This window comes from Prionailurus bengalensis, chromosome D4 (assembly GCF_016509475.1).
Source record: "Prionailurus bengalensis isolate Pbe53 chromosome D4, Fcat_Pben_1.1_paternal_pri, whole genome shotgun sequence".
Classification (NCBI taxonomy): Eukaryota; Metazoa; Chordata; class Mammalia; order Carnivora; family Felidae; genus Prionailurus; species Prionailurus bengalensis.
The window spans coordinates 13,986,511-14,114,815 of record NC_057359.1 but is presented as its reverse complement, the minus strand read 5'-3'; the positions used below and the strand labels follow the sequence as shown (position 1 = coordinate 14,114,815).

At 42.1% G+C, this 128,305-nt stretch overlaps 1 protein-coding gene and 2 pseudogenes across 3 annotated transcripts; 1 reads left to right on the top strand and 2 right to left on the bottom strand.

Annotated features, from left to right (window-relative positions):
• Positions 1 to 5,914: 5,914 nt before the first annotated feature.
• LOC122475136 lies at positions 5,915 to 6,624 on the bottom strand (annotated as a pseudogene).
• Positions 6,625 to 6,721: 97 nt separating this feature from the next.
• On the bottom strand, positions 6,722 to 6,884 carry LOC122475529 (annotated as a pseudogene).
• Positions 6,885 to 40,572: 33,688 nt separating this feature from the next.
• Positions 40,573 to 127,816, top strand: CEMIP2 (cell migration inducing hyaluronidase 2). Of its 3 annotated transcripts, none has more exons than XM_043566811.1 (24): positions 40,573 to 40,677; positions 60,914 to 61,256; positions 66,424 to 66,564; positions 67,014 to 67,575; positions 73,364 to 73,533; positions 79,016 to 79,204; positions 81,021 to 81,190; positions 83,727 to 83,936; positions 84,248 to 84,453; positions 84,593 to 84,662; positions 88,092 to 88,220; positions 90,772 to 90,860; positions 95,445 to 95,576; positions 96,808 to 96,843; positions 98,072 to 98,227; positions 100,807 to 100,984; positions 103,387 to 103,602; positions 107,522 to 107,730; positions 111,717 to 111,899; positions 116,224 to 116,443; positions 118,875 to 118,973; positions 122,623 to 122,777; positions 125,094 to 125,197; positions 125,792 to 127,816. In XM_043566811.1, exons 2-24 carry the CDS (start codon positions 60,926 to 60,928, stop codon positions 125,986 to 125,988), a joined length of 4,152 nt encoding a protein of 1,383 aa, XP_043422746.1. In that variant the 5' UTR covers positions 40,573 to 40,677; positions 60,914 to 60,925; the 3' UTR covers positions 125,989 to 127,816. The 3 variants fall into 3 exon arrangements, with proteins under 3 accessions (XP_043422746.1, XP_043422747.1, XP_043422748.1); XM_043566812.1 differs by lacking the exon at positions 40,573 to 40,677 and adding an exon at positions 41,470 to 41,757; XM_043566813.1 differs by lacking the exons at positions 40,573 to 40,677; positions 125,792 to 127,816 and adding exons at positions 41,470 to 41,757; positions 125,463 to 125,762 and having other exon boundaries at positions 125,094 to 125,223.
• Positions 127,817 to 128,305: the final 489 nt, after the last annotated feature.

Genomic DNA, 128,305 nt, shown 5'->3' with positions numbered 1-128,305 from the left:
CAGGTCATGATCTCACAGTCCTTGAGTTTGAGCCCCACGTCGGGCTCTGTGTTGACAGCTCAGAGCCTGGAGCCTGCTTCAGATTCTGTGTCTCCCTCTCTCTCTGCCCCTTCCCTGCTCACTCTGTCTCTCTCTCTCAAAAATAAATAAACATTTAAAAAAAATATGAATAAATAAATAAATAAAGGTTTTAATACCCACTGCCAAATTGCCTTTGGGCAAGGTTATACCAAATTACATTTCCATTAATATAAACCCATGAGCAAACTTGTCAGCGTCCTCACTACCATGGGGTGTTAACTTTTAAAACATTTGCCAAAGTGATAAGTGAAAAATGTAAGCATTCTACCTTTACCCTTAAATGTAGGTGTTTGACCACCACACGTTTCCTTAATTAATTAATTTTTAAAGTTTATTTATTTATTTATTTATTTATTGTATTAATCTCTACACCCAATGTGGGGGTAATGAATTTGAGCCCGAGATCAAGAGTCACATGCTCTTCCGAGTGAGCCAGCCAGGTGCCCCACATTTCCTTAATTTAAACCAAGCTAAGGTTACAAAGACTCAGGGACAGTCAGGTTTGTTCCCAGATAAAGACAATCATACTTGGGGCTATTTTGATTACGTGATCTTTTTCTCTTCTTGTTAATTACCAATAAGTGATGATGCTATCTTACTTATTTGCCATTTGCAGATGATAATACTTGTTCCAGAGCAGATACGCCTTTTTATCTGTTTGTTTGCTTGTTTGTTTGTTTGTTTGTTTGTTTGTTTTAAGAGGAAAAAAGTGGTCATCTTGCCTTTTGCGGTTATGATACAGAATACTCCCAATGAATGTTTATTTCTGTGAGTATCTTAGGTATGCCACCAGGAAAGTCAAGATGAATGCTTCTCTGTAGCAATAATGTGATAAAAAGGAAATGTATTTTGTGTTTCAGAAACTAGAAGTATTCATGAAGTAGGGTTTTTTTTGTTTTTTTTTTTTACCTCCTGGGAAAGAAAAATGAAACATTTTTTGGTGGAATTACTTAAAAGATGTAAGAAGGGCACCTGTTTGGCTCAGTTAGAAGAGCACACGACTCTCGATCTTGGGGTTGTAAGCTCGAGCCCCACATTGGGTGTAGAGATTACTTAAAAATCTTAAGAAAAAATGCTCATGAGGAGGATGGCATTCTGGGTGGTGGGATGGTTTCAATAATTAGGAGTGAGCGTGGCTAGATTGTTTTACTAAATTGAGATGCTCAAGAGAATGACCTACTGGTGCTTGTATTCCTAGCACCTAGAGCTGTGCTAGAAAATGTGTTCTAGGCAGAATTTAGTATGTCTCGTGAAGAGCTGTACTTGATCAGAGAAGAGAATCATCAATGGTAAAGGAGAAAAAAAAGAGTTCTTTATGTTTTCTATCAAAGAAGTGGAGATGATTAGATAAATCTCAATTTTTAAAAAGTTTTGTAGTTGTATTTTATTTAAAATTTTTTTTAATGTTTATTTATTTTTGAGGTACATAGAGACAGAGCATGAGTGGGGGAGGGGCAGAGAGAGAGAGAGAGAGAGAGAGAGAGGGAGACACAGAATCCCAAGCAGGCTCCAGGCTCTGAGCTGTCAGCACAGAGCCTGACACAGGGCTGGAACTCACGAACCGTGAGATCATGACCTGAGCCAAAGTCAGACACTTAACTGACTGAGCCACCCAGGCACCCCAATAGTTGTATTTTATTTTAAATAAATAAGTATAGGGGTGCCTGGCTGGCCCAATCAGTAAAGCATGTGACTCTTGATATTGATGTTATGAGTTCAAGTCCTATTTTGGGCATAGAGCTTACATAAAATAAAATAAAATAAAATAAAATAAAATAAAATAAAATAAAATAAAGCCAGTTAAAATAAACAAATATAATGTTACCTACCTATGGTTTTTTCAATATTTGCAAAATCACTTTCATAAAAATGTACACACTATAATTCTGAGATATTTATAGTTTATCATTTATATAAAAAAGGTTTGCCATTAATAGTACTTTAATATTGATTTTTTATTTCAGAGTTTGGCCTTTCTGGGAAAGAAGACCTCAATATAATGTGTATGCTAAAAAAATACAAAACAAAACTAAGCTCAAAGTAAAACCTGAGCTCAAAGCAATGTGCTGTAATGGACAAAGGAGGTCAGGGTCAGTGGATTTGGGTTAAGAAATGCAGCTCTATCATCAGTGGAGGAACTTTGGCTAATCCAATACCCTCTCCTCATCTCAGCCTTCTGATCTATAAAATGCAAGATTTGGACTTGTTGATCCCTTCCAGATCAGACAGTTTCTGATTCTATTTGTGATTTTGAGAAGGTGATTGGGCCAGGTAATGTCGAATTTGGCTGATATCAAACCTAACAAAAGCAAACATGATTTCACAAAGTATCTCTTAGCAAAAGTAATTTCTTTCTCTTCCTGTTCTTTCCCTTCTCTTTTTGGCAGTATGATATCCCCATCACTTCTTCTGTGGGGCAGATGGAAACACAGTCTTTCTTCTTCCTTCACTTTCCAAGGGACTTCTTTGGCTAAGAGAGGAAATGAAAAGATGTAACATCGAAGAGAGCAGAGTATTCTACAGAAGCAGGTGCAAGGCACTACCCAAGCAAAGACAAGAATGAGGAGCCAGAGAATTGAGAAGGAAGGCTGGAATGGTGAGTGTTTTAAAGAGGAGGATCGAAGAAGTTAGAGCAGCTGTCTTGGGGAAAAGGAAAGGAAAGGTTGGTGTTTGCTAAGGAAGATGTTTATGATGATTTGCTCTGTATCGTGCAATTAAATTCAATTTTTTGCTGCCTCTTCAAGAGACCCAGAGGTAAGATCTACATAACTCTTCATTTGTCTTTGGAGCAGAATTGCCTTCCTTCCTTATGACAACGTGAGATACCTGCACATGACATGGTCCCGTTGTTTTTAGGTTTGATTTAAAAGCTAGGGAGAGCTACGTCAATTGCAGGCATCACTCATAATGTTATTTTAAAACAGAAAAACAGGGGCGCCTGGGTGGCACAGTCGGTTAAGCGTCCGACTTCAGCCAGGTCACGATCTCGCGGTCCGGGAGTTCGAGCCCCGCGTCGGGCTCTGGGCAGATGGCTCAGAGCCTGGAGCCTGTTTCCGATTCTGTGTGTCCCTCTCTCTCTGCCCCTCCCCCGTTCATGCTCTGTCTCTCTCTGTCCCAAAAATAAATAAACGTTAAAAAAAAAAATTAAAAAAAAAAAAAATAAAACAGAAAAACAGACCCTTTCTTATGTATCAGCTTCTCCTCATAGATTTTCTTTAATATTTTGAACAATTCCTCAGATATAGATTTTCCCTCATCTAACATTATGCCTTTGAAAAGCTGGGCAATCTTATGTTGAGACGTTGCAGGTCTGCTTTTAGGAGTGTCTCAAATAAATATTGAATCAAATATTCACAACTTTGGAGATTTCTACAATAACATCAGCTATTGCTGTGTGTTCTTTGCTAGATATAAAATTAGTTAGGTTAGTTTGGATTATGTTAACATTACATTCTTAAAAATAAATATTAATATAAATACTAAAAATAAAGATTACTATAACAATTTTTAACTTTTTTTCATCTTTTTTTTTTAACGTAATCTCTATACCCAATGTGGGGCTTGAACTCACCACCCTGAGATCAAGAGTCAGATGTTCTACCACTGAGCCAGCCACACACCCCTAGAGTGAAATTCTGAAACATACTATGAATAAAAAGTATGAACGTATTCTTCCAACCAAATATTTGTGGAACTTGGTTCCCCCTTTTAGTTTGTACAAAGTTACTCAGAAATTGGTGTAGCTGAGAACGGAACTGGGCTTGGTCTGATTGTTGCAATGGACTGTTTCACACACAGAAGACCCTCCTCAACTCTTAACTCTGTCCCTATTGTCAGCAACCTCCAAAAACATTCTAGTCATAATTACATTCTGTGTTCCTATCTGAATCAAGGCTGAACTCAAGTTCATCTAGGGGCTGAAATGATTAGGGACATCATAAAAAAGTTCAAAGTTGCACAGAAGTGCTGAAGCAACACCACCCACCAGCTCTGATCTCCACTCAGACCCACACTGGCTGGGTTATTCCTTCAGGGAAAGGAATCAAGACCAAGAAAGAGGCCTTTGGCGCTCTCTCTGCCCAGTGTGTACATGGTGCCCTCTAGTGGCAGAGTGGAGTATTTCCAAAAAGGGAATGCAGAATCTGATGCCGCAGCACATATTAGGATCTTCCAGCTAGCTTTTTGTTTATATAACCTTTATTTGAATTAAAGGTAGAAAACAATATACTTTTATTTGTAGGTTAAGGTGCAACTTGCTATGGCAATCTAAAATAGTTATACACACTTTGTCATATTATCCTTTTAGACATTTTTATATATAAGGAATAAGGTTAATCATTTAGGAAGTTTGACAATAATGAGAAAATTCTCCTCAAAAAAAATTTCCTTACTGTGCTATTGGTATAAAGCTCATAATAGCCAAGACACTTAGGGGCGCCTGGGTGGCTCAGTCAGTTAAGGCTCTGACTTCAGCTCAGGTTACGATTTTGTGGTTCATGAGGTCGAGCCCTGCATCGGGCTCTGTTCTGACAGCTCGGAGCCCGGATCCTGCTTCGGATTCTGTGTCTCCCTCTCTCTCTGCCCTTCCCCTGCTTGCACTCTCTCTCTCTCTCTCTCAAATGTAAATAAACAATTTTTTTTAAATAGCCAAGATGTTTATATTAAGGGCCTGAACCCAACTCATTAAATAAAAATAAAAGCACATTTCTTGAAAAAGTGCTAAAGAAGAAGGTACGTCAAAAAAATGCCCTATACATATTTTTTCAAAAGGACATAAACTATACTTTTCAGCACTGTCTTCTCTTCAAATTTCCTTGACCAACAATATATAGCAGGACTTTAATGTCCAGATGGCATTGTAGGAAGATGGCTACGGCAGTCGTGTGCAGAAAAGCATGTATGTAATGCAGATAAATATACAGATATTATTCCAAAATTAAAATTGTCAAGATAGTCAATTCATATCTGAAAGTCTTGTTGTATCTTTATATAGTTAAAAAACATAAATCGTGTATATTGTGCCTCAAGAGTCATGTCTTGAATGGTACTTGAAATGCAGAATCTCCATCTTTAAAATGACAGTTGACATTTTCTACGCAGGCAGGTATTTCATTTCTGTGCTGTTTTATAGACTATCTACTTTTAACGAAGTTGGTTTTTAAATAAAATGTTTATGATAAACAGCTTATCGGTTATGAGAACCAATGACTTCTTCTAAGCCCTAGTGTAAAATACATGCTTTCCAAATATGGAATGTTTATTTTATTTTTAAATTAATTTGTTTTTTAAGAGAGAGAGAGCAAGGAGAGGGTCAGAGAGAGAGGGAGAGAGGGAGAGGATCCCAAGGAGGCTCTGCACTGTCAGTGAGGAGCCCCGTGCGGGGCTGGAACTCACAACTGTGAGATCACGACCTGAGCGGAAATCAAGAGTCAGACGCTTAACTGGCTGACCCACCCAGGCGCCCTGGAATGTTTAATATATAGATATTGAACTTTTAAAAATGGCCATCTTAAGGGGCACCTGGGTGGCTCCATTGGTTAAGCATCTGACTTCTGCCCAGATCATGATCTCAGGGTTCATGGGTTCAGGCCCCGCATCACGCTCTGTGCTGACAGCTCAGAGCCTGGAGCCGGCTTCGGATTCTGTGTCTCCCTCTCTCTCTGCCCCTCCCCTGCTTGCACTCTGTCTCTCTCTGTCTCTCTCTCTCAAAAATAAATAAACATTTAAAAAATGTTTTTAAATTCCCAGTTTTATTATACTGCAAAGCTGAAATTCATCTACTTCTTACAAAAAACATTGTGTTCATTCAAGCAGGACTTTGCTCCAATCTTCTTCAGTTTCCTTCTACCATATTCTATAGTGGACCTACAAGTTTATTGTGCACATGCATTAAACCGTTAAGTAGTTCACAGTTTTAACTCTTAGTTCTGAAGTAAGTAACATCTTCGGGGGTGCCTGGGTGGTTCAGTTGGTTAAGTGTCTGACCCTTGGCTTTGGCTCAGTCCATGATCCCAGGGTCATGGGATGGAGCCCCACATTGGGCTCTGCACTGAGCGTGGAGCCTGCTTGGGATTCTGTCTCTCCCTCTGCCCCTGCCCCACTCATGCTCTCTTTCTCTAAAATTAAAAAAAAATTAAAAGAATAAATAAAGTAGCATCTTCATCATACACAAATGTAGTTCAGAGATGATGCTGGAAAGATGATATATTCTACCTGTGACTGACTCCTTCTTCCACTCCTGTGCACAGACAGCACAAATGCCTTGTGTATGCCTATTAGGAGAATGATTACCTGCAACAGATCTATTCCACCAGCTTTTATTTTCTTTTCAAAGGCATCACATTCTGTTTGTAAGTTTGCAGGATTCCCATTCCCACAAGGGTATGAGCAGTTTTAGGATCAACATCAATATGCTTTTAAAAAGGTATTCCACACCTACCATTGGGAGACTTGAGGACAATGGGTGGAAAATTCTACATATTCATCCACATTAAATGTCTCCATATATTTAAGAGAGAGGTCTCCATTCTGGTCATTTCTCATTCGATGCTCTGTTGGTTTTTGTTTTTGTTTCTGTGTTGTTGGGGGGGGCGGTGAGTATAGTTGACCACTATTAGGCTTTTTTACTAATGATGTATACTAATGATGATACGTTAGTACACCTGGGAGACCAACTCACTCTTCTGATCCTGGAGCAGCAGGAACCCCTGATAACTTTTCGAGAGAGAAAAGTTGATTGTGCATTATTAAACTGATAAGAGCAGATACTACATTTGATCTTAGCCAAAAGGCTGAGAAGCAATTATTGTGCATTATTAAATATTCAACCGTGTTGATTTCCTTCTCCCTTGGCCAGAGTTGTGAATGATCATGTATACAAACACCAGCTTCTGAACTTCCAGTGACTAACACAGTAACTTGGATAATGCTACACTTCTGGACACAATTGTTGCAGGGTCTGCGAGCACGAGAGTCCTTGACACTCTGTATGGCGCATCTTCCTAGGTTTATTTAAGGAGCTCGGGGACAGGACCCGCGGGCAGAAGGAATGGAACTTTTGTTGTATGAAGCTGGTAGTTATACACTTAGTACTCAAGTGGGAGGGGATGTGCAGGGAGTATCCGACCATAAAAGTCTTCTTTGAAGTTCTACTTGTAAAACCACTTCCACAAGATTTTTGTGGTGTTTCTCATTCAGGTCTATATTAAGTATTGGTGAGATATACAGGCAGTCACGAGACCCCTTAAGAATGTAGCAAACCGGATGCATCTGATCCTTATGGGAACTATGCAAGCTATGGGTCAGCCTTCCGGGCTTAAGGTGAACATTTCTCTGCTTCGATTCCTCACCACAATGACCCAAAATCACGTGTATACAAAAAAAAAAAAAAAAAAAAAAAAAAAGATGTCTCTTTCTATTTTTAAAAATTAAACTGCTATACTCTGTTCTTAATCATGATGATTTTCAAGCTCCTTTGTGCTGATACAATGTGTCAGCAGAATAGCCCAAGATGATGAGTCATTTGACAGTGAACCAGATCTAGAGAGGTAATCTGCATGTCATTCATTAACAGAGGGTGCATCAAAATAACCATACTCACTTTGTATTTTTCTTTCATGCTGTCATTGCCAACAGAGGCCTGAGATTATCCCACAGCCAATCACTGGGGACCACTGTGTTTGGGGATATGAAGAATCTGGCTCAGGCAGACTGACATCACAGTGTGGTAGGAATTGCTACCACCTTATTTTTATTTCCCATATATGTTAAGAAACACCTGCTTTAAAAGGGGGGTGGCCACTTCGTGAGTTTAAGTCCTGCCTCAGGCTCTGTGCTGTCAGCACAGAGCCTGGAGCCTGCTTTGGATTCTGCGTGTCCCTCTCTCTCTGCCCACCCCCCACCACGCTCTGTCTCTCTCAAAAATAAATAAATATTTTTCAAAAATTTTTAAGGGGGGGATCTCTCTTTACACAAAATATTCTAATTCAAGGACCTAAGCGCCCCACGTAGTAAATGGCCTAGAATACAAGTTCAGTTTCAAACACTTGAAAGTGGGGCAAAGGGGCCTCCTTTTCTCTTTAAGATCACCCCTGCCAACCTTGCTAAACTACTATATTGAATTTCCTCAAAGCAAGGGAAAACAAAAGTCTTTTATATTGCCATGTATTTTTAAACCAATGGCTTCTTTTGCATAGTTCCGTTTATTGCATAATTAAGAAGAAAAAAGACTATTCATACCGAGAGGAAAATTCTTTTGAAAATGTTGTTGCAAATCTTGTAAAATACGGCATATTATGGAGAAAAAAGTTTTCTTTTCAATAAAAACAACAATAAAAAAAACTGATTATATCTTAATATAGGCACTCTAATAATTTTAGAATAGTCTAGATAAAATCTATATATTAGGTTTTAATGAAGTGAAATATATCCTGGAGAGATGGAAATATACCTTTATATTTTGTTCACATTCCTCACAAAGGATGTGGCATTTTTGAAGATAGAACAGATAGAAAATGGAAGCATACGTTTAAAAAAATTATCTGAGGCAACTTCACGTATGTTGAAATTTGTTTTGCTCTGCTGTTATTAATGGGCACAGGCAAATTTAAGCCCTTAACGCTTATGTATCTCACATGACAGAAAAAATACTCAGAGACAAAAATTAATCATATAATAAAAATAAAAAGCTCTCTGTCTTAATTTCCTTGTTTAAAAAAATCTCAAAGCTAGAGGCACATTATTAAAAATTGTAACTCCAAAGACAGAAGCCTTGACCTTTGCCTGGTAACAACTCATAATACTTACTGCGAGGAAACTGAGGCATGGCCTGTCAAACCTTTTAATAGGTTGAAAAATCAATGTGAAAAAAAATTTTTTTAAGATTTTTTTATTTTTAAGTAATCTCTACACCCAATGTGGGGCTTGAACTCATGACCACGAGATCAAGAGTTACATGCTCCACCAACTGAGCTGGCCAGCCACCCCCCAAAAATATTTAACAACCTTACCCATACTTGCTAACTGCATTTTTCAGAAAAATTTGAAGTGTCACTAAATTTTACAGGTTGGTTCTTTCTATTTAGGTAAAGTCTAAAGGGACCTGTACCACTTCCAATCTCTATTTTAGTTTGTTGTTTTTTTTTTTAATGTTTATTTATTTTTGAGAGAGAGAAAGAGGGAGGGACCGCTAGAAAGGGAGACACAGAATCTGAAGCAGGCTCCAGGCTCCGAGCTGTCAGCACAGAGCCCCATGTGGGGCTCGAACTCACAAACTGTGAGATCATGACCTGAGCCAAAGTCGACACTTAACTGACTGAACCACCCAGGAGCCCCATGTTTTGTTTTGTTTTGAAGTAAACTCCACACCCAACATAGGGCTGCAATTCATGACCCCAAGATCAAGAGTCATGGTGCTTTACTGAATGAGCCAGCCAGGTGCCCCCTTTTCTAGAGTTTTTATTTGGGGTGCTCATTAAATTGCTGCATTGTTGGAGTGCGTCACCTTCTAATTCGGTTCCTTCAGCTCCTTCTGGGAGGCAGGCAGGAAGCATCTTTCTCTGAAAAGGTTGCACGAAGCCTCACTCCAAGGCATTCATTTAGGTAGTGCCTTAATAATGTTATGATGTGTGACATGTTCTAACATGTTTGCACATTTGTTAATCCATTTGATTCTTAGATTTTTAAAATGTTTAAGTAATCTCTACATCCAACGTGAGGCTTGAACTTACAACCCTGAGATCAAGAATTGCGTGTTCCACAGACTGAGCCAGCCAGGCACCCCTCCATTTGATTCTTATAACAATCCTTAGGTAGTGAAAACAGTTGCTATCTTCCTGTTTTATCAGGTTCCAGAGTTGAATGAACATCTCCAAGGACACAGAGCTATTAAGCAGTGGAGGCAAGCTTTGAACTCCAAATCTTTGTGACTCCAAATCTCCAGCTTTTTCTTACAACCTTAGGGCAAAATGTTCTAGATCCTTTTGGGGGAAGGGCTTTATTATTATTATCATGCTGGCATAATTGACCAATAACATATTAGTCTCAGGTGTGCAACACAATGATTTGATATTTGTATACATTGTGAAATTCTCATCGCAGTAAAAACCAGATCCTTTAATAAGCAAACTCTTACTGCTACCAACCCTCCCCACGCCTGGCCAAACTCTCCTACTGCTGGGCCCCAGCAGTGGCTTGCTGGGTCACAAGGAAATGTAGGAAAGATAAGTCGGTCTAAGTTCACTCTGCTCCCTGGTGTCTTGGCAGTTAGGTGTGTATGTTATAGCTTTACCTCGAAGGAGGCAACTTTACTAAAGTTTAAATATATTAGGACTGGGGCGCCTGAGTGGCTCAGTCAGTCACACATCTGACTCTTGATTTCCGCTCAGGTCATGATCTCACACTTTATGAGTGTGAGAGCTCCCCACATGGAGCTCTGTGCTGATAGCACGGAGCCTGCCTGGGATTCTCTCTCCATCTCTCTCTGCCCCTCCTCTGCTCGTGTGCTTGCTCATGTACTCTCTCTCTCAAAATAAATAAACATGTAACAACAACAAAAAAGAACCGGGGTGCCTGGGTGGCTCAGTCTGTTAAGTGTTCGATTTCAGCTTAGGTCATGATCTCACAGTTCGGGGGTTTGAGCCCCGTGTCGGGCTCTGTGCTGACAGCTCAGAGCCTGGAGCCTGCTTTGGATTCTGTGTCTCCCTCTCTCTCTGCCCCTCCCCTGCTCGTGCTCTGTCTCACTCTGTCTCTCAAAAATAAATAAATTTAATTAAAAAGAAAGAAAGAAAGAAAGAAAGAAAAGAAAGAAAGAGAAGGAACCTATTAGGACCATCTGTTGCACAATTCCCTCCCATCACCTCATCACCTTAGTAATCCACATGCCAAATAAGCAGAAGTTTATCAGGAAAGATTACAAGAAAGTGCTAAGCAAATGCAGCCTCTCTTCCTAGTTCCAAAGTTATCTCTCCGTCTCAGTTGGTGCTCCCTTTCCTGCTGTCTGGCGTCTTGTGATATTCAGCTCTTGCTCATGAGCTCTGGAAAAGTCCCAGATGGATCCCAACACTCTCAGCATTTGGCACCAAAGGTCCCATTTGGGTTTTTCCATGACTTTACTAATATCTGGCCCCCTTAGATAGGAATAATGCTCACATTACATAAATTGCTACTGGTAAAAAAAAATAAGAGAGAGAGAGAGAGAGAGGAGAAAAGAAAGGGAGAAAGAAAGAAAGAAGGAAAGAAAGAAAGAAAAGATGTCTGTTCTGATAGATTGCATAGTTTTCAGAAAAGGATTGCCAATGATCACTTAATGACCCTTGTGATTATAGTGAGAAAGAATAAAATTGAGTATTTTGGGGGTGCCTGGGTGGCTCAGTCAGTTGAGCATCCAACTTTGGCTCAGGTCATGATCTCACGGTCTGTGAGTTCGAGCCCTGCATCAGGCTCTGTGCTGACAGCTCAGAGCCTGGAGCCTGTTTCGGATTCTGTGTCTCCCTCTCTCTCTGCCCCTCCCCTGTTCATGCTCTGTCTCTCTCTGTCTCAAAAAAATAAATAAAGGTTAAAAAAAATTTGTTTAATAAAATTGAGTATTTTTTTAACGCCAGGCAGTGTGCAACAGTTTTACATGCATTATATCATGTAATCCTTATAGTCACTTCATGAGATAAATATTATACTTACCCCATTTTACAAATGAGAAAACTGAGATCCAGAAAGTTACAGTAGCTTGCTCAAGCTCACTTCATTTGTAAATTATAGGGCTAAAATTTTCACCAAGGCTGAGTGGCATTTTGGTCATAAAAGCATTGTTCAGGGAGACAAAGGAAGGACAGATGGGCCAAGGGGTGACTCAGGTAACCACTGACTTCCTTCCTTCAGCCTAAACCTGAGTTCATCTGTATAAAGCTTCTGTGATTTGATAGGAAACACGTAGGACCGAAGATGAATCATCAATGACTCCTCATTGTGTTAGGATTGGGTAGTTGAGCAAAGTATTTGTTGTGCGGATATGTAAAAACTGCCCCGTAAGAGGATAGTTTTCTGCTTCGCGAATCAAATGCAAGAAGTGTGCAGAGCAAACGCCATGGTTTAGACTGCTACCTGTCATGGTTTATTCTCTCTGCCCTGTAGAAGTGGATAAGAATACATTGATTCGTTATTATTTTTAGACAACATGTTTACCTTTCCATAGTTGTGCTTTAATATAGCAAAGAGGGTGGGTAACCTGTTTTCATGGGTGGCCTTATCTTGGGGTCAAAAGGCTCACAAATGCACATATGTTATTTCTTCATCCATTTTGACCAATATTATTGACTCTATTCCCTGTGCTGTATTTTCCATTTCCATGACTCATTTATTTCATAACTGCAGATTTGTCCCTCTTATGTCCTTTTTATCTATGTCACCCACGCCCTCACCCCCCTCCATTCCGGCAACCACCGGTTTGTTCTCTGTATTTGAGTCTGTTTTTCTTTTGTTTGTCCCATCCATTTACTTTTAATAATGAGGTGGGGGAGGGGAAGCGTTCTGTACTGTTCATTAGGTCTCAGGCTCTTAGGGAAGCTGTCTATGCCTTTTGCACTGTGAACTTCGCAAGTGTTTCTCTCTTTTTTTGTCTCCTCTCCTTAGGTGGGACAGGATGACCAGAAGGGGCTGGCGCCGGGTATTTCTTCTCTCCTGTTTGGAAAACTAGAGCTGGTTGGAATTGGATATTTCCCTTTCCCCAAGTCACTGGGGCTCTGGTAAAACCCCAGCAGGTTAGGCTCTGGTCAAAGAGTCTCTCCTGAGGGCAGACCTTGTTAAGAAGGAAATGATCTGATGTATTTCAAAATAGTTTCTTTTTTTCCTCCCCCCTGCCTGGTAGAGCTCCAGGACATCAAACATAGAAGGATGGGGGTCCTTCTGATAACTGACTTCCCTCAAGTTTTTATCTCCTGGACTTGTCCATGCTGAGCCTCTCGTAATTCATCAATGACCGTTCAGCTTTCCCTACCCTGACACTGATTTCCCATGGAGGTTTCTGCTTTGGTAAGTCCTCTGTATCTACCTGTCATTCTCTCCAATTTGGGGATGAAGCATAGAGTGCCTATATGAGCAGTCCCCCAGAAAAATCTGTGCTAATGAGCTTTCTTGGGAGACAACATCTTACATGCGTTGTCACAACTCATTACTGGAAGAATTAAACATGTCCTGTGTGACTGTACTAGAAGATTCTTGAGAGCTCACCAGTCTGCCCAGTGACTTCCCTTCTCTAAGGAATCTAAAGAGAATTGTTGATTTTTTAGTTTGCTCAGCTTTTCACTTTTTATTGGGATGGAGTGAGCATTTCCACGCTTCCTAGAAACAGTACTGGACAGCAGAAGTTCTCAAGCATCTTTTAGAAATGAGAAATAACTGAGACTAAAACCTGTTCCTTTTCTTCCTCTGTCTGTAGATTTATAGCAGCTATAATTACCAGGGCAAGAATTGATTCATAGAGGAATCTGTATGTAGTAAGATAATCTTGATGTAAAACATATTTTACCCATGTTAGATGCTAGGATTTGAGACATTACAATGTAATAGTAAACTGTATGACTTCTGGAGGCAAATATACTGTGATACTGGCTCTTGCCATATATGATCTGTAGGGTCCTGAGCAAGATATTAATGTATTTGAGTTTCAGTTTTACATCTTTTACTTATTTATTTTGTTAATGTTTTATTTATTCTTGAGAGAGAGAGAGACAGAGACAGAGAGACAGAGCATGAGTGGGAGAAGGCCAGAGCAAGAGAGGGACACAGAATCAAAAGTAGGCTCCAGACTCTAAGCTGTCAGCACAAAGCCCGACGTGGGGCTCGAACTCACAATCCATGAGATCAAGACCTGAGACAAAGTCAGACACTCAACCAACTGAGCCACCCAGGCGCCCCTGGTTTTACATCTTTTAAAAGTGGGTAATACATATGAATATAAAAGTATAGTATAAATATTGATTTTTATTTTTTTAAAGTTTATTTTGAAAGAGAGAAAAAGAGAGCACGCATATGAGTGGGGGAGGGACAATGAGCGAGAGGGAGAGAGAGGATCCCAAGCAGGCTCTGTGCCGTCAGCACAGAGCCCAATGCATGGCTTGAACTCACAAACCATGAGATCATGACCTGAGCCGAAATCAACAGTCGGATGCTTAATCGACTGAGCCACCTAGGCGCCCCTATAATATAAATATTTTAAATACATATATAATGTAAGTAGGATAGAACAGAAAAATATAAAATATAAACATGTAAAATATATTTTAAGGAGGCTAATAATGCCTGTATACAGAAAAGGGTTAAAAGACATACGGCATAGACAGACATAACACTGAGAATGCCCTGCCTGCAAGGTTGGCCCTGGGTTGGCACTTGGGAGGTTGGGTTTGGTAAAGGTTCCCCCTATTGTCTTTTTTTTTTTCAATGTTTATTTATTTTTGAGAGATAGAGAAATAGAGCATGAGCGGGGGAGGGGCAGAGAGAGAGGGAGACATAGAATCCGAAGCAGGCTCCAGGCTCTGAGCTGTCAGCACAGAGCCCGATGCGGTGCTTGAACCCACGAACCGTGAGATCATGACCTGAGCCAAAGTCAGATGCTTAACCGACTGAGCCACCCACGTGCCGCCCCACTATTGTCTTATTAAAGAGTCGTTCACTGTGCTGAAATTGTGCAAATGATATGGTTTTCGCTGCACACCTGGTTTCCTTCTGGGAGTCTGGACTTTGAGTGTATGCTAAGCATAGACTGCCTATATGAGCAGTCCCCCAGAAAAATCCTGGGCACTGAGTCTTCAAATGAGCTTTCCTTGGAGACCACCTCTTACATGCATTGTGACAACTCATTACTGGAAGAATTAAACATGTCCTGTGTGACTGTATTAGAAGATTCTTGAAAGCTCATGGTTTCCTCTAAACTACACCCCATGCGACTTTGCCCTATGCTGATTTTTCCTTGAATCCACTTACTGTTATAAATCATAGCCATGAATGCAAATATACTGAGACTCATGAGTTTTCCTAGCAAATCAGTAAGCCTGGGAGTGGCCTTGCAGACCCCTCACACAACCTTACTTTATTAGATTTTTCTAGCCAATTAAATATGATTATGCTTTGCATAATATTATAGTAGTAAATAATAATAAACACTAATAAATGGCAACTAGAAGTATTATTATCTTGTGATAACATGGTGAATTTGAATCTTATGCTAAAGGACATGGAACAGAAAAATGACACTAGCCAGGCTTGAACTTTTCTGAACATTTTCCAAAGTGGATTCCCCTAAAATAAACATATATAAACACTAAGCTTTTATTTATAGTAGAACCATTAGGACACGGGATTATTGCTGGGACCTTTCTGCTAGACTGGAGTCAACGAAAACTTTACTCATTTCAGCCAGATAGATACTCAGGTATCTTTTCTGAGTGTGTGGGGAAGGGAAATGGAGAATTGTAGCATTCTGAGCCTTTGAGAAAATCATTTGCTCTCCTCACTTCCTCTGCTTAAAAAAATGCAGTGTATTAATATCTGACGAGAACCCATGTGAGATCAAGATATGAAGACAACAGGATACACTTTTTTATTTTCAGGGTAGAACTCTCATGCCTGGCTAACCAACTAGAAAGTCTGATATTTGCATGCCGCAGAAGGAAAAGATCCTAGATGGTTTTGGGGTTTGTATTCTCTAGCTTTTATTTACCCAGGCTTGGTTTGTACATGCAAATTGAAATGTTTCTGCTGGGTCTGCCAGGTTTTAACCACCTTCGTTATCATGTTCGTCATGAAGGATAAAAACTTGAAGGCATATGTATTTTTTGGTTATTGCTGCAATTCTTATACTCAGTGACCTAAGTGACTGCCAGGTTTGGGTGGGATCTTGTGCAGGGAAGTGCTCTGCATCAGGTCCAGGGTAAGGACTGAGCAGCCCTGTCACTCAGGCCATCTGATCCTGCAGACCCCATAACGTTGGAACTATCAGCGGTAGGAAAGAGGCTGGCAAACCCCGGTGGGGGATTGCAATTCAGGGCCTTGTGAATTGAGAGCAAGGCCATGCTATCTGCAGTAGAGAATCGGTAGAGAATCTGCCTTTTAAAAATAACTCCTGCCATGCTGTAAAGCTCTAGTTGAGACAGAAGGCCCGTCAGTGATCACCGAGTGATCGTGCAGTGAAACTTCTCCTCATGAACTGGGGCAGATCAACCAAGCCATAAATCAGGGGGTCCTGGCAAGAATCCATCCTAAAATGAAGATGCTACTTCCAGAATTGAGAATAAGCAGGACCAGAGGGTACAAGTAAGCTGCATGAGCAGTATATCCCAGACCCCACGCCCCAATCCCTCCCACTGTTTCCTCAGTGCCCCTCCTCTGCTCATGCTCACGGCCGTATGGGGGGCATTCTGCATGACCAACCAAAGAATGAGAAATGGGTCAAGTTTGTTTTGCAGACGGGTCCACCCTGCAGGTGCATGCAAGCTAAAAATGCATGGTATCTTTTCTACAGACCCCTCAGCAGCCGTAAAATACAACGGCAAGGGAAAATCCTCCTAGTGGGCAGAGCTGTGAGGGGTCCACTTTGTGCGGAAGAGAAGTAGCCTGAGGTTAGAAGATATATGAACTCATGGGCAGTGGCAAATGGCCTGGCCAGTTGACCAGAGGTCTGGAAGGAAAAAAGAGATCGGAACGTTGCAGACAAGGAGGTCTGGCATGGGGGCATAGGAGTGGGCATGAAACGTCAAATGTTAACATCTCTCAGAGAGCATCTGCAGAAGACAAGTTAAACAACCAAGTAGAACGACCTGGTCAGTTGACTGACAGCCAGTCCCTGTCATTGGCCATTTCCGTGCTGGCACGATAGACACATGAAATCAAGTGGCCATGGTAGTAGGAATGGAGACCAGGCAGAGAACAAGCAGTACTGATTTCCACTTACCAAGACTGCCCCTGATGGATGTCCAACTACCAGCAACAGACCCTAGGGAAGAGGTTGACTGTACTGGGTCCCTTTTATCCTGGAAGTGCCCGCAGTTTAGTCTCAGGAATAGGTACATATTCTGAGCCTGGGTTTGCCTTTCTCTGCATTCTGAGCCTCAGCCAGAACCACTGTCTGTGGGCTTACAAAGAGTTTAAGTCACTCGTATGGGATCCCACGCAACTTTGCATCAGCCCGGGGACTCAATTTATAGCATAGGAAATGTCGGAGGGGGTCTGTGGTCGTCTTCTCACATACCATGCCACCAGAAGCTGCAGTGTGGAGGGAGTGTTGGAACAGCCTGTTGAAGGCACAACTTGAGGACAGCTCAGAGGCCATACTTGGAGAGGGTAGCCTGTGCCAGGATTCTCTACTGGGACTTTAAACACCACTCTGTATCTCTGACACCATAGGGTCTGACAGATCATGTGGCCTGGTTGCAGGACTGCGGGCACCACCACTTGGACTTGATGCAGACCTGGGCCTCACTCAAGGCTGGCAGCCTTTTGTGTCACTCAGTATATGGGTCAAAGCCTTACCTCTAGGTGTGCAATGTGCTGCCTTTGGAACCCAAAGAGGCCCAAAAGGCACTGTGCTTCCTTCTTCACAGTAGGAGATACAAGATGAAATACCCCTTCAAATAGAAATATGGCAGGCCATGAATCTTCACAGGGTTTCTCCCTCACCCTCTGGAGCACTTGTGTCTTACCAAGGCCTCTGAGGCCATCCGGCCCAGTCAACACAATGTCACCAGTGTAATAGATCAATGGGATGTTCTGTGGTCTGTTAAGATGGTCTAGATTTCTTTGGACTATATTGTGATGAAGGAAGGTTAATACAACGTTGACAGGGAGGACGCCTGGGTGGCTCAGTCGGTTAAGCATCTGACTCTTGAGTTTGGCTCAGGTCATGATCTCCTTGTTCACTGAGTTCGAGTCCTGTGTCAGGGTGTGCACTGACAGTGAGAAGCCTGCTTGGGATTCTCTCTCTCTCCCATTCTTCCTGTACCCCCCACTAAATAAATAAACAAAGAAACAAACAAACTTCAAAGAATATATATAACACTGAGGGAAAACTATCAATGTATATTGTTGTCTATTACATGTGAATTCAAATGGTTTCTGGTCCTTCTTTTCTGATTGGGATAGAAAAGAACACATTTGCAAAATCAAAATCAATTTTCATTGTCCCAACCATTGAAATTATTTAAAATAATGACATAGAAATATTTTCAGAGTGCTTCACGAATGGTGATTGTCATCTGGGATATTTACAGATGGCCTATACAATGACAGGTGGCATACACTATAGCCAGTGTCGTGGTTGGAATATGAGGGCTTTCTAGGGTAAGTGAATATTTGGAGAGAGGGCAATACTGTCTAGAAATTCAGGGTTTAGACACTTGGTGGCTATATCCAAAGCTGAAGTAGAATATGGACAGGAATATTGACAAAAGTAATATAAAACTGATCAAGTATACAAGCTTGATCTATGGAAAGATATCCTTTTTTTGTTTGTTTGTTTTAATCCCAGTTAGTTAGCATATAGTGCAATAATGATTTCAGGAGTCGATTCCACTGATACATTCCCTATGTCTAACACCCAGTGCTCATCCCAACAAGTGTCTTCCTTAATGCCTCTTACCCATTTAGCCCATCCCCCTACCCACAACCCCTCCAGCCACCCTCTGTTTGTTCTCTATAAGAGTCTCTTATGTTTTGTCTCCCTCCCTGTTTTTATATTATTTTTGCTTCCCTTCCCTTATGTTTATCTGTTTTGTATTTTAAATTCCACATATGAGTGAAGTCATATGGTATTTGTCTTTCTCTGACTGACTGATTTCGCTTAGCATAATATCCTCTAATTCCATCCACATAGTTGCAAATGGCAAAATTTTGTTCTTTTTGATTGCCGAGTAATACTCCATTGTGTGTGTGTGTGTGTGTGTGTGTGTATACATATATATATGTGTGTGTGTGTGTGTATATATACATATATATATATACATATATATATGTATATATATACACCACATCTTCTTTATTCATTCATCCATCGATGGACATTTGGGCTCTTGCCATACTTTGGCTATTGTCAATAGTGCTGCTATAAACATTGGGGTACATGTGTCCCTTCGAAACAGCACACCTGTATCCCGTTAATAAATGCCTAGTAGCACAACTGCTAGGCCGTAGGGTAGTTCTATTTTTAACTTTTTGAGGAACCTCTATGCTGCTTTCCAGAGTGGCTGCACCAGCTTGCATTCCCACCAACAATGCAAAAGAGATCCTCTTTCTCCGCATCCTCGCCAACATCTGTTGTTGCCTGACTTGTTAATTTTAGCCACTCTGACTGGTGTGAGGTGGTATCTCATTGTGGTTTTGATTTGTATTTCCCTGATGGAAAGATATCTTGATACTCTTCCAGGCTGGAAGAAGAAAGAGACTTCAGCTGTTATCTCAGTTACCTTTCTAAAGTGATGTATTATCGGTTTCGACCTCCAGTGTCGAGATTTGTCTCAGAAGTCAAGCTAGATTATCATCTGTGCTTACAACTGATATTGCTGGGTACACGTGTCCAACAGAAGCACTGTGTCTACCAATGTCTTTTGATAGGTCCTCTACAGTCTCTGTGCCTGAGGTCATGTGAACATCTTCTGTCTAAGATACTGCATCTGGCCTGGCAGCCGCGATCAGGCTACTTACTACTTGGTTCACTTTGCAATAGTCTACATCGTCCTACCAGATGCATTCTACAGGTGCCAGACTGGTGAATTAATGGAAATATGATGGAGGCCATGACCCCTAAATCCTTTAGATGTTAGAATGCAATACTGTTTGGTTTTTTTAACAACAAGGTATGGGCTACATGTGCCGCCACACATACCACCAAGGAATTTTTGGACACCAGTTGGGTGTCCTATAATTAAATTCAATTCTGACACCGACTACCTGGAGATAGTGTCATAGTCCACAGGTTAAGGGCTCAGTCCTACAAGACCACCCCCTACCTCCCCACATCACATTCCGACCACAAGTCAGTTTGTCACCTGGGCCTCACACTGGCCAGCTATAGATTGGAGGTTCCTGAGACCCTCAACTTGCGTTTGACTAATTTACTAGATGGGCTCGCAGAACTCAAAGAAACATTTTACTTACTAAATTACTGGTTTATTTTATAAGAATATAACTAGGAGCAGTCAGATTCAGGAGATGCACAGGGCAAGGAATGTATGGGGCAAGGGAGGATGTGGAACTTCCATGGTCTCTCTAGAGCAAGACACTCTCCCCGAATCCCAGGTGTTCACCAAACGGGAAGTTTTTTGAACCCTGTCCTTTTGGGTTTTCGTGGAGGCTTGATTACAAAGGAATGGTGGATTAAATTATTGGCCATTGGAGGAGTGCCCAGGTGGCTCAGTAGGTTAAGCCTTTGACTCTTGATTTCGGCTCAGGTCATGATCTCACGGTTTGTGAGATTGAGCCCCGCGTCAGGGTCTGCACTGACAGCACAGAAACTGGGATTTTTCTCTCTCCCTCTCTGTTTACTCCTCTCTCTCTCTCTCTCTCTCTCTCTCTCAATAAATAAATAAATTAAAAATTTTTTATTCTTAAATTACTGACCACTGGAGATTGATTCAATCTGCAAGGCTCTGGTCACCTGGCTGGTTCCCCAGGTAACCAGCCCCCATCCTTAGGTTCTCTCCTGAAGACATCTTGTTAATATAACCAAAGATACTGCTGTCACTCTCATTAGCTAGGAAGTTCCAAGGGTTTTAGAAGCCCTGTGCCAGAAATGGGGACAAAGACAAAATACATATTATTACAAATCACAGTATCCCAGCTAACATTAAGTGGGTGATTGCTGTCTCATTTCCAGGATATTGGTGACATACGGTAGAACTGGTCTAAAGGACTGTTTGATCCAATAATTTTTATATCTATCTTCTCTTCCCCAGGGCCACCAAAAATCACTGTTGCCATGTAGAAAGGGACAATAAGCATTCTCTTTTCTCTTTTCTGCTTTCGCTCTCACCCTCCTGCTGTCTCTCCTCTTTCCCTTTTTTTTTTCCTTAATGTTTATTTTTGAGAGAGAGACAGAGTGCGAGCAGGGGAGCGGCAGAGAGAGAGGAAGACACAGAATCTGAAGCCATCAGCACAGAGCCTGATGTGGGGCTAGAACTCACAAACTGTGAGATCATGACCTGAGCCAAAGTCATGCACTTAACCGACTGAGCCACCCAGGTGCCTGGTGTTCTCTTTTCAACATAGCAGCTAGAGTGACCTGTCATGTAAAATATAAGTCAGATCGTGATACTGCCCTTCTGAAAAGCCTCCTTCCAGTGGCTTCCCATGATTCTTAGAGACAATCCAAAGCCCCTTCTGTGTCCTCCAAACCTTTACATGGTTTAACTCCAGGACACCTCCTAGACTTTGTTCCACTGTCTCCCTTGTTCACCCTCTCCAACAACAGTGGCCTCCTAGCTGTTCCTAACACATGGAGCACATTCCTTCTTCAGGGCTTTTGCATTTCCTGTACTGTTTTCCTGGAAAACTCTTTCCCCAGATGCTTGCATGCCTCGCTCCTTCATTCCATTCTGGCATCTGTTCAAGCGTCTTTCTCAGCCAAGTCTTCCCTCACTCTCCTCTGTCCTAAAACCTTCCCATCGCTCTTTCTCTCTCTCTTTCTGGCACTTACTGCATTGTGACATTATATCACATAATTGTTTGTTTACTTGTTTATTGTCTTCCTCCCCCCATCGCCAGAGGAAAGTGAGTTCCACGTGGCAGGCACTTTGTCTGTTTTGTTCCTTGTTCTGTGTCTAGCTCCTGGAACAAGGCCTGGTGTATAGTGGAAACTCAATATAGATTTGTTGGATAAATAAATGCATGCTCAGTTGTCTTTCTTTCTTTTTCTTTGTAAGGAATTATGGACTCTTGTCCTTACTTCACCGCTTGGGACTGGGGTGAATGATTTATTCTGAAAGGCATTGTTTTAACTCGAAGTATTAACCAGAAAAATATACTAACTTCCATGCCCTTCCTTCCTAATTCTAAGTGCCTGTTCGCTTCAGCTACATTCAGGGCAGCAAGATCCCCTGTGTCAAATAGAAATACAAGGGCTTGGTCTCTAAAGCTTTTATGGTCAGTTCTACCTGTCACTGCCAGGTCCAGTCATCTCTTGCCACAGGGTAGCTTGGGAGTTCTTAACATGAACTTGATGAACCTCAGTGAAGTTAATGGATAGGATTCTGGAGGCCCAACAGTCTCCTGGAATTGAGCCAGAATTGGGTATACATTTTTCTGGATTTTTCAGGGGCCCCAATTTCTCCTCCAGAGGTTAAGAATTCCTCAAATAGTGGTGATTATTGGCCTTCATCTACTCTTTGTTGCTAATATAGGGCTATTGATTGGGCAGAGATTGGAGGAGTAGCAGAGGCCTGAACTTCTCCTTTCTCTTTCTTAAGAGAGTGTAATAACTTGAAATATATACAGTTACTGTGAAAGTTGAGTGTAAATACTAAAGGAGGAAAACCTAGGATCAATCTAGCAGACCATCTCTCCAGCCACCTCAGATTCTTTATGGGATGGTAGGTCATACATATTCACACATACTTAAGTCCATCTGTCCATCCATCCACCCACCCATCCATCCATCCACCCACCCAACCATCCATCCATCCACCCATCCATCCACTCATGTAGGCATACATGCATCCATCTATCCATCTCCTACCCATCTGTCCATCCATCTGTCCTTCCAACCATCCTTCCACCTATCCATACAAAAAATTTCCCACAACATGCTATTCTCAAATGAATGAGCTATACCCTGTTTTCTTTTTCAGATTCTTTTTTTTCTAATGTTTATTTATTTATTTTGAGAGAGAGAGATGTGCAGAGCCATCGGCACAGGGCCCAATGCAGGCTCAGTCTCACTAACCGCAAGATCATGATTTGAGCCGAAATCAAGAGTCAAACACCTAACCGACTGAGCCCCCTAGGCACCCTCTTTTCGGATTCTAACCCCAGTGACATAATTCCACTTTCAAACACACTGTTGGTATGGCTTTCTTCCCTGTATCTTTAGTGACATTCTGATCTTGGATATTATGAATAATGTCTCCAATAACAATTTCATAACATTGTTCCACACACTTTTGGCAGTGGTTAATATTCACTGGTAGAAGTGAGAATGAAAAGAAGATATTTGCTTCTTCTTGCAATAAAATAACTATTTTTCCTGTTTAATGAAGTAATAATTGATATAAAAATTCACAATTTTAGTCTTTCCTGGAGGCCATCCATCACTAGTGATATTTCAGTATATTTATTTTTCAGAGTTTTTCTACTTCCACACACACTTATATGCATTTATTTAAAAAAGGAAGGATTATATGGGTGCCTTGGTGGCTCAGTCAGTTAAGCATCTGACTTCAGCTCAGGTCATGATCTCATGGCTCATGAGTTCAAGCCACATATCAGGCTCTCTGCTGTCAGCACAAAAGCTGGCTTGGGATCCTCTGTCTCTTTCTCTTTCTGTCCCTTCCCTGCTCTATCTCTAACTCTGTTTCTCAAATATAAATAAACATTAAAAAAAAAAGGGAGCATTATACTATACAAGATATTTTAGAGTTTGCTTTGCCATTTCATATATCATGGGCATGTTTCATTAAATATACATTTGTGTTATTATTTAATGGGTACAGAGAATCTAATATATTGACAATTTTTAAAAACCTCTCATAATGAAAATTATTTTTATTTATTAATTAAAAAATATTTTTTAAGTAAGCTCCATGCCAACATGGGGCTTGAACTCATGACCCTGAGATCAAGAGTCACATGCCTGAGCCAGCTAGGTGCTATTTTTTAAAGTAGAAAAAAAAATTAATTAAAAGAAAATAAACCCAAACTTAGAGAATCACTAGAGATTCCCTTAGAACTATGTTTTGATGGCAAATTAATACAGTCACGAGTTCTCTTTTTGCCTAGCTTAAACCTGATACCGTCATGTGAATTCATTTAACTAATTTCATTCACCAGCGAGACCTCTCTGCATCTTCTCTGAGAGATTAATATTCTTTATATACACTTTCAAGATTTAACCGTTCAATTTTTCTCTTCTCCTATCAATGTAATTCTAGTTCTTGAAGACAAGAGAGATTGAACTGGTAAAATCCTTGGAACTGTAGTTGAAGAGTGTTATTAGCTTTTCTGCCTAAATTAAGGGAAATTATACACAACTGGACTAAGAGACAGAAAGGCTAACAGCCTGTTCCAGATTAAGAGGAGCTGAAGAGAGGTACCTACCAAATGCAATGCATGATGGTAGGTTTGGTCCTGAATTCTGGGTTGGGGTCAAATACCATAAAGGACGTTGTTGGGCCAATTGGCAAAGTTTGAATAGGGACCATATATGTTAAAATTTCTGAATCTGATAGTAATTATGCTGTTATATATATATATAAAAAAATCCCCATTCCCATGAGATTCACACTGAAGTATTTAGGGGTAAAAGGGAATGACGTCTGCCATTTATTTTCAAGTAGTCCAGAAAAAATACATGTAACTGTATAGATAGAGAGTTAAGGAAACATGGCAAAGTGTTAACCATTGTTGAATCTGGGTGAAGGATACATAGGAGTTCTCATACTATTCTTGCAACTCCCGTAAGTTTGACATGATTTCCAAATGAAAACAAAAAGGAAGAAAAAAAAGCATCCTTCAGAGCACCATTTTCTTTTCTGGGGAATTTTTTCACTTTCTATGTATTGGGTCCCATTTGTAATCTGCAGGGTGTGATCAAAGACAGTTATAGCTCTAAGACTGCAGTCAGATGAGGCCTTTTCCTCCATTTATGTTTGAGACCAAATTTTCCTAAAAAAAAAAAAAAGTTTATTGATTTAAGTAATCTCTACCCCCAAAGTGGGGCTCATAACCCTGAGATCAAGGGTCACACACTCCTCCCACTGAGCCAGCCAGGCGCCCCACACACCAAATTTTCTATATGCTGAAAGGGAGTCAAGGGAAATGTCAAAATACAAAAAAAACTTTAAAAAGACAAAGCCATTTAACTGTAAAAGGAAGAATGAGTCACTTTTTCTCAACAGTGTTTTTCAACTTACGAAAAATTTAAACCTCAAGAAAAATAGGATAGTAAACACCTGTATGTGTATCTGTAACTTTGAGTTAACAATTGTCAATGTATTGTCACATATGCTCCATTATTATTTTTGGCTGACATGTTTTATTTATTTATTTTTTGTTAACATATTTTAAAGATGTCACAAAACCCTTCAGCGGAAAGCTCTAAAACAAGAACATTTTTTTAAGTTAGGACAACAGCAACATCATACCTGCCAAGATGGGAAATGATTCTTAACACTGCCTAATTCCCAGTCTGTATTCAAAATTTCCCATTTGATCCCAAACGTGGCTTTCACCCACTCATTCAAATCAGGGTCCGATCAGGGACCACACATTGCACTTAGTGTGTATTTTAGGTCTCTTTTCACCTTGAACGTCTTCTTCCTTGCTCTGGGCTATAACATTTTCCCCCTGTGACCGGCATGTATAATGGGAGAGGGGAGAGTGTGATGATGAGCAAAGGGTTTGAATAAAGATGAGTCTTTATATCTAATGGAGGCTAATCATACAAAAGTAATTTAAAAAACAAGGATGTTTTAACTTTTCCAGGCAAAGCGAATACCGTCTGAGTACTGTTTACCGCCTTCTCAAACCTCACTGTTCTCATCTATATAGTGGGGATGATAATCCCTGTCCGGTCTATTCCATAGGCACGTTAGGAGGACCCACCAAGACAGTGTGTGAAAGCATTCTGTTCGCTAGTATGCACTTCTGTTTTATGATTTTCTCCAGCAGACTGAGCGAGCAGGAGACATCAAATCGCAATGCAGTTAAAGGCAGAGGGGAACAAAGGAAGAAAAGTTCTGTTATGACCAGCTAATCCTCTGTTCCCCTCCTCCCCTCAAAGTCCAAACCCCAAACCTAAATCCACGGTACTAACTTTGCAAAGCAAAGTTTGAACTGCGTGCTGTGGGTTTCCCGCGCACCGCGCCCCCCTCCCGGAACAGCGCGAGCCTTGTCCGCGCAGCTGCGGGGCAAGTCAGCGAGGGGCGGCGGGCGGCGCGGGGCTGCGGGGCGCGGGCGCAAACAGCCGGGCCCTCGCACCCACGCCCTTTCCGCCCTCCGTGCGTCAGCGCCCCGGCTCCGCGCTGCCTGCGCTGTTATTTCCTGTGCCGCCCGAGTGCCGGACGGACGGAAGGCTGGCTGTGCCGTCACGCTGGTGACACCTAGGGTCTGCCTGGCGGAAACGCCTTCCATTCTCGCCCGCCTGGTCCTGCCCGTGGTTCTGAGCAGTGATCTCAGCGTGGGGCTCTCCCCAGCGTGGGAGTTGCTGCGCCTCTGGCCGCCCCGCGTGTGCACATCTATTGCTCCTCCTTTAAAAATGTTTTTCATGTTTATTTATTTTAAGAGATAGAGAAAGTGAACGGGGGAGGGGCAGAGAGAGAGAGGGAGACACAGAATCTGAAGCAGGGTCCAGGCTCTGAGCTGTCAGCAAGGAGCCCAATGCGGGGCTCGAACCCATGAACCGCCTGACCTGAGCAGAAATCAAGAGTCAGATGCTTAAGCACTGAACCACCCAGGTGCCCCTTGCTTCTCATTTTAAACTGACCTCTGTCTGTCGTGGTCCAAGCCCTTTAGCTGTCCACTCTAGACAGAGCTTATGGACTTATGGGATCTCTGCGCTGGAAGGTCATGGACTCCATCCAGCACTCAGCCAGTAATAGCGAAAGGTCCTTCACACTGTTGCTTATATGCAGTTAGGGAAGTGGTTAAGAGCAAGACTTTGGGGTTCAAATTTCTGGCACCTGCTAGAGGTGTAAATCTCACTCACACTACTTAGCTCCCTCATCTGTAAAATGTGCCTAACAGTAGTGTCTTCCTCATAAGGTTGAGGGGATTCGCAGATTAATATATATCTATACCTGTGAAGCACACTCTGCAGTTCCTGTCACATAGGAAGCATTATGTAAGTGTTGCTATTTGCATGAAGCTGCGTAGCCCCTGCATAAACGTCTCTAGAGATGGAGGTCTCTTTATTTAGCTCATGAAGCAAGCCATTGAATCTCTGGTCAGTTTCAGCTGTTGCAGGCCGTTCCTTATATTGTGCGGATGGGGGGGGGGGTCGGTTAAGGCAGTGTCAAAATATATCCAGTCCTCTGTGAGATTTTTTTTTTTTTTTTGCATACAGTGTGTTGTAACCTCGTGAACTGATTTATCCCCAATTTTGTTGATTTACCTGTGACAAGACTGAAGACTAAAGGATTTGGGAAGCTTGCCCAGCGTCCAACAATGATTAAATATTCCAGTCCGAATTTGAACTTGGTCCTCTCAGGCTTCAGTAGCTTCAAATATTGGAAGAGAACTCATTTTTCTGTTGAGACTTTGGTTTCTCATGGTTGTCGGCAAACTGTGAGTCCTCAAATGGTAGGAATTATTATTAATTTCTTTTTTCTTTTAAAGATTTTATGTTTGAGTCATCTCCACATCCGAGATGGGGTTCTACCTCCCAATCCTGAGATCAAGAGTCACATGCTCCATTTCCTGAGCCAGCCAGATGCCCCAGAATTATTAATTTCTATTAATACTTTATATGTTGCCAGTGCTCTTTTGAACCATCCCTTCTCCTTTTTTGTTTTTTTTTTTTTTTTGTTTTTTTCTTGCCAAGGCAGGCTGCTTACAACCTTCTTTCTTTACTTGATTTTACTTGTATAAAATACCAGTAGATTGGTCTTGTCTCTGGACACCTGTGTCCCACAAAAAGAATGAGAAGAATTTGACAAGTGTTCCCTTTGAAGTTACTTTCACCTATAATATAGAAACTTTTTTTTTTTTAACGTTTGTTCAATTTTTGAGAGACAGAGAGTGAGCAAGGCAGAGAGGGAGGGAGACACAGAGTCCGAAGCAGACGCAGGGCTCGAACTCACAAACCATGAGATCATGACCTGAGCCCAAGTCAGATGCGTAATGGACTGAGCCACCCAGGCACCCCTACTACAGACGCTTTTACAGCCAGAAATCGGTCAGTCCTTTAGTGGTTCTGGGAGGCACTACTCTTACTGCACATCCTCTAGGATCATTTTTCTTCCTAAAGACTCAGATAGAAGAATTATATGTCAATAGCATTTATTCTGACCCTCCATCAGGGGCTTAGCTGTAGCCTCTCACACATGCCAGATGGAGTGCTCCTGAGGCAGCCTGTGCCATTTTGGAAAGCTCTTCTTATTCATTCATTCAACAAGTATTTATTGAGAGCTGTTGCCAAGCACTGAGCTAGGAAGGAGAGATTCACTGGAAAGTAAAAACAGCAACTTCTTCATAAGCCGAATCAAATTCTACCTCCCTTGATTTTCTACCTATTGATAGCACTTCTGCACCCTGCAGCAACAGAACAGCATTACGTTCTGATCCTCACAATAACCCCTCTTATTATTTGAAGGTGTTTCCTGTTGCCTGGATAACTAAGATGTTTTTTCTCAAGTTTTCCTTGTAAAGATCTCACTTTTTTTTTTTTTAATATTGGGAGATGACGTAAAGGGGATAAAAAATCGTGGATCTTATTTAGTTTCTTTGAGCCTCAGTTTCTTTGCTGTGAAATGAGGATAATTATACACAACAAGTGGTTGAAAAATTTGAGATATTGTATTACTTGTCTGAAATAGATGAAGGATGCGTGTGTATTAAGAACATTAACTGCATGCAGATACGTACCAGGTTCTCTTCTAAATGCTTCACATTTATTAACTCATTTACTGTCATAACAACTCTGTGGGGTGGCTACTATGATTAGTCCCACTTTAAAGATAAGGAAATGGAGGCACAGAGAACTGAAGGACCTCCCCCAAAGTCACAGAGCTAGTAGGTGGTATTGCTGAGATGTGATCTGAAACAGTGTGACTCCAGAACCCTTGCTTATGGGTCTCTGGCTGGTCACCATTTTTATATCAGAGAGACTGAGAGAGGGGACAAGACTCCAAAGGTTCAGTAGGCAAAGCGGAGCTTAAATGCTGAACTTGGAGCCTGATCCTTGACCTGTGGTGTCTACTGCTTTAAATAATTTCCTACAGTTTGAAATTCAGTCTCTCAGGTTCACAGTCTGGCCTCAGAGGGGGCTTCCTTTTCTCCGACAGCGGCTTCCCAGTCCATTCTGCCCCCAGCTCACACGTGCTGCTTCTGTCTAGCCTTCACTGGGCGATTCTTGGCAACAGATACTAGTTTTCTTTCCTCAGCACATCACTTGTTAGTTTCTTACACTGATTCAAGTTGTAGCTTACAAATATGTTGTTTTTTTTTTACCACCCTAAGTCAGTCTGCTAAACTGGGAAATCATACTTACAACTCAAATAAAAAACAAAGGGGGTAATTTCCTTAACGCACACAGAGATGTTACAAATCAATAAGGAATAAGGACAAGGTAGAAAAACGAGTAAAGGATATAAATAGACAAGTCACAGAAGAGGAACTACATAAACAGCTCCTGTGTATGTGAAAAGACACGCACCCTCGATTATGATTAGAGAAATACATGCTAAAGCGATGGTATTTTTTTTTCCCATGGCAAAGACAGGCGCATACCTGTATCTATGTCTATATTTTTATCTACCAATCTATGTAGATGGTGATATATGCTGCTGGTGAGACATATTCTGATATGTTGCTTTTGGGAAAATACATGGGCATAGCCTCTATGAAAGACTGTTTGACAATCACTTATCAAAATCATAAAAACAGGGCGCCTGGGTGGCTCAGTTGGTTAAGCATCTGACTTCGGCTCAGTTTGTGATCTCACGGTTCATGAGTTTAAGCCCTGCGTCGGGCTCTGTGCTGACAGCTCACAGCCTGGAGCCTGCTTTGGATTCTGTGTCTCCCTCTCTTTCTGCCCCTCCCCTACTCACACTCTGTTTCTCTCTCAACAATAAGTAAACATTAAAATAAAATTTTTAAAAAATCGTAAAAACTTACACCCTCTGTGCAGATCAGAGTTTCTCACTGCCCCCGTCCAGAACCACTGGTTGAGGTGTTTTCTTGCTGCATAGTATCCACCCCAAACTTAGTGGCTTAAAATAAAAACTATTTCATTGGCTCGTAATTTTGAAATCTGGTTTGGGCTCAGCTGGGCAGTTGCTCTGCTGTTCTTGTCAGGGGTCCCTCATATGCCTGCATTTATTGGCTGGGGCAGGTGGGGCTGAACTCAGCTGGGATACCGAGATGGCTGTGTCTTCTTTCTCACTGCATCTTGGGTCCTCTTTCCCCACACACAGTCTCTCAGTTTAGAGAGAGTGAAGGCACAACTCTCTCTACATGTGGCTTCTCCAGCAGGTAGTCAGATTTTAACATGGTAACTCAAGGCTTCCAAGGACATAAAAGCAAAAGCTGCCTGGCCTTCTTAAAACTGTTGCTTATTTTCAGCTATGCACCTTTTTAATATTTCTATGTAGAGCAAGGAATCTATCCAGAAAGTTCTTGAACCTTAATGACTTCTTCTTTTGATTTATTTAGTACCTGGATAAGACCAGTCCAAGCCAAAATTATGCACAAAGTTCACCATTGGTCTCTCCTGGGTCCACAATATTCCCAGCCTGGATTCCCAGTCCTCAGGGCTTCACCTACCTTGGTCCTTCCTTTTTTACCATCATAATTTATTTTCCTTTTCAAACTTTTGTTCTTAAGATTAACATCCTTTAGATCTTAACTACCACTGTCTTTATATTCCCTGACCATATTATCTTAAATTCTCCATCTTCCACCTCAACCCAACAACTTGTGCAAGCACTTTTGAAGCCTCTGCTTACAACACCCCACCATTGTCGCATTGGGCAAAGCAAGTCACATGGCCATGTCCAGAGTCAGTGTGGGAGGGGACCTCACAGGAGCATGAATGCTGGGAATGTGGTTCATTGAGGGCCATCAATGCCTTCTGCCCTACTCATTATTCATAATTTTATGTCCTTTAAAGAGTTTATCACAATCTGTTTTTATTTTATTTTTGAGAGAGAGAGAGAGAGAGAGACAAAGTGCGAGTGGGGGAGGGGCAGAGAGCGAGGGAGACAGAATCTGAAGCAGGCTCCAGGCTCCGAGCTGTCAGTACAGAGCCCGACAGGGGACTCAAACTCACAGACTGTGAGATCGTGACCTATGACATGAGACGAAGTCAGATGCTTAACCGACTGAGCCACCCAGGTGCCCCCACAATCTGTATTATCATTTGCATACTGGTTAACTTGTCAATTTCCTTCTGTGAGAGAGAGGAACTCCTACCAAGTACATTGGCTGTGCTGTCTCACCTCCAATATCTGTCGGTGTTTGGCACGCTGACCAACAATTAATATTTGTTAAATAAACAACTGAGCTTTGAGTTTCCTTAGCTGTGTTCAGCTCATTTACAAAAGAAAATTTGCGTTGATGGGAATGCAAGCTGGTGCAGCCACTCTGGAAAACAGTATGGAGGTTCCTCAAAAAACTAAAAATAGAACCACCCTACGACCCAGCAATTGATCCACGGGATACAGGTGTGCTGTTTCGAAGGGACACATGCACCCTGACATGTATAGCAGCACTATCGACAATAGCCAAAGTACGGAAAGAGCCCAAATGTCCATCGATGGATGAATGGATAAAGAAGATATGGCATATATATACAATGGAGTATTACTTGGCAATCAAAAAGAATGAAATCTTGCCATTTGCAACTACGTGGATGGAACTGGAGGGTATTATGTTAAGTGAAATTAGTCAGAGAAAGACAAAAATCATATGACTTCACTCATATGAGGACTTTAAGAGACAAAACAGATGAACATAAGGGAAGGGAAACAGAAATAATATAAAAACAGGGAGGGGGACAAAACAGAAGAGACTCTTAAATATGGAGAACAAACAGAGGGTTACTGGAGGGGTTGTGGGGGGGGGGATGGGCTACATGGGCAAGGGGCACTAAGGAATCTACTCCTGAAATCATTGTTGCACTATATGCTAATTTGGATGTAAATTTTAAAAAATAGAAAATATAATTAAAAAAAAAAATAAAATGCATGTTGAAGAAAATACAAAAGAAAGAAAGAAAGAGAACTTGCATTGAGGTGATCGTGGAAAAGGTTGAAATTTCTCCCTCCATTTTTAAGCACCTTGTAGTACATTATTCATTCATTCATTCATTCATTCATGTTTGAAATAATCTCCACACCCAGTGTGGGACTCAAACTCATGACCCTGAGATCAAGAGCCACAGGCACCACCCGTCCAGCCTGCCAGGCAGCCCCACCTTGTAGTGCATTTTAACAGTAGTTTTCTGAAAACAATGTTCACTTTAAAGGTGCGATAAATTCTTACGTCCAAATGGAACATAAAATCGGGTTTTTCTACTTTTGTCATTTTTTTCCATTATACTATTGCAAACTTGGGAAATATTGATGATTTTGTTAGTCTACAATATTTCAAGTAATTTTTTTTTCCTGCGGCAACATAAAATTTACCCTTTTAGTCGTTTTAAAGTGTGAGGTTCAGTGGCTTTAAGTACATTTGCATTGTTGTACAACCACCACCACTGTCCGTCTTTACAACTTTTCCATCTTCCCAAACTGAAACTCTGCATCTATTAAATAGCAACACGGTCCCTCTCCTCCCGCCCCTGGCAACCACCATTCTACTTTCTGTCTCTGTGGATTTGATATTTGATTATTCTGGGCACTTCATATAAGTGGAATCATACAGTATTTGTCCTTTGTTTCAAGAACCTTTTTCTTTTTTTTTTTTTAAGCGTTTTTGAAATGCCTGGAGTTTAGCAATGTGCATCTAGAGATTTTTTTTTTCTTAACTTCATTTATTTTAAGAGAGGTGGGGGGAGTGAGACAGAATCTCAAGCAGGCTCCGCACTGTCTGCAGCATGGAGCCTGATGTGGGTCTTGAACCCACACACTGGGAGATCATGATCTGAGCCTAAGAGTCAGACGCTTAACTGAATGAGCCACCCAGGTGCCCCTGCCTCAAGTAATCTTGATTATCTTTCAAAATAGTTTCATGTTCATTTCTTTAGAAAGGAATGTGGAAATGTCACAAAAGAGATTTGTGGAATTGGGGTAGGCTGATAGTAACTTCTGACAAGTTGTTAACTGTTGATTTTCAAATCACTGGTGACTTCAAGTTTTCTGAAGAGCTGTTTTGTCACCCAAATGGCCCCCGAGACTGCAGGGATCTATTATTTTCTTTTTCTTGTATGTTAGTTTTTATTTGTAACTATGGAAAATGCATGGGAGCTTTTATACAATATATTTTGGGGAATTTGACAGCTATGAATTTTTGCAGGTAAAGTGTTCCTAATCTTGCTTCTCCTTTCTAATTATGCTTCTTTGAAGAATACACAGGATTCTTAATCTTTCAGGGTGCAGTGGGCTTATATTTCTGACTGCCTGGAAGGGAAGAACAGGAAGGAAGGGATAAAACCCAGGAGATAATGCATGATTTCGGGATGCTGGTATTATTTATTTTGTTTTTTAAAGACAATTTTAATTTTTTACTTTTAGTTTTTAGTAGGCTCTATGCCCAACATGGGGCTTCAATTCACAATTCCCAGATCAAGAGTCAGATGTTCTACTGACTGAGCCAGTCAGGTGCCCCAGGATGTTGGTATTATTTTAAATAGCTTACTGTATACATAATCAGCTTTCTCAGTTCTTATACTAATTGGCTATTTAAATCCTTTCAGTACACATCCATTTGTGTATATGACAAAAAGGTGGTACATTTCTCATGTGTATTTCTTCCATTTACATTTATCATGTAATCTTCATACATACAGCAAATTTATAAGACAGTGATGGCAATACTTCATATATCTTAGACCTGGTAGAAGAAAATCTTGACACCAAATATGTTACAGTAGCAACTTTATTCTAGCTGACTGATATCAGGTAACTCATTTCTCTTTTCAAGGATGGGGTCTTCACCTGTGAAGTGAGATGTCTCACAGCAAAGCAAAACCACCTATATAGAGATGGTATATAACTTAAAAGGATTTTGTGCACATTTTGAACATATGGCATGGGAATCAGGATGGAACATCACTTTTTTCAGAGGGGAAGATTGTGTTTTCAAATAAGAAAAAGAAAAGAGGCGGGGCGCCTGGGTGGCTCAGTCGGTTGAGCGTCCGACTTCGGCTCCGGTCATGATCTCACAGTCGAGCCCCGCGTCGGGCTCTGTGCTAACAGCTCAGAGCCTGGAGCCTGCTTCACATTCTGTGTCTCCCTCTCTCTCTGCCCCTTCCCTGCTCATGCTCTGTTTCTGTCTCAAAAATAAATAAACATTAAAAAAAATTTTTTTTAATTAAAAAAAAGAAAAGAGGTTTCATTCCTACTTACCTGATAGATTGCAGAGGCTGAAAATTAAGTAAATAAGTGTTTCTCCTCTCTCTGAAAAAACCGTGTCAGAGTTTAAGCTATATCAGAATTGCTTACATCATACTTTAAAGCAAGTATCCAGAGAGTTTAACTGGATGCATACTGTCTTCATGACAAGCTGATGAAATGTGAGAATGAGCTTAGTTGGATGCAAGGACATAAAGAAAGAAAAGATGGTTTTGTAGACACTCAGCTGTAGCCCAGCGGAGAAAGGTCACACTAACATTCCGTAATGTTATTGCACTCGGTCAGCGGAGGAAAATTCTTCTAAGACTTTTAATTAAGGTGAGGATGGCAAACAGCATATCAACACCTTTCTGGAGAAGCATTAGTCACCTGGAGAATAATTTCCAAGCCTGTACACTAAATGTAGCAGGGAACAAGTATGAACAGAAAAGTGAGATTTAAAGACGATCTGTTCAGACCCTCACAGAATGAAACGCTGTTTGTGGGAATTAATTTCTAACAGCCTGGGGGGAAACAGAAAGGGGAAGAGTGGCTGGTAGTTAAGCGAGATTCTGCCTTAAAAGGGTTTGGAGCTGAAAAATACAAACCATGCAGAGGCACTAAAATGCTGAATGCAGAGGTGTACAGGTTATTTCCAGATCGTGGTGTTTGATCCTCTCCCCTCTCCTGAAGGGCTCTGTGGACTCCTTTGTCATCCATACAGCAGGCAGCATCACTCTGCAAACACCGCTAGACTCTTAGGACTGAAAAACAAATGAGGTTTGGGGTGCCTGGCTGTCTCAGTCAGAATAATGTGTGGCTCTTGATCTCAGGACGGTGAGTTAGAGCCCCATGTTGGGTGTAGAGATTACTAAAAAAGATAGATAGGTAGATAGATAGATAAATAAAGGTGAGGCTCCATCTTGAATTTCTGAGCCTTCAGAGCAGAAGGGAATGTTCGGAGCCAAGCGTAGACAAGAGGCCCACGGAAGAGGGTAGGAAGGGCAGAGAGGCGGTGCGTGCTGAATCTTCAGGTGCCCAGTTTACCAGCTGCAGGGAAGGGAGCAGGATGGGGATGGCCGGGGGTAGGACGTACTTAATAATCAGGACGCAGGGCTGCTAGAGTTGTAGCAGGTGTGGATAGAGCCCTCGGAGCTGAGTGGAGGTCCCGAATGATCCTAGAGTGGTTCAGGAAGAGGGTCACATTTGATCTAGTTCACAAAATGAAAAGGACAGTGGCGCGTGTGATAAGGGATGGGCCAGCCAGGGTACAGAGTGGGAGAACTGGCATTTCAGAGAGATGGGGAAAGGAAAGTGCATACGGGGCCGGAGAGGTTGAAAGAATGAGGCATGTTTGAAGTGTGGTCGTTGTTTCTCGCCATTAAAATGAAAGCTCCAGCTTCCTTTAGGTAATGATCCACGTATGTTTCTCATGATCTTCACCTCTGGCCTGGATCTTAGAGCACTCACTTTCCAATCCCCACGGAGGAAGTCGTAGTGAGTGTAATGATAGAAGATTCTAATTTAGCCAGTTGTGGAAGGCCAAAGAAGAGATGGCCAGAGGCACCGATGGCACAGTGCGCCGAGGACTTATGGGGTGTGCAGCTAAACCCCCTATAACATTATCATAATAAATTCTCATAACACCTGCATGGGCTCAGTAGTATTCATTCATCCATCCATCCATTCATTCATTCAAAGTTCTGCACCCAATATGAGTCTCAAACTTAACAACCCCAAGATCAAGAGTCACATGCTCTATTAACTGAGCCAGCCAGGTGCCCCTATTCCCATTTTTAAATGAAGACACAGGCACAGAGAGACTTGGCTACTGGTCCAAAGTTATACTGCCACTGAGCCATGGACCATGGTTCTAACCCAGGCCACCTGACTGAAGGCCCCTCACTCTTGGCCAATTCGCTATTGTGCCTCAACACAGTGAGCACCACCATCATGAAGAGCACATATGAAAAGACATCAAAGGAACATCTCACTCATCCTGGGACTTTCCCCCCCTCATATGGAAAGGACAGAACAACAGTGAGGGTGTCACATCCTGAGGGAGTACGTGACATAGAGATATGACCACCCGATCTGCCTTCAAGGGAGGATGTGCTGCCCCGTAATGAGGGTTATTGGCAGTGATCCTTCTCAGGACTGCCTCAGCTGCTGAGCTGCCTTGCCCAAGGTCTTGCAACTTCCCAGGATGCACCACATCCAATGACTAATTCAGGAGGCTATATAAAGGTCCGGCCATCTGGGTGCAAAAATTCAGAAGGGCCATGCGGGCTCCAGGGCCCCCAGGGGAGGTTGGCCGAGCCTGTTGCTGGGTTCACATTGCAGCTCAACTTTTCCCTCTGTCCCATCCTGCTTCCTGTCCCTCCCTCCAAAGGTGTTGACCTCATGGACGTTTTTAAACGAACATCTTGCTCCTCTGTCTCAGAGCCTGCTTCCTTGGGAACCCAATCCAGGACAACATCAATTCCATTGACCAGAGAAGTCTGTGGCCTCTCACTTTGTTTGGTCTCCGGTGTGACTTCCTTTCACATTACAGATCTCCCTCAACTCACAATGGGGATACGTCTGAACAAACCTCCTGTAGGTTGAAAATATCTCCAGTCAAAAGTACATTTAGTACACCTCAACTACCCAAGAGCACAGCTTAGCCTAGCCCACCTTAAACGGGCTCAGAACACCCACATTAGTCTATAGTTGGGCAAAATCATCTCACACAAAACCTACTTTATACTAAAGTGTTGAATATCTCATGTAACGTGTTGAATAGTGTATTGAAAGTGAAAAACAGAAAGGCTGTCTGGGTACAGGATGGTTTGAGTGTATCAGTTGTTCACCCTCATGATGGCCGGGCTGACACAGAGCTACGGCTCCCTGTCACTGCCTGGCATCTTGGAAGAGTCTCATACCGCTTATGGCTGGACCAGGAACAGATCCAAACCGGAAATCTGAAGTATATTTTCTACTGCGTGCATTTCACATTCACATCATCGTCAAGTTGAACAATTAAGTCCAACCACTGTAAGTTGGGGACTATCTGTAGTTTCAGAACCATCTGCTTTATTTCAAGAACCTTTGATTTTTCATGTTCCTGATAAATATCCAAGAACAAAAGTTTGTAAAATTCTCAATGGTCAGCTACACAAAGATTCAGTGCCCTCTTTTTTTTTTTTTTTTTTTTTTGGTCAGTAGACTATTTTTTAATTTTTATCATGAAAAAATTTATTTTTAAGTAATATCTACACCCAACATGGGGCTCAAACTTAGAACCTTGAGGTTAAGAGTCATGTGCTCTACTGACTGAACTAGCCAGGTGCCCCCCAATAGGCTTTATTTAGAGCAGTTTTATTTATTTTTAATTTGTAAAATTTTTAAATGTTTATTCAGTTTTTGAGAGAGAGTGTGTGAGCAGGGGAGGGGCAAGGGAAAGGGCAGAGAGAACGGTGGACAGAGGATCCAAAGCAGGTTCTGGGCTGCCATGACCACGAGATCATGACCTGAGCTGAAGTGTGGTGCTCAACCCCTCAACAGATTGAGCCATCCAGGCTCCCGTAGAGCATTTTTAGGTTCGCAACAATATTGAGCAGAAGATACAGAATCCCCTACGATCCCCGCCACCAGCCCACCTCTTTCCCCGCACAGCTTTCCTGGATATTGACATCCATTTCCTTTGGTTTTGACAACAGGTATAGGTTCTGGAAGTAAAACCTCTTTAAAACCAAACCTTCCATGAAAACAGTTTATGTGATTTTTTAATTGCTATTTTTAATGCTTGAGTGCTTGGCAGGCCTGATTCCAATGGACTCTTGCTGTGCGGCAGGTTCCCTTAAACTTTGAGTCCTAGTATCCTCGTGTCTAAAACTGGAATAACAATTTGGGAGAGGATTAAATTGAGTAACATATTCAGACTCCAAGCAAAGCGCCTGGCACTTAATAAACATTCAGAGAATGGGCATTAAAAAAAATGTTTTTTTAATGTTTATTTCTGAGACGGAGACAGAGTGAGAGGGGGGCAGGGGCAGAGAGAGAGGGAGACAGAATCGGAAACAGGCTCCAGGCTCTGAGCCATCAGCCCAGAGCCTGACGCGGGGCTCGAACTCCCGGACCGCAAGATCGTGACCTGGCTGAAGTCGGACGCTCAACCGACTGCGCCACCCAGGCGCCCCACGTTTATTTATTTTTGAGACAGAGAGAGACAGAGCATGAACGGGGGAGGGTCAGAGAGAGGGAGACACAGAATCGGAAACAGGCTCCAGGCTCCGAGCTGTCAGCACAGAGCCCAGTGTGGGGCTCAAACTCAGGAACTGTGAGATCATGACCTGAGCAGAGTCAGACGCTTAACCGTCTGAGCCATCCAGGAGCCCCAGATAATGGGCATTATAATATAAAGTTGGCCCTGTGCAGGTCGTAGGATACATTTGTTTCCTGTGGCTCCTATAACACGTTACCACACACTCGGTGGCTTAAAACAACAGAAATTTATTCTCTCATGCTCCTGGAGGCTGGAAGTCTGAAATCAAGGAGTGGGCAAGACTCCCTTACCCGAGGAGGCTCCAGGGGAGAATCCTTCCTTGCCTCTTTCTGCTTCTGGTGGCTGCTGGTGCTCCTTGACTGCGGCTGCATCTGCTTACATGCTCACATCATCTCCTGTCTGCCTTCCTTTCATAAGGATACATGTGATTGCACTGAGGGCTCACCCTGAGAACCCAGGACAACCCCCCGACTCAAGATCTTTAATTTAATCCCACTGCAGAGACCCTGTTTCCATATAAAGGAACACTTCCGGGTTCTGGTGATTAGGGTCTGAACTCTCTGGGTGGGGAGAGGGGGGTATTTTTCAGCTTAGGACACAGGGTGACACATTTCCTATCCTGTCTTCATAAGGCATAGTCCCAAACATTTCACCTTTGATCACGAAAACAGCCCTTCCTCCCTTCCAGTTTGTCACTCAAAATCATCTGCCTTATTTCGAGAACCTTCCTCCCTCTCCCAGAAGGAACAGTGGCATCCAAAGTTGGGTAGTTGCATTAAGATCTTAGCACTGGACCCTGTTGGATTGGACCGTGTTGCTGTTTTGGAGGCATCCTTCCAAAGTTTTAATTAATGTTTATTTATTTTAGAGACAGAGAGACAGAGCACAAGCGGGGCAGGGGCAGAGAGAGCCGGAGACAGAATCCGAAGCAGGCTCTAGGGTCTACACTGTCAGCACAGAGCCTGACGCGGGGGGTGGGGGGGGGGTGGGGGGGGGGTGGGGGGGGTGGGGGGGGGTGGGGGGGGGTGGGGGGGGTGGGTGGTGGAACTCACGGTTCGTGAGATCGTGACCTGAGCTGAAGTCGGACACTTAACCGACTGAGCCATCCAGGCGCCCCCGCGCCCCCCAAAATCTTAAGTCATTCGCGGATGCTCTGTAGCGCTGTTTCTCAAACTCGAGTCTTCCAGTCACCTCTGATTCAGTAGGTGGCGGCAAGTTTGGCAATCCTAATTTTTCAAAGTGCGGCAGGAGAATGTTATCAGCCGAAATTTGGAAACTTTGATTTCTACAAATTCCTGAACCTAACTCATGGAAATGGGGAAATTCCCTTTCCCGCCCGCTGGGTGTATCATGGTTACATGACTGAGGTGTCATTAAAACGGAGGGGCGGGGGTGGGGGGCGGCGGGGAAGGGCAACCCTGAAATCCGAACACTCCTATCTGTCCAGGACTGGCTGAAAGAGTTCCCCGTCGGGACAACCTCCAGTTCCGAATTAAACAGAGGTGACGACTGCCTGGATTGGGCAGGGCCGCTGCTGTCACCAGCCGGGGACCTCGTGGGTCTGACTGACCAAGCCCCGGCGGCGCCCTCCGCCGGAGACCAGACTTGTGCTCGGTGGGAGCAGCTCCAGCGAGGGGCGGGGAGGTGGCAGCTGGAGCTCCTCCAGCTCCGGAGCAGGAGTCCATACATAGAGAGGTCCAGGGGCGTTGGGGTGGGCCGGGGAGTGGCTTGCAGAGCGCCACTCCCGCAAGCCGCAGCCACTCCAGAGTGGCGTGGGCAGGGGGCGTGGGGAAACGTCGTTCTATTTATTCTGGCTGGAGGGCCGGTTGCCCCGGCCGCTCCGAGCTGCCCGAGGAGCTGTCTTGAGGCAGAGAGCGGGCGGTGTCTTCGGAAAGGGCTAAGAACCCGGCGCGCGTGGCTGGCCAGGTGGGGGCGGCCGCGCTGCGCCGGCGGAACGCGCAGAAAATTTTCGGGAGTTCTGGAAGTCCCTTTGGGGATGATGAGGTTCCGAGTGTGGCTCAGCCGGGAGCGATGAGGGCGCTCGGAGTCCAGCTCAGCCGAGGGGTGTTGGGGCGCAGCCAGGGCTCAGCCGGGAGGCGATGGGGGTGCAGTGTCCAGCTTAGCCGCGGAGTGATGGGGGCGCAGTGTCAGGCTCGGCCAGGACCAGATGCGCGAGCAGGTTCCGCCGGGGGCGGGGGGGGGGGGGTGATGGGAGCCCATTGTCAGGTCCAGCCGCGGGTGAGAGGGGCTCGCGGTCGGGCTCAGCCGCGAGGTGGCGGGGGCGCCGGCTCAGGGTCCGCCGAGCCCAGCAGGAGGAGCTTGCAGCCGCGGCCGGACGCGCTCAGCGCCGGGTCCCGAGCTCCCGCGGAGCCGGGCGGCGGGAGGAGCCCAGCGCGGCCACCGCCTCCTCCGGCCGCAGGCCCCTCCTCTGCCCCCGCCTCCTGCGTCCCGTCCGCCCGCCCGCCCGCCCAATCCGCAGCCCTCGGCCCAGCAGAGCCGGGCGGCTTGTCTGGCCGGCGGAGGCTGAGCGCGACCCTCGCGAGCCGCGGCGCCCGCCGACCAGGGACAAGCGCGACTCCCGGGACCCCGCTCCGCCCCGCGCTGCCGCCTCCTCCCGTCGTCGCGGGGACGCTCCGGCCCGCGCCGCCAGGGCCGAGCTTCTCTTCCTCCCCGCGGAGAAGGAGCGGAGAAAGCCGAGCGGCTGCTCCGGGAGCGAGCGAGCGAGCCGAGGCCCCTGCCCCCGAGTGTCGGGGCTGGAGGAGGAGGAGGCGGAGGCGGAGGGAAGTGCGCGTCATTCCCGGGAGGAGAGTGTTTCACCTCCAGGCTGAGGCTGCGGCTGCCAGTTGCATAAAAGCAGCGGTGGCGGCGGGCGCGGGCGCGGGGCTCCCCGGGCTCTCTGGCCATGGAGAGAAGATCCGGACCCGGGGACGCTAGGAGCTCGGCTCCGTCTCTTTGGACCGCGGTGTAGGCACCTGAAGTAGCCGACGCTAAGCGGGGGAGGGGAAGGTAAGAAGCAAAGGGTCCCCCGCCCCCCGCCCCGCCTCCCCAGCTGCCTGCTGGGGCCACCGCGAGGTCGCCGACGGCGGCCCCGCGCACCACCGCGGCTCCCGGCGGCCTGGCATTTAGGCATCTGCTGCTGCCGGAATGGAAAACATCCTCCCGCCCCCCGAAGCACCCTCCCGCCCTCCCCCCTCGCACCGCCTCTCCCGGGCTCCCTCCTCTCGGGTTCGGAAGTAACCGGACTCCCCCGGAGTAAATCCTCTCCGCAAGAAAGGGTCTGGGAACCACGTCTCGATTTTCTTTCTTTCCGTCTCTCTTTTCATTACGTTTACGGGGGAGGAAACAATGGACCTTTGAAAGTCGGTGTGAACAGCCGCAAACTTTCCGGAGAGGGTGGGAGTGGGGGTGGGGGGGGGGATAAACCCCACAGGAAGCTGACCACGATGAAAGGTTGATAGAATGTGCATTGCAGAGTCTGGGCTTCGGCGCGCGCGCGGACGCGTTTGGGGTGACCTTTGTCTCTTTACTGTTCCCCTGGGTTGGTGCACCCCACACCCCTTACCCCGCTTTGTGTTAGTTCAAGTCAGGGGAGGCTTTAAAAATCGCTTGCAGCTTTCTTTACAGCTGGGGAATATAGCCTAAGCCCTGGACCCCACGCCCAGCTTTCCTCTGCAGAGTTGCGAGGTCTTGGCAAAGGAGGGGCGTCCCGCTCTGTGAGGATCCCAGAATTCAGTAGTTAGTGCCAGCTTCTACATCCTTTGCAATAAAACCGAGGTCCTGATGTCCCTGGATGCTCTCTGCTGAGGGTTGTCTCCAGACCTCGCTGTTGAGCGGAAACCACTCACTTAAATTCTCTGCGTAAGGTTAGGAAAACAGACTTTGATATATGTCTCCTTTCATCAGGAGTTGGGGTTAAGGATGGAGTGCTTAATAATTTTAAGAACTTTCATTCCACACAGGAGCCCCTCACCGGCTTGTGTCCACTCTCCTGGTTTCATTTCAACCATGCGATGCCCTGTTGTGTAATTGCAGGGTGTGCAGATGTTTTCAGGAGCAAAATAAGAATTTAGAGGAAATGGGATGGAAGGAAGTTTCACCTGAGCTGAGGGAGGCCTCAAGCCTCAGGGCAGCCAGACATACCTGTTGGAAACGGGTGTGTTAGAAACGCACGTAGTTAGCCTTATGGTTCTTTGGTTTGGCAAAAATGGAGCTATTAATCTTTGACCCTTGAAGGAAGCTTGCTATTTTCAAAATTGGTCTGGGCATCATGCTCTAGTTGTGTGCCTTTGATTAGCTATTCAAAGGGCTGTTTGGGGTTTGCCTTTCTGGGCAAAGGAGAAGACAGTGGACTAGCCCTTCTGCTTAGTCAACACTGGGTAGTACCTTGTGGTGTTGTATTCTCCACACTAAAGTTCCTCCCATCAGCTTTCTGTGAACCTGCACTGCAGGGTCAGAGTCTGTGTGGGTGGAAGTCTGCTTTTGGCTTTCAATTCAATCTTCGTGAAGCTGGTTTATCTGACGAATGTGTGTTTACAGACTCAGAAAATTAAGGTTAGAAGTGAATTTTGAATCATTACCTACCTGTTCTGTTTCAACAGCCAGTGACAGAAGCCACGGGCTGTGTGGACAGGGAGGTGGAATCAGTAAATCCTTACCCCTTGCTTGTTTAGATTTCTTTTGTCATGGCGGAATTGTTTGAGTAAAGTCTCCTTTGTTGATGTAACCTGTAACCTGCAGATTTTCAGGACTCTCAGATTTCATGGCAGGAAACCAGGGGACGGCACCTCATTCCTGTTCCAACAGACCTCATCTAGCTTGTTTCCAAGCTCTCTTGGGAATGGTGAGAAGACCAACTAGAAAGTAAAGTAGTTGTGGGCCATTTCCGAAGTTGAAAGGCTACTGTTTACCAGCTCTGTCCCTCTGGGCAGGGTTCTGAAATTGCAAATGATGATACGATGAACCACAGTGCAGAAAGAGAGCATTTAGAGGATTATTATCAAATACACAGTCTTAGACTCACATGGGATACCGTATGTAAACGTGTACCTTGTAAAGTTTTAAACGTGTACCTTGTAAAGTGCTGTAAAAGAGGAGTATTGCATCACCCACCCACCATGCATTCAACTAACAATTCTTGTTCACCCAATGCGTGTCAGGCCCTCTGGAAACAGTCCGAGTGCCCACCTTGTCAGGCAGAGGGAGGTGGATGGAGTGGTTAAAGCTTGGGAAGTCCAAGGGAGCCAAGATCACCTGTGTGTGGCTTCCATCTGTAAAGAAAGATGAGCCAGTCTCTGCGTTGAAAGGAAAGAGCCTAGGCTGAGAGGAAAGGAAACAGGTGCAGGAAGTGTGTAAGTGTGGGGAGCATTATGCATAGAATCCTTTAAGAATCCAGAGGAGGACCAGATTGGGAGCAGTGGGTGGAAGGAAGCAATTTGGTGAAAACTAAAATTTTCAAAATTCAGACAGAAATAGTAGGGACAGAACACTGGTGTCAGTGGTACCATTTTGAAATGTAAAGATGGGAGTACTTGAAGTCAGAGTTCAGTCTGAAGCGAAGCTCTGACATTTGCTAACCCTTTGGTGCTGCCCAAATCCCCCCGTTCTTCACACTTTGTTCATCTGTAGAATGAGTTTAATCATATTTTATTGAATCCTTTCAGGTTTAACTTTAATTTGCTGTGCATATACTAAAGTTCCATACAAGTTAGTGCTGTTTGCTCTCGCAAGGTACTTTCAAACTATGTTCTTTTTAGGGTACGTTCTTTTAGCCTGGGTGGCTTGAAAAGCCAAAAGTTGGTTGAGCGTTCAGCTCTTGATTTCGGCTCAGGTCATGATACCACGTTCGTGGGATTGAGCTCCTCATCGGGCTCTACTGTGACAGCACAGAGCCTACTTGGGATTCTCTCTTCTCTCTCTGCCCCTCCCTCTCTCTCTGTCTTTCTCAAAAACAAACAAACAGACAAACAAACAAACAAACAAAACCCCCAAAACAAAACAACCAAAAAACAAAAGACAAAAAGCTTTAAAACAAACAAAAATATTTTCTTTTTAGAGCAATGAAGAGATCCGAATCATAACTCAGTCCAGCTGGCTCCAGTGACAGATTCCTATTTTGTTGACCCTTTCCAGAGTGTTCCGAATCCCATCTTGAGTGCAATTCTTCAGACTTTATGCTGGTTATTGTCATATGGCATTCCTCAACTTGTCCAGGCAGCTTCCCATGCCAGCCACAGGAAATCTTCTCATTGCATTCAGGTGGTGAGCACTAATTAGAAGGATGGGCTGGTGCATACAGCACCTCGATTGAGAGGGGCTTGTCTGGGGCTGTTCTGTAACTGCTGTGTTCCTCCACCGTCTCCCAAGGCAAGCTAACCCCTCTGCTTTCCTCTATCCTAACAAGATGAATATGGAAAAGGAAGGAAAAGCCATGCATGTGCATCTTCGAGATCCTGAAAATGACCCTTACTAGTTTTCTCCATGTATAAAGAGGTGTAATTTTCAACGATGCTGTTAAAGAAAAGGCTGTTCTCACAGTCAAAACAGTCGCTGTCTAGGTGAAACTTGAATCTGTAAGCACGTCTTGCTTTAATGTACTTGCCTTACTCCCCACTTGAAATGAACTTAAGCTCATCTGACAGTGTAATAAATTGCCTTTGATAGAAATCCATACTCACATTTTTCAAACTATCAGTTCAGTGTGATTTTCTTGGGGCGGGAAGCAGTACAAATGTAAATCAATTTTCAGGACATATTGAATCTTAGCCTGTAGTTTGAAAGGGCCTTAAAAATAATATTAAAATGAGGAAATTGAGACTCAGAGAGGCTAACTAATTAGGTAAGGTCATATAGTAAATTAATGGCTGAGCCAGGGACAAGAACCCCTTTGTCCCTGTTTCCGGTCAGCATTTTTTTTTCCCCTCTAATGTACTCTAATTAGTTCCTGTTTGGTTTTGTTAGCAATTTGGTTATTTTAATGTTTTAATGGTGAAATGATTTGCATTTGGGCTGAGAAACCCATTGCACCCAGCTTTAAAGCAGATACTCTACCTTTTTTGTTTGGGAGGACCTACACATGACATGATGCACACAGTGGGGGTGATGTTACTTGTAATACATTTCTGGCAAATAGGGAACTAAATGTAACCATAATGTTAGCTTTACTTGCATTTTCCATTAATAGTACACAAATTTAAAATATTGTAGAAGTGCACATTTTTGAAAAGAAGTAAGTTCCTGGAAACATTATTCAGATTTGTGTTGTGAATCATAGGTTAAAAGTATATTAGAAATATGTTGGCATGTTCTTTTGTTTTCCCTGTGTTTGCTTTGGGAAGCCATTAATGTTGGTTGTCAGGAACTATGTTCAGCAAATATTTTATTGCATTCCTAAGATGTGCAAGGCTCTGTGCTGGTTGCTGTGAGCAGTGCAAAGACGAATGAAGCGTAGGGTCTTTACTAAAATGTCTCTTAAAAAAAAAAAATGGCCCAGACTGGGACGTTGTGTATGACTTAAAAAACACGGAATTGTTGTCTCCCACCGAAATCCGTCCTTTGATCTGTTAGGCAAATCTGCATTGAAATTGTTATTAGTCTAACCTTGTAGCCTGACTTGTAACATGACACTTATTTTCATTACGTTGTAACAAGTGATAAACCTTTTATACTTATTTTATCAGGGCTCCATCTCAGTTTGGACAATAAGTAAAAATTTGGCAACATTTGGGGATTTTATGTTATGAAAAGTTTGCCTCAGGGATCTTGTAGCAGTCTTAGCTTTAATAAAGTTTTTAAAATGGTGTTAACACTGCATAGAAGTGTGATTGGAAAGTTTTTGCCCGAAAGGATTGTAATTTAAGACGATCCATACTGAGCCACCGAGAAAAAAGAATGGTCCCCATTGACTCTGAATTTGATGTAAGTATCTTAAAACACATGAACATCCACCACAAGCCAGATGTCTTGGTCACGTCTAGTTATGAAGTCTGTCCAGAGAGTAAGAAATTGTTATTGATTTGAGGGCTCTTGCCTAATTATTGGCTTGTACTTGGAGACGGCCAACCTTCTGTTGTTACAGTGGCCCTCACTAACGGTGACTCACTTCCCTCCAGAATGAGTCGTTTTTCACATACAGTGGGGTTGGGGTTGGAAAATTAATTATTAACATTTTAGGGAGTGGAAAGATTAAGTTTAGCACAAGGACAAATGCCTGATTCCTGTTTCAGAAGGAATGAGGAAAATGAGTCTTTTTTTTTTTTTATTGTGGTAAAAAAAACATGCTTCTTATTTATTCGTATCATCAGCGCCACCTCTATAAAATCAACTTCATATGAGGATTTAAAAAAATATATTTCATTAGTGCAAAAGACACCTTTAATTGTTCAGTGGGCACTTGGTGACAGTCATTCGCCAGCCCCCCGAGGACATGCTGAGATAGAAACGAAGGGCTAGTGATGTTGAGAAGCTAGCAGTTGGGAGCAAGTAGGGTGTGCGTGAAGGTATAGCTGGAAAGGCCAAACGGAAGATGAATCGTCTTTTCTGCATGTTAATAATGTCTTTTGATTAATGTTAATAGCTGCTTTCCCAAGTGCTTGGACTGATTTAGATACTGCCTGTCCTCTCCACGTGGTCGTGCTTCACATTGTGCAGTCAGCTCACGGATAACTTTCCCCCGCTGCCTACTTACCATGTGGTCTGAGCTTGGCTTTAACCTTAAAGTGTTTCTTCTTGCTCCCTGCTTGTGTTTGCAGCCATTGAGTTGATCACGTAGCCTCTGTTTGCCTGTCCCACTGCTGCTGGCTGTATTCTGTCCCTGCTCTGCTGTGCAAAGTCTAAACACTGCTCTAGTGCTGAGTAATTGCTCATTCACTGGTCCTCCTTGCTGACGCTCTGGCACCGTTGAGTTTTGATGAACATCGAGACTGGAGGAGGTGTGATATGGTCCCTTTGGCAGGCCTAGATTTCACATGCCCTGGGAGACCGGGCACTGCGACTGTTTTTATTTCGGCCGGGCACTCATCTGCAGGTAACACTCTGCCTGCAAGCCTTCCAGACACTATGAAAGACTTCTGTTGGTTCCCCCACATAGTGGTCATTGTTGGACAGTGTGTTGTCATTTCAGTGGCAGAGTTCAGTGGTAGGTTTCACTTTGCACATCCAAAAAGAAGCTATTAGTAGTAGTCTGGTGGTACGCATTTGGGTAAGTCAGTTCACCAGGGCTTTTAAAAATATACCTCTATTCCATTCATTGAGATCTAATAAACTCAGGCGATCACCTCTTTAGAACCCCCCAGCCCAGTGTCTGCTTCACGTGCATTGTAATGACTTCTTTACTTGGCTCATCTCCTGACACCCTCCACCCTAACACTGAGCTCTTAGCTCGTTGAAGGTAGAGAATTTGTTTGTTTGTGCTCCACTGGGTCCCTGTCATCTAGCAGAGTCCTTGTCTCATAAGAGATGCTCAAGCCTAAATGTTTTTCCTCTTGGGCAAGCCTTTACTCTCAGTGGGGAAAATTGTATTAAAAATAGGCTCGAGGTTGTCGGTGAAAGAAACAGGGCATTTGGATTCTGGTCCTGGTCCTGCCATTGGTAGGAACTTTGCTTTGATGCTGGATTGAGGGGCCCCAGATCACTTCACTCTGGGCATCTCATTATTCATCTGGGATATTTCGTAGTTTGAAAGGCATGTCCAAACATACCCGTTATATGCTTCCTATGGTCCCTGTATCTTGATGTCTGTGTATCAGGGGATCATGGACTTTTGGTGTATCTGTGCTTGTTTATCAAACCTATCTCTGTTGCCTTTACTTTTTTCCTCCCTTTCAACATTTTAGCCAACATAACTTTCTTGGCTCTTTCTTCCTGAGAAGTATTTTCAAGCTTTGTCCCCAGCGCTCGCGGAGAATGCAGCCTGCAGACAGTTGTGCCCTTTGCCGTAACCTTAATTAAATCAGCCTCCCTCAGGTCAGACGTTGGCTTCGGTTCTTTCTTTCGAAGGCCAGCTGCAAGGCTGATGACACGCCTTCATCTGCCATTGTGTGCCTCTGGCAGCCATCCTTCACTGTCAGCAGGGTGGAAGCCTCTGCTGTGTCCTCCCAGCCTGTGGGGAACAAGGGCGAAGGGGGGTGGTCCAAGGAGCATTGGGAAGGAGGGGAGAAAGGGGGCAGCTTTTCAACAGAAAGGATTAAGGAGAAAAAGGAATCTGAGGAATAATCATCAGGAAAAAGAAACAGACGTGAAGAGCAGAGGACTGGGAGGTAAACTGACCCTCTCCTTTCTCCAGCTTCCCAAGTGGAAGCCTTGTTCTTTCTCCTGTTGTGTTTACCCTTAGTTCTTTCCTTCCACCCAGGGCCTACATACTTTGCTCTTTTAAGATTTATTTTCGACGGGGTAAGGAGTGTGAGATATTCTTCACTATCAGCCTTTCTCCCCTGTTGGTCTGAAGGTCTGTCTTTTCTCTTTTGCTTCCCTTTTGTTGCCCACGGTAATGTTCTTTAGCCTTTTCACTCTGTCAGCCATCTTGGCTTTGGGGTCAAGCCTTGCTTTTCATGGAGATGCTTAACAGATTTGGAAAAAACGGGATTAACGAGCGTGTGTGGTGTCAGGAAAATCAGACATCTGCCTCCTGTATCTTGCGTAAATGGGAGGACTATAAGAATATAATTAAAGATATGTCTTAAAGGTCACCTCTATAACTTTAAGACGCGAAAGTGTTCACTTGGTTCGCTTTTGGGCGTTAGATATCGTAAATAAGTCTCTTTGTTTTGAGGGATCTATATTTAACAGGAGAGTCCAGTGTAATTTGCCGAGGATATCTCCACTTTAGTGAAATTGTAGCTGGCTTGCTAATCTGAATTTCCTCCATGCAGGCCCATAAACTCAGTATTTATTGTTTTGTTGTTTTTAACATAAGCCACCTCTTTGTATTTTGGTTAACTTTTGTTTTCTAGGGGTCTACTATTCCCTGACTGTAGTATTCCAGCAAAGAGAGCAGAGCTTAACTGAAAAGTGAATTTCTTTTTTTTTTTTTCTGAAAAGTGAATTTCTAAGCAGATACAAATGTCTCCTAGCTTTTATTTTTTTGCATTTTTATAAAACTTGATGGAAAAATAGGATTTCAAACTATGCAGTCACCAGAAGTACACAGTTATCACAAATGCACGCATTTTACTTGGTATCTCCTCTTTTTGCTTTAAAGAATGCTTATTCTGACTCAATATTTAGTGACCAAAAATAATTTTTAGTCAACGTAGTCTTTTGAGGAGATTTATAGTTTTAAGATGTTCATTTTTTTTTAATTTTTTTTTTAATGTTTATTTCTGAGAGAGAGAGACAGAGCATGAGTGGGGGAGGGGCAGAGAGGTGGGCGGGGAGGACACAGAATCCAAAGCAGGCTCCAGGCTCTGAGCTGTCAGCACAGAGCCCGACGTGGGGCTCAAACTCATGGACCATGAGATCATGACCTGAGCCGAAGCTGGACGCCCAACCAACTGAGCCACCCAGGAGCCCCTAAAAGATTCTTTATAATTTCTCTGTATTATATTAAAAAATTTTTTTTATTTTTACTTATTTTTGAGAGAGAGAGAGACAGAGAGAGAGAGAGGACAGGGGAGGGACAGAGAGAGAGGGTGATATAGAATCTGAAACAGGCTCCGGGCTCTGACCTGTCAGCACAGAGCCTGACTCAGGGCTGGAACTCACGAACCGAAGATCATGACCTAAGCTGAAGTCAGATGCTTAACCTACTGAGCTACCCAGGCTCCCCTGTATTATATATTTTTTTAATGTTTATTTATTTTTGACACAGAGAGAGAGAGAGAGAGACAGAGCATGAGCGGGGGAGGGGCAGAGAGAGAGGGAGACAGAATCTGAAGCAGGCTCCAGGCTCTGAGCTGTCAGCACAGAGCCCGACGCGGGGCTCGAACCCACGGACCACGAGATCATGACCTGAGCTGAAGTCGGACGCTCAACCGATTGAGCCACCCAGGTGACCCCCCAAGTATTATATTTTAATAGAGTTAGTCTGTACTGGGAGAGTGATTTCCTTGTGAGGGAGGAGATAATGTGAACACTTCCTGATGCCAGACTAGAAAAATCGGGGTCTATATGTAATCGTAGTAGCTCAGCTTTGGGAGTATCATTCATCATATTTGTCTAAATTGACCAACTAGAAAAAGAAGGTAGAGGAATAAAAATTAAGATTTCTTGGCCTCTTATCCCTTCACTGCTTAGGGAAAGGTTTATAACGAAGGGCCAATTCTTCCCCTCTTCCTGGAAATATTGGCCTGGGTATGATCAGCTTAGTAAAAGTGAACCAGAGTTAATGTAAAGTAACTAACTGTGCAAAGTGTCTTATTCCTTGGGAACATACCAGACATTTGCAGGTGATAGTGACTCGTCTTGGTTTGGAGAGTTGAAAGAAAAGCCAAAAAGGCTACCCTTTTGTGTGAATGTGTCTTGTGTGAAGGCACCGTCCCGTTTGGAGGTCTCTGGGTATTGGATTCTCTGGGAGTATGCTTACACAAATGAAGCAGATCTCTGGGGGAAAGTGAACTTAATCTTTCCCCACCATCTGTCTGTTTTCTCCCAAACAGCTCTATGTATAGACCTAGCATTTATATTGAATTCTTTTGCGGGGAGCATTGTTTAAAAATGTACTTTATCCTGTGTGCTCTGGGAATACGATATGCACTAAAAAATATTCCTGGTAACTGTCTGTAGAAGGATTTTTTTCCCCCAGAAACTTTTTCAACCATCGTTTTTTGAAAATCTTTATAATATCTGTTTAAATACACAGTCTTCACAAACATGGATCAGACTTAAGTATTTATTTGACAGCTTGAGAAACTAAAGGAGCTACAAGCCAGTTGTGCTAAGTTTATTTCTTACTGAACAGTTTTATATGATTGAAGTATTGAGCTCATTGTTTAGCAACTGTAGACGTAGTCCGAATCTACCACAAAACTAAAGAAACCCCCGACCGCCCTCCCAAACCCTAAACCTGGTTCCTTGATGTTATTCTGTGTTATCTTTTTCCTAAACATGAGAGATTGGAAGTTGAAACCATTAACTGGAAGTTCAAAGCCGTTAGGAGCTGGTTAAAATTTTAACTAGGTCATAATTACTAATAATTATAAACATCTATCATTTATTTTCAAGGTAATTCACAAATGGCCACTCGTTCCTGGCATGGTTGACTTTTTATTGTGACTTAAGCATACCAGTGAGTGTGTTATGAAGAGCTACCAAGATCTTAATAAAAGGAAGTTTCCTCGGCCAGAGTTTGGCCGGTTGTACCGAAACTCTTAGAAAACGAAGACCGTAACTTGCAGAAGTGACCTTTAGATTGGACACTGTTTCCAAAATTATGTCCTTGATCAAAGAAGAATAAGCTTGAGATCATGCCAGCTTCTTGACTATTCCTATAAGCCTAAATTTTCCATTCAAAAATAAGTTCTCGAAACAAGTGCAGGCGAGATTTAAAAAGGGTTAAATGAATCAAAAGCAGTGAGTTTTCAGTAAGTGTTCACTATGATGGGGTCAGTATGCAGGGCATAGCATGGGCTATGAGAGCCCCTCCCCACGGGGTTGGAGGGGCTGGGCAACTGGGGGGACTGAATATACAACTTCCGGCACCAAGTGCCCTCAAGCACCATGTAAGTGATAAGCGTGTGTAGGAAGCAGTTTTTGTCTTCTATATTCATGTCTCCGCAGTAGAAAGCACGTGAAAACTTGGTCCTTTAAAATTTTTTTTTTTTAATGTTTATTTACTTTTGAGAGAAACAGAGACAGAATGAGAATGGGTTAGGGACAGAGAGAGAGGGAGACACAGAAGCAGAAGCAGGCTCCAGGCTGTGAGCTGTCAGCCACAGACCCCGATGCGGGGCTCGAACTCATGAGCTGTGAGATCATGACCTGAGCCGAAGTCAGACCTCAACTGACTGAGCCACCCAGGCACCTCAAAACTCTGTCCTTTTAAAGAGCTCTTATTAATTTTGAATTACTGCTGCTATGTCTGTATTGAGAAGACTCCTTCAATACATTTTTTTTTCCAAAAATTTTTCGATATTCCCCCCCCCGCCTTTTTTTTGTTTCTTCCAAATTAAGCTCTGTGTCCAACGTAGGGCTTGAACTCACCACCCTGGGGCACAAACTCATAACCCAGAGATCAAAAGTCACATGCTGTACTGCCTGAGCCAGCCAAGTGACCCAGATCACAGCATTTATTGGCTATCAGCATAACAACATAAAGCAGAATGGAGCACTTTCTTTTTTCCTGTGTGCCTACTGCATTTCATACTGTATTGCTAAAACTATTATAAAATATTGTGAAAGGTTGGGCTTGTCTAGGGTGCTGCTCTTTATCTTTAGAATTCCTGTTTGCAGCTGGGAATTATACCTTTAGTCACCTGCTAGATTGCACACTAGGACTGCATTTTGTAAAAATTAATGCTTTGACCTTTTTGCTTGAAGTTGTAAACATTCTCAGTTTTTCCTAAATCGGGGCAATAGATACAGATAGATGAGACAAATTTCCCAGAGCCTCAAGGATGTTAAAGAAAGATTAAGTGGGAAATTCCAGTCTGTGTATATGTGTATGTGTGATCTATAGAGGGATATTGATCAAAGTTCCACAAGCCCCTAGTGAGTACCTACTGTGTGTAAGATCCTGTGAGAATACGAAGATGAGTAAGACATAGTCCCTGTTCTCAAGAGGCTTATTTATATATATATATTTATATATATATATATATATATATATATATATATATATAAACTATAAACTATATTTATAGTTGACTGAAGGACGGACAAGTCTACACGTTAACTGGAACATAAGGCAGATAGCAAGATGATCCAACAAGAGATTTATCTATCTATTTACTTATTTATTTTTTAGTAATCTCCACACCCAATGTGGGGCTCGAACTCTTGACCCTGAGATCAAGAGTCTTACATTCTACCGACTCAGCCAGCCAGGAGCACCCTAACAAGAGTTTTACACAGAGTACGGGGCAGAACAGACAGAACTTCTTGCAGAATCCTGAGATGGAAGGGTTTCTTGGATGGGATAGCACAGTGTTTGCTGACTTTAAATGAGAATATCTCAGTTTTCTTAAAATCACGCTCTCTCTCTTTTTCTTAATATTTATTTTTGAGAGAGAGAGTGCACGAGTGGGGAGGGGCAGAGAGAGAAGGAGACAGAGAATCCCAAGCAGACTCTGTGCTAGCAGCACTGATTCAGGGCTTGAACTTACCAACCATGAGACCAGGACCTGAGCCGAAGTCAGGAGTCTGACAGTCATCTGACTAAGCCACCCAGGTGCCCCATGCTCTTTTATTTTTATAGGCCCGAGAAACCCTTACCAACCTGATCTCCTTTAATGTTATTGAAATTTCAAAACAAATTATTTTCTGTGATTACTTCTTGTAATTGGTGTTCTTATCAAATGTACAGGCCCCCTCCCACCTTGAGTTGCTGTTGAAGGTTATGCATTCTTTTTATGCAAGAGAAGAATTTTGTTTCAAAGTAACAGGAAGTTTTAAAGGTTTCTTTTTAGCGATTTTTTTTTGACAAAATTAGTAGTTCTATTTTAAGAAATTTTTTAATGTTTATTTTTGAGAGAGAGAGAGTGTGAGCAGGGGAGGGGCAGAGAGAGAGAGAGAGAGAGAGAGAGAGGGAGACACAGAATCTGAAGCAGACTCCAGGCTCTGAGCCACCCATGCGCCCCCAAAATGGTAGGTTTTGAATGCTTCCCCCTTTTTCAGCATTTGCATTTTTATCTTTTAAGTTGATAGTTTCATAGTCTTAGTAATTTCTTGTATTACTTATTTTAGAGGTAAGAGGGGGAAGAATCAGCCCTTCGTTATACACTTTTCCCTAAGCAGTGAAGGGATAAGAGGCCAAGAAATCTTAATTTTTATTCCTCTACCTTCTTTTCCCAGTTGGTCAATGTAGACAAATATGGTGAATAATACTCCCAAAGCTGAGCTACTGCTATGATATATAAACCCCGATACCCACCAGACTTCTAGTCTGACACCATGAACTGTTCTATTTTAAATATTTGCCCAAATTCCCTGTGAATATCTTTAATGGCATGATTTTATTTATTTATTTATTTATTTATTTATTTATTTATTTATATTTAGTGATTTAACTTTTTAATTAATTAGTGCTGGCTTCGGCAGCACCTATACTAACATTTTAATTAATTAATTATTACTAAGCCTTTCGGGCTGTCATCCAGTAAATAAATACGAGATAATTCAAATACCAAAAGTTATGCTTCAAAACTTGCATGGAGTGCATTTCCCAACTCAATATGAATGACTTTTTTCCTCCCACTTTGGATTATCTATCTGTGTTTAGGGATTTAGCTCTTCAAATACATCATAAAATGCTAACGTGTTCCTTCTGTATAGTACTATGTGCTTTCCACTAGAAAGACCGCCGTCTTAAAAACGACATGTAACGGGAACAGATTAGTAGCGTTTGAAGTAAAAACATTGGTCTGTCGTCAAAACTTCACAATGGCAGCTAATAGTCACCTTGAAGTCTTGAAAGCCCAGAGGGACCTCTTCATCTTCTTTCTTCTGTTAGGTGCCTCTTTGTTCTCAGAACACCGGATTCACTAATGCTGCAGGGGCTGTACTAACAATCTCGTGGATGAAACGGCCATTGGTCAGAGAGCTTGGGAACTTGACCACTGTTCTCACGGTGCTGCTCAGGTCCACTAATATGTGGATCTTCCCCCATAAACACAGTCCAGTGCTGTCAACAAATTTTGTCTTCCTTAGGATTTTCGTAATGGCATTTTCTTTTCTCTGGTTTACTTTGTTGTAAGAATACAGTATATAATATATGTTACATACAAAATGTGTGTTAATCAACTATTTGGTTATCCATAAGGCTTCTAGTCAACAGTAGGCTGTTATTAGTCGTTACGTTTTGGGGGAGTCAAAAGTTATACATGGATTTTTGACTGCGTGGCGGGGGATAAGTGCCCCCACTTCAAGGGTCAGCTGTATTTCCCTGGTCAATTTAACTCTGCCTTCAAGTGAGTGATTCAAGTTGAATTTAGGAATTGTGTTTTTTGGGGATGCCGTAAATCTTTTCTCTATCCTCAGTTGTTCTTACCACAATCCTCTAATGACCTTAGGATCTCACTATTGCTTATTGAATGAGTGAAATGTCAATTTTTCCCACAAGTAGTTTAAATCTATAACTAGCAATAATTATATTTTTAAGTAACTGATTCATAATACTACTTCTAAAATAAACTCATAAATGTAAAGTGATATCCTAAAATTTATCTTGTATCTTTACAAATTATAATAAATTGAAAGGAAATCTGCGTAAAGTGAGTTTTTTTATTGTAATTTTTTAAAAGTTTATTTATTTAGGTAATGTCTACACCCAACATGGGCTTGAACTCACGACCCCGAGGTTAAGAGTTGCACGCTCTTCTGACTGAGCTAGGCAGGTGCCCCTGATTGTAATTTTAAGATGGTTTCAACAGTATGTTACTTCTTAGGAAGAAAATGATTGTATTTGCCGCTTATGCATTTACATGTCTTTCAATAGAGTGGAGCTAATGGGCTCAGAATATATGAATAGAAATATATTTAGTTTTGGGGTGCTTGGCTGACTTAATTTGGTAGAGCATGGAACCCTTGGTCTCTGGAGTCATGAGTTCAAGCCCATGTTGGGCATCGAGTTTACTTAAGAAAATAATAAAAATTAATATTTTGTATATAGTTTTACAAAAGAGTTATGGGGCAAACACAACCACAGTTACTTTCATTTCTTGACCATTTTAGTTTATGGCAGACACCATCTGAATTTTCCATGTGAGTCTATCATTTTATGACTGAAGACAAATTATTCCCAGCAGCTTGGTGGCTTCATTTAGCCTCTTACTGCCTGTTATTATACTGTGGGTACATCTGGAGACACATCATCTCCCACAAAAGGGCCCTCCAGCCTGTTAAGTAATAACAACCTTTCTCACCCTGGAACAATGAAGTATCAGTTGATTGCAGCCTCAAACAAAAGATCCCCACTCCCTTTCAGAGCAGATTATACTCATGACTCCCCTCCCGCCCTGGTGAGCCTGGCACTCAAGAATATCTAGTTTAGCCTTTTCTTTGTTAATAGAGGATCAGAAAGGGCTCTTTGTTATACTCTCTCATTTGTTCCGGCAGGATGTCTCTATTATCTCGTTCTGCTGTTTGGCACATGGTAATGTCTTCAATAGCACCTTGAATCATGTTCTTTTTCCTTTGTCATGGAGCTTAAGCTTCATCTAAATAATTACTTTTGTTCAGAAATCAAACCCCGCTAACCAAGTGTTTTTGACAGACACACTGACTCAGAATGTTCTTTGCCCCATGTAAAATCAGCATCAATTCCTGATTAGATTCCCTTTCTGTCCCCATGAATTTGCAGGTCGTTTGGGTCCTGGGAATGCTTATTGATGGCTTCTCTAATGACGGCATTTTATGTTTAATGGGTTTAGTGTAGTTTAGAGCAATTTGGGGGTACCCTTATGACTGGGATCTCATTCATTGTTTTGGCAAAACATGAGGGGAATTAATTACAAGGCTATTGAGTGAAATCAGGTGACTCTGAGATGCTCTAGTTATTACAGAATGGGAGACGTTGAACACCATGTTTCTGAAACCATTCAGCACATCTTATTTATCCACAGTCATTGCAATAAGAACATTATATAGTAGCATAGGATTTCTTTTCTTTCTTCCTTCCTTTCTTTCTTCTTTTCTTTTCTTTTCTTTTCTTTTCTTTTCTTTTCTTTTCTTTTCTTTTCTTTTCTTTTCTTTTCTTTTCTCTTTTCTCTTTTCTCTTTTCTCTTCTCCCCTCCCCTCCCCTCCCCTCCCCTCCCCTCCCCTCCCCTCCTCTCCCCTTCCCTTCGCAAAGTAACAGAATAGGGTTGCATTTAAAACTTACTCTTTCAAAAACTTACAAGTGCTTACTATAAAAAATAAAAAGGACTGACGTGTGTGTGTGTGTGTGTGAGAGAGAGACAGAGAGAGAGAGAGAGAGAGAGACAGAGAGAGAGAGAGCTTCTCTTAGATAAGAATCATTTGTAGTGAACTTCGGCATGAAGAATTCCTGAAAATATTAATGTGCTCTATTCTTTCAGACTCAGCTCAGTTCGAGTTACACCCTTGCAAATCAGAAAATTGATTTCTTTGGAATTCTTGCTTCTCAATTGTCTTGAAAGACACATTAGTGTAACGGTTAAGAACCAGAACTCTAGTGTCCTGTTTTTTCCATATAATAGCTAATTAACCTTTCTCAGGTGCAAAATAAGGATAATGGGAGATACACAGATTTGTTGTATTAAATGCATTAGATGAGTGTGGTGCCTGAGTGCTCAGTTGGTTAAGCATCCAACTCTTTTTTTTTTTTAAATATTTATTTAGTTTTTTTTTTAATTTTTTTTTCAACATTTATTTATTTTTGGGACAGAGAGAGACAGAGCATGAACGGGGGAGAGGCAGAGAGAGAGGGAGACACAGAATCGGAAACAGGCTCCAGGCTCTGAGCCATCAGCCCAGAGCCCGACGCGGGGCTCGAACTCCCGGACCGCGAGATCGTGACCTGGCTGAAGTCGGACACTTAACCGACTGTGCCACCCAGGCGCCCCAAATGTTTATTTAGTTTTGAGAGAGAGACACACACACACAGAGCATGAGTGAGGGAGGGGCAGAGACAAAGGGAGACACAGAATCCAAAGCAGGCTCCAGGCTCTGAGCTGTTAGTGCAGAGCCTGACACGGGGCTTGGACTCATGAGCCATGAGATCATGACCTGAGCCGAAGTCGGACGCTTCACCAACTGAGCCACCCAGGCGCCCAAGCATCCAACTCTTGATTGTGGCTCAGGTCATGATCTCATGGGTCATGAGATCGAGCCCTGTGTCAGCTTCCACATTGATGGTGTGGAGCTTGCTTGGGATTGTCTTTCTCCCTTTCTCCGCTCCTCGGTGGTGCGCTCTCTCAAAATAAATAAATAGACATTTAAAACAAATGTATTAGATGAGTAGTACATGTAAGATGTTTAGAATAGTGCCTGGCGTAAGTACTCTGAGCCAGATTTTTTTTTTTTTAGTTATCCTAACCATAATATTTGAGTGCCTATTTTTTAAACAAATTTTGAGGATTTAAAGAGATTGTTTATTTTTTTTTTTAATTTTTTTTTCAACGTTTATTTATTTTTGGGACAGAGAGAGACAGAGCATGAACGGGGGAGGGGCAGAGAGAGAGGGAGACACAGAATCGGAAACAGGCTCCAGGCTCCGAGCCATCAGCCCAGAGCCCGACGCGGGGCTCGAACTCCCAGACCGCGAGATTGTGACCTGGCTGAAGTCGGACGCCTAACCGACTGCGCCACCCAGGCGCCCCTAAAGGGATTGTTTAAAAACGACATTCAGTTGAGTGAGTTTGAAGATCTAATTGGCTTTACTTAATGATTGATGAATCAGGCAGCATCTCATGTTAGCAGGTAGAGAGGGGCTTCGAGGAGCTGTACCAAATGGAAGGCTTTTACAGGCAGAGGGGTCAGAAAAAGTTTTTAGCAAAGAGTGTATTGTTTCAGGCAAGGTATCTTCCTTTGAGGGAAGGCAGTGGTTTGTCAGGCAGATTACCTTGCCATTGCTGACCAGGTTGGTTAAAGGTTGGTTAAAGGTTATATTCCTGAGAGAAGCTGAACTGCAATTGGGTTCATTGTTAAGTCTCAGTTTGGTGACGTGGCCTTAGCATAAGTGACTCCATTTTGGGCCTGTTGTCTCTCTCTCTTTTTAAAAATGTTTAATGTTTATTTATTTATTTTAATGTTGATAAAGAGAAAGAGAGCAGGGGAGGTGCAGAGACAGGGGAGGACAGAGGATCTGAAGCAGGCTCCAAGTTGACAGTGGAGAGCCTGATATGGGACTCGAACTCTTGAACCATGAGATCATGACCTTAGCTGAAGTCGGACACTTAACTGACTGAGCCACCCAGGTGCCCGAAAGAGCCCGTTGTCTCTTTTTAAACCAGCTAATGTAGACTTTAGGTTTTCTCACCAAATGAACTCATAGCCTATAGTTAAGTGATAACAGGTAGAAATACTTAAGTTGCTTCGCTGAAAGAAAAATCTGGTGGGGAAATCGAACACCTAAACATGAAAGCTTGTCTATTGGAACTTGTTAGGGCCAACTTACGGTCTTCATACAATGCGTGGACTTTAAATTCAGTTTGAAGGGCTTACGGTAATGCTCCTCAAAAAGTGTGACCATTTGCTTTAGTGTCACCAGGGTGTGTTTTAAAAATGTAAAATCCACGGCCCTCTTTGCACCAGTTGAGCTGGAATCACTGGAGTGGAGAACCGAGGAATCTACGTTGTTAACAAACATACCTGGTGATTCTTTTTTGCACAATGAAAACTGAGAACAGTTGCCTCTGAAGAGCGGCTCTCACCAAGTTCTTGATAGAATTACTCAGGTGACATTTAAAAGATAGAGATGCTTGGATCCTGACTTGATTGTTTGGGGTGTGGCACTGGGCATTAATGTTAGAGGGTGATTATAAGGTGCCACCAGGGTCAAGAAGCAGGAGCATTACGGGGCGCCTGGGTGGCTCAGTTGGTTGAGTGTCTGACTCTGGCTCAGGTCATGATCTCAGGGTTCATGAGTGCCAGCCCCACGTCGGGCTCTGTGCTGACAGCTCAGAGCTTGGAACCTGCTTCGGATTCTGTTCTCCCTCTCTCTGCCTCTCCCCAACTCGTGCCCTCTCTCTCAAAAATAAATAAAACATTACACATTTTTTTAAAAAAGCAGGAGCATTAGAAAACAATTGGTGGTTATATCAGGGATGTAGGCCGACTTGATATTTTCAAAGTCATTACAGTGGTTACCAGGGAGGAATGGGCAATTCTTGCTTAATAGCTGCAGAGTTTCTGTGTGGGATGATGAAAAAGTCCTGGAGATGGATGGTGATAACGGTTGTACAACCGCTGAAGGCACTTAATGCCCCTGAACTGTGCACTGAAACGTGGTTAAGATGGCACGTTTTATGTTATGCGATTTGGCCACCACCAAAGACGCTTAATAAAGCCATCACAATTCTCACATTTCTGAACCGTAATTTTCTTCTTTTTGCAGTGACAGTGTATCATGCATGCCACTGATTCCAGGGGACAGCCCCCTGCTTTCCTGCAACCTCAGAACGGAAACGGCCATCGCTCCTCTGGCTATGTTCCCGGGAAGGTTGTGCCGCTGCGTCCCCCTCCTCCTCCAAAGAGCCAAGCTTCAGCCAAATTGACCTCCGTCAGACAGGAAGCCCGGGCCACCTTCGCTTTCTCACCTGAAGAGCAGCAGGCCCAGAGAGAGAGCCGAAAGCAGAAGAGGCACAAAAATACTTTCATTTGCTTCGCCATCACTAGTTTCTCGTTTTTCGTTGCACTCGCGGTCATTTTAGGCATATCCTCAAAATACGCCCCAGATGGTAAGTGCGCACGTGTGGACACGCACGTGTACAGACGACCCAGTGCAGGAGAAGGAAGAGGGAAGGAAATAGCAGAATGAAATTAAAAAGAAAGCCTTGTGATATCTTCACTTGGCTCTAGCGAATTGAAGTATAATTAGAGAACAGGAGTTGTAGCTGCTTATGGAAGCAATTGTTAAAGGAATCCGTGGACACGACACGGTTAAAGGATTGCACTTCCTGCCCATTCTGCCACTTTGGCAGAATTAATTCCTGTGTTACTGCGACTTCATCCTTTGTGGTGGGTATGATTGTCTGACTGCCAGAGGTTTTTAGTGATAAAAATGACTAAGTGTAATGATAAAACTACGTTTGTTCTTTTTTCTTTTAAGATTTCATTTTTTAAAAATGTTTATTTATTTTGAGAGAGAGAGATCACACGTGTGAGTGGGGGAGGGGCAGAAAGCGAGGGAAAGAGAGAATCCCAAGCAGGCTCCGTGCTGTGAGTGCCAAGCCTGACACCGGGCTTGATCCCATTAACTGTGAGACCATGACCTGAGCCAAAATTAAGAGTCAGACACTTAGCCGACTGAGTCACCCAGGCGCCCCTAGGATTTCTTTTTTTTTATTAAAAAAAAATTTTTTTTTAAATGTTTATTTATTTTTGAGAGAGACAGAATGTGAGTGGGTTAGGGGCAGAGAGAGAGGGAGACACAGAAGCAGGAGCAGGTTCCAGGCTCCAAGCTGTCAGCACAGAGCCCAAAGCAGGGCTTTAACCCACGAGCTATGAGATCATGAGCTGAGCCAAAATTAAGAGTCAGACACTTAGCCTACTGAGTCACCTAGGCGCCCCTAAGATTTCATTTTTAAGTAATCTCTATACCTAGTGTGGGGCTTAAACTCACAACCCTGGGATCGAGTAACACTCTCTTCCAACTGAGCCAGCCAGGAGCCCCTACATTTTACTAAAAAAAAAAAAAAAAAAAAAAAAAAATGAGTGAAAATACTAAGATTTGTGTTCTGTGGTTTGAAACCAGCTGGGAGACAGAGAGACAAAAAGAAGCTTCAAATATTTTTGAGGAACAATGTTTATCCCCAAAGGAAAACATCCATTAGGAGTTTTAAGTTCCAGTACATTTATCTATAAATCACTCATTACTTCATAGTTAAATATCATGTGGGAGGTTTTAGTTTTTTATATGGTCTTTGCTTTTCAAGTTGGTAATATATCAATACTTTGAATGGTTTTGAAGAAATTCATTGCCCAGTCAGCCTCAATATAGTACCAAGAATCTCATGATAGAACCTCATGATAGAATCTCATCCATCAGTCCAAAAATCAGGGGGCTCAGGACTGTCTCAGGAGAAGCAGACCATAACAATGGATTGGGCACATTTTTGCCTGCTTTAAAATTTTTTTTTACTATCTACAACAGATTTTTGTCAAATTAGGTGCCTCCTTAAATGAATGTAACATTTGAGAAACACTTCATCACTTATAAAACTTACAAATACTATTTTATTTAGTTTCCATGGGTGCTTTAGGGGTTTTATAGGCTTGAAAGTCCTGGAAGAGATTGTGTCAATGCTTCTAAGAAAATAGACCTGAAGTAAGGGAGATGTTCAGGGGCGCCTTGGTGTCTCGGTCGATTAAGTATCTGACTTTGGCTCACATCATGATCTTATGGTTCGTGGGTTTGAGCCCCGCATTGGGCTCTGTGCTGACAGCTCAGAGCCAGGAGCCTGCTTTGGATTCTGTGTCTCCCTCGCTCTCTGCCCCTCTCCCGCTCATGTTCGTCTCTCTCTTTCTCAAAAATAAGCGTTTAAAGAGAGAGAGAGAGAGAGAGAGAGAGAGAGACAGAGGGGTGTTCATAGCAATGTCTTTGCTAACCAGACCAGTAGATCACATAATGAATTTGTGACACTGCTCTCTATTGATTGGCTCTTAGCATTGACTTTCTCTCCCCTTTTCTCCAGCAGAATAACCAAGTTCACTGCCATTGATTCATTCTTCCCAAGTAATCTGCAGTAAAGAGATGCTAGATTCAGGGAAAATCAGAGGTGAAACCTCTGGCTTTAATTGACCTTTTGATATTCCATCTAAGACATTGAATTACTGATGTGGTTCCTTTGAATCAACATTCCTCAGCTTCACATTTTGGCAGTAAAAGTGCAGAACTTCAGTGGAAATATGTGGTATGCTGACATCTTCCAGGGTCCGCCTCGCTGTGGTTATTGCTGTTCCAGAACCTTGATAATGCACCCACAGCTCAACAGTGGGCAGCCAGAAAGGCAGGGCCGCTGAGCTATTTGTCAGTCCTTTCTGCAGACCACGTATTTTCTCATTAAGTGTACTTTACTAGAGGGAAATAGACTAGGATTTCTGGTGATGGTTCCTGAGGAAGCGTGCTTCCTGGGGAATAATTTTAAAAATGAAGAGAAATTATATAACCATTTAGTGGGCCCTACATGTCAACAGACCAGATTTCCTTCTCAGTGGCTGGGTACAGGCCTGTTGTCTGGGGCATACATTTGCTTGTGATATAACATCATGGGGAGTTCCAGCTAGATGTTTTATGGGAAGACAGAAGTTTAAGAAACCCTTAAAGTCAGAACACATTCAAGAGAGTTCTTGTTTTCTTTTTTTTCTTTGAATCTTGATTTTTTTTTATTTTATTTTTTATTTTTTAAAATTTACATCCAAATTAGTTAGCATACAGTGCAACAATGATTTCAGGAGTGGATTCCTTAGCGCCCCTTACCCATTTAGCGCATCCCCCCTCCCACAACCCCTCCTGTACCCTCAGTTTGTTCTCCACATTTATAAGTCTCTTCTGTTTTGTCTCCCTCCCTGTTTTTATATTAGTTTTCTTTCCCTTCCCTTATGTTCATCTGTTTTGTCTCTTAAAGTCCTCATATGAGTGAAGTCATATGATTTTTGTCTTTCTCTGACTGACTAATTTCACTTAGCATAATACCTTCCATTTCCATCCACGTAGTTGCAAATGGCAAAATTTCATTCTTTTTGATTGCCGAGTAATACTCCATTATATATATATATACCACATTTTCTTTATCCATTCATCCATTGATGGACATTTGGGCTCTTTCCATACTTTGGCTATTGTCGATAGTGCTGTTATAAACATTGGGGTGCATGTGTCCCTTTGAAATAGCACACCTGTATTCCATGGATAAATGCCTAGTAGTGCAATTGCTGGGTCGTAGGGTAGTTCTATTTTTAGTTTTTTGAGGAACCTCCATACTGTTTTCCAGAGTGGCTGCACCAGTTTGCATTCCCAAGAGAGTTCTTGTTTTCTTAATGGAAAGAGACATTTAAGGATTATTTCTAGTATAATAGTGATGATGACTGATTTGTCTGAATTAAATATTGGTGATTATGAAACTTCTCTGAGAAAAGTTCCATGAGAAATTGCCAAGGACTTAATGGTTAATTGCCAAGGTCTTAACCAGCGAGGCTAATTGTAACCGCAGGAGTTACTGTCAAAGAGAAAGTGTAAGCCTAGGTCAACACCAGTGCTTAGAAATAAGATGTTTGCCTTGAGTGTTGTGTAATTCAAAAATGAGGAATCAGAATTTTCTTTCTATAAAAAATGTCTTCGTGCTGCACTCAGCCTGTCTACTTTTCCTCATGCTTCCTCAGCCTTTTCTCATGTTATTTCCCAACATGCACCTTCCACTTTCATACGATTCCCAAGTACACCTTCCTTGCCTGTCTCTACTTAATTTTTAAAAAAAAATTTTTTTTAACGTTTATTTATTTTTGAGACAGAGAGAGACAGAGCATGAACGGGGGAGGGGCAGAGAGAGAGGGAGACACAGAATCGGTAGCAGGCTCCAGGCTCTGAGCCATCAGCCCAGAGCCCGACGCGGGGCTCGAACTCACGGACCGCGAGATCGTGACCTGAGCTGAAGTCGGACGCTTAACCGACTGAGCCACCCAGGCGCCCCTCTACTTTGAGTTTAAACGTGGGCTCTTTTAACTGAGCAGCCAATGGACTTGGACAGCAAGGGGCGCTTGCTTCTCCCACCTTCGTGCTCCTCTTACTTAAGTACTGTCTGCCCTTTGGGGGTCCAGGTCTAGTGTCCCTGTGTTCCATTGAAACTGCCTCAGTTATTCCAGCCGACCCCTCTGAGCTCATTGGCACATCAAGTGAGTACCACATTGTTCAATATGGAGTTATTTCCTACCTGGTGACTTTTCTCCTAGTAGAGTATAACCTTTGCAGTTCATTCTATGCTTAATAGAGTTCATTCTATGCTTTATAAATTTTACAATAGCTAGTACAAAGTGAACACGTTGATCCTCAGTAAATATGTGGTCATTAGTTGATCAAAACCAGTGTGATTCCTGCCCCTCCCTCCCCCTTCTTCCAAATTATAGCAGCAGCTGAAGTTCTCTTGCATTAAATAGCTGTTGCAGTGCTTTCATGTTTTCCTCGTCGCCCACTCGAGAGGCACATTCTAATTTAGTAAAGAAACACAGCATGTCCAGTAAACCTCATTTCTTTCTTAAGGGGGAACTTGAATATCACTCAACTTGCTGAGTCATCTTGGATTTGACTTCTCTGATCTGTAGTTTCCTCATCTCTGAAAATGAGAAGTCATGTCTTTGGCCGTCTGCCTCTGGCAGTTTCATTGGGAAAGCGCACATGTCTGAAGATAGCTGGTATTAGCTGCTGCCTGTGGGGTGATAGAGGTGCTTTTATCGCCTATGCTATGCTTCACTGTGCACAGGGAACTTGGGAAGACCTGATATACCTATTAGCAGTTTCCAATTTTTACTTACCAGTATGTTGTGAATACTGGTTTTCTAAAACACCTTCCTAGTGTAGGTCTGAGAGCAATTCACAGTTTTGTTTTGTATTGTTCATTTATTTCCAGAGTCGATGATTCAGAGGAACTCCTTGTTTACCTTGTAGAGTTTGACCCAAACCAGATGATAGCGACTTAGTTTCATGGTGAAACTTTTTGAATGTGTTGAAGTAGAGGCTTTGACATATCTGCTGGGTGAAACGGGATGGGATTTCCATCCTTACGGCAGGAAGTTAAAACAGGTCCGCTCATCCCTTGCAAATTGCCGTAAATGATAGTAGAACTTGGATCTGGCTAAAAGCATTCGTGAATTTTGTTGCATTGATGGCTACTGATGTTGCATTGCTTGTAGAGAATTGCCCAGATCAAAACCCACGTCTCAGGAACTGGGATCCAGGACAAGATTCTGCCAAGCAAGTTGTTATCAAGGAGGGAGATATGTTCCGTCTGACGTCAGATGCCACGGTGAATTCTGTAGTCATTCAGGATGGAGGTAAAGAAAGGTCCCTGCCTATGGTAGCCGTGAGGTTACCCCTTCCTTTGATGTTTTTAAATTTTTTTTTTTAATGTTTATTTTTGACACAGAGAGAGAGACAGAGCATGAGCGGGGGAGGCAGGGGGACGACAGAGAGAGAGGGAGACACAGAATCGGAAGCAGGCTCCAGGCTCTGAGCTGTCAGCAGAGAGCCCGATGCGGGGCTCAAACTCACAGACTGCGAGATCATGACCTGAGCCGAAGTCGGACGCTTAGCTGACTGAGCCACCCAGGTGCCCCAAAACAGGCTTAATTTTCTAAACAGACTCGTAATGAATTTTTTTTCCCAACTCAATTGCAGAAGAGTTCTCCTATCCTGCAGTAACTGCCTTAAAGTAAACTCTATTTCTCTGTATCCCAGAGAGATGTTTCAGAGGTTGGCTTAACACTAGTGTTGTTCCTTGCAGGATTGCTTGTATTTGGGGATGATAAAGATGGATCCAGAAATATTACTTTGAGGACTCGTTACATCCTGATCAAGGATGGTGGGGCGCTTCATATTGGAGCAGAAAAATGCCGCTATAAATCCAAAGCGACAATTGCCTTGTATGGCAAGTCAGATGAAGGTGAAAGTATGCCAACATTTGGCAAAAAATTTATTGGTGTGGAAGCTGGTGGGACACTGGAGATCCACGGGGCGCAGACAGTATCATGGACGTTGTTGGCGAGAACTCTGCATTCCTCGGGCTTGACCTTTGGGTCGTATGCCTTTGAAAAGGACTTTTCTAGAGGCCTCAATGTGAGGATCATCGACCAAGACACGGCCAAAATTTTGGAAAGTGAGAAGTTTGATACCCACGAATACCACAATGAGAGTAGACGGCTTCAGGAACTTCTGAGAATCCAGGATCCAGGCCGGATTGTTGCTATTGCCGTTGGAGATTCGGCAGCCAAGAGCCTCTTGCAAGGAACCATACAAATGATCCAGGACCGGCTGGGAAGTAAGCTCATCCAGGGACTGGGCTACAGGTGGGCATACCTTTTACTTTCCTTCCCGGCTATGTGTTTGAGTCTGTTATCTGTGTGACAGGAGGGGGGGGTGGAGAAAGGGACACATCACTCCATAGACTGTCTTCAGTCGTCAGAATGGCAGCTACCGTTTGCAGGTCTGGTTACCTCGTGCTGCGAAACGACGGGATGGAGGACGGGACGCTGGTTAGCAAAGCTCTCTTCTTGGCTTTGGTTTACAAAGCATTTTGTGAGCCGTAGCACCAGGCTTGTGGAAAGTTAGGAACGGAAATGTGGTACTGAGAAATTGGCAGGCAGTTCAAGGCCAGTTTACTTCCCTCTTTCGTTACCTTTTGAAAACCACATGAAACTCAGGCTCGTTGGGGCCCCGATCCCACGCTGAGGTGTGAAAGTTATCTGAAAAGCCTGTGGAACACGCACGGTTTTCGGTTTCTTTTTCTGAACTCCTCTGCACGCCGGTTTGAGTCCTTCGGCTTGATTGGCGCAGGCCTATGGAGCCCTGGCACGTGTGAGGGAGCGACAAGCTGGAGGGGCCTGGAAGCCCATCCGAGAGCGGGATTCATTTCTCCTGCCGATGGCTCTCGTGCCATGCTCTGGTTACCGTGACTTCTTAACGCAGCCCTGAGTCTGGGGGAAGTAGCTGGCTCCGCTTTCAATTCAAAAAACGGAAGTTTTAATCCTGCTTACTGTTCTTAGTGAAGTTGGAGAGTATCTGCTGTGAAAAGTTAAGAGGACTTTAAAACTCACAGGTTGACATGACCTGGTTATTTTTCCTTGGATGGTTGAGTGATGTAGTTATTATTTTCCTTTGATTGGGTGTTGGAATGAGATATTACCTGTAGAATTTCTAGAGAAAGTTAAAGAAGACGAAATTAAAGAAGAAAAGTGTGTGTGATGCTTTTTAAAAACAATTTAATGCTTATTTATTTATTTATTTATTTAAATATGAAATTTATTGTCAAATTGGTTTCCATACAACACCCAGTGCTCATCCCCACAGGTGCCCTCCTCAATACCCATCACCCACTTTCCCCTCCCTTCCACCCCCCATCAGCCGTCAGTTTATTTATTTTTGAGAGAGAGAAAGTGAGCGTGCGTGAGCGGGATAGGGGCAGAGAGAATCCCAAGCAGACTCCGTGCCCAGAGCAGTGCCTGGTGTGGGGCTTGATCCTGTGACCCTGGGATCATGACCTGAGCCGATATGAAGAGTCGAATGCTCAACCCCAGCATCCCTGGTGCCCCTGTAATGCTTTTTAAATCCCTTTTATTCACCCAGGGAATATTGAGGAAATGCCGAGTACTGGGTACCCACAGGTGCTTAGATGAAAGAACACAGCCTCAGAGCCCTCGTTCAATCCAGTGGAGAAACACACCAAACTAGACAGTGAGACCCTTGCTGACAGGCTGTAATGGGAGCGTAAAATAGAGGGAGCCCCCAGATCGGCCTGGGGAATCTGGGGAGGCTTCCCAAAGGTGAGACACCTGAGAGGAGTGTAGGAGGATGCTGTGTAGGCAGTGGGAGGTGGAGAAGAGCAGGAGATGCGTTTTTTAAAAAATTATGATTTTAAATATAATACACATGCAGAAAAGTGCCAAAAAACAGGAATGCAGAGTTTAATGACTTATCACAATGTGATACCTGGATAGCCACCCACCAGGTCAGAAATAGAACAACTGCCAGTGGCTTGGCAGTGCCCTTGCTGTTTCCTCCTTTTCACCAATCACTCTCTCTGTTCACCAAAGGTCACCATGCATCTAAATTTGTGGAGAATATGAAAGTTTAGGTTTGCCTGTTTCTGGGCTTCATACAATATATACTAAAAAAATTTTTTTTAATGTTTATTTATTTTTGAGAGAGAGAGCATGAGCAGGGGAGGGGCAGAGGAGACACAGAATCGGAAGCAGGCTCCAGGCTCTGAGCTGTCAGCACAGAGCCCAGCCCGGGCCTCGGACCCACAAACCATGAGATCGTGACCCAAGCCGAAGTCGTATGCCCAATTGACTGAGCCACCCAAATGCCCCAATATATATATTTTTAAATTTGTTTATTTATTTTGAGAGATGGAGAGAAAGAGAGAGAGCAGGGGAGGGCAGAGAGAAGAGACAGAGAATCCCAAGCAGGTTCCGAGATGTCAGTGCAGAGCCCGATGCTGGGCTCAATCCGACGAACCGTGAGATCGTGACCTGAGCCAAAGTCAAGAGTCAGACACAAAATGGACTGAGCCACCTAGGTGCCCCTGGACTTCATACAAATGCAAGCAGACAATGTATCATCTTCTGCATCTGGCTTCTTTGCTCAACTCTATGTTCCTGAGTGTTATGTATGCCTGTACTACAGTGTATTCACTGCTGGACATCTGGGAGGTTTTCCACTTTGAACCTCTGCGATAAAAAGTGCTTCTCCAAATGTTCTTTTATCCATCTCCTGAAACCCATGTGTATATATTTCTGTAACTTCTAGACCTAGCAGTGGAAACATGATCTTTTTCAAAGTTAGATACCTGCTTGTTTCATTACCCATTAATGCCAGGATGACAACTTCTGTTTCTTTACTCCATTGTTTCTCTGGATTTGTGTGGTCATTAGCTATGAATATTGCGTTTGACCTTTTTTTGTTTCCTTTCCCTCCTGGTTTCTAAATCCCCCTTAAAATAGTGCTGCTGATTTGACAGAGGGATTTGGGTTGTGATCCTTTGCCAGTGTTCCATTGCTTTGACATTATCTCCAATGCACATAAACATACGCCTTTGAAGATAATGTTCTGGTGCGCTGAAATTTTCCTCAAGTGGAGGAGGGAAGTAGGAGTGTTTTGGAGATAATGTCAGTAGAATAGAGCATTGTTTTATAGTTGCTGAGGCAGTTCTGGTGAATAAAGGGAGCCTCTGATATTTCTTCTCCTTTCCTCTCACATAGGAGATAATAAATTGAAACATTCTGCATTTGATTCCTTGTGCAGTGTCAAGGAATATAAATAGAGCTATAAAGCATAGTCAGCTGAAAAGTAGCTAATCCATGCCGGGGCAGGTGTGGAATTTATAAGGATGTAGGCATGCTTTGGTTGACTTTTATCTGTGAGTATCCAGCCATCTGTCTGACATAGATTACATTCCATACACACACACACACACACACACACACACACACACACACACCCATTTTTACCCCCCGACCTCCAGAGTAGGAAATTGACATTTTTCTTTCTGTGTTTTAAACCTGGAGTCTTAAGGCGCATTTTTTGGCTTTTTGTCTTTGTTCTTTTTTTATTTTGGCCACAAGTCTGAGCAAGTCCCTGGAATGTTTATTACAGAAACAAAATGAAATTAAATGGAATTTTCAAACACAGTTGCTTTCAACAAAGAGATGTAAAAATGTAAATCTGTTGGAGAGTGATGATACAACTTGGATGATACCAACAGTAACCTATTGGTTCTCAGTTTTGCACTCCTGAGATTTTTATTTTTATTTTTTAAATGTTTATGGGGCGCCTGGGTGGCTCATCAGTTAAGCATCTGACTCCGCTCAGGTCATGATCTCAAGGTTTGTGACTTTGAGCCCTGCATCGGGCTCTGTGCTGACAGCTCAAGGGCCTGGAGCCTGCTTCAGATTCTGTGTCTCCCTCTCTCTCTGCTTCTCTCCTGCTCATGCTCTGTGTCTTTGTCTCTCAAAAATAATAAAGAAACATTAAAAAAATTTTTAATGTTTATTCATTTTTAAAGGAGAGAGAGACAAGTGTGAGTAGGGGAGGGGCAGAGAGATTGGGAGACAGAATCCGGAGCAGGCTCCAGGCTCTGAGCTGTGAGCACAGAGCCCAATGCGGGGCTTGAACCCACAAGCTGTGAGATCATGACCTGAGCCAAAGTCGGACGCCCAACTCACTGAGCCACCCAGGGGCCCCTGCACTCCTGAAATTTTTAAAAATCCCATGCCCAGGGCCCACCTAGAAATTTCTACATCAGAATCTCTGAAAGATGGGCCCCCCCACCCTCTACTCCCTGCCAGGCATTTGATGTGCAGTCAGGGTTGGTGACTAACTCAGGGGTTCCCAATGTGGTCCCCAGATCAGCAGGTTTAACATCACCTTGGCACTTGATAGAAATGCAAATTCTTGAGGGATGCCTGGGTGGCTCAGTCAGTAGAGCTTCTGGCTTTGGCTTAGGTCATGATCTCACGGTTCATGAATTTGAGCCCTCCATCAGGCTCCCTGCTGTCAGCTCAGAGCCCGCTTCCAATCCTCTTATCTTCCTCTCTCTCTGTCCTTCCACAGCTTGCACTCTCCCCCTCTCTCAAAAATAAACAAACATTAAAAAAAAAAAAAGAAATGCAAGTGCTCTGGCCCAACCCCAAGCAATCTGAGAGTGGGGCCTGGCAATCTGGTTTGACACCCTCCGGGTGTTCTGATGCACATCAAAGTGTGAGAACCACTCTCCAACTTAGTGTTTCTCAAGTCTGGTTGCACATCCCAATCGCCTGGGAAACTTTAACAAACCTAATAAGGCCACGCCCCACCTGGAGAGATGATGATGTCATCAGTCTGGGCTGGGTGTGAGCATGGATGGACTCCTAAATCTCCCATGTGCCTCTATTATGCAGCCAGATTTGAGAACATTGCTGAGAGTTCAAAAGACAGCAGGCGATACTCATTTTATTGTTCATTTTTCTTTTCTGTCTTTTTGAAGTTTTCATTTAAATTCCAGTTAGTTAACATTCAGTGTAATATTAGCTTCAGGTGCACAATATAGTGATTCTGCACTTCCATACATTACCCAGCAGCGCTCATCACCATAAGTGTGCTGTTTAACCCCAGTCATTGATTTCACTCATCCCCCCACCCACCTCCCTCTGGTAATCATCAGTTCATTCTCGGTAGTTAAGAGTCTGTCTCTTGGTGTGCCTCTCTCTAGTTTTTCCCCTATGTTTGTTTTGTTTTTCAAATTCCACATATGAGTGAAATCATATGATATTTGTCTTTCTTTAACTGACTTATTTGACTTAGCGTAATACTCTTTAGGAGCACCTAGAGTTCAATTGGTTGAGTGTCCCACTTTCGATTTTGGGCCAGATCATGGTCCCAAGGTTGTCCAATTGAGCCCAGTGTTGGGCTCTGCACTGAGTGTGGAGCCTACTGAAGATTCTCTCTCTCCTTCTGCCCCTCTCCCCTGCTCACGCGTGTGCACACTCTCTCTCTAAAAAATAAAAATAAATAAATAAATAAATAAGCAAACAAAACTCTTTAAAAAATACTCTCTGGCTCCATCCATGTCATTGCAAATGCCAACATTTCATTCTTTTTAATGACTGAGTAATATTCCAGTGTGTGTGTGTGTGTGTGTGTGTGTACATATGCATATATACCAAATCTTTATCCATTCATCAGTCATTAGACAGCTGGGCTGTTTCTGTAATTTGGCTGTTGTAGATAATGCTGCGATAAATATCAGGGTGCCTGCAATACACATTTTAAAAGAAGGGAAATACATGGGTTTGTGCCCAGAATGATGTGTCAAATGGGTGTGTATCGAGGAGGGAAGACAGTGATTAATCTTAGTGCCAGTCTTTGGTATTTCACCTATTACAGAGCTAGACAAACAAGGATTTAAAGTCCAGGTGCATTTCCTTCTGTGAGGTTGGTTACTTCAGTCAAGGTTTAGACTTACAACCTCATGGTAAAAGAAGTAGAGGGATTGATACAAATGAAATACAAGTATTTAGCAGCACCTGACATAACATGTGTGTCAGGGATCTGGACTGGTACCATGACAAATAAGGCTCATGGTGTTTTTCCTTCTAGGCAAGCATGGGCTTTGGTTGGTGTCATTGATGGTGGAAGTGCTTCTTGCAATGAATCTGTGAGGAACTATGAAAATCACAGCAGTGGAGGGAAGGCTCTTGCCCAAAGAGAATTTTATACTGTGGATGGTCAGAAGTTCACTGTGACCGCTTACAGTGAATGGATTGAAGGTAAGCAAGTACAGTTTAGACTAAGACATTGGTAAGTATTGTGAAAGACTGTTTGAGTTTGGTTTTTGGTTTTTAGGTGGTATTGTATTCAAAGGACAGTCTGATTAGGTTTCTCAACTGACTGAAGATGAAACCTATGGTTTCCCTACTGTGTTTGATCAAGAACTCAAGAGTTCTCGCTGGATGGGAGAACGCCCTGTTCTAGTGCTCCACTCCCACCTGGACTTTGTTCTTGATTCTTGAGTCATAAGGTGTGGTTAACCATTGGAAATGGATTTGTTGGGGCGCCTGGGTGACTCAGTCAGTTAGCGTCCAAAGTCTTGATTTCAGCTCAAGTCATGATCCCATGGTTTATGAGATCGAGCCTCATGTTGGGCTCTGCACTGACAGTGCAGAGCCTGCTTGGGATTCTCTCTCTTCATCGCTCTCTGCCTCTCCCTACCTCTCTCTCTCTCTCTCTCTCTTTCAAAATAAATAAATAAGTAAACATTAAAAACAAACAAACAAAAAGAAATGGATTTGTCTCCTGGATTTGGTACCAGTTGGACCAATCTAAATGTGACAGGGTGAGCTGCCTTTGGTTGTGCTCTGTGACAGTGAACATGATTTTGTACTTTGGATCTTCTCTTCATGTAGACATGTCAGCAAATATTACTTTTAGACACAGGTTATACAAACAAACCTCCCGTTTTCTTAGCAGTTATTCCTTGATGATCCAACTAATATGTATGTCTTACAAACAGATCAGAAAAGTACAAAGTAAAAATTAAGCTTTAATCCTGTCATTCAGAGATGATTATTTTTGTGCACATAATCTAGTAATTTTTATCTTGTATATATTTTCTTCTCTAGTGTTCATTTTGTTTCAACCTGTTTCCCTCTCTTTAAATAACATTTTATTCAGTTATCTTAAGTCTTTACATTTTCTTTAACATGATTTCTATTTGAATCCACCTTTTAGAAGAAGTATAATTTGTTAAATAATGCCTAGCACTGGGTGTTTTGGGTACTCCTGACTTGTTTCTTTAAGGATGTTTATTTACTGGGGCTCCTGGGTGGCTCAGTCGGTTGAGTGTTTGACTTTGGCTCAGGTCATGATCTCCTGGTTTGCGAGTTCGAGCCCTGTGTCCGACTCTGTGCTGACAGCTCAGAGCCTGGAGCCTGCTTCGGATTCAGTGTCTCCCCTCCCCACCCCGTCTGTCCCTCAAAAGTAAACATTAAAAAAAAAAAAAGGGTGTTTACTTACCTATGTTGCTGCCAGATTTTTTGGTGCCCAGTATGGATTGGCAGCCTCTTGTACTTGCCCTCCGCCTTTCTTTTCCAACCAAATAGTATGCCGAAATTAACATGACATGAGTAATTCGGAAGTGCATTATTACCCATAAAGGTTTATTTTAGGGCTCACACCTCTGTTTCGAGCAGCAATGTAGCAAAATGTTTACTTAGATGGATTTCTGCAGACAGAATGCCTGGGTTCATCATCCAGCTCTTTCCCTTACTGTGTGACTTTAACTTCCTAATCTTCGGTTTCCTCATCTCAAAAGTGGGGATAATAAGAGAAACGACCACATAGGGCCGCTGTGAATATCAGATGTGAAAGATGTGAAGTTCTTCACACAGCGTGCATAGTTAGCATACGGTGTTAGCTCTTTTAACGGCGATCCATACATGACTTGGGTTATAACCATGTGTCTTGTATCTTTGTAATTAAAGGGAGAAAGTCTTTTGCTCTAAAATAAACAGGTAAATAGAGTTCCTGGTATGTAACAGAGACTTTGACATGTTGCTTCTAAGCGGCCTTCCGGGCCTGGGGTGAGGAAATGGTAGCTGTTATGGATGATGATGCAAGAATCGAGCCTCCGCTTTCTGCCTCCAAGACTACTGCTTGCTTGCTTGCTTGCTTTTTTTCTTTTTCTTTTTCTTTTTCTTTTTCTTTTTCTTTTTCTTTTTCTTTTTCTTTTTCTTTTTCTTTTTTAAGCTTATTTATTTATTTCAAGACAGAGAGAGAGAGCGGGGAGGGGCAGAGAGAGGGAGAGAGGGGTCCCAAGCAGGCTTCCCACTGTCAGCATGGAGCCCGATGTGGGGCTTGATTCCACAAACCATGAGATCATGACCTGAGCTCAAACCAAGAGTCAGACGCTTAACCGACTGAGCCACCCAGGTGCCCCAAGACTACTGCTTTCTACCCCATCATAGTTGCCTCCGGCAAAAAGCATAGGTGGCTGAGAAGCATTTCTTAGCAAGAATTTGAACCTGCCTGAAGGGTTTAGTGGAAACGCTTCCAGTGAGAGTTCATGCAGAGGATAATTACTGACAAACCTCGAGTCAACATTTCCTCTGTGGAAAATTTTGTTTTCGTTTCCACATTCTCAGTGACTACTCATTTCTGGAAGAGGGTACATTCTAGCTATCGTAGGATATTGAGGCCCGTGTTTGCAATGACTCTTACTTTCTGGAAGAGGTGGAAATTCTCTCCAGGAAGCAAGAAGGATGAGCATATTTCCTCCCTTATTTCCAATTCACTCGTGTTAATGGGAGGAAATCTTAGGCAGGATTTTCATCTAAAGCTAGGAAAAAGTGAGAAATTATTGAATAATGCAGATCTTTCCCATCTAACTTTCTGACTTTTTTCTTTAAAAACAAATTCTTTTTTTTTTTTTTAAGAATAGTCTTAACTCTTCTTTATTATTATTATTTTTTTAACGTTTATTTATTTTTGACACAGAGAGAGACAGAGCATGAACGGGGGAGGGTCAGAGAGAGGGAGACACAGAATCTGAAACAGGCTCCAGGCTCCGAGCTGTCAGCACAGACCCTGACGCGGGGCTCGAACCCATGGACCGCGAGATCATGACCTGAGCCGAAGTCGGCCGCCTAACCGACTGAGCCACCCAGGCGCCCCTAAAAACAAATTCTAATGATCTTTTAAGTTGAAACGGATTTGTCTAACAGTCCTCCTTTTTAGAAAGCATTTTTTAAAATTTTGTGTGAAAAAAATTAATGTTTCTTAGTTGTTTTTTAGATAAATTTTTGGGTGTAAAATCTGAAAATTTGGTCAGTGATAATCATTGTTGTGGAGCTTCTTGATTGTCTTTGTGTTTACCCTGCCTGTTGGAATTCTTAGAAAGGCAGAATAATAAAGAAGTTAGGAAACTGGGCTCTGGAGTTAAATGAGCATTCATTTGTGGGCTGTACCATTTTTTTAGCTGTTCTCCAGACTCCCTGACTTCTTTCAGATTTCTTCATCTTTAGTACACAAAATGGTTTCTGCCTCTCAAAGTTGTTTATTTTTATTTTTGATTTTTTTCAAGTAGGCTCTATGCCCAATGTGGGGCTTGAACTCATGACTCTGATCAGGAGTTGCATGCTGTATTGACTGAGCCAGCCAGCTACCCCTCTCAAAGTTGTTTTGATGAAAGGTTTTTTTTTAAATAATTTTTTAAATGTTTATTTATTTTTGAGAGAGAGAAACAGAGTGTGATGGGGGAGGGACAGAGAGAGGGAGACACAGAATCCTAAGCAGGCTCCAGGCTCTGAGCTGTCAGCATAGAGCATGATCCAGGGCTCGAACTCACAGACCACGAGATCTTGACCCAAGCTAAAGTCAGATGCTTAACCAACTGAGCCACCCAGGCGCCCCAATAAGAGGTTATTTATTATGCGAGTGAAGTCCCAGCGACTATCGGCTGTTGTTATTACTATTATTATTATCATTATTACTATTTTTATTTAGACCAAATTACTTTGTAGGCTTTAGTATCTGGATGCAAGAAACATATAAAAAAGAAAGCTACTTTACATTTTTTAAGGTACTTTTCTTTTGGTGCTTTGCAAAAACAAATGCATGGTATGTTGGCATCTCAAGGAACAGAATCTAAGACTTGTTACGGCCAGGTTGTATCAGGAGAGCTGGCTCCAGATTGTAAGGATGTCTGTAGTATTCCTTGTGCCCTGCCCGAATGTCCCTCTTTTTGATTCCTCTAACTTGAGTAAATAAATGTGTTTCTTCACTCCTGTCATTGACCCATGGTGTCAGTATCTTAAAGTAGCCCCCGAATATTGTTGTGGTTAACTGGAAGGATGGTTGTGGAGTACAGATACGAGTGCACAGATACCTTTGCGATGCGCTGTTTTCCTTCTCCACCAGTCGCATGAAGTGGCTTGCATCTAGTGTGTATACATTTGCATTAAATCGACCTTTGGTTTATGGCAGATTTTATCACAGATGCTTTAGAGCCAGGAAATGCTTCTACACTTGGTTGCATGTAAAAGAACAAGTTAAGATGTTGGATCAACTTTTCAGGTTTTGTCTGCCTAATTGGGAATCAACTTTGAGTTTTAAAAGGAGGTATTAGGAGAGATCAGTGATTATAGTCCCTGGGTTGTGTAGACTGCATAGTTGATATAGTCACAGGGAAGGAGCCAAGTTGGACAGGGGATCTATCATGTGACCTCTGGGGGACATTGCAGGTCATAGTGGGAATGTTCATCCCTTCAGCAAAAATCTTTGAGTTTGCAAGAGGAGTGAATACACAGGTGGACGGATTCTGCTGCCTTCACAGTGTACCTTCCAAAGAAGGGAGCTATTCTTCCATTGGAAAGGTATGGATAACACCAGAGGGAGCACTAGAATAAGGATACTGGAGAAAGAGGTTGCTTCCAGCAAGGATGTTTGGGAAGTCTTTAAAGATTAGTCTGATCTCGGGGCACCTGACTGGCTCAGTCGGTTGAGCTTGTGGCTCTTGATCTTGGGGTTGTGAGTTCGAGCCCCATGTTGGGTGGAGGTTACTTAAATAAACTTAAAGAAAAAAAAAGATTTGCATGACTTTTGTAAGATGGATAGTATCTTGGTTGGTGAATTAAGAGTGGAAGAATGCTGTAACTGAAGAATGAAGCTTGAGCAAAGGCACAGAAAAGAGAGATTGCCAGAGGCAAGCTTTTATTCTTTTTTTTAATGTTTATTTTTCGGGAGAGAGAGAGTGTGTGTGAGCAGGAGAGGAGCAGAGAGAGAGGGAGACACAGAATCTGAAGCAGGCTCCAGGCTCTGAGCTGTCAGCACAAAGCCTGACGCTGGGCTCGAACTCGTGAACTGCGAGATCATGACCTGAGCTGAAACCAAGAGTTAGGCGCTTAACCCACTGAGCCACCCAGGCACCCCAGTTTTAGCACTGAGTTGAAGTATAGCAAAAGATCTGGGGATTGAGAGGCTTCTTCAAAATTATAAAAGAAATGGTACCGAAGCGTGACATTTTCTGTCTCATCATGGTTCGGGGTGCTGGGGCTCTCTACTCTGGAAGTCAGGGATGTACATGTTCATCTTTTTATTAGTAGTATCTGCGGAATGACTGGCACATGGTTAGCACTGGTGAAATCATACTGACTTGTGTCTGTCTTAACTTTTGATGTGAATCAGTGAGAAAATTGATTTTAGGGGGAAAAAATGCCTATGATGTATCATTTTCTTCCTTGCTTTTTCCTTTAGGTGTTTCTCTTTCAGGTTTCCGGGTGGAGGTTGTGGATGGAGTGAAGCTTCATCTGCTGGATGATGTTAGTAGCTGGAAACCTGGAGACCAGATTGTGGTTGCAAGCACAGACTATTCTATGTACCAAGCAGAGGAGTTCACTCTTCTCCCCTGTCCAGAGTGCAGCCGTTTCCAGGTCAAAGTCAAAGGTATCCGACTGCTTAGAATGCTTCTTGGCAAATGCTCTTCTCTTGGCTTCGCATTCCTGGATCCCCTTCCACCACTCCCATCCCAAGGCATTATCACCATCACCATCATCATCTTGATATCGAAGATCTTAGCAGCTGGGTGCTTTGAACACTAGATCCCAGAGGATGTTAGATAAAAAAGTATAGTACTCATTGAACAGTAGTGTTGCAGGCAAATTAGTGTTCTGTGCTATTTCTTTGTTAAAAAAAAATTATAGATATATTTATATGTATATGTATGTATATATGGCAACTACATGGATTGTTTTTTTTTCTCCAAGATCATATCCAACTTCTTGTTAATTTTCTGCTATCAAATAATAATAATGCCAATTATCAACCGATTCATATTTAAATAGAAGTCTTTCTCTTCTTAATTAAAAAAACTAACCTCATGGGGCACCTGAGTGGCTCAGTTGGTTGAACTTCGGACTTCGGCTCAGGTCATGATCTCACAGTTTGTGGGTTGGAGCCCCACTTCGGGCTCTGTGCTGACAGTTCAGAGCCTGGAGCCTGCTTCACATTCTGTTATCTCCCTCTCTCTTTGCCCCTCCCCTGCTTGTGTTCTGTCTCTCTCTAAAATAAACATTAAAAGAAAATTTTTAAAAAATCTCATGATTTTTGAGTGCCTACTTTCTTGGCAAAACAAAAGCAAAAACATTTCACTAATACTTAAAATAGAACCAAAAAGGTATTTTCGTACAATACATTTTTTAAATCACAGTCTTGACTAATGTTCTTTGAATGAAAGGAATATGCAGTGAGATCCGTATTGTAAGCCATTATTTAGGAAGAAGGGCTGACATTTACCAGCCACTTATCCTGAGGCAGGTAATAGGCAAAGCTTGTTCGTGTGTTTCCTTAATTATGGAATTTATTATTCATTTCACTTATTTACATCATTTTCCTTCTGTACTCAAGATTATATACAATTATGATATAAAACAAGAGAGCTTACAGTACCTATTTAATAGGCACACACTCATGGGTAATTTAGAGCTTTGTGGTTTGCTTTAAAAAAAAATAGGATGATTGGCTCACTTGGGACTTGGTCTCTGCTTCACTCTGTTGTACTTTTCCTTCTTGACACTATAGAGCATAAGCTGAAAACAAAACCCAAAAAACTATGATACCATCTGGCATTAATTTTGTTTGGAAATTCCCACTCTTGTTAACAAGTCTACATGATAATGAATCTCCCACGATCTTAACTGCTTGATTTATTTGTATTTTTCCTTCCTGAGTTTACGTAATAAAAACATCAGAGAAAAGCTCATTATTAAAGGGTTTCTAGACTTCCAATAAAGGTGGACATTTAAAAAGAATGCTTATCAATATTAAAATAAGATATTTTATTTTATGAAATGTTATAAAATCTTGGTAATGTTTGCACTGCTAATGGTTAAATGGATGTTACTTTAGCTTTGAAGTAAAAGCAAAAACAACTTGATACCCCATTATCAACATCTACAAAACCATTCCTTTTAATCTGGATTCACCATGCATTTCATTTTTCATGTGTCCTCAAGGGATTAGAACTAGCGCATATGGGCAGGAACCAGAGAGAATGAAAGAAAGAGAGAGGGGGTGGATACTTAGGTAGATTCCAGAATATTGGTGCCATCCAGGAGAGGATTAAGCTCCTTGTCTGTGTGTGGTTTTGACACTGAGGATCTTTAACAGCCTTGCTTCCTTATATTCTGTGGTTAGAGGACTGTCTTTTTGATATGTTTCCTGTTTTTTTTTTTTTTTTTTGTCTCTTGTCCACATCAATCAGAAGCCCCTCAGTTCCTGCACATGGGTGAGATCACTGATGGTGTAGACATGAGAGCAGAGGTCGGAATTCTCACCCGGAATGTTGTGATCCGAGGAGAAATGGAAGACTCATGCTACGCTGGAAACCAGTGCCAGTTCTTTGATTATGACACCTTTGGGGGACATGTCATGGTAGGCAAAAAGATTTAACGAGCTCCTTGGTTGCTAAATACATGTTTGAAAAAACTTCCACGTTTATGGGGTGCCTGGGTGGCGCAGTTGGTTAAGCGTCCGACTTCAGCCAGGTCACGATCTCACGGTCCGTGAGTTCGAGCCCCGCGTCAGGCTCTGGGCTGATGGCTCAGAGCCTGGAGCCTGTTTCCGATTCTGTGTCTCCCTCTCTCTCTGCCCCTCCCCCGTTCATGCTCTGTCTCTCTCTGTCCCAAAAATGGATAAACGTTGAAAAAAAAATTAAAAAAAAAAAAAAAAAGAAAAAACTTCCAAGTTTTGAATTTTTTTGAATTTTTTTTTTTTTTTTTAGAGAGAGAAAGAGAGCATGAGTTGGGGAGGGGCAGAGAGAGGGGGAGACACAGAATCCGAAGCCAGCTCCAGGCTCCGAGCTGTCAGCACAGAGTCCGACGTGGGGCTTAAATTCACGAACCGTGAGATCATGACCCGAGCCCAAGTCAGACACTTCACCAACTGACCCACCCAAGCACCCCGAAACTTTCAAGTTTGGGGATGAGATCTATATGGATATTAAAAAGAAATTGTGTTTTCTTTATTTAGTGACAGTGAGGAGATTTTTCAGAATTGAAAGAGAAAGTTATATCTTCATTTAGTTGACCTGGAGCCGTAAACCAATTTGTCCCATGAAGCATTAAATCAGTTTACACTGAGAAGAACCACATAGAGATAAAAAAACAAAGAGTCTTGGTATCCATGCATGCAATCTCCATGTATGAGGGCGTCTGGGTGGCTCAGTTGGTTAAGCATCCAGCTCTTGATTTCAGCTTGTCACAATCCCACAGTTTGTGGGTTTAAGCCACACATTGGGTCTGCGATGATAGCATGGAGCCTGCTTGGGATTCTCTCTCTCTCTCTCTCTCTCTCTCTCTCTCTCTCTCTCTCTCCCCCCCTTCCCCTCACCCACTCATGCTCTCTCTCCCTCAAAATAAATAAATAAACTTAAAAAAAATACCTTGATATTATGAAAAGGTAAGCAATAGTAATCTACACATAATTTTATATGTAGATTTTTATTTATATAGAAGTATTGAGCACTCACTATATGATAAGCATTGCACTGTGTACTAGCTGATTGGCCTTCTGGGCTGCATTTTGGCTACATGTGTTTTAAAATCTGTCTTTTGTACACTCAGTAGGTTATGGTTGTTAGCAACATTTCTGTCACACTGTTTTAGAAAATGTTGGTCAGTGTTGTTCTTTTATTTTTAACAGTATGATTAAAAATCTGGTGTTTAAAAATTTATGCTCTGGGGTGCCTGGGTGGCTCAGTTGGATGAGCTCAGGTCATGATCTGACCTGAGTTCGAAGTCCGAGTAGGGCTCTGTGCTGACAGCTTGGAACCTGGAGCCTGCTTCAGATTCTGTGTTTTCCTCTCTGCCCCTCCCTGGCTTGTGCTCTCTCTCTCTCTCTCTCTCTCTCTCTCTCTCTCTCTCTCTCTCTTTCTCTCTCTCTCTCAAAAATAAACATACATTAAAAAAAATTTTTTTTTTTTTTGGGGCGTCTGGGTGGCGCAGTCGGTTAAGCGTCCGACTTCAGCCAGGTCACGATCTCGCGGTCAGTGAGTTCGAGCCCCGCGTCGGGCTCTGGGCTGATGGCTCAGAGCCTGGAGCCTGTTTCCGATTCTGTGTCTCCCTCTCTCTCTGCCCCTCCCCCGTTCATGCTCTGTCTCTCTCTGTCCCAAAAATAAATAAACGTTGAAAAAAAAAATTAAAAAAAAAAAAAAAAAAGAAATCAAAGAACAAGATAAGACTGGAAATGACCAAAATATTTGAAGAAATCAATACATATTATATAGACAAATCATTTCTGTGGCTTTCCTGGTTACATGTCTTTGTATTCTTATGAGAGGCCATTTTTATGGCTCTTGAAAGTATTCACTTAGTTAAGAAGCATTTGCTGGCACTTGTGTCTGGCTTAGTCAGTAGAGCATGTGACTCCAGATCCTGAGGGTCAAGAGTTTGAGTTCCACTTTGGGTATAGAGATTACTTAAAACAAACAAACAAACAAAAAACAAAACCAAAAAAGAAGCAGCAGCACTTGCTAAATTAGTAACTGGAGATCCTAGAAAGCAAGGTGCCAAAGAAAAGTTATAATATGTGTTCTCCTTCAGACATTTTCTATTAGAACTATATATATATATATATATATATATATTTTTTTTTTTTTTTTTTTTTTTTTTTCTACCTTAATATTACAAAGCCTAGGGGCGCCTGGGTGGCTCAGTCGGTTGAGTGTCCGACTTTGGTTCAGGTCATGATCTCACAGTTTGTGGTTTTGAGCCCCGCATCAGGCTCTGTGCTAACCGCTTGCTCAGAGCCTGGAGCCTGCTTCAGATTCTATGTCTTCTTCTCTCTCTGCCCCTCCCCCGCTCACGCTTTGTCTCAGTCTGTTTCTCAAAGATAAATAAATGTAAAAAACAATTTTTTAAAAAAATATTCCAAAGCCTATCAGTGTGATTCCAGTTATCTTGTCTTATAGATAAGGAAAAATTTTACTTCAGTGCATCTGTCCTATGTGGAGCTGAGACACATGGGTCAGCAGCATCTGGGGCGGTATCCTGTTCATTTTCACCTGTGTGGGGACGTGGATCACAAGGGAGGGTACAGACACGCGACATTTGTGGATGGCTTGTCTATTCATCACAGCTTCTCAAGGTGCATCACTGTGCACGGAACAAATGGCCTGCTGGTACGTAGCCTCTCGTCACGTCGATGCATGTTGTCGGAAGCGTTAACTGTCTTCCATTGTCCCAACTTCTCAATTTGAGAGAAGTCGGTTCTTGTCCCGCATCCCTTACTCTCTCCTGCTTGTACTGAGAATTCCGGTGTTTTCCTCTATTCTCTTAAGAGATCAATAAAACCTGACACTTGACTTTGCCCCTCCTGTGAAGATTAAAACGTCTCTTTGCGTTTGTACTGAGCATGCTACATAGATAGCCTCGTCACTAACACCACAGTCGTTCGTGTTACCAGTGACATGATACGCTTGTGTTTCTGCAGATAAAAGACACAATTGGATTTGACACACTGGGTCATTGTTTCTTTTTGGAAGATGGTATTGAACAGAGAAATACTTTGTTCCACAATCTGGGACTCCTCACCAAACCCGGCACCCTCCTCCCCACTGATAGGAATAATTCCATGTGCACTGCCATGCGAGAAAAAGTGTTTGGAAATTATGTCCCTGTGCCCGCCACAGACTGCATGTGAGTATCTGGCAGAGAGAAAACCTCATGTGTGGTGCTCAAGGCCTTTGACTCTGGGGAGATGTTTTGGAGGACATTTTTAGCGGGCAGGATTTTTTCATTGACTGATGTTTAAATCACTTTAAAAAATGCCTTGCAGGGCTGTTTCGACTTTCTGGATTGCTCATCCCAACAATAACCTGATTAGTAATGCGGCTGCAGGCTCACAGGTAAGTAATATTAGATGCTTTCAGCTGTTTTGTATTCGTGTTTATAAGTATTTTGGATATCATATGGATGTAATGTAACGTGTGACTGTCTAACTCAAGCATGGCTTTGTTTTCGGCTACTGCCTGTTTTGTTGAAAGGAGGATACAGTTGATGGTTCTTCTGTTTCTTCCAAATCATTCATGCCAGTTAGTATTTATGAGTGTGGTAAGATAGATACCAAATGGAAGAAAAGAGGTGGGCTGATATGTGGGTTTATTGTACCTTCAGAGTGTATTTTTAGTGTATAATTTGCAACCTTTCTGACTTCTATTTAAGTCATGTGTGTCCGAGTAACTGATCGTTTCAGTTTTTTTTTTAATGTTTATTTATTATTGAGAGAGTCACACAGAGTACCAGTGGGGGAGGGGCAGAGAGAGAGGGAGACCCAGAATCCGAAAGCAGGATCCAGGCTCTGAGCTGTCAGCACAGAGCCCGATGTGAGGCTCAAACTCACGAATGGTGAGATCAGATGAAGTGAGAAGCTTAACTGACTGCGCCACCCAGGCGCCCCTGATCATTTCAGTTTTTAATTCTGATGAACAAAGAAAGCCTTAGCTTTTCTTTATAGGAATGGATTATTCTGTAGAACATTATGACAGCGGTCCTGCTGGTCAAAGGATACGTCTTTTTGTTAAATGCAGGGATCATCCACACTTAGGGGTTTTATCTCCTTGGCAAAGCAGGTCAACCCAACTCTGTACTTTATATTACTATGTGCCTTGAATTATTTCAGAGACACGCACACACACGAGTATAACTCAAGACAATAAGTGAACTATTTTTGGATGGCAGAAATAATTCCTGAAGAAAGCTGGAGAAATTTACATTCATAATTGAGTGTGATTTAAAACTGTTAGCTTATAATATAAAAGTGAATCCTGAAGACATTATACTATCATGATTATATCTGTGCTGAAAACCACAGTAGAGAAATAGGAGCTTTACACCAACACCTAAATATTCATATTTATATATCGTGACTATTAAAATTAAATAATTAAATGTAAAGACATACCTAGCATTGTTTCCCAGGACCAAGGGAAAGATAAGTTGAAGGAAGTATTTCTTCCCGATAACTAAAACACGGGCGTCTCTGGGTGATGGTGGAATTGACCTCTGCGATTTTCCTTAAAAACATAAAATGTAAAATTCTTACTTGACAGGGTAGAGACCTGGGCATTTAATCGTTTCAGGTTTCATTCATTCATTCATTTTTCATCCGATGTTTGTTGAGCAATCTGTCGGGGTTTGTGTTGAGAGTTCCTAATTAGAAGGGGGAGTTCTAGGGGTAAAGATGTGAGTTTGATATGCAGCCTCAACCCGGGATCATCTTCTGACCTGTGGTACGTTTCAAGTGAACAGTGAAGATGAAAACAAGTTGCAAGTAGTTGATGAAAAAACGTAGGGTGAGGCTGCCAGAAGTCCTTCCTGGGGCTCGTGTGAGAAACGAAGAAGCGGGTCTCTTGTTTTCCACCCCGTGTTCGTTCTTCTTCCTTTTCGTTCTGTGAGTTCTTTCTTTTCTTTCTAGAAAAACTGTCCCCGCGAAGCTCATATTTTGGCAAGGGTTTTCCTCCCAAAGGAAATCAAACTCTTTCTTCTTGTACGTTTCCACTGCCTTTTTACAGAGCTCCCTTTACCTGTTTTGACACCACAGTGTTTAACAGGAAACAGCAGCTACCCCCCATGTTGCCCCTTCCCCAGACTCCTGTTGCATCCTGGGAGGGTTCGCTTCTACCCTCCGCTTTTAAGGCCGTGGTATAGAGCCTCCAGATCTTCTTCTGTGGTCTGTTTTGTGCCCCCAAAAGTAGAGATGGCAAACACATTTTTTTCAGGGTAGTTCCTCTATCGTGGAAAAATGTTAAATGTTACCTTCATTTTTGTGTGTAGGTGTATATGCTTTCCACAATGCATCTCTCTGTGCTCCTGCAGAGCTTTGCAATTAATTGTAATGTAGTACCTAGTATGTATATTTTTGTTCTCTCTTTCTCCTTACACTCTGAATTTTTTGAGAATAGTCTTACTATACACCTGGCACACAGTGGGCTCTAAACAAATATTTGCCGAATTTGAATCTGTAGCATACTTTGGGACTGTATGTTTACGTTGGAACATCCCATTCAATCCACGTTCTTCTACGTGAAGCTGTTTTTAGCATTGGGCTGGTTTTTAATTAAAATGTAAAATAAAAGCACCTGGGTGGCTCAGTCAGTTAAGCTTCCGACTTAGGCTCAGGTCATGATCTCACAGTTCCCTGAGTTTGAGCCTTTCCTCGGGCTCTGTGCTGACAGCTCAGAGCCTGGAGCCGGCTTCAGATTCTGTGTCTCCCTCCCTCTCTCTCTGCCCCTCCCCTGCTCATATTCTCTGTCTCTCAAAAATAAATCTTAAAAAAATTTTTTTTAATGTAAAATAAAAAAAATGGTCATGGAGATTAAGATCATTTCATTTTGACTTTCATAGCTCATTTTGAGTATCAAAGATGTTTAAACTGTTCTGCTGCTCCTGTTGAGGTCAGGAATACTGAAATTGAACAGACAGGATCCAGACTGAGACAGCATCCTGATTCATGCGTGTGGTGGTTTTTTTTTTCTTTGGCAAAAATTTGCCTCGGGACAGGAAGGGCATTGGAGTTGTTTGAAAGAAGTCAGTGAGCTCTGCGTGTTGGCAGATAGTTGTTTAATGAATATGACTCATCTATTGATCAGGTTTGGAGGTAAACAGAAAAACCCTCATATTGCTAAAAGGCCGTGCTGTCCTGGTCACATGGAAGGCAGGCAGCCTTGTTTGGTTCTAACTCTGCATAACTTATTAAAGTAGATAACGATGGGAGAGTTATGTTTTGAAAATGAGTTTTGGCCTCAGCCAGGTATTTCTATCGAACACTGCAAGCAGAAGTAAATTTGTTTTTTAAAAACATGATTATAATGGCTCTGAAAGTGCTAGGTGAGTGCACAAGTGTTTATAGTCCATTCTGAGCCTGAGACAATGAAAAATTAGTGTTAAAAAGACTCATTTTGGGGGCGCCTGGGTGGCTCAGTCAGTTAAGTGTCTAACTTTTGGTTTTGGCTCAGGTCATGATCTCATGGTTTTGTGGGTTTGAGCCCCATGTCAGGCTCTGCACTGACAGTGTGGAGCCTGCTTGGGATTCTCTCTCTCTCTCTCTCTCTCTCTCTCTCTCTCTCTCTTTCTCTCTCTCTCTCTCTCTCTCTCTCTCTCCCTTCCCCTGCTCACGCTGCCTCTGTCTCTCTCACTCTCAAAATAAATAAATAAACTTAAGAAAATTTTTTAAAAAAGATCCATTTTTGTTTCTGAAGCACTTAGTCTATTGAAGCCATTTCATAGGGTGGCTTTATAAAATAAGGCTTTTAATGATCTCACCCTTTTAATTACAGGATGCTGGAATATGGTATTTATTCCACAAGGAACCTACTGGAGAATCCAGTGGATTGCAGCTCTTAGCAAAACCAGAACTCACTCCGTTGGGTATATTTTATAACAACAGGGTCCATTCAAGTTTCAAGGTAGGTTCCTAGGCCTTAACAAAATCAGTTCATGTGACTTACAGGGTGAAGGATGGAATGCTGAGAAATACAAGTGAGAAATGTCAGTTTTAGGTAAAACCTGTCATCACAAAAAGTAATTTGTGATTAAAAAAGCAGACACAGGGGCGCCTGGGTGGCTCAGTCAGTTGAGTGTCTGACTTTAGCTCAGGTCATGATCTCGTGGTTGCTGGGTTCAAGCCCCACGTCTGGCTTTGCACTGGCAGTGCAGAGCCTGCTTCAGATTCTCTGTCTCCCTCTCTGTTCCTCCCCCTTTCACCCTCGCTGTCTCAAAAATAAACATTAAAGAAAAATTCTTAAAAAGGAAAGCAGACACATTCAGGATTACATACCGGATCCCATTTATACACACCCAGGCATATATACCAACACATGCATGTGCATACAATCTGAGTAACTACAATGATGGACTTGATCCCTGTGTCCTTGTCCCTTCCCTCACTCCTACCTTCCCCTCTTCACTCCTTCCCTCCCTCCTTCCCTCTCACCTTCTTTCCAATCGTTAGTACCTATTAGGGATGTACACATTAGATGATATGCTTCTGTGGGTTAAGGAGCATACTTCCTTTCTTCTCTCAGTTCACAGTGCTGGTAGAATGTCCTATTGGGCATTTCATACGAATTATGTGGTAAAATACTGTTTATGATATTTGGCCCAATTTAAAATGATACAGATCAACTAAAGCAAAAGCCATTTAGGAACACCGGTTTTCATGATATTTAGTATTTATTCCCACCCTCAAGTGATAAATGTATTTGCCTCCTGTTGTGCTTACAAGGCACTTGGGTATTTTCACTATGTAATATAGTGCCCAGATTCTTTACCCTGATGTGATCCATGTCAAAGTTCAACAAATACTTCCCATTTACGATGCTGAGAGGATCCTGTAAAGACCTAGGTGTGCTATAATTTAAAGAGCTTAGCATCACTTAAACACTTGAGAGAGCAAAAAACCTTGGTCAGAAGCTGAGTAATTGATTAAGGCCAGTAATTATTGAGAGTACCATTTCAAAGTGGAAATCCTTAAAATTTTCTAATGGTAGTGATATAAAAAAACATCCTATTCTAATTAACTTTTAATGTCATATACCAGAAGTGCATGTAGTAATCTATTCTATTGATTAGAAAAATATCGTATCTAAATAATGAACGGATGATTAGGTTTTAAATTGTTTAATTTGGGACTGACTGTCCAGAATGATACTTTACAGCCAAGGGAAACAGAACCCTTGGGGTCCTCAGACAGTAACCTGTCATCTTTGGATAAGCTGTAAATATACCAACACTGACCTTTTTGCTTTGGTTGCTCATGACACCCGAATCTGCATCTGGCACAGGTCAGTCATGTCTGATTTCCAACTGACATTTGGCTGTCTCAGGGACACATCACTAAAGTGTGTTCAAAACTCAAATCCTTATGTGTATCCCTAGACCCATTCCCATATCTCTGTCTCACTGAATGAAACCACCGGCCACCTAATTGCCCAAACAGAAAGACAGGAACCTTTATCGCTCCCTCTCCCTCACGCTTAGATGTTTTGTTCATTGCTAAGCAGTATCTACCTCATAAAGAATTCTCGCCGTATCCATTTGCCCCCATTACTACTGCCCAAGACTCTGTCATCTTTGTTTTTCTTCTGGATTACCAGGGTCATGTCCTACCTTATCTCTTATCTCTCTTTTTGCCCCTTTCCCTTTCTGATCCATTATCCATCCTGTGGGTAGAGCATTCATTCTTAATGTGCGGTTAATTACATTGCCTTTATTAAAAGTCTCGTTAAATGGACTCCAGCACATTGACTCTATGTTGTCCGCCATTTGTTTCTCTTCAGCCTTCTTCCTTGCTTTCCCCTCCTCCATACATTTCCTGTTCATCCATCTAAGTCTCTTCTCAGATGTGCCCTGCTCTCCCTCATTTCCAGACTTTTTGTACCAACGATTTCCTTGAGTACTTTGCTCTGGGTTTTTCAGCTGCTTCCCACCCATGCCCCGCCACCCTTCATCCCAGCCCATTCTTTTGTGTGGTTCGGTCCTCCCCATCCCTCATCGTTCAGCTTTAGGAGGTCACTGTTTTGAGGAGACCTTCCCTGAATCCTCTGTCTCCCATCATTGAGGAAGGTCTCATTTGGTGCCTCTTCTTACATGCTGCTAAAGCATCATCTACTCACTTCATCACTGCTTATCATACAGGATGGTAATTGTTTCTTTAATTGCGTGTCTTCCTGCTACTGGATATGCCAACAACAGCAAAGACCATGGTTTCCTTGTTAATGCATCACGCTTGGTGCCTCCCACAAGGTAGGCACCAAGTAAATATTTGTTGAATGACTGAATACATAAAATTATAAAAATATCCAGAAAGGTAGTTGTTTTCATAAAACCTTGCTCTTCACTCCTCTCCCTTCTCTTTGGTGGATGTGATAAGCTACAGGTAATTTTCATGAGTCATGAGAAGTATATCGATATAACTTAGGACTCATGTTCACTTCAGTCCCTTATTATATTTTCCAGGCTGGCTTATTTATTGACAAAGGTGTCAAAACAACCAATGCTAGTGCGGCAGACCCAAGAGAATACCTCTGTTTGGATAACAGCGCAAGGTAGAGTCCGTCCTTTTACATTACATTCTGGCCCTCTCTTGCCAAAACAAAACTTCCTGAGTTGTAAGTCATTGTGCTCTGTTTTCCAGTAACCCATTTAAACTAAAGTTTTCAAAGCTTGTGGGAAGGCTTTGGGGAAACTTTTTTTTTCTCCCCCTGCTGTTCTAGGTCCTGTGGCTGGTTTGTTTGTTTTAAAATATTATTGAGATGCCAGAGAAGTTGATACTTTCCCCTTTTTTCACCATTGTAAATTGATGTTAGAGAGATATTCAGAAAGAGAAAGAAAAAGGAGAGAGAGGTGTTGAAAACAGGGTCTACATTTGGCCTAACATAGAACACGATTCATTGAAGAACAAGCTAAGACATTTTGGTGTAATTCCTGAAAACCAAGGCCTATCGAATTTATTGTTAGTGGTCAAAATGGAACATTGCATTGAAATGTATTTCACAGAGAAAGGTCTTGAACTTGATGAGCAAGCTAGTTTGGTTCAGTTGTTTGTAGTCTCAGAGTCCCATCGTCTCTGGGCTCTATGTTGCCCCCCTTTGTAACCGCAAAATGTGGTTGGGATAGGGAGAACATTTCAACAGAGTTCTTCTATGTGCTCTATAAGAGCCAAAATAAATAACATGTCTCCAATGGAAATAAAAGTTTCTGGAAAGGATGGCAACTTAAAGTCCTATTCAGCAGAAACTGCATACGTGTTTTTTTCCTATACTTCAAGTTGATTGACCAACTTAGTTTCTTTAGTATTATTATTATTATTATTATTTTAATTTAATGTTTGTTTATTTTTGAGAAAGAGACACAGAGTGCAAGCGGGGAAGGGGCAGAGAGAGAGACAGGCAGACAGACAGACAGACGGAATCTGGAGCAGGCTCCAGGCTCTGAGCTGTCAGCACAGAGAATGACACAGGGCTCAAACTCACAGACTGCAAGATCATGACCTGAGCTAAAGTTGGACACTTAGCAGACTGATCCACCCAGGCGCCCCACCAACTTATAGTTTCGAAAGGGTGCTAGGTTTAATAGGCTCTTTTGATAGATATTTAAGAAAAAGACACCAGGCCCTACTGTTCACAAGGGAATAAGATAGGATCCTCACTGTAGGTTGGTACGTCCACTTAAGTGTGAGGCAAGATCTTTGCGACACAGTAATAAGGCACGAGGCCAGGAGAAAACTGGAGAAAGTACAGTTAGTAAAATTACTCATCAGGACTACTTAAAGGTCAAGTTGAGCCTGAAATATTTTAAAGCAATGATCAGATGACATTTGAGAAACCAGGAAACTCTGGACGTTATTTAAATAAAACACAAGTTACTGGACACCTAATAGCTAAGCAAGATATGAAATGGAAAGATAGGAGATAAACTTTAAAAGAAAAAGGAGCGGGGCGCCTGGGTGGCTCAGTCGGTTAAGCCTCCGACTTCAGCTCAGGTCATGATCTCGTGGTCCGTGAGTTCGAGCCCCGCATCGGGCTCTGTGCTGACCGCTCAGAGCCTGGAGCCTGTTTCAGATTCTGTGTCTCCCTCTCTCTCTGACCCTCCCCCATTTATGCTCTGTCTCTGTCTCTGTCTCAAAAATAAATAAATGTAAAAAAAAAAAAAAAAAAAATTAAAAGAAAAAGGAGCATAGAGATGACAGTGGACATGAACCAAGAAGAGGATATTAACTCGCAAAACAAAGAAATCTTTGCTGACAGGACACGGCTGCTTTTTAAGAGTTTATTTTAACTGGTAGAACTAGTAATGTGTACTTTGCTTAGTATTAACAGAAAAATGCTTAAACACAACACAATTGATTTTCTCTTCCCTGCCTTAAAAAGTTGTGTGTGTGTGTATGAATGGATGAATGAGAAAATATATTTCAGAAATTCATTGGTGCTTTAATCAGGCTTGACAGTAAAACAATTTATCCATAATGGCCTGAGAAGTTCTTTACTGGGTATGTGTATATATTATGATAATGGTAATTTTTTCTCTGCTCTTCATTATTTCTCTTACCAGTTTATAAATGCATACATAGTGGGAATTAGACTCCATTTAGAAGTTGTTACTGGAAAGAACTGATTATGGAAGATGAATAAGACATTTGGCAGTTGGTGTATATATTTAATTTTGTATAAACTCATGTATAGAATATGCCCACGTACATTCATACAGTCCAGACATGAGTAAGAATGATAAAACACTAACACAATGAGTAATAAACCAGTCCATGAATTAAACATAAGGCTCATGGGATCCAGAAGATATTTAGTCTGTACAAAAAGTTGACTCAACAATTAATCAGACGAGCCTTTCCGTGTGTCTTCAAGATGTGAAATTATTGGCATCCAAAGATGGGAAATTGTAACCCAAGAAAGCTCTTGGTGTCAGATTGGGACGTTTCGTCTAAGGGAATGAAAGAGCACAGAAACCAGGTAGTATTTAAGGCCAAGGCCAATTAAGGGAGGTTGGAAAGTGTGCTGAAAGCTCGTGAATGAGGATGGTGAAAAATTGGGAAAGTTAGCTATCGCCTACAGATCAAGTGGGAAAGAGGTTAGAAGTAAAGGGTATCCAAGCAAGCAGTCAACAATTGATGTATATGGATTGGAATTTCAGAAAAGGTGAGATGGCTACAGCAGAGAATCAGTGTTGCTTTAGGATCCTCTTTTTTCTTTTTTTTAACTTTCTTGTAGAACATTGTGTAGTCTTCTTTCCAGAACTCTTCCATCTGCTTGATACTGCGTAATGACTGCAAAGCTGTTTGGCAGCAACCGCAATTACCAGAGAGTGGGTGATGGCCCAGAGTCAGACATTTCACCTATTAGGTCAGAGCTCTTTACTGTAAGGGGTCATGTACACAATCTAAGGACGGGTATAAAGCTTCCAGACTGGTCTCCTATGGTCCATTCTCTACAGTCCTTTCACCAAGTAGCAGTGAGTGACCAGTTTATAAGAAAAAAGTGAAATCAGTTGTATCACTTCCTTGATTCCTTGTTTCTGAAGACTGTCCGTCTCCCTCCCCCACCCCCCTCTCTATCCACCTGCTTTATTGAGGTATGACTACCATCTAAAAAGCTGTGTGTATTTAATGTATACACCTCAGGGAGTTTGGGGATAGGTATACACCCACGAAACCATCACTACCATCAAGGTCATATACATAGCCATCATCTCCCAACGTTTTCTCACGTTCCTTTATTGTTATCATTAAAAAAATTTAAGAATATTTTTTATGTTTTTGTGGTAAGAACATTTACCCTAAGATCTATTGGCTTAGCAAATTTTAAGTGCACAATAGAGTATTATTAGCTAAGGCACTGTGCTGTATTATAGACCTCTAGAATTTATTTATATTGTATAACTAAAACTTTGTACTCTTTGACCATCACCTGCCTTGTGTCCTGCTCTCCCTAGGCCCTCACATTGCCTGGCATATGCTCACCTCTCTGTCCTCTGCCCTATGCTTCTTACTCTCCAGCCAATTTATTTGTTCCTTGGCCAAGCTCACTCATGCCTAAGGACCTTCTCACTTGCTGTTTTCTGTGCATGTCGTCTTCTCCCATGATAGCATCTACTGTGCCAGCAACTATGGTAATGACATTTGTGCAAATGGTATTTCCTGACTGCATGGTTTGAAAATCTCAGCCTGCTGAATTGGTTTTTGGAAAATTATCTAGTTGTTTCTCCCCCATCCTCACCCCCCAGCTTTGTAAAAATTAAGATAGAAATGATCTTTTTTAAAAAATAGGTGGCCTTGGGACGCCTGGGTGGCTTCGTCAGTTGAGTGTCCTACTCTTGATTTCGGCTTAGGTCATGATCTCATGGTTCATGAGTTCGAGCCCCTTGTTGGCCTCTGTGCTGACAGCATGGAGTCTGCTTAGGATTCTCTCTCTCTCTCTCTTTCAATAAACAAACATTTAAAAACCAGGTGGCTTTATAGAATTATTTATTTGATTTATATAGTGGTTGACACGAATTTTTTTGACCTTTTCATTAAGGTCCTTGTAAGTGTTGTAGAAGGAAGAGAAAGAAGAAGTAAAATTCAGTCTTTGTAATTGCCAAGTTAATTTTAAAAATACACTCTGTTTTAAATTTAGGCATTTTAAATATTGAACTAGTTTTATCTCTGTATCTAAAACATCTCACTAGCACACAACTCAAATAATACTCTAGTTTGCATATATGTATGTTAAAATACCTGATGAATTTATTCAGTGTGTTTATATTAGTGTCATGTATTTAAGAATTTGTGAAAACATACCAGATTTCCTGGTCTGAGGTTTTTGTTTATTTGTTTTGAAATGGTTTTAGTGCTTAGAATGTTCTGTAGTGTCCTCTTCTATAATGTAAGTTGCTTTAAAACAATAAGAAAATATGAAAGCAGTTCTTGGGAAACTTCTATAAATAAATGTAATTTTTTTTCAGTGTCTGAAATACAAATAATTAAGTTGTAAATTGTGCATTAAGATTTTGTTTGTCTTGGTCATATGTAAATCCTGCCTTCTGACACTTAAGCTTACAATTGTAAAATAAATGATTTCCAATGCTTGTTTAAAAAGTCCTTTTTCTTCTTCTTCTTTTTTTTTTTAAACTCCAAGATTTAGGCCTCATCAGGATGCGGACCCTGAAAAGCCACGTGTTGCTGCTTTAATTGACAGGCTCATTTCTTTTAAAAATAATGACAATGGAGCTTGGGTCAGAGGGGGAGACATTGTCGTTCAGAATTCAGCGTAGGTATTCTCTACAAAGTCATTATCTGATGGCACCTATGTGTTTATTTTTTTAAGGCAATTTAAAACAACCCAGTGTGCTGAAAATACAGTGATAGTTTCTGGAATCATATTATTATTATTTTTTAAAATTTATTTATGTTTAGTAATCTCTACACTCAGTGTGGGGCTGGACCTCACGACCCGGAGATCAAGAGTCACCCGCTCTCCTACCTGAGCCAGTGGGCACCCCTGGAATCATATTACTATTATTACTAACAGACGGGGTGAGCTCTGAGGAAGTGTTTGCTCGCGCTCATAGGCAGCAAATGTTTGGAATCGTTCTTTCTGTTGCTTTTATTGGAATTGAACTCATCTGGTGACACGAGAGTTTTTTGATGAGATTGAACAGGAGTTGCGGATTTAACTTTATATAACAAGTATCGTCTATGTCAGAGAGCTAAATAAAGATTTTGAAGCTACCTGGATTTTTTTCCCTTCCTTTTGGAAACTCAGAAGTTTTTCTGTTGCTCTCCCACTGCCATTACAAATACAAGTCGTGAATTCCACCTTACTAAGTCTGTTGACTTATGGCTTAATATGACTTGAGGCAGTAAGCATCTTAATTTTTTCCCGTTTGCATAATTTTAGAAGTCTGATGTATGTTGAGCTAAGATTTGGTGTTCAAGAGTCTAGAAAAACATGTTTTTTTTCCGACTGGCACTGACATTAGCTTCTTGGCATTTTACTGTCACCTCTGACTTTCATCATGCAAAAAATTAGTTTTGTATTAAATCTGTAGAAATAGCTTGGGTATTAATGTTGAAAAATTGCAAGAGAATCCCATGACCTAATTGTTTTCAAAAATAGTCATAAAAATAATATAGCTCACACTTGTGTGCTGGTTACTGTGTACAGGCACTGTCCTAAAGGGTTGGCATTAATTAGTATGTTCAGTGCCCTCAAGTATCCATTGAGGAAGGTTATGTTCTCGGTTCAACTTCTAGGTGAGAAAACTGAGGGAGAGTCAAGGTGAATGCCTTACCCAAGGTCATGTGGCCAGTAATCAGCAACGCTACCTTCACTGTGGAGTGTGTGCTTTAAGTTATTGGGAAGTGAAACATTTTCTTGTGGTCTTGGGGAGTAAACATTATTGGAACCTCCTGGATTTTCCCAAACATTAAATATTGAGAGAAATTACCTCTTACATGAGGTGATAAATTAAATGTTCTTTTATTCTCTTTTCTCATAGATTTGCAGATAATGGAATAGGACTGACCTTTGCCAGGTTTGTAATTGTTTTTAAAACACTTATCTGATTATTTCAAAGCTGTAAGGTAAAACAGCCCTGGTTTTGTGTGTGTGTGTGTGTGTGTGTGTGTGTGTGTGTGTGTGTGTGTTTGGCGGGGAGGGGTGGGTTTGATCACACATGGATTGTTCTATCATTATGTTGGCAGTTGAAAAAACAAACAAAACAGCACCCACTTCCTGATACCACTAGAGGGCCAAAATACATTTTTCTTAATTAATTGAATTCGCACCAAAGTCATAGGTTAATATAGCTGGAATTCTGTAGAAGGATTGTCCTGTCATATTTTTTTTGCTTAGGAGAAAACACTTGAGAGGAAGGGAAGAAAAGTTGGGAGCATATTAAATATTTTCTTTCTTAGGGGCGCCTGGGTGGCTCAGTCGGTTAAGTTAAGTGTCCGACTTCAGCTCAGGTCATGATCTCACAGCTGGTGAGTTTGAGCCCCACATCGGGCTCTGCACTGACAGCTCAGAGCCTGGAGCCTGCTTGAGATTCTGTATCTCCCCACCCCACCTCCTCTCAAACATAAATAAACATTAAAAAAATATTTAAATATTTTATTTCTTAGAACCTGGTCTAATTTTGCAGTGATCTTTAAGAACCGAACTTTTTTTTTTTTTAATTTTTTTTTTCAACGTTTATTTATTTTTGGGACAGAGAGAGACAGAGCATGAACGGGGGAGGGGCAGAGAGAGAGGGAGACACAGAATCGGAAACAGGCTCCAGGCCCTGAGCCATCAGCCCAGAGCCTGACACGGGGCTCGAACTCAACGGACCGTGAGATCGTGACCTGGCTGAAGTCGGACGCTTAACCGACTGCGCCACCCAGGCGCCCCGAAGAACCGAACTTTTAATGTTACATATTTTTCTCCAGACAAGAGTTATTTGGGTACTGTCTTAAATATGACTGTCATCTAACTGTTAAACTCAGGGTAAGTTCATCCCCCATGTACAATACTGTTGTTGGAGGCTAAAATAATCAATTGTTGCTGTTAAATGAAATGTCACCTGTTTCATGTGCAAACCATGTATTATACGAGGTATGTTCACAGCTTAGAAGGACTTTTTGATGACTTGATAATATGCATTAGAAAAAGCTCCTATCTGTTTTGCAAATTTTTAGCTTTTAAGTTATGGCGTGTCTGGATTTGAGGGCCAATTTAAATTTCCTGGAGGTGGGAGGTAACGGTTATTCTCATTTTAACAGTGATGGAAGCTTCCCCAGTGATGAAGGTTCCAGCCAGGAGGTATCCGAATCTCTCTTTGTTGGGGAGAGCAGGAATTACGGCTTTCAGGGTGGTCAGAACAAATATGTAGGCACTGGAGGAATAGACCAGAAGCCTCGGACCCTACCTAGGAACAGGTAAGCATTGCTTTAGCAGTAGACTGTTAAATTTGAACAATAAATGAAAACCTCACCCTTATCGGAAGTTTCTGCAGTAATCCTGGGTGCATTGCTTCCCTCTGTGATCGTTTTCCCCACCTTATCTCATTATTATTATTACTATTATTATTATTATCATTATTATTGTATCATTACTATTACAACTGGGTAGACTCTGGAATTTTGGAGCATTAACTATCAAGCACTTTATAGATTTCATTATTAATTATATAACGAAGGAAAAAACTATCTTGTTTTTCATTCCTTGCTTAAGACCTTATATAAGCTGCTGACTTTTTTGTTTTCTTCTTTCTTGAGCCACAGAAAGTGGCCAAACTGTAAACTATGACGTTAGGTCACTCTTGCCTCAATTTGTGAGGTGGGTTTGCAGAAATAGCCACTGGAAAAAGGAAATAACTTATTGAAAAAAGTCCTAGAAAATAAGAGTTGATGGATGCCAAAGCTGACTCAAAACCGAACCACGGCTGTGTAATTACCAGTGTTTCAGCTGTACAGAGTAGACTTTTGGCATGTTTTCTGTCAAAATAATCACAGAGTCATTAAAATAGTACTTAGCACCAGAAAGATACTTTAGAGCTTTTAGGGAACTAGTAAGTAATTAACCCATACCTCGGTTCTAAGACCCAGTTTGGAATTGTCCTCATTTTATTTGTGAGAAAAACAGAGAACAACTCATGTTCTGAAGGTCTCATGCTGGACCCGCTGCCAGAATTCATCAAGCATCAGTTCCCTTAAAGTTATACACTGTAGGTGGGCACTGGGCTAGGACGGGTCAGGGGGATGGGCCACACAGACTGCTCACTTTGAGGGGCAGCGCGGTGGGTGTTGGCAAAAGGGCTTTTACTAGCCTCTGGCAAAGAGTGAGCTTGGTTCCACTCCCCCTTTGCTTGTTGTTGGGAAATCCTGAATGCCCTTATAAGCTACGCTCTGTGTAGCCCTCCTGTTAGTCAGACTGTGGAAGCCATGAGGGAAGAAACTTCGTGGATTTTTAATAGCTAACGTTTATTAAGTGCTTGCCATGTGTCAGGCCCCGTTCTAAATACTTTATTCTTCACTTAATCCTCGCAAAGCCTAGTGAGGTAGGTACTGTCATTATCCTGCTTTGTAAATAAGGAGCTTACTAAAAGTAGCTGAGGTGGGATTCAAACCCTGTTAGTCTGCCTTCATCGCTGTGATGTGCCTGTCAAGATGTCTCTTCTAATGTGTAACGAAAAATAGCTGTATATTGGCTAGCGTTTGGCTACAGTATGATGGTGCCCAATTCCATTCTTTTCACTTGACATTGGCCTCTCGTGTTTTTCTTTTTCTTTTTTCTTTTTCTTTTTTGAGAGAGAGCGCACACTCATGAGTGGGGGAGGGGGCAAAGGAAGGAGAGGGGCAGAGAGAATCTTAAGCAGGCCCCACCACCAGCATGGAGCCCGCCATGGAACTCGATCTCACAACTGTGAGATCATGAGCGAAGCCAAAATCGAGAGTTGGACGCTCAATCGACTGAGCCACCCAGGCGCCACCCCCTCCATTTTTCTTTTTTAATCGAAGTATATTGACATACAATATTATGTTAGTTTCAGGTGTGCAAAATTTTGATTCGATGTGGCCTTCAGATTTGTTTCAAAATTCTTATTGCTTCTTCATGAAGGAAGATTTTCGAAAACAAGGAGTCCTCCTTGGTCAGTGGATCCAGTGTTTATTTTACTGTATCTTTACAACTTTTTCTATGAGAGAGAGCCATTTTGGATATATCCTTAGACGTTCATCAAGGTGCATAGATTTTTAAGCAGGCTACTTCATTTTCTTGCTGGCATGTATGTTTTCACTGTAAAACACTGCCAAGTTGTAAACTGATGTTGCTGTAGGAATCCTCTGCAGTGCCATTAAAGAATTTAACAGGGGAGAAACCTAAGGGATCCAGAATATTATGGGTTTTGTACCTTAATTACGATTAATGATATATGATTAGTAGGTTAAGGAGTTTGTGTTTGAACAGAAAGGAGGAAAATGAATAAACCAAATTTCTCAATCCAGCCAACCCCTTTGACATAGTAAGCCTTGAGGATTTACACTTTTATGCTTTTAAGTGTATCATTTCATCTTATTACTATCATTTAGTGGCTTGAAAGGAGGTTCTCTCTGTGAAAGCACAGATTGGTCTTTTATTCTCCTGCCAGAGATTTTGGAACCAAAACCGAAGTATAGGAGTTCCCAAATAAAAGGTCTTGACTGAGTTGATTCAAGGAAGCAAAAATCACCTCTTCAGAGAGGCCTCCGTTCTGTCCAAAACAACGTCTCTCTTCTACCCAACCTATTGTATTACCGTGTCTCTGCCTGCACAACACTCACTGCCTGAAATTATCCTTGTTTTTCTGTTTGCCTTTTCCACCGTTCTGCTCGGGGATTTTGTCATGGTACCGCTGTATCCTAGAATTGTGCTTAGCGTGTATGAGATATTCAACAGTGTTTATAAAACAAACTTGTAAGTGACGTGCCGGTGCAGGGATGGGCCCATGCACACTAAACACAATCTTGTATTTCAACAGGACGTTCCCAATTAGAGGCTTTCAGATTTATGACGGGCCCATTCATCTAACCAGGTGCACTTTCAAAAAATATGTGCCAACTCCAGATAGGTACACCAGTGCTATCGGCTTCCTTGTGAAGAATCCCTGGCAGATAACTCCCAGGAATAACATCTCCCTCGTGAAGTTTGGTCCACACGTAAGTATGTTCTTACGGCACCTATGTGGTGACCACGACAGGAGCAAGAGGGGTAGCACATCCCCAGAGACAAACACACGAACCAAGTGTTCGTACTCAGTCTTTACAGCTGGGAGGAGAAATACATGCAAAAGAGACTCCTCATTCCATGCACGCTGTCCCGTTGAGTTCAAGGTGAGAACAGAAATCCCATGTGACCAGGGGTATTTTTGACATTCAAGTGATATCTCGAAAGGGACAGTGTCTTAAAGTGATAGCGCGGGACTGAGGATAGTAGAGTTTCATAGGAACCAGAGGACATAGGATTTGGGGAAGTTCATTGTGATAATCTGTGAAGCGATTTGAGTTCTGCCTGGTATTCTACTTGTCAGGGGCTTATTCTTTTGGGGAAACAGGACAAAAGGATGGGGAAGAAGAGGAGTCCTGGGGTGGTATAAAGCAAATATGGATAAAAACTGTCGGAAGGTTTTTACGAAGACTGCAAAGAAGACCGAGAAATCATTGTTTATAGTACAGTGGCCCACAGGAATTGTTTGTTTTCTTAGTAGTTTCATCGGTGACCCCTGTACCGTTAGTACACAGGACAGTAAGGTTACGTACCTCTCCCTCCACCATCTTGCCAGTACCAAAATGACCTTGGTACGTGGAGATTGAGTCTCAGACCATCTCGCTCGCCACTTCCACAGGCGGCCATGACTGGGAAGTGGCTCATGCCTCTCTCATTCATGTCCATGGGCTGACTCTGTGGTAGCCTAGTTTAAAATAGAACATGAGATAGTTTACCAAAGCCTGTATCTGGTTTTCCAGAATGGCTGAGGCAGGAAACAGAGGCACAGGTGCAAATTGGGATGCCAGCTTGGTTGGCTGGCTCTCTTTTCGGCCGCATGACTGCAGGGGAAGAGGGAGGACGACCCTAGCAGGCAGCTTCCCACGTGAATAAATAGGACGGTCTTTGGAGCAGCTCTCCAGTGTGGAGGCCGGGTGTTCACCTGCTGTGCACACAGACCTCCATACATGGAGCTGCAGTGACGATGACACAGTCGTTCTGAGAAACATTTCATCAGGTGTTGTGTTGGTTGTGGAGTTCCGACTTCTAACATCCCTGCCGTGCAAACGCGGTGGTCATCATCCAGGAGGTCCGATGGTGCTCACGCCCTGGGAACAGCTTGTAAAGGGAATGGTTTGTCCCATTTGTGCTCCCTGAAAAGTGGGAAACATGCCCAGACTTCTCTTAGGTTTAACAACAGGATGTACAAGGGAAATGAGAAAAAAAGCCTGTGACTAAGAACCTAGAGCCAGCCACGTGTCCCAGACATCAGTGATTTTTCATTGAATTGCTTATCATTTAGACGTTCAGTTTGACTTTAAATCATCTGAGCATGATGGGGCACCTGGGTGACTCAGTCAGTTAAGTGTCTGACTTTGGCTCAGGTCATGATCTCAGGGTTGGTGAATTCGAGCCCCCATATCGGGCTTGCTGCTGTCAGTGTAGAGCCTGCTTTGGATCCTCTCTCTCTACTCCTACCCTGCTTGTGCTCTCTCTCTCTCTCAAAAAAAAAAAAAAAAGGTGTGTCTTCACCCCTTGAATAGTATGAATAATTTACCACTAATAAGAAGCAGCTAAAGACTATAAAACATGTAATCTGCAGCCTGCTTCGCAGTTGTGTACTACATATTTAATAAAAGCTTTAAATTAACTCTACCTGATATAAAAATTACTGAGCTGGGTTTGGTCTATGTTGACGAGAAAGTAACATACACTTTCTAGCAGATTCGAGTGAGTTCAGTGGTCACCCAGCATACCAAGGCAACACTTGGCCTTTGTTTTGATTTGGAACTGTACATGTTTTCTGGTGGGGGGGGGGGTGGTAAGGAGTCAAATGAACAAGCAACTAAAGCATTTGGAGTGAAATAAAATGACGAACTAACTCAGAAGATAGAATTTATAACAGACTTTATTTAATCGAGGTATAATTTGCATACAGGGACATGCACACATCCTAAGTGTCAGGTTTATAATTTTTAACAAATATGCATGGCTCCATATTTCCCTTCCCCACAACTGTTCTGATTCTCTTACCATAGGTTAGTTTTGTCTGGAGAGCAGGTCATAGTTTTTAAATGGAAGATAAAGGGAAACACCAGCTATATTTTTAACATTTGCCACTTGAACTCCACAAGGCTTGGTAATTTCCACCCCCCCCCCCCCCCGCCCCCAACGAACCATGTCATAATTAAGTGAAAACTTTGGGTGCCGCGGTTTACAACTATGAACTGTGACTCAGAACTGCTCTGACCTCAAAGCAGTTGTAAGGGATATGCAGTTGGATCCTTGCAGGGGACGCTGGCCAGGAATGCAGAAGCCTTCATTTTGTGATGTCCTTGTCTTTCACTGCTGGCAGGTCTCTCTGAATGTCTTCTTTGGGAAGCCTGGCCCCTGGTTTGAAGATTGTGAGCTGGATGGTGATAAGAACTCCATATTCCACGACATCGACGGCTCTGTGACAGGATACAAGGATGCATATGTGGGAAGAATCGACAATTACCTGATCCGCCACCCAAGCTGCGTGAATATTACGAAGTGGAATGCAGTGGTCTGCAGCGGGAACTATGCCCAGGTAGGCCAGAATGCTCTCTGGTGCCTGATTCCTAACCAGCTCCTAATAGCACCACTTCCACGAGGAGTACTCCTCTGCTCCTCAGCATGGTCGATACTTTCCAAGGCATGACCTTCCTTTAGGAAAAAAGAAAAAAAAAATCATTAGGAGTCATGGACTCAGACAAACTTTTTTAAGCTTATTTATTTGGAGAGAGAGAAAAAGAGCGTATGTGAGCAAGCCCGGGAGAGGGGCAGAGAGAGAGGGAGAGAGAATCCCATGCAGGCTCTGCACTGTTAACATGGAGCCCGACGTAGCGCTGGAACTCACAAACAGTGAGGTCACGACCTGAACAGAGATCAAGAGTCAGACGCTTAATGGACTGAGCCACTTTGGTGCCCCATGGACTCGTACAGTTTTATTTAAGGTTCCACTGCTCCAAATTAATTAAACAGGTGGAAAAGTGGGTCCAACAGAAATAGTACGACTCGCCCTTGGTTAAATATAGTTGGGATATGGTTGGCGTGAGAACCCATATTTCCTCAGTCTTAGGCCAGGTTTCCTTGTCATGCGACAGCTGTGCCCCCTGAGAGGGGGATTTATTCTTTGCTCTCAGGGTCATTATCTCTACTAAATTAGGGAATCTGGCAGAGGGATGAAGATGGGAAGGAGTCTCCTGACTTACTTTAAAGGAGTATTAGCTTCTTTGTTGTGGGATTTCTCATTCCAATATGGAAAAAAAAATGTTATTCTTGCCTAAGTCCTGGGAAGGACAAGGAAAAAATGGAGAATTAACTCTAGTAAAGAAGAAAACATGGTTTAAAATGTAATTTCTTTTTTCCTTTCCTTTTATTCTTTTAAAAAAATTTTTTTAAATGTTTATTTTTGAGAGAAACAGAGTCTGAGTGGGGGAGGGACAGAGAGAGAGAGGGAGACACAGAATCTGAAGCAGGCTCCAGGCTGTCAGCACAGAGCCCAACATGGAGCTCGAACTCACGAACCCTGGGATCATGACCTGAGCTGAAGTCGGAAGCTCAATCAACTGAGCCACCTGGGTGCCCCCCTTTCATTTTATTCCTAATCAGAATTGCCTGCTAAAACTAAGTAACCTATCAATACCTAGGAAGCTCTACACATTCTAGAATTACAAGGTGCTTTGGTGGCTCTGTCGTTTAAGCATCCAACTCTTGAACTCAGCTCAGGTCTTGATCTCAGGGTTGTGAGTTCAAGTCTCACACTGGGCTCCACACTGAGCACGAAGCCTACTTAAAAAAAAAAAAAGAAGAAATTTTAGAATTAAAACAAAAAGCTTTTAGCTCCTTTTTGTAGCTATAGTTTTAGTTAAGTTTCGTGTGTATGTGTCTGTCTGAAAGTGGTGTGTACTCACCAAGGAAATAAAAAATTATTATAGATGCATCTGTCAACCCTTTGGATTTCAAGTGTATTTGAGAATGTGAACATGATCCTTCCATCTTATAAAGCAGAGTAGTAATTCACTTTTTACTGAAGGATGAGGAAAGAAATAAGTCATCTAATACTTGCTAGGAGGCTCTGGGAATGGTAGGACCACAGGTCAGAAATTTTTTCCTGAGAATTTGGGATTTGGGCTGGGGGCCCAGATCTGCAGACATTTGTAGAAGACTTTATGTCTTTAAGCGAAGGGTAGAACACCTGGATCTCAAGATAGAATAACAATTACTTAGCTGTTTGTAAATATATTTTAATGGGATGCTTGTTTTTTGCTAACCCAAGGGTTAAAGGGGCTCAGGAAAAAAGGTGGTAACATAGGAGAATTAAGGTAATATGTGCTACCTCATATCTTCCCGGATTTGGAAGAAGGGAGGAGATCTATCTATGTATCTATCTATCTCCCATTATATATTATATATAACCTGTTATATATAACTTGTTTTTTATGTTATAAGCTAGTTTTAATATTTTATTATTTTCACTTATATTTTGTAATATATACATGTATATATATGACATTTATATAACCTATAAATAAATACAGGTTAAATATAAACATTTTTAAAAACAATATGTATTATATATAACCTACAGGTTAAATATAAACCTGTGTTTAAAAATAAGTATGTATGGGGTGCCTGGGTGGCTCAGTCAGTTAAGCGTCCGACTTCAGCTCAGGTCATGATCTCACAGTTCTGTGGGTTCAAGCCCCACGTCGCGCTCTGTGCTGACAGCTCAGAGCCTGGAGCCTGATTCAGATTCTGTGTCTCCCTCTCTCTCTGCCCCTCCCCTGTTCACACTCTGTCTCTGTCTCAAGAATTAATAAACATTAAAATAATAATAATTAAAAAAATAAGTATGTTATTTGTAGTAACTATAATATATAGTACATACTAAATATATATATTTAAATGAAGACAGTCAGTAATCTCAAAATATATATTTCCCATCTATTTTAAATCTTTAAGTGGTATCAGAAAGGAGAGTATTGTGTTGAAACACAAATGAGACTTAAGCTTTCCTGGCTCAATATGTACAAAACTGTAGAAATGACAGGAAGAAAAATAGAGAAATATTGTGGATTAAATACAGTATTCTGCAAATGTTTTAAGACTTCTGGGGAATCCTGTTACAGGATACTGATTTGCTTTAGGAAATTGTTCTGAGGTTTGTTCTTTAGAGGATGCATTTGGGGAAGGTTTTGTTTTGGCAGAGCAAGGGCTCAAATACCACTGGAATAAATTCAGAATTCTCAAAGTTGTCTCTGTTTAATATATTTTTCCAGTTTTTGTAAAGTGCTTTATAAAGCCTTTTTTTTTTTTTTGAATGGGTGAAAAATGACTTCTTGGGCTGATGTAGGTCATGGAAAATGAAAAGCCGAAGCTCTAAGATATTTCAATTTTCCATCTCTTGTTTTAGAGAAAAGGCTTTCAGATTTGACTGGAGGGTATCAGGTTTCAAGTTAATTTACGGGTTTTTTTTGGATGTGTGTTCTTCAGACTGAGGTATTTCTTTGACAAGCTGTGTAAGCCGCAAAGGCTTTATATTCTGATGAATAAGCTGGCCCGTTGTGGCGGAGGAGATGATGAAGATCTTGGCTAGCAGAATGCTTGGTCTGGTTTTACCATTTCAGTTTAAGTAGGGCTTCATTTTAAGTATAACTTACGATGAAGTTGGCTTCTACTCGTTTAGTCTGGCTCAGATCACAGAACCTCTGTTCTGAAAGTAGAGACACTGGACTTTGTGCTGGAAATGTTTGTTTAGCTATTTAAGCTTGTGCTCTCTCCTCAAGTCTTTTTAAAAGTTTGTATCAAGCTTTTAGTTTTAATTCCAGTAGACTTAACATATAGTGTTAGTGTCAGGTGTATAATATAGTGATTCAGCAATTCTATACATCACTCAGTGCTCACCATGGTAAGTGTGCTTTAAAAAAATTTTTTTAAGTGTTTGTTTATTTTTGAGAGGGAAGGGAGGGGCGGAGAGAGAGGGAGACACAAAATCTGAAGCAGACTCTAGGCTCCGGGCTGTCAGCACGGAGCCTGACGCAGGGCTTGAACCCACGAACCTTGAGATCATGAACTGAAGTTGGACGCTCAACCGACTGAGCCACCCAGGTGCCCTGATAAGTGTATTAATCCCCATCACCTATTTCACCCATCCTCTCACCCACCTCCCCCTCTGGGAACCACCAGTTTGTTCTCTGTAGAGTCTTCTTCCCTTTCATTCTTTTTTTTTTTTAACGTTTATTTATTTTTGAGACAGAGAGAGACAAAGCATGAACGGGGGAGGGTCAGAGAGAGGGAGACACAGAATCCAAAACAGGCTCCAGGCTCTGAGCCATCAGCACAGAGCCCGAGGCGGGGCTCGAACTCACGGACCGCGAGATCATGACCTGAGCCGAAGTCGGCTGCTCAACCGACTGAGCCACCCAGGCGCCGCCTTCCCTTTCATTCTTGATTGTTTTTTGAAGGTTTATGTCCAGACATGGAGCACTCAGAATCTGACGATGACCATCGCACGAGATGAGTATCCCTCCTATCCGATGGTGCTCCGAGGCATTAACCAGAAGGCCACCTTCCCACAGTACCAGCCTGTGATCATGCTGGAGAAGGGCTATACCATCCACTGGAATGGGCCTGCCCCACGGACTGCTTTTCTATACCTCATAAACTTCAACAGGTATGTCTCTCTTACGGTTACTTCAAGTAGCTAAGCAAGTTGTAATTTAGTGGAGAAAAATTATCACTTTTCTGTAGCGAGTAAAGAATGCCAGTTTTCATGTACTTTGTTCTTCTCATGTGGAGGCTGTATGTATTTTATGCTGATGAGATTAAGCAATTGAATCCTGTCATTTTAAAAACATTTCTTATTGTCTATGGTCAAGGTATTATGTGCAGAAAGCCATTAGGTTATAATATAGTCTGCTGAATACTTTAATGCCCCATAGCTGAGATGGAAAGAAGTTTTATCTGGTATTCCAACTGAGCACTTGGTAATCAAGAACATGAAAAGGTTTTTGAGCCCAAGTTCAGACTTGGCAGAGGAGAGTTGTGTGATTTTGTTTTTAAGTGTTTATTATTTTTTTTAAGGATTATTTATTTGTTTCAAAAGAGAGAGAAAGAGAAAGCATGAGCAAATAGGGTAGGGGCAGAGAGAGAGAGGGCGAGAGAGAGAATCCTAGGCAGGCTCCATGCTGTCAGCACAGAGCCCAACGTGGGGCTGGAGCCCATGAACCGTTAGATCACAATCTGAGCCAAAATCAAGAGACAGACGTTTAACTGTCTGAGCCACCCAGGTGCCCCTGAGGAAGGGATACTAAGTGTTTTGTCTTGTTATAAAAACAATACCTTTGAGAAAAAGCTGGTTCTGCTCAGGGACTGATGGATTCAGCGTGTTAAGAGCATAGGGTGCCTCAGGGGAGGTGACAGAGGATGCTGGAAGGGAGGGATGGGATTCTTTTGAAAGGTAGAGGTAACCAATCTGTTTATATGTGATGGTTAACCTATGAGACTCCATGAAACTGCTCAGATATGTACTGGAAAAATCAAAATGGCTTGTTCACCTGGCTGGTCTTAAAGCTCTGACTTGTTAGAACTCTCTTAAAATGCTCACTTGAAATGAACAGAGGGAGGCATAGAACATGTAGGAATTCAGCTCTGAATAGGTCACTTCCAAGGATCGGTGAATATCAGCAGGTTCTGAGCTGTTAGATCTCGCACATCCTCTAAACTGGACCATTGCTGCTTTCCTATAATACTTGCTGCGCTTTCTCTGTTCCTTTGCTGGAGAATCACAGCCCTGCCTACTGAGTCAACCAAGGCAAAAATCCCAGGAGTCATCACGGACTCTTCTTTTTCTTTATCCCTTCCCATCAGTGACCAAACCCTGTTAGCTCTGTCTCCTTAATGTTGTTTGCCTCTCTCCTCTTCTTTCCACCTCTGGATGCTTGTGGCTGAGTTCAGGCCATTATCATCTGTTGTCTGGATCCTGTTCTATCTTCTCATCTCTAATCCTTAGTTCACAATGTGTCTGGGGGGCAGTTTCCTAAAAGCGAGTATGATATTATCGCTCCCATGAGTGAGCAGCGGAGAAGGCAATGAAAGAAAAAATGATAGCTATAGAGGCTCAAGGAGAAATGTCAGCCATCAGTAGTTCGAAGAATTGTATCTGGCAGGTTACGAACTTGAGGTGAGGTATTACAACCACGTGGTATGCAGGATTCTATAAGTATCACATGTAACTTTTGAACAAATACTGAGCAAGTAAAAATATTTTGAAGTGAAAAGAGGCTGAGCCCAGAAGTTTCAAAAATCTGCATGGGCTTTTGAAGTTCAGTCAGACTTCCCTTGCTTAAGTAGCTCAGAGTTTGTAAAAATTACATCATGGGCAGAGGCAAGAGGAGGAGACAGATAATTTTTTTCTTCTCAAATTTAATATGATCATGGAGCGGTCATAGGTTTTGTCACAGTGCCTCTTCTGCAAATAACACTTTAAACATGATAAAAGCTGTACGTATTCCTTAAACAAAATAAAGAAAATAGAGAAAAACATGAGGAAAATGGGAAAAAAAAACCTAGAATTCTTCTAATCGAAGTGAGACATTATAAACGTATTGTTCTCTCTCTCCGCCCTCACGTGTTTTCTGAGCATATAGATAAACCAAGATTTATTTAACTACTCTCTTCCTGCATGAACATTTAGTGTTTCTTCTGCCAGCCTCTCCATATCCCCCTTTTGCTATTATAAATGATATTGCACAGAGCATCTTTTCTTAGACATTTTTGGTCTGCATTTCTAATTATTCTTTAGTGAAAGTACTGGTAAAATCTGCATGAATAATGTTAAGGCCTTGTGACATATTGTTTCAACGCTTAAAGTGTTTTGTTTTGTCTTTGAGAGAGAGAGAGAGAGAGAGAGAACAAGCAGGGTGGGGCAGAGAGAGAGGGAAAGAGAGAATCCCAAGTGGGCTCAGCGCAGAGCCTTACGCAGGGCTCAGATTCACAAACGGCTCACGACCAGAGCCGATACGATTAGTTGGACTGTTAACTGACTGAGCCACCAGGTGCCCCTAAAAATTCTTTAGAAGAGGGGGCATCCAGGTGGCTAAGTTGGTTAAGCATGTAATTTTGGCTCAGGTCATGATCTCACAGTTCGTGGGTTCAAGCCCAGCATTGGGTTCTCTGCTGTTAGCGGGAACGCGGTTTAGAACCTCTCTCCCCTTCTCTCTCTGCCCCTCCCCTGCGTGTTGTCTCTCTTTCTCCAAATAAATAAATAAACTTAAAAAAAATTCTTTAGAATAGTAGTGATTTATATAACCTTGCCAATGTACTTAATGCCATGGAATTGTGGAGTTAAAATGGATAAAAAGATGATATTTTTTGTTACATATATTTTACCACAACTTAAAAAATGCCTGAAGGGGCGCCTGGTGGCTCAGTCATTTAGGCATCTGACCTTGCCTCAGGTCATGATCTCGCCATTCCTGAGTTTGAGCCCCACGTTGGGTTCTGTGCTGACAGCTTGGAGCCTGGAGCTTGCTTCAGATTCTGTGTCTCCCTCTCTCTCTGCCCCTCCCCTCTTGCACTGTCTCTCTCTCTCTCTCTCTCTCTCTCTCTCTCTCTGTCAAAACAAAAACAAAAACAAAAACAAAACATTAAATCACTTAAAAAAAATTCCCCAAACAGCAAATGATTTAAAAAAGGGAAATATTTTTAATTGTTTTCAGAAAGTATTGATTTTATATCTAAAGATAGGACATCAGATAAGGAAAAAAACACCATGGTAATTTGGTAATATGCATCAAAAACTTTAAAAATACATATGCCTTTATATTCAGCAATTTTACCACTAGGTATTTATCCTAAATGCAATAATAAAAGACAAAAACACATTTATAAACAAAATAATTCTTTGAAGGGGCACCTGGCTGGCTCAGTCAGTGGAGCATGCAACTCTTGATCTCAGGGTTGTGAGTTTGAGCCTCACGTTGGACGCAGAGATTACTTTAAAGAAGATTCTCTTTAGGGACGCCTGGGTGGCTCTGTTGGTTAGCGTCAGACTTCGGCTGTGGTCATGATCTCATTCATAGTTTGTGAGTTTGAACCCCACGTCGGGCTCTGTGCTGACAGCCTGGAGCCTGCTTCGGATTCTGTGTGTGTCTGTCTCTCTCTCTGCCCCTCTCCCTGCTCATGTTCTGCCTCTCTGTCTCTCTGTCTCTCTCCCTCAAAAATAAGTAGACATTAAAAAATTTAAAAAAGTTCTGTTCAAAGATTTTACCGGTGTATGCTCCCACTATCAGGCTCTTAGTGTCTCCTCCATCTTCGTATACCCCATACCCAGCCATGTCACTTAACTTTATTCTCTTCTTGCAGTGCCTAAGTACATTTTATCCAACTTCTATTCACATTTCCTGAAGTCCTGTTGAAACTAAGACATTTTTTGTAAGCCAGACAATTGTTGTATATATATATTGAGAAGTGTGGGGAACATACAAAGATAGGGTATTTGCTGGTATGTTGGGGTACAAGACTTCACTGTTAGTGGCTCAGTACACAGGAGAAATTTAAGGAGGAGAAAAATCATGGCTGAAATTTACATATGCTATAATACTCAAAATTATATAGGCCTAAGTATGAATTCATTGTTTTATTGTCTCTCCTTTACAGGAATGACTGGATTCGAGTTGGCCTCTGCTATCCATCAAACACAAGTTTTCAGGTTACCTTTGGCTTTTTACAGCGCCATAATGGCTCATTATCCAAAATGGAAGAGTATGAGCCTGTGCATTCACTGGAGGAATTGCAGAGAAAGCAGTCGGAGAGGAAATTCTATTTTGACTCCAGCGCGGGGTAATGAAGCACAACCAGTGAATGAGAATTATTGCTATTTTTCTTTAATGGTGAAATTACTAGTTCTTCACCCTAACTAAGAATAGGTTGTGATGTGACAGCTGTTTAGAAAAGCAGCTGATGTGGGTAATTCTCTGCTCATCACTATTAGAGGTTTAGAGACAGAATGCCTCGTAATTATAGTTGGCAGCAGGAATGAAATGAAGATGTTTGCCATATACCTATTAAGGCAATTTAGAGAGAGAAATTATCCTTGTCAGTAAAGAACCAGTAGGCCCAATGAAAAATCAAAATAATTTTTTTCTATCACAACCCTTAAGATGATTATTTACATGTGATATAGTTCATATTTCAGCAAAAGCTCTCTTTTTTTTTCTTCCTTTAAGGTGATCTTTCAAGTTGACCTTGAGTTTACAAAAAACAAAAACAAACCACTGTATAACCATGGCATATTTGCTTTCAACTCTCTCTAGGCTACATCTTTCCACTTTTTAATTCTAATCCTGTTCACCTGGGGTCCTGTTGGCTTTGTCTGCTTTTATCCAGTTACAGTCTCTCAGCCTTTGGGTTATGGTAGGCTCGATCTCCTGTACTCTTCCAACAAGTAGCATGCTCCTTTAGTATCCATTCCTTGAGCTGACATTCCTATCACGTGCCATCGTCTAGGTGCTGTAAAGATACTGATGTAAATAAGGCTCATTTCTTCCACAAATTCACAGTCCATTGAAGGATGTGGGCATGCCAAGCAAGTAATTAGAGAGCTAGAGGATTATATGCTGTAAATCCCGTAGCAGGATGTTCAGTAGGCCTTTTGCGGTAACCCAGAAGCTCGGTCTAGGACGCCCAGTCATGGGGCTAACTCCTGAGGAACCAGTAGGAGGAGATGGAAAGAGAGGGGTAAGGTGTCCGTAGGAGCAGTGTGGATAGATGCATGGAGGCATGGAAGAACGTGGCATGGCATGTTTGGGGAAAGACAAGCTCAGAATGGGGAGAAGGGTGGCGAGTCTGATGGGGGAATGAGGTCGGGTTTTAGTCGAGTGCCTTATTAGTTTTTGAATAAGATGCAGCTCGTTTGCCCTCCAGGACCCCTCCAGCAGCCAGTGTGGCCAGCTTAAGTCTTCTCTTACCATAATTGTCTCTGATTTTCAATTTCTAATTAGACTTAAAACACCCTACTTGGACTTTTCTTCTACAGATGACAGAAATTCCACATTCCCTATTGATTTTCCACAAAAATAAATGCAACACCTAAATTTGTGAGGATGGTCTGAGGATCACAAATTCATGATTAGCCGGGAAATATTTTGTTCAGCCGGGTATTTTTATTTATTTATTTGTTTGTTTGTTTGTTTATTTAAATTTTTTAAATCTTTATTTATTTTTGAGAGAAAGAGCGTGAGCAGGGGAGGAGCAGAGAGAGAGGGAGACACAGAATCCGAAGCAGGCTCCAGGCCCCGAGCTGTCAGCACAGAGTCCGACTTGGGGTCGAACCCATGAACCGCGAAATCATGACCTGAGCCAAAGTCGGACGCTCAACCGACTGAGCCACCCAGGCGCCCTATTTTGTTTATTTTTAATTTACATCCAAGTTAGTTAGCATGTAATGCAACAATGATTTCAGGAGTAGATTCCTTAATGCCCCTTTCCCATTTAGCCCATTCCTCCCTCCCACAACGCCTCCAGCAACCCTCTGTTTGTTTTCTATATTTGAGAGTCTCCTATGTTTTGTCCCCCTCCCTATTTTGATATCATTTTTACTTACCTTCCCTTATATTCATCTGTTTTGTATCTTTAAATTCCTCGTGTGAGTGAAGTCATAAGATATTTGTCTTTCTCTGATGGACTAGTTTCACTTAGCATAATACCCTCCAGCTCCATCCACATAGTTGCAAGTGGCAAGATTTCATTCTTTTTGATTGCCGAGTAATACTCTATTATATATATGTACCACATCTTCTTTTTTTTTTTTTTTTCAACGTTTATTTATTTTTGGGACAGAGAGAGACAGAGCATGAACGGGGGAGGGGCAGAGAGAGAGGGAGACACAGAATCGGAAACAGGTTCCAGGCTCTGAGCCATCAGCCCAGAGCCCGACGCGGGGCTCGAACTCACGGACCGCGAGATTGTGACCTGGCTGAAGTCGGACGCTTAACCGACTGCGCCACCCAGGCGCCCCAATGTACCACATCTCCTTTATCCATTCATCCATCGATGGACATTTGCGCTCCTTCCATACTTTGGCTATTGTTGATAGTGCTGCTATAAACATGGGGGTGCATGTGCCCCTTTGAAACAGCACAGCTGTATCCCATGGATAAATACCTAGTAGTGCAATTGCTGGGTCGTAGGGCAGTTGTGTTTTTAATTTTTTGAGAAACCTCCATAGTGTTTTCCAGAGTGGCTGCACCAGCTTGCATTCCCACCAGCAGTGAAAAGAGATCCTCTTTCTACGCATCCTCGCTGACATCTTTTGTTGCCTGAGTTATTAATGTTAGCCATTATGACAAGTGTGAGGTGGTATCTCATTGTGGTTTTGATTTGTATTTCCCTGATGATGAGTGATGTTGAGCATATTTTCATGTGTCGGTTGGCTATCTGGATGTCTTCTTTGGAGAAGTGTCTATTCATGTCTTTTGCCCATTTCTTCAGTGGATTGTTTGTTTTTTGGGTGTTGAGTTTTTTAAGTTTTTTATAGATTTTGGATACTAACCCTCTGATATGTCATTTGCAAATATCTTCTCCCATTCCGTTGGTTGCTTTTTAGTTTTGCTGATTGTTTTCTTCGCTGTGCAAAAGTATTTTATTTTGATGAGGTCCCAATAGTTCATTTTTGCTTTTGTTTCCCTTGCCTCTGGAGACGTATTGAGTAAGAAGTTGCTGCAGCCAAGGTCAAAGAGGTTTTTGCCTGCCTTCTCCTCTAGGATTTTGATGGCTTCCTATCTTATGTTTAAGTCTTTCATCCATTTTAAGTTTATTTTTGTGTATGGTGTAAGAAAGTGTCCAGGTTCATTTTTCTGCATGTCGCTGTCCAGTTTTCCCAGCACCACTTGCTGAAGAGACTATCTGTATACCATTGGATATTCTTTCCTGCTTTGTCAAAGATTGGTTGGCCAAACGTTTGTGGGTTCATTTCTGGGTTCTCTATTGTGTTCCATTGATCTGAGTGTCTGTTTTTGTGCCAGTACCAGATTGTCTTGATGATTACAGCTTTGTAATACAGCTTGAAGTCCAGGATTATGATGCCTCCAGCTTTGGTTTTCTTTTTCAAGATTGCTTTGTCTGTTTGGGTTCTTCTCTGGTTCTATACAAATTTTAGGATTGTTTGTTCTAGCTCTGTGAAGTATGCTGCTGTTATTTTGATAGGGATTGCTCAGCCAGGTATTTTTATAATCCCTCAGTCTCCAAGGTTCTCATTCTTTTTAATTCTATTCATTTTGACAATTTTTAATTGTATCTCAAAAAGCCCAGACCTAATTAGGTCCCTTTCATTCCTTCTGCATATATGTTAAAAGTATCGATGTTAGGACAATGGCTGATTTTTTCCTCAGTATCACAACTTTTCATTGTTCACTGACTTCCTATTAAAATATGAGTTCTTAATCTCTAGTAATCAATCACATTTGATCAAATGCTTTACAGTCTCCCCTTGGTTCAGAAACACTAGTTCCGCTGACAGACATTGGACTGTTGCCTGGAAGTGACTTTTCCATTCATCTTGGCAGCTGGAGGATCATTCAGAGTGGGCGTGACTATTCATTTCACTTGATTTTGGCCAAAGTACAGACAGAAGGACCTCAGGCCCATCTGCTCTTAGTAAACATCACAGGAACTGATGTGAGACCATATCTTGGCCTTAGCCAAGCAAGTCACAGTTGCTATTTTTATTATTTCAATTTTATGCCTTAAACCAAAATGATTTATAAACCAAAAAAAAAAAAAAAAGAATAAACCGCACTAATTTACAAAATCCTAAAACTCAATACAAGTCTAAAATTTTCCAAAGAATTTTTGAACCAAACCAAAGGCCATCCTCCCAAATTACCCATTGAACTAATTTAATCCAGAAATTAACTTTGATATGTTCCAGAATGCCTGAATTGGGTTATCAAAATATTTTCTGAACATAGTCTTTACATTTGACTTAGGACCCTAGGAGGATAGAAAGGAATGAGAAACAACTTTATTACTTTTGTAATTTATTTTCTTTTAAGGAAAAGTTACTTTATTAGAGGAATGTCCCTTTAGGCCATGAGCTGATCTGAGGAATTTTTGTAGTTTTGAGTGTCAGTCTAACACCCTATGGATTGGTTTGTGTTCTACACAGGTTACTATTTTTGTATCTCAAAGCCAAAAGCCACAGGGATGGCCACAGTTACTGTTCATCTCAGGGATGCGAAAGAGTCAAGATCCAGGCAGCAACGGACTCAAAAGACATCAGTAACTGCATGGCCAAAGCTTATCCTCAGTATTACAGGAAGCCATCAGCACTCAAGCGCATGCCATCCATGCTCACCGGGCTTTGTCACGGCTGCGGGACCCGCCAGGTAAACAAGGAAGAAAAGTGGACTGTGGGTTGAGAGAAAGAATGAAAAGTTTTTTTTGTTTTTGGAGGTTTTTTTTGTTTGTTTTTTTGGTTTTTTTTTTTTTGGTTTTTTTTTTTTTTTTTTTTGCAATAGGCACATTTTTCTTTGAAACATCTGTATTGCCAAGTTAGAAATATTGCATGGTTTCTCCTGAATTGTGGCCCATTGTAGAATGTGATGCTTATAAGAAGCAAACTAGTCCAAATTCATAATAAAAATATCTTACCCCTGTGATATGTCAATTTATCCTGGATGACTATAGACGTTTTTTGGTCCTCATCTTTTTTCCCCCCTCAGGTGTGATTCTGTTACAATATTGCTATTGGGTTTACATTTCAATGATGTAGAAAAATATGTTGTTTTATTAATGACTGTAAAATTTCTCTTCCAAAAATGCACTTGATATGAAAATTATTTCCTTTTTTTTCAAGGTTGGAAGTGATTAATTTTGAAGCATGTGCTATTATATTTATCTGTAGTTAAAAGTACAAACTAACTTGGGCTAGAAGTGAAATGCTTCACCTGACATATTCTTAATTATAAAGTTTCTCTCTGGGTCTTAAGAAAACATGACATTGAAAGTCCAAAATATGAGCTCAAATTGGGCATGGGGTTTCTAAAGGAAGTCAGACCAATTCTAAGTGAAAAAGAAGTGTAGAATTAATATTTAACCTTTACAGAAACAAATATGGGTTAAGGGAAACGGTTCTCAAAGTGGGGTCTCCAGACTGACAGCATCAGCATCACCTGGGAACTTGTGAAATATTAGAATTCTTGGTCCTATGCCAATCCTACTGAATCAGAAATGTTTCTCGTTTGTTTTTGCCTATTGGTGATAGTAAGAGTAGGGATTTTTTTTCCTTCCTATTATGTTATATGGTAAGTATATTTTCAATGGCAGTTCACTATCACAGTTTCAGTGTTTCATGTCCCTGTGCCACCTCTATTCTCCAACTCAACTAAAACTCTACCACCAACCCACCGACCAACCAACCAACCAACCAATCAACCCACCAACCCACCAACCCACCAGCCATGTACCTGAAGAAGTTTATATAGATCCTTGCCTGTCCCATGTAATGTCTTAACTGCTAAAGTGGCATTTTTAGATAATCTCTGTGGAAAAGTAAATTCTCCAGCCCAATTCTCAAGTTGAATTTGTTAAGAAAGTTCTTCATTACTGACAAGATTATATAATTTATAGTTACGACTCCAACATTATAATTTTTAAAAATAATCATCACTGGAAATAGCCTGTCTTGTTAAATGGTTCCATACCTTAATGTTTAGCATTCTTTGTTGTGTGTGTGTGTGTGTGTGTGTGTGTGTGCGCGCGCGTGCACACGCGCACAGGTGCATACACGCGCATGCGCTTGAAACATTGGTTAGAATTTATTTTTTGAAAATACCGATGATATATATTGGTGCAATTGCATGGTACTTGAAGTATTTGAAAACATCACTTTTACTTGGAGATTTGAGGGAATGAGTTTGTTTTGAATATTAAAAACAGGCACATGTACCTTAGGAGTAAATAGGAAAATTCACATGAATTTTTGACTCCAAACCTGAGACTCAAAGAAATATGGAGCTTCTGAATGTTTAGTATCATGATGTCTCATGACTATTTGCCCTTGTGAGGAAGTTGTTGACATCCATTCAGAAAGATATATACTTTAGGTGCTCAGTTGTGTGAGAAGCTTGCTTTAGAATGAGAAGAAAGCCTTTAGGGAGGAGGGAGGAGGTGGGATTTGGAGGCTGGGAGTGATTTTGAGGAGTAGAAGGAAACAAGGACACTCTTGGGAGGGAACAGCATCTGCAAAGGCAGAATTTTGGCAGGAAAGGAGATGAAGCACTGTGGGAAAGCAAAGTTGCTGCACTGTGTGTGGAATGTGCTAGAACAGTGGGTTAGGGGCCCGTACATAAGGCGTGGCTTGATTTATGGGACACATTGCAAGTCTGGTAGAAGAATTTAGCCTGGTGATGCACAGCTTACTAAAAGGTTTTGAACAGGGTAATCCTTATCATCTATACTTCTTAGTTCGGGAGTGACTCAGTCCCTATTTAAGATAACTGGTCTGAAAAGGACCTTTAAAAACATTTGTGACTATTGTTTGCATAAAGTGTTTATAAGTGTAAAGCACACTTACTTAGTCCTTTGCAGAATTGATTTTATTAATAAGAGTACAATTATTTGACACTGGGATTATTCCAGAAAGTGAGGAACAATCACTTCTTGTGTTACATCTGTATCAAAACATGGAATTCTAGGCCATGCAATATGTACAAAGGGGGAAAAAACACCACTGGGTTTGATATAATTGGGTTTAATTTGAGGCCCTTTTGAAGGAAGATGCAGTTGACATTAACATGGAATTTCCTCCCCGTTTAGGTGGTGTTTACTAGTGATCCTCATAAAAGCTACCTCCCCGTGCAATTCCAGTCACCCAGTAAAGCAGAGACTCAGCGTGGAGACCTGTCTGTGATCTCCGTAAGTACCATCTGACATGTACCCGCCTCAGTTTCTCACTTTGATATTTCATCCCGGTGACATGAATCATCTCTGGCAGCAGTCCCTTGGTGGCAAGCGATGTAATAAAGTTTTAAGTACCTCTTAAACATTTGGTGTTTTAAATAAGTTCAAACTCACTAAAAAATCTTTTTTTTTCTCAGTAGATTGTCTTTACTGATTACTTTGAGGTGAATGTCAAAATTTGTTCACGAAGTGTTAGTTGTCTGTTCTAGGCAAGTTTATGGAAGTAAAGGCCTAAACCTCATCGCCAACACTTAGAATTGGGGTTAAGAGCCAAGCTCGCCAGTGGTAACCAGCTGTTGGCATGAGATCTGTCCAAAACCAGATTGACCTAAGTGCCACTGTGTTAGGAACTCTTGTGGTGGCAGGTATGTAGCCATCCAAGTGACATCCAGCCTGGGCCTGGTCCCAGTCTCGCGTGGTCTCTTTAAAGGCCCCTCTTTTTTAACTTTTATAGTTGAAATATAGCTGACATACAATGTTATATTAGTTCCAGGCACAGCAGGTTTGACAGCTGTATACGTTATGAAATGCTCACCATGGTAAGTGTAGTTACCACCTGACACCATATGAAGTTATTACAATATTATTGACTCTATTCCCTATGCTGTACTTTTCTTCCCTGTGATTTATTTATTTTATAACTGGAGGTCTGTACCTCTTAATCCCCTTCACCTGCCTGACCCATCCTCTAACCATACGAGCCCAGTGTTTTAAAGTGGTGGGTAACACAATCACAAATCCACATGTTGTATGTTGACAAAATTCTACCTTACTCTTGTTTTCCTTCCCTATTTTTTACTTGTGTTAAAGTATTTATAACATAACATTCATCATCTTAACCATTTTTTAGGGTTTTCTTTTTTAAGTTTATTTATTTATTTTGAGAGAGAGAATCCCAAGCTCTCAGTGCAGAGACCAACATGGGGCTCGATCGTACGAACTGTAAAATCATGACTTGAGCTGAAATCAAGAGTCAGACACTTAACCTACTGAGCTACCCAGGCGCCCCAATCATCTTAATCGTTTTTAAGTGTGCAGCTCAGTGGCATGAAGTCCATTGATACTGTTGTGCAGGTATCCCCACCATCCATTTCCAGGGCTGAACTCTGAATTAAGAGCTTTGTAGCAACTCTGAATTAAGTGTATCCCTACTGGGGCACTTGGGTGGCTTAGTCGGTAAAGTGTCCGACTTCAGGTCATGATCTCGCGGTTCGTGAGCTTGAGCCCCGCGTCGGGCTCTGTGCTGACAGCTCAGGGCCTGGAGCCTGCTTCAGATTCTGTGTCTCCCTCTCCCTCTGCCTCTCCCCAGCTCAGGTGCTATCTCTCTCTCTCTCTCTCTCTCTCTCTCTCTCTCTCTCTCTCTGTCTCAAAAATAAACGGTAAAACAAGTTAAAACAAGAATATCCCTACTTAAGGGGGGAGGGTGAAATGAGGCATTCCTGATTAGCAGGCATGTAGTTTCAATTGAGTAAGATACATAAACTCTCAAGAGCTGCTGTACAACATTGTCCCCACAGTCCACAATTATGTATTGCACACTTAAAATTTGTTAAGCGGTTGGATCTCATGACCACACACAAATATTAAAAATAAATAGAGAAGATTCCTATTTAAAGGTAGCCCAAAGATTTCCCAACTGTATATTTATGCCTACTATCCTGTGTTAGCAACTGCTCGTTTTGTACTATGTTTGAGATGTGATTTTTTTTGGCATGAAATTTGTTAACTCAGTATCTCAATGCCGTCGGCTACCTGGAGAGCCTGATCCTAGCCGGTTGGCATGGTATCTGGGTGGGAGTCAGTTGTGTAATGGAAGCAAGTGGGTGCTGAGTCTTTCTGCTCTATTAACTTCACTAAATAATTTAAGAAGATACTGCTTTGCTCAAAAAAATCTCAGGCAGGCTCTGCTCCAGGGTCGGAAGACTTTGTTTTGTTTTGTTTTGGTAAGTTTTATTTTTATTTTGAAAGAGAGAACGTGAGCATGGCAGGGGCAGGGAGAAAGGGAGAGAGAGAGAGAATCCCAAGCAGGCTCCACACTGTCAGTGCAGAGACTGACACAGGGCTTGCACTCATGAACTGTGAGATCATGACCTGAGCCAAAACCAAGAGTCAGACGCTTAACCGCCTGAACCACCCAGGTGCCCTGTGAAGACATTTTTTTTAAAACTCCATTGCTGCATACTGGGTGCTCGGGACCCCAAAAAAGTCACAGAACATTGTATTTTGTCACATTTGCCTCCAGTGCTTTCCCCTTGCAGTACCTGAAGAGTCTTTGCTAGGACATGGCATTGCTTGAGTCTGTGTGGAAACTGCTGTGTTTCTTTAAGCAGTAGGTCTTAGGGGATTCTTTGCAAAAGGACAGTTGAAGCGTGTTGGGTATCATTATATATTTTTTCTCAGATGTATCTTAATTTTATGTATTCTGAGTTTTAAAAACAAGTGTCTTAAAAACACTTCCAGTCTTTCCAAATATAAAAGGGTACTTTACCTCAAGGATTTCCAGAATTATTCTCTAGATTAGAGCAATATAAACATAGCGAAAAAGTCATTTTGATTCCTGTGAGACCAGTAGCGATTAGAAATAAAATTTCAATATAATTTCCTCAAACAAGTACAGGTGCGGTGGTGATAGCATTTCTCCTTGGTTAGCCTTTAGTATAGTTTATAATTTTACACAATTTATTTCTTTTTTTTTTTAAGGAAAACTTTTTTCTTAAGTTTTTATTGATTTATTTAAGTAATCTCTGCACTCGATTTGGGGCTTGAACTCACAACCCTGAGATCAGGAGCCACACGCTCATCCGACTAAGCCAGCCAAATGCCCCAATTTTACACATTTTAGGTAGGAACAGTGCCTGTGGCTTAAATTGGTGTTGAATCATTTTTTAGTCTGGCGAGGGGTTTTTTTTCCTTCTTTTTTGGCTGATGAATTAATGATATTTGGATGTGTCTGGCGTTCCTTTTTCTTCAAGAAGTCTCAAACTGCTAATTTAGTTTAAAGAGGACTACTGGAAACTTCAGCTCACAATAATTGTGAACCAAATCTATTACTACCTTGTGGCTTAAATCCTGGTGAAATGACCACTTTTCCATTTTGATTTTACAGGAGAGCTATGGATGGAAAAAAAGAGATGAGGCCATCTGGCTCCTCTCCTGTTCCAAACCTAAACTCTAATGGGGGGCTTACGTGTGGGGGGAGGTGTGGTATTTTTTTTTTCTGAACCAATGGGACATTAAGTGAGCTGTCGGAGCTGCAGTACAAGGCTATCAACTGATGTTTCACTGAGTTTGCAAGCATTGGCCCCAGTGAGAGAGTGTGTGCAAAAATTAATCCCGTACACGTGCAGAGTCACGCTGCTCAACTGAGTGCCTCCATTGAGATGCCTTTCTTGAGCATCTATCCCAACAGTAAAGACCAATTGAGGCACGGTCTAGAGAACACTGGCTTAGTTTCAGATGTCGGTGGAGAAAGAATAAATGGATCATGCAGCTTGAATCCTGGAACTATAATTTGAATCATGGGTTTAGAAGACGGGCTAGAAAAATGAGCCATCCTGGAGATATGAAATGGTGGTGACGACGGAAGATGTTTCTCTCTTCTCAGGTCAACGGCACCGACTTTACCATCCAAAATCCGGGTGTTCTCCTCCTCGTTGTGGATGCCTGCAGCGTTCCTTTCCGCTTAACGGCAAAGAAGGTTTTCTCTCTTGCTGATATCAGTCACTTGGAAGAGTATTTGAGAACAGGCATCCCTCCAAGGTAGGTGAAGCTTGCTCTGTAAGAGGGACAAGTCACCTTGAGCAAGTGACACCCAGTTAACTCTGAGCTTTGGTTTGTCTTTCCACCCTTTTCCTCGGTGGGTACTTACGGCTGTTGAAAGGTATCCATTCCTTCCTCTTCTCAGATGGACGCCCCTGTGGTCTAAAGTACCTATCATTGATAAGTGAAAGCCGGGCTATTAGAAGAGTTTGCAAATAGTGTAAAGGCTCTTTGAAGGGGAATTGTTCTGTATTTTGGAGCTTTACTGTCCCACATTTTAGCATTTGGTTGATCTGCTTTGCACCTAACTCACTCAGAAGGTTCATTACTGATGTAAGCAATTTTATACACAATTTTGCCTTTGTGGCCATCTGTCCCACTGATAAGCCCCCAGATGGCATTGTGCTGTGAATTCATCCCCTGGCTCACATGGAAGTGACTGGAAAGGAGTCAACTGATTTTTAAGCGGTTGAGTATCTGGTCTCTCTTTTCAGAGCCCTGGTCTGATTGGTTTTGTTTTGTTGGTCTCTGAAGAAGCAGGCACATGAACAAAACCTTTCTTTTTGGGGATTGGTTAGACCCTGCCTAGAGGCAAGGCGATGAATTCAGGCTCCTTTCTGCCTTCCTTGGTTGTGCTACAGACATTGATTTACATGCAGATCTTCAGTTAGTGAAGTAACTAAGGGAGGCACATAAGCTTCCTGGGGAGTAAAGTCCTGTCTAGTTTTTGAACACATCTTCGGTTATCTGATGACTTACTCTCATTACGCTTTACAGAACCAGGTCTCAGGAAGTCCCCTAAAGTCATCGGATTATTTGAGTGTAATATACAATGTGCATGTGTAGCCCTGTCTTCTGCTTGAAGATACTTGTAGGGAATTCCAAGGCCTCAGTTTTCTTTCAGGATTTAAAACTTTTCCCAGTGGTGGAAACACAGGTACTCAGTCCACCTAAGACAATCCAGAGTGTACCTCTCACCACCAATATTTAGGGTAACTTGGTGTCCTGCGCGGTACCCCATAGACTTAAGAGTTAAAGCCAAGTCATTAAAAAGTCACAAGGTTGTTTCTAGAAAGGAGACCGAAGGAAGACTTTTAAAATCTGGGTAGTGCTGTGCTTCTTCATCCGGGTTGGTGACATAAGTATGTTTAGTGGGCAGAAATTCGGTGTAAATACTTTTTTTCGGTGTAAATACTTTACTGTCTGTGTGTTGTGTCTTAACAAAGTGTTAAGAGGTTATGGCGCAACTGGGAGTGACTTCTGGAGATACTGTGCACGTATTGGGTTTGGGGGGGGGGCAGTGGGGACCTGTAAGTGATCTCCATGGGACTAGCCTGAAGGGAATCAGACCTGTAGAGTTGCTATGGTCAGACCTCTGTTCTGAGTCTGAATGGTCACCACTGCTTTAGAATGACTTCAAAGAATCCATACCAACCTAAAACTTCTGGATCTTAATAAAACATGTCAGGACCCTCATTAAGAAAATGAATACTGATGGATATAAGCAAGTTGAAGAAAAGGATAGATTTTCCCTGTTTCTAGAGGGAAAGTTAATATTGTAAAGATGTCACTCTACCTACATAAATATAAATTTAACATATTTCCATCAGTGTCCTAATAGGTTACTTTTCTATTGTCCTTGACAGTTGGTACTGAAATTCATCTGGAAGAATAAATGTGGGAGAGTAATAAAATATTTGTAGACAACTTAAAATAATACAGGGGGGCTTGTTTTATAAGATATTAAAATAAATCATGAGGCCATAGTAATTAAGCCAGCATAGCATTGGCAGAGGAGAGAGGAGAGGTCAGGAGAAGAGAAAATCCACAAACAGATCTAAGTATATATGTTGCTATGCTACATAGCAAACAGGGCAATTTAAACCAAACCATGGGGCACAGATTTTATTTCTTTTTAGAATTGATGTTTATTAATTTATTTGATAAATAGATAATAGGACTTAAATAGATAAGTAGAGTATCTGAAACAAACAAAACTAACCTCCTCTGTTAGTTTATTCCATAAAAGAGCAGAGTCCCAATTTGTTCACTGGGTCAACTGACCTAAATGACCTTTGCCTTCCCTACTCTTGGAGACACCTTGGAATAGCAACACAGTTCTGGGTGGGTCAGGGGAGCCAAACTTGGAACAGCAGGAAGGTGAAAAGCATCTGGTTTTTTTTTTTTTTTTTTCCTGTTTGTTTTGAGTTCTGCTTTTATCTAGCATATCTATGGTGTACTCAGTTCAGAAAGGTACTCAATTAACACATGCTGATTTACTGAAATTCCCTCCAACTTTCTAACTTTTACATACAGGTCAATTGTTTTGTTGAGCACAAGAGGAGAAATAAAGCATTTGAATATTTCAGAATCGTTAGTACCTCTGGGATTAGCCAAACCAGCTCATCTTTATAACAAAGGTTTGTATTTGTATTATTCTATGGAGTTCTTTTTTATAAATTTTTTTTTTCAACGTTTATTTATTTTTGGGACAGAGAGAGACTGAGCATGAACGGGGGAGGGGCAGAGAGAGAGGGAGACACAGGATCAGAAACAGGCTCCAGGCTCTGAGCCGTCAGCCCTGAGCCTGACGCGGGGCTCGAACTCACGGACCGCGAGATCGTGACCTGGCTGAAGTCGGACGGTTAACCGACTGCGCCACCCAGGCGCCCCTATTCTATGGAGTTCTTATGAGTCCAGCCACATGAGCATTTTTATGGTGGACTATGGCCCCCAGATTGTTTCATGAGCTTATTTTGCTGAAGCAGGCATCATTAAGATAATCTTTAAATAAGGAAACATTATTAGAGGAAGCGTTTGGGGATGTGGTTTGTTATTTGGGGCAAGAGGTGGGTGGTAAGAGTTCAGTGGCTGACGTAAGGAAGGATAGTTTTTTTTGTGTTTATAACTGTCTTTGTTTTGCTCACCTCCGACTCACCTCCCGCATTATCTTGCCTGAAACTAGTAGATGTACGAATTACACTTTTTTTTTTTGTTATTGTTTGTTTTTAAAGGGAGTACCATATTTTTGGGATTCAGCGGAAACTTTAAACCATCATGGGCTAAGCTATTCACCAGTCCTGCTGGCCAGGGCCTTGGGCTGCTTGAACAATTCATACCTTTGCAGCTGGATGAATATGGTTGTCACAGAACCAGCGCCGTCCGCAGAAGAGACCTGGAACTGTTGATGCAGACTTCAAAAGCACATTAGAGACTCTCTGTAACTTAAGTGCTGGGGGAAAAAAATGTGAACTAACTTATTTAATTTATGGCATTTTTAAAGTGACACTGTTAACCCAACGGAACCATTTTCCTATTTGATCCAGAAAGGGGAAAAGAGAGCTTAAAGTGATCGCTTAAATACCAGCTCACGCACCTTCTAGTTGTACAAAGTGTTGAAGAATTTATTTGTATTTGTCAGGCTGGTATATTCAGAGAGCGGTTCGATTCCCCACCTTCCACTCTGTGTGTTTTAGTGACTGTAAGCAGTGCTTTCCTTTTTGCATCACAGGATGTCATGGGACAAGGCAGGGGCCTCCGAGGGTCAGCCCAAGTCCTTGAGCAAACCAGCTCTTGTAGCACTCATATACTTGAAGGCTGATGCCCAGTTGTGTCATTGGCTTTGGGTCCACAGTTGACCTGGGTGGCTGGCAAGTTCACTGATGCTTTGGGCTCTGGATCTGGGCTGGCAGCCTTTGCAGATTGTATAGGATACTCAATGGCAGAGTTTTCCATATGGCAGCTCAGGCCCGGCTCATGCCCTTTTTTGCCTGGGCATGTGCTATTTTTATTCGTTTGTACATTGATTCCTTCCAAGGGTTTAACTTTCAAACAGAAAGGATACTGGGACAAAAGGGCTTTAGGGATTTGACATCCCTCATAAATCTGCGCCCATGGGCAAAAATTTGATCTGCACCAAGGTCTGAAGTTGTTGGGACCGTATTTGCAGCTTTAATTCTTAACCTGTTTCATCTGTATATTCATGTTTAAAACGCAGAGCTGAGCTGAATATTTACTTTTTTTTTTTTTTTTTTTTAGAGAAGGCCGTTTTCCTGAACTGTAAACTTGGGTTGTTTCAACTTGCACAAAGGAAGTCTGTTCTTGGGGTTGCTCCTGCACCTGGTTTTTGTTGTTGTTGTTATGTGTGGATTTTTTAAAAGCTTTTCTGCTCCCCATCCTGCCAGGAAAATTGCAGAAAGCTTAAGGATACCCCAAAATGTTACACTCAGGGGGAGAAAAAAGGGAGAGCCTTTTAAGGGTCAGAATCATGGAGGAGATCTTCAGAAACAGTACTCTGTATAGCCTTAGAGGAGTTAGTCACTCTTAATTAATTAAATTGTTAGAGCCAATGTTTTAAAAAAGTGCCATGATGCCCTATTTCCCTTCCCCCCCGCGTGTTCTGTCAGTGAGAATTGCATGTGGTAGAAAGATTGGCCCCACAGCCGGGGCGGTGACCACACCAAGAGGAGAGAAGGATCAAAATGCCTTTACCTTTTCCGAAACCTGTAATACATGAAGTGTATGAAGACACGGCCGTGGCGAGATGGTAGGAAGTGTGTTCAGGCTCACTTGGTCCTGAATACAGACACACTCGTTTTCCTCCACCGAGAGCAAAAGCTGAGGGCCTGTCCCTTTGTGTCCATGAGAAACTGCAGAGCAGCTCTGTGACTTCTGTTGACTTTACAAAATATGCTACCTCAAAATGCTGCCGATAAACCATTCTAACTCTAAGTGCTCTTGCTAAGGGCACATGTCTTAAAGTTTAAGGCTGTTTTTGTTTTTTTTCTTTTGTATCTTGATGAACAAGATCTTACCTATGAAATATATTATTGGATCATGGTTCCTGAAGGTGATTAAAGTCTGTTTGTGTGTGTGTTTTTTACGACTTAAGTATCTCTTGTGTGTGTTTTTTAGAGTTTGGTTCTTTAAAGATTTGGAGAGGCTACGTAAGTTCCAAGGCACTCGTTTTTTTCTGATTTATATGCTAATAATCAGGGCCTAAGTTAAATAAATAAAAATGTGTGTGCATGTATTTTTTATATATTGTGTGTGACTCAATCAATCAATCATTTTTTATTCCAGATTGCAGCTGTAAAGAAGCTATCGGCAGAGATGAGGAAGGGAAGCCGTCTGCCAAGTAGATTTTGAAAGACTAAGCCGCAGAGGGACAGGGATCACATTCTCAACCTTGCCTGCACATTGGAATTGCCTGGCAGCTTTAAAAAATACAAAGGCCTGGGCCCCACCCCCCACCCCTACTTTCAGGTTTAATTGGTGTGGGATGCAGCCTGGGCATTGGAATTTTTTTAAAGCTCCCTGGGTGATTCTAACATGCAGCCAGGTTTAGGACCCACCGCACTAATATAATAGGTCCACTGTTTAACTTCGGTCTGTAATTTTTGACTAAAACAAAATTACATTTGTCTATTATTTTTATTTGCTATTCCTATATTACAGAACTCCCGGACCTAAATAGCATTTCACTATTGTCTTCTTTGAATAGAATTTTAGATACAGTTTGTAGTCCT

Coding starts and splice junctions, on each gene's coding strand:
- CEMIP2 (XM_043566811.1), top strand. CDS start 60,926: ATGCATGCCACTGATTCCAGGGGACAGCCCCCTGCTTTCCTGCAACCT. Junction 79,205..81,020: donor TTTCCAGGTCAAAGTCAAAG/GTATCCGACTGC, acceptor CACATCAATCAG/AAGCCCCTCAGTTCCTGCAC. Junction 98,228..100,806: donor CGGACCCTACCTAGGAACAG/GTAAGCATTGCT, acceptor GTATTTCAACAG/GACGTTCCCAATTAGAGGCT.